Source organism: Lichenostomus cassidix, chromosome 1Aa (assembly GCF_008360975.1).
Source record: "Lichenostomus cassidix isolate B80296 chromosome 1Aa, HeHo_3.0, whole genome shotgun sequence".
NCBI classification, from domain to species: Eukaryota; Metazoa; Chordata; class Aves; order Passeriformes; family Meliphagidae; genus Lichenostomus; species Lichenostomus cassidix.
Window position 1 is genome coordinate 19058720 of NC_139480.1, and position 120159 is coordinate 19178878.

A 120159-nucleotide genomic window follows, 5' to 3' on the forward strand; every position below is an offset into this window, starting at 1 on the left:
TCAGCCTGGAGAATTTGAATCTGTAGTTCTCAATGAAATGCCTAATCATGCTATGAAAGAGGCTACAGCAATGGTATTCTCCGTCTGCTTTGTTGAGGCAGAGCCAGTGTGCAGCAAGCACCATGCAAGATTAATGGGACCAGGGAGAGGGGACAAGCTGTAGGGGACCTGTGAGTAGTATAGCATGCTGAGGACTCCCAGCAGTTTATGAGTTCTGGAGAGTTTTGTTCCTTTGCTCCAAATTATATTTATGTATTTTACCTTGTGATGCTCAAACAAGCAGGACTAGCAGCAGACATCAGGGCTCTTATCCCTTCACTTAGCGCTTAACAAGAAAAAAAAATCATCATCTCATCTGTGCTTCCTTGTTCACTTGCATTACGAGTTTACTTTAAATGCTCCTTGCTGCAGTGAACTGGAATTATGACTGCCTTCCATGTGATACTTAATACCACCGCCTGGCAGAATGAAGCCTTTCCTTTGCAAGCTTCAGAGTGGAATTTGAAAGAATGTTGCTGATTGCAGTCTGTACTGAGAGCAAAGTGTTCAGTATATGCTTTGCTTTCTTTTATCAGAATTTAAAATTTTGAAACAAGAGACTAAAACAAGAAGCTGTCCTCTGTCAACAGAAAGATACAAGTATAAAGACACTCTTAAGTCAATATTGTCATGGTTTAACCCCAGCTGGCTGCTAATCCCCTGAAGGCACTTGGTCATTCCCCCACTGGGATGAGTGAGACAGTTGGAAGAGTCACAGTGAGAAAACTCATGGGTTGAGGTAAAGACAGTTCAAAAGGTAAGGCAAAAGCTGTGCATAGAAGCAGAGCAAAACAAGGAATTCATTTGCCACTTCCCATGGACAGGCAGGTGTTCAGGCATCCCTAGGAGGGCAGGGCACCATCATGGGTAACAGTGTGTTGGGAAAACAAACACCATCACTCCAAATGACCTCCTCTTCCTCCTTCTTCCCCAAGTTTTATATACTGAGCATGATGCCATATGGTCTGGAATATCCCTTGGGTCAGTTGGGGTCAGATGTCCCAGCTGTGTCCCCTCCCAACTCCTTGTGCACCCCCAGTCTCCTTGCTGGTGGACCAGTATGAGACAGGGAAAAGGCCTTGACTCTGTGTAAGCACTGCTCAGTGATAGCTAAAACATCCCAGTGTTATCAACATTGTTTTCAGCATAAATCCAAACCAGAGCCCCATCCTAGTTACTGTGAAGATAATTCACTCTATCCCAGCCAAAACCAGCACAAATACAAAATACATTTATGTCTTTAGTCTTCTCTGAAGTAATACAAACTGCCAAAATGCAAATAAATTTTTAAGATGCTGTTTTCTTTGGGGGGGGGGGTGGTGTGGGGGAAGGCCCTTGGTATTACTTTCTGTACTTGTGGTGGTCTCTGTCTGAATGTCTCTTCAATCTCCCATTGGTGATTCCATCTCCAGGTCTCATGCACTACCATGCCAACCTTTCTAACACTACATGTTTCCTACCATGAGCAATCCATATGCAGCTGCAATCTGCTGCTGAAGTGTTTCAGCCCTGGGTCTGACTGTCTTCAGCTGCAGTACTGAGACCCCAAAAAATTTTGGGCTTGTACCACTGCAAGCTATCTTGGTTCCACAATGATCAATGTCATTATGACAGTAGGAAAAAAAGCACTAGGCCAATGCCAGAAAAGCCCCACATCACAGGACACAAAAGTACACCCCGTTTCATTTTCTTCATTGTCGTGGATAATCAGAAAATCTTGGGAAAATCAAATGGTTATAGCTTTTTGCATATAAAATAGCTTTTAAAATAATGATCATGGTATCTTACGTGTTTAACTCGGCTCCTTTAGACTGGAGACCTGATATGTAACTAACACAATGTCTGTTGATTATTCTGCACACCTGTAAGAGACTGGTACCACCTTAACTGGCTAATGAACAAATGTCTGATACGAGTAGGACTCACTCACAACTGTATCTCTATAAGCACAACAATTTTGAGTTAAAATTATCTTGCCTGTTACTAGTACTACTCATTCGTAATTGCTACGAAGAAGTCCTATCATTCCCATGCAAGCTCTGTCATGCTACAATTCCCTTCCCTTTTCCACTTACTACTAGGGCACAAGCATATCCCTTCTCATCCCACCTTTGCACGCCAAGTCTTCTGGATATAGACCTGATGAGAGCGCAGCAGGTTGTCTCAGAGGTGTAGTCCACCATCCTGGGGGGCCTGGGCTTACAGATTACCTCTACCATGGAAGGTGTTCACACTTCTACAACCAGAATATTTTATCCCTCTTCAGTCTCCACAAGATTATACCTAATGCCTGTTTTCTAAATTACTTCCTGGGCACTTTTTCCTACCTAATTATTTTAATTCCTAGTGGTTATTTTCCTGAGCCTGCCTTTTCACCAACCCTGCACCTCTCTTTCTCTGCCTAGGGTGCTCCCAGATAAGCAGGACCTGTTTAATGGCATGTTTCTAATTATTTTTTTCTCACTGGTCCCAGTTCTGCTATATCCACACCCAAATTTGGTATTTCTAACACTGTATCCAGGCATTTTTGATACAATATGGTATTGCTCATACTGTTATCTAGATAGTCCCAAGACTCCCTTCAGACCCTTTCATTCAAGCTGGTTACATTTCCTCTATACCATATACTTTTTGAACAGAAATATGTTATCTTACTTCAGCCTTGACTTTCCTACTAGCTATTTAAGCCAAGCAGTTTCTTGATTTATGCAGAGACAGCTTGCATACCAAAGCAACAGAATAACCCATTTTGTGCTTATACAATCTCTTTGCCCTTGAATAGCTTCAGTCATCCTCCAGGTTCCCATGGTGGCAGTAGCTGGTTTTGAAGCCCAATGCTTGGAGCCTCTGACTCACAATAAGGCTGGCAGGAATGTCATTTGAGGAGCAAAGGCCTATCTAGTTTGGAGAAGAGAATGCTGAGATGTGACCTCATTACTACTGAGGAGGGTGGGTGGAGAAGGAGACACTGATCCCTTCTCCATGGTATGTAGTGAGAGGTCCCATGGGAATGGTTCAGAGCTGCACCAGAGGAGGTTTTGACTGGATATTGGAAAGTATTTCTTTACTGAGAGGGTGATAAAACACTAGGACAGGCTTCCTAGAGAGGTGGTAGATGCCCCGAGCCTGTCAGTGTTTTAGAGGGTTTTTGACCATGCCTTTAACAATGTGTTTTAACTTTTGATCAGCCCTAAAGCGGTTAGGAAGTTGGACTAGATGTTCATTGAATCTGAAATGGTCTTTTCTACTCCAAACAACCCCAGAAGAGATCCACTAGCAAGGAGATGTGCACTCCAGAAAAAAAAAAACTTTATCAATGTCAGCAACCATATCATATCTTGCTGTTAAAATTCACTTTTCCTTACCAGGGAGCACAGAGCCTCCTGTTACTGACAAAATGCCAGGCTGCATTGCCAGTTGCCACTTTTCACTATCATCTGGCATCTCACTTCACTTTACCACCAAAACCATCACCTCTGTGCTAAGACCCACTATTACAGCTCCCTGCCATCTGCCAGTTGCCATTTCCAACCCTGCACAGTCTTGTCTCACTGTGAGCATCTGCAGAGGCATGGCTGTACTCGTCAAAGGTGTGACTGTTGCTCGCACAGATAGCACCTGCAGCAGCACCTGCACAGCCATGGCAGCACTGACTGCAAACCTGCACTAGAGAGAGCATCCCTGCCACCACGGGAGTAGCTGGTCTGTGCAGGGCCACACCACCCCCAGGGTGAGTGATTTGCTTCCCAAGGTGGGCTGATGGGGTAAAGACCATGTGTATTTGAGTCACAGCCTTGGCTGAAGGCAAGAAATGCTCCACAAGTGCTTCCCAGTCCTTCTGCTCCTTGACAATATTAACAGGGAAGCTTCATCCTTTCCATAAATTCAGCTTGAAGAACTGCATGAAGGATTCATGGTAGCAGGACCAATGTTAAAGCCTTCAGATTAAAAGGCAGCAATACCCAAGTGACTGGGAACTGAGAAGGACAAGGACAGCACACATTCACCCTTGGGGAAATGGCTAAGCTAGGACAAGTTGTAATATAAGAGACAGTGAGTGGGATTAATGTGTAAACTCTGGACACCTACAATGTGCAAATGATGCATCTCATTTGGAAGAGAACATCTACGTTTGGTCACATGAGCTGCACCATTACATTTAGCTATTTCTCCTCCTACACGATTCGGGAATAGTGCTCTGCAATATCTCGCTCAGGCGCCTTCATGTTTGAATAGATAAATCTCACACTGCATCTAGAGGTAGTGTACTCTCTGTTTAGAAGGTAAATTCTAGGTGCTACAAGTGTCCCTACAAGTCAGAACTTGAAATCAATCTCTCACTTTTTCTCATTTGCTTTTGAATTTCTGAATCTTCAGAACTGGAGAAAACAAGACTTAAAAAAGACATATACTTTACCTTCAATAATCAGTATTTTCTATGTGGTAACAAGTGATTTGTTCAAACTAAATATAATACTCCTTTTTTGATTTTTTGTTAGGATTAATTAGAATTCCTTCACATGACTTTCCACTTTGATCTGTAAATCAATTTCTGACCCTACTAGCAACTTGTGAAATATTTATTAGCACAGGAATATTATCACAGCCTGATTATTGTCTAGATCACCCAGCAGCGTATATGCCAGCGTGTTATTGCTGAGAAACTTGGCTATGGCATTTATAAATTGTGACAGTAATTTTCCATGTCCCACTCTCTGCCTTACTACAGGTTTCTGTTTACCACTGTTTTGGTCTGACAGTATTGTTTCATCTTGCCTGTCTCTGGCTTGCTGTACATAATCTTGCAAAGTAGGATTACAAAATCAATACTATTAAATAGAATAGTGGTATTATAATGAAGCAAGCTTCATAAGGGAACTTTTAATCACTCATGGATGTCCTATTTATTTTAAAAGCAGAGTGTCTGATTTATGGTTATTCTTCTATGCCTTGCATATTAAATGTGGAACTAGATAGAATTTAGCAGGAAGATATAATAGATGTCTACAGAAGTGATTGTGTCATGGAAAAGATGGGTAGGGATTGATCCAGATACCTTTCCATAGGGACCCATCTGATTTGATGATTTGATTATGTTTGAAACAAACAGAACAGGAGGGGTTTGATACAACAGGTTGTAAGCCTGTGGAATTCCTTAAACAGGCTGTGGATCCCAGAAATTTGCACAGTCCCAACAGGAGATGAGAAAAAATAACCTAAGAAGAGACCTTTCGGGGTTATCAAACTAGCACAAGCTCAGGAAATTCCCATAACATTGTTGGAAGCTGGGACACTTAGGGAAAAGTCATTAACACAGGCTACCTCATTCTGACATCTTCTTAACTGACCAGTTGCAGCCACATTTGGAGATGTAAGGGACTAGATGGCTGCTGCTAAGTTCTTAGAATCTGTAGATGTTTACAACAAGCTTCCTCAAAAATGGTTACTAGAGCTGGCGTTATTTCTTCATGGGAAAACATGATCAGCATCTAGAGTCAGCATGTAGATAGCAGATGAATGCTAAGGGCTTTGGCAGGGGAAGATAGGAGGAGAAATACCACAGGCAGTCTCTGAAAACAAAAAGTAAGCCGCTTGTTTTGCATTAAGTAACTGGATGGGCAGAAGAGGATTCAAAAAGGAGATGACATAGAATTAGAAAAGTGGTCTTTCAGCTACAGGGCAACAAGATTTTGTCTGCTGTTGACAACAAGATTGTCAACAGCAGACAAAAGCATGGTGAAAGGATTCCGATGGCGAAAGTCTGAGCAAAAGTTTTGTACATCAGCAATACTGCCTCAGGCTGTCAGTCTACCATGCTCGATACCATCCCTCTGGCAGTAACAAGTGCTTAAGACACTTTGCTTCTTTGTTACTGGAATGGAAAGCTTGTATATTAGGAGCTGATAAAATACACAAATACGGTTAGAGCAAGAGAAATTGATCTATCTATCCCTCATCACAGATAGCTAAGATTATTGAGGCTTGAAGCCTGACCCAAAACTGTCCCCACTTCTCCTCGTGTGGAAACAACACAGCTGAGTTCACCACACCAGGATCCTCACTGCTCTGCCTGTCTGGGGTACAGCTGGTGACTAAGAACTCTCTGCTGCACTACATCACAGGTGTCCACTGCACCTGGACAAGGGGGTAAGAAGAGGGTACCTCTCCTCCCTGCTTCCTGCCTGTGAGGCACATACTGTGTGTCAGTCCTTGCAGAAGACCAACAGAGGCAGAGCCCATGGGAGATTAGAAGCAGGGAAAATGAAACAAATGATGGTGACAGGTTCAGGTTTAGGCTCTCCTGCCTTCTGATCTTCAGTACCCTTCAGGAGCATGTGGCATCTACAGCTTTGTGTCTGCTGCCTGGGAACCTTCCTCAGCCACCGTCAGGATATCCCTCTTGCCTTGCTCACTACATCCCTGCCTGCACGAAAGGACCCCTGCCAAGAGGCATTATTTAAAACATGCACTCAGTATTTAAACTTGAATAATAAACACAGCCATCATATTGTTCACAGTGACCAGGGAAACGACAATTTCAAGGCAAAGATAAAAATCTCTGCCTTACTTATGCAAGTTTCAGATGACAACTGCAAATCTTTGACAGAAATATCAGTAATATTTGTCTATCTCTGGTTTTCATCCAAGTACTGCTAAATATAAAATCCATAAATAAGAAGGACCTGTGACCTGGAGCTTTTTTTGAACACCATTGCTGCAGGCTGTGATGCAGCACATATAGCCTCCTTTGATGCTGTGTGGTCCAGCTTTTGCCCGGAGTGTTAATGCATGCACCATTCCCTGTTCCAGAGAAGGACAGCAGAGTCTGGCCAGCATTAGGCTGTGGCTGAAAGCTGGCCTCTGCATGTTTGGCAAGTACTCTGCTCTTAGGCAGCTTCACCAGGTGTGGCCAACCCCGCAGGTGCTTTAAAAAGACACTATCTGGAAGGACTTTCTAATGGCAGCGCTTAAATCCTGACGTGCCCGCAGATCCAAGACCTTCAGGGCCCGCCCGTGTGAGGGTTTCCCTTCACCGCCACCCGCTCTGCTCCTGAGCCGCGGGAGCTTCGGCGTGCCGGGTCTGAGCAGCCCTGTTGGCGCTGCGGGAAGCAGAGGGCAGGAAACCCGCGCCCGCGCTGCCTGCCCGCCTGTCCCCGCCGCCCCACGCTCCCTCAGGAACCTCTCCGGGGCCGGCGCTGCCCGCCGCGCTCCCTGCCGCCCGGCGCATGCGCGGGGCCGCCGCCGCGCGGTGGCTCGTGCGGGGCCGCGGGGCCGGGGCCGCCGACGTGTTGCGCTCGGAGCCCCGCATGGGCTGTGCCGCACCGGCTGCTGCGGCCGCGCCGCTCCCGGCCGCCCTGCTGCGGCCGCGCCCGGCTCCGCAGGCTCCAGCTGTTCGCTGGGATGCCTTAAAGGACCTCTGCGCTCCCGCAGTTCATTCCGGGCTGCTGTCGCCTCCGCCTCCTGCCCACGGCTGCTGCGAGCCCCTTCTTGAACTGCTCCGCACGTTACCGCTGCTCGGTGCAGGCGGGCACTTCCATGCGAGCGCCAGCCGCCCGCTGCTGTAACCAGCATCAGCACATCATCCACCTCCCGCTCCGAGCCCGGAGCGATTTCATTACTTGTGGCGGTGCGGGGACCTTTTTTCGGCAGGAAGGTCCAGTGTAAGTTTATTTTCAGCTTCCGCTCTTCTGTACCGGCCATCGGTTTTGTTCGCCATCCCCCGGGAGCCGAGGGAACCGAAGTTGCCAGGTAAATGTCCCCTTCCTTGTCTGCAGCGCTTCGGGAGGCGGCTCCGGTCTGCCTGGTTGCATGGCTGCTGCGCCGCTGTTGTACAGCACGGGTTGCGGAGCGGAGGCAGCGTTTAATGGCACAGCTGTCACTGGGCATCTCGTGTCGCCGCCCGCCTCTCGTGATATGGCTCCGCACGGCTGCGGGGAGCGGGAGGCTGCCGTGCGCCGCACAGCTGCTGCCGCTGCCGCCGGGGTCGCGGCCGCCCTGCCCGCTCGCACCGCGCTGCCCGGGGCGGCGGGAGGGCTGCGCGCCGGGCCGGCGGGGCCGGGGAGCGCACGGTGCCGCTGCGGCAGCACGGCCGCGGCCCCGCCGTCACCGCTGTCGGTGTTGTCCCCGCAGGCCGGACGGGCGCCGCCCGTCCCCGGGGAAGCCCGGCGGCGTGAGGCCGCCCGCCGCCGCTGCTTATGCAACACATCATCGATAACCACCCCGACATGGCCACGGCGCTGCTGGCGGGCGAGAAGCTGAAGGAGCTCATCCTGCCGGGGCAGCAGGATGACAAGGCGGGCGCGCTGGCGGCTCTGCTCCTCCAGCTGAAGCTGGAGCTGCCCTTCGACCGCGTGGTCACCATCGGGACCGTCCTCATCCCCATCCTCCTCGTCACCCTCGTCTTCACCAAGAACTTTGCCGGTAAGGGCGGCAGGATGGGCAGGGCCGTATCCCAGTGCTTGCTAAACCGCTGGTGCTGAGCTATGTCAGCCAGCCCTCGCCTTGGCAGGTGGGGACAGTGGCAGGGTGGCAGCAGCCGCTGCGTAAGAGCCACCTGTGCTCAGGAGGCGGCCACTGTCCCTTGCCATGGCAGGCAGGGCAGTGGTGTTGCCATCCTGGCTGCTTCCTAACGGTGGCAGCTGCTCGCCTTGGCTGGTGGGCGAGCGCTGGGGAGGGGTCCCCAGCCACCCGTCTTGGTGAGCGGCCCCGGGTCACTGACCTGCGGGCAGCAGTGGTGTGGGGAGGTGTCCATTGCCCAGCAGCAGTTGAGAGCTGGCGTGGGTGACACAGCGGGTTAATGCTTCTTCAGGTGGATCCTGGAGAGGTCCTGCGCTGGACCCTGGCTGATGTCAAGCCTGATGTCCTGATGTTATTTCAGGCATCTACAGCATGAGTGTTAACTGGCCTACCAAGGGAGAGGCAGATGCTTTCACGGAGACTGGTACTATTTATGGGGCCACATGCAGTGTGCTTTGCCATGTTGTGGCAGTGGCCAACCTCTTGCATAAGCCGGTAACAATTTAAAACACCTGGTTTGAGTGCCGATCGCCACCAGTCTCAGAAGGTCAAGTTTTGCTGAGCCTTGAAAATTACTGATCCACTAAACTGTTCCAATACCTTTTGGGCCACTGATGCATATGTAAACTTTGTTTTGCTTTGTGGATTATGGGTTTGATGAGTGTAGCTCCAGTGCATGGCTGCTTTTTATGTCCCTTGAAGCTCCATACTTAAGATCCTTGGGAAATTATTTGCGTTTTAATATACAGAACTGACCTAGCAGTCTGTAGCTTGTGAGGTTGGTGAGAATTGGCTGTATGCAACCAGTTTAAGCATATCAAAATCAGGCTCTTGCTTTGCATGCTGCTTTGGAATTGACTTCCAACACTTTATATCCTTAATACTTGTTTTCATTATGAGATATAATTAAATCAGCTAGAAGAATAACTGCTTGCAAATGGAGTATGGAGATTTTTCTTAATTGTAGTTAAAAGTTTTTCAATCTACCTAGGTTTTTTAAAAAATACAGTTATGTAGCTCAAGATCTCCAGCCACAGTTAATAAGAACCTCATCTTTTGGATGGTCTTCTGGAGGTATCTTGGAGAAACCATGTTTACAGGGCATGTGAAAACTGAGTCTTCATAGCTACTCAAAGACAGGTTTCAAGGTCACCTTTGAGAATCCTCTGTGAAATGCAAAAGTTTGGTGACCCCTTCCTCTGTAGAGAACTAAGCTAATAAAAAGGCCATCCTACAGCAGGTCACGAGAGTGCATATTTGCCTGCATACTTTCACAGTGTTTGAAATGTACAGATTTGAACCTCAATTGGCCTAAAGACAGCCTTGGATGCAGGCAAGGTTATGCCCCCTTCATGTGTGTTCCTTGACATAGTGCAAGATTCCTGGCAGAAGCCCTTTGATGACTCACTGCTTGGTCAAACAGCAGTAACTTGCTCCATAGGAACAAGTCACCTGAAACTACAGATTGTGGAGGAAGTATGAAGTCTGAGACTCAGATTTATGCAGTGGATGTCCCTCCGCAAAGCTAAACTGTGGTCCACACACATGGAAGAAAGAAGGCCTATTGAATTTGCTCGCGTCTGCCTATATTTCTGCTGTTGAGTTTATTTTGCGCTGTGGAAGACTATTCTCTAGGCTAACAGTTGTGTTCCAGATTTGTTTTTCAGAAGGACTAAAAGCAATATCACTTATGTCTACTTATTGGCTGTGTGCACTGGTTTGATCCAGTAAGATATAGAGCAGTAGCCTGTTGTGTCCTGCCAGGACAAAACTTACCAGATAACACAGAAAACACCATTATGTCGCTGGGAAAATGTGGGATAACATTCTTCTCTCATATGATGTCATGTTTGTTCAGATGGTCAGCAGTTAGAAAAATAATATGAGAAAAAGGAAAAAATTACGGACATGAGAATGTAATAGAAAATCTCTAATGATCTAACGAAACTAAATAGATACTTTTTTAGGGTTGAGCCGAAGCATTCAGGGTTAGTGAATTCAATTCTGCTTCCACAGAGTTCTAGAGCAAAACTTACACTAATTTTAATGTGATCTTAATCAGATGTTGCTCTTGTCACAAAATAGTATTTACTCGAACTTCTTTACTAAGTCATGCTTGTCCTGCTAATAATTGGTTAGCTGGATACATGCTTACTACAGATTCTACAGTTTGTGTTGTTTCACCCATACACTGTTACCAATCTGGAAAAAAATCTGACTTTATTTGTCTTGGATACTGCTCCTTCTGGGCAATTTAAATAACAGCTATGCACGTACAAACTTTGGTGATGAAATTGATTAAGGTGCCTACAGCCTCTTGGTTGTGAATGTCACAGTAGCTTCCCAAACTTTGCTTTGAGCCCTTGTGTGCTTATCTGTATTATCTTATAATGCTTACCATTATTCCTCATTCTGTTCATGATCTTCACAGGGCAAGCCATGTGAAGATACCATCATGCCAGTGACTGAAAACAACCCCCTTCTCTGGGGGCTATACCATCATGCCAGTGACTGAAAACACCCCCCTTCTCTGGGGTCTATACCATGTTATTTAATCAGTATTGGTAAAGCTTTTGGAGCAGTGGTGTGTGCGCTCGAGACATAAGAGTGTTGTTGTCTAAAAGCAGTGGTGTCTCACAAAATGTCTTTGCTGAGGATTGGAAGAACACACATGATCAGGGGGTAGAGAAGATAAGAGCCTCTTGTATCACTGGTTGATCTTTGAGTTTGTGTGTGTGCAAAGTGTAGCTCAAAGTGCAGTCAAGACCAACTGTACAGTCTGTCCAACAAGTGCAGTGAGAATTGCTTGGCTGAGCAGGGTGGGTGTCCTTCCCTGGGGGTGTGCAGAAGGCACCCCATCATCGTGGGAAGCCTGGGAGGCCCCAGGCAGCCCTAAGTCTTCTGGGGCCAGAGGCTGCAGGGAAGCACGTGTGAAAGCAGAGTTCAGCCCTACAACAGAGGACAAAGCAAGAGTGTGGTGTTTATTTAAAAATTAGTGATTGACAACCTTAAAAATCATTATGTCTGTAGTATAATATATTGTATCCTGTATTTTGCCTGTGGCTGAAGATAAAGTTGTTTAGTTAATTATGTTGTTTTAGTGCCATGGGCAAAGTCATTGTTTACATGTGCTCTTCATATAAGTGATTTTTTTACCCTTGAATTGGAGTATTCTGATCTTTACATCTCTTTTGAGAAATTAAATGACAAATGACTGTTTTAGTAGCATAAGAGGCAAGACCTAATTGTTTAGCAGTTACTGTGCCAATATTCTGAATAAATCACAATTCATGTGAACTTAATGTGTTACAAAAGACTTTACATTAGGTACTGTGCTTTTCTTCTATTACATCTATCAAAAAATCATAGAACAGTTTGGATTGGAAGGTACTTTAAAGGTTATCTAGTCCAACTCCTCGCCACGGACATAGATGCCTTCTGTTAGACCAGGCTGCTCAAAGCCCTGTCCAGCCTGGCCTTGAGCAGTCCCATCTGGGACATACACAACTTCTCTGGGCAATCTGTTTCAGTGTCCCACCACCCTCACAGTAAAGAATTTCTTCCTTGTGTCTAAAGCTACCCTTTTCCAGTTTAAAACCATTGTCCTGCAGTACAGGCCCTGCTAAAAAGTTTGTCCCCATCATTCTTAAAAGCCCCCTTTTAGTACTGACAGGCCTCAGTAAGGTCTTCCTGGAATCTTCTCTTTTCCATGCTGGACAGCCACAACTCTCTCAGCCTGTTATAGGAAGTTCTCCATCCCTCTTGTGATTTTCATGGTCCTCCTCTGGTCTCACTTGGGCAGATCTTTCCAGTGCAGAGGGTCCCAGAGCTGGATGCAGGTGGGGTCCCATGAAAATAGAGTAGAAGGCTCTTGACCTGCTGGCCATGCTCCACATATGCAGCCCTGAATATTTAGTGTCCTTGCAGTCTGACTCGGAGTGAAAAAAGGGGCTGTCATCCTTGCTGTGCTTTTGCCCTATAAATGAGTCTGTAATGTAGCTAAAATGTATTGGGAGACAAGATTTTGTTTCCATACTTCACTACTAGATAGCAATGCATTTGGGATGAAATTGAGCTCTCTGCAGAAGGAAGGCAAAGGGCAGGCACACTACTAGGATGTGCTCCTGAGAGTTAAATTCATGCTGCAAAGGAGGTGGTAAGAGTTTGACCATTGATTTCAATGGGGACAAGAGTTCACTCTGATGGCTGAATTAAGATGATTTTTGCACTGGCCCCCACTTCCTAAACCTTTTTCACAGAAGGAAAGTCAGTCATGTAGCTAACTTCCTACACTGTCATTTCTGAGTCTTCTGATTCTCCTTTGTTTTTCAAGCAAACCAGGGTGATTCCAGAAAGGACACCCCTAGAAAGTAAATTAAAATAAATCCATGAGCCTTATTTATACTGAGCGTAAGATCATCATGAAGTCATTTAGGAGCGATATTGAGCTACCCAACACAAAGAAAGCTCACATGAGCACTCACAAAAGAAGAATGAATATTGTTTCCCTTTCTAAAACTTACCCATGAACAGGCTTTGTATAAAAGCAACATATCCTCTATTATTCTATTAGAAGCCAGTATATGTTGACCTTGAGGATAATAAGGAAAGTTTTTGAGGCATTCTTCTCTCACCTAAATGGATGGAATCTGTATTTAACTATGAGTTTCCTGGTTTCCTGGAGTCACAGGGCTCTTGGCCCTGGTGACCCTGACTACAGAAGGCAGCATAGGCTAAAGGAAACCTCTCCTATAGCAGTGTCCTTGTTGAGATAATAATGCATGCAGTTGGTGGTCCCAAGGGAACTTTGGTTTGCTCCATTTTTGTTTGGAAATTACTCCTTTAAAGATAACAACTAAATTTTTTATTTAAATATGAGAGCAAATGTGTTTGAAATTCTGTCAGAACAGTGGCATAACCCCCATCACACCCTATAGGCATCTTCTGGAGCACTCATGCAGATGTATATGCAGTGCTTTGCAGAGGTCCATGCTTGTATTTGACTCTGTGTAGGTTAGTAACAGTTAGTTATTCCTGTGCAAACTAGAGGTAAAATACAACTAGTATGAATGGAGAGTTCAGATTTGATAGTACTGCGCTGTCCTAGTGCGTGAATAGGTGACTATATCAGGTACTGCCTGATGGTAAAGCAAATTCTAATCTGTAAGTATAGGTTGTCACTTTTGTCTTTTATTTTAGCTGCATTGAAGCCTACTGAATTGTTGCCTTTCCTACGATAAAGGTTTTGGGGTTATTTTTATTGAAAGTGTTTCCTTGTTATACTAAGTCAGCCTTAGGTTAATATTTAGTGAAAGAAATGGTAAAACACCAAACTGTTAATTAAATGTTTGAAGGTAAGGATTTAAGTTATGTAGTCTTAGTCCAGCTATAGTCTGTGTTGGTTTTCAGAAGTGGTTTTTAGTTAAAATGTTTCAGCATCTCCTGTCAAGGCATGGTCAGTCTGGAGTGGTATGAATCAAAATAAACAGGATTAGTCCATCAGTACACTGCCTTTCCATTTTCACTTCCTTTCCAAAATGCACAGAATGTGGAGTATTAGACTGCAACATTCACTGCCAGTTTGAAGTGGGTCTGTTTGATGTGCCATGTTTTTCATCCTTCACTCTCCCTGTTTTTGCATTGGTACTAGTACACACAAGCCACAGCCACAAGTAGGATGCTGCTGGATCAGCAAGTGCTGTATCCTGTCCTTCAGGACTGGAAATGGTGCTACTGGCAGTGGGTGGCAGCCTTTTGTAGTGGAGTGTCTCATGGCATTTGCTGAACTTCCAGGACACTGTTCTATAACCCAGTAGACCAGGAGACACTTGGCTTTCATGATGTGCTGCTTCATTTGTTTGTATCGCTTAGTGTTTTTAGTGAGTGGTTTAAATATCCCAGTTCAGTGTTGTGCTGGGTTCAGAAGGAACCCCATCAATAATGTCTGTGGGAAGTTCTCTCTGTAAGGGACCAGAGAGTGGTGGGGCCCAAAGCAGATTATGTTTTGTTATCTCCACTATATTGAAATATTTTGGTTTCCAAACTGATGTTGTCAAGGTATTGCTAAGTCACATCCCTCTTCTACAGTGCCTCATGCTTTCTATTCAGGGAATTATTCTTTCCATATTGCAGTCATGTTTGCTTTTCCCACCGAAGCTGTTAAATGCCAGTACTTTATTAAAATAAAGCAAAGCATACATCCAGTTGATTTTTATACTTTAGTCAAAAGCCAAGCTTTGGCACTGGTTTCCTTGCTAGGTATTTAAAACAGTGCCTACAAAATACTGTATTTCTGTGTCTCTTAGCAGTTACATAGCTCAGTGCTCTACCATCCTTCTGCTTGAAAATTTTCATGAGAAAGCAATGGAAGGAAACAGTAAGTTTAATGACTGAAGTGTCAGTTCAAGGTTTTATGTTTTATTTTCTGATTTATAATCATTTGCATAAGCAATGCTTACATTACTGTGTAATACAGTATATCCATGAGTTCAATGTCTTTTTTGCTTCTCACCCTACAGTATTTTTGCAATAGTATATGTCAGATTTCTGTATGAGATGGAGGGTTTTTTGTATTTCTGGTCAACTTTTCTAATTTGTATTTCCGTTTCAAATTGTGGTAGGATATTTACAAGTGCTTACTTAGATGACTTTCCTAATAGATGTCTTTTGATCTAACTTCCCATTTTTTCTCTCCAACTGCACTTAAAGAGAGTGAAGATGGCATTTTCCCAAGTGACTATTGTTAGTGCTAAGAGTACAGGGGACCAGATTGTTTAGTGTGTGACAAACTGATGGCACCAGTGCAGAAAGGGTTTCTGAGATGATATTAGCAGAGAAAAGAGAATTTAAGGACCGTCACAGTACCACTTAAGTGCTTTCTTAGCACTTGGTTTAAAAAGGACTAAAATGATACAAGCACCCAGGCTGGCTGCAGTTCGGCTGCTGGCTGTTCACATTGCTGATGGAGTTCTTCCTGAAGCATAAGGTCAGTTTACACATATACAAATACAAGGTGTGCCCAAGATACACTAGCTGGGCCTCTGTGAGTTTTGATCATTTAAAGATTTTCAGTTACACAAGTGGGTGGTAAATAGAAAGGTATTCTTGAGGAAATGCATGAGCCATACATGTATTATCACTTCACTGCAGTTCCTAGCGACTGCAGATATTTTTCTGTCATAAATTCCGTTTCTCAGATTTCATCAACACACATACATCATCTTTTTTTATATGTCTTTAATGACCCTGTTTGCATTAATAGCCCCTTTATTTTTTCCAAGTGTCATATGTGGAACAAGGTCCAAAATGTGGATGAATTTTAGCTTGCTACATGTTTTCAGATAACCAACAGATCTGAACAGATGGTCAAAAATATTTTTGTTTAAGAGCTACTTAATTTATTCACCTTTGTCAAGACAAAACCTTTTGAATAAATAAGAGTATGATCAAGACTGTTTTTCAAAGCTACCCTGAAGTATTTGAGGCTCTTTGTTGTCTCTAAACTAGGTAGAAGTCATGATATAGAGGAAATTTCAGCTTGTGTGGTTTCTTAGAGCTATAAAAGTCTTCAGGAATAATCTACATCATCACTGAGTTCCTTGAGTTCTCTCAGTATTAAAAATAGCTGCAGTGGACACACTCAGTACGTTTACATGTTTAATTACAAAAGCTGAATAATTCTACAGTAGACTGGCATGATTCTTGTAGATTCCTTTTTTTTTGTCACATGATACAGGATTTATTGTAAGAAAAACGTTGAAATTGGCACATATTTACATCATCAGGGATTTTGTCCCAGACATGTATTATACTCTTGCATTTGAATGGAGAAATGCAGCTGTTCATTATGATAGCAAGCTTTGGGGATTGTTTGCTTTCCTTTCGTGGCACTGAGCCTGTCATGCAGACTCGAAGTTCCTGGAGTAGTGCTTCAGCCAGGTGCTGAGATGTGTGGTGTGGTTTTTGCAGCATAGAGCTCAGTGATTATTTGTGGAGCATTTTAGTTTTATGATGAAGTAATCACAGTTTGAGGTTGAGATACCTTATCTTGTGTGAGATCCACGTTTTCTTCAGGAGGTCAGGTGGCCTCCACTCTGGAACTGGGAGAACCCCGGGGAACCTCGGGTGGCAGATTCTCCTGTCTCTGCTGTGATGAATCAAAACAGTTCTGATACTTCACAAAACCCAATTCCTCTACACATGGTGGAACCAATTTTCCAAAAGCAGTAGACCAGCCATCTCTGCCCTCTAAACACTATGTTATTAAAATAATATTATTACCTAATGAGCTAACTGCTGGTCTTTTTCAATATGAACTTTTCTGGGTGCTGTGTTTATGCCAAGGGGTACTTAATACAAGGCATCTTTTTAATTTCTAGTCATTAAATAACAATAATGCAATAGAACAAACCTGCTGTTTCCTGTTGCTTACTGTGGTTGTATTTTGTACTCGACCCTTGATTTAAGAAGCCACCATTGTTTATGGATCATTGGTTTCACAAGATTTTCATGATGCATTTCATTTCAGCATTTATTCTTGCAGTTTACTTCAGATATTACTGCAATCCACATTATTATACTGTCTGGGTGCACATAATTGCTCTGGGCTTCCATATCTAGAGGGCAATTTTTGACCTTTGCAAAACGTTGAAACATTATTTTCATACCTTACTACTCCTGTGCAGAAGATCTGTACATCACCAAAATACCAGTCACCTCCTCATGTAAGCACTAAATTTAGAAGTAAATGTTATTCAGATCTCTTTTGTAGGACTGTCTGCATGGCTGAATTTCATTAATTATATTTTGATTAATACATCCCTTTAAACTCAGATCTAACCTTCCCTCAAATCTTGGCATCAATAGTCCAGTCATTATAAATAAGCTCTCTTTTCAGTGACTTTACCACTGTGCTGCATGGCCACCACATGGTGGACAGCAGCTCATTATTGAGGAAACATTCCTCTATAGGAGCAGCCTAAGGGATTTCATGTGTTTCTGCTCCTTCTGCATAGCAGTGGCTATTTCCAACATATCCAACAAGTAGGAGTAGCTATCTTTTTCTCCTGACTAACCTGGGCAGGCATACAAAGCCTTAAGCCTCAGACTGCGGGTAAGGGTGAGCATACCAGCTACTTTTAAAAGATCCAGTGTCTATTATGTACAGGGAATATGGTTCTGTAAATTTATATGTACACTGAGAAAGTGCATTGTTAATTCATTGATTCTACAGATCTAAAATTTATGCAGTTCAAGCTGCAGTCCTGCGAGGCAAAAAGATTCAGATTGAAAATACAGGGAAACCTGCTGCTGCCTTTGCACTGCAGTTACCCTTGTGGGTGACCCATTACCTATCAGTCTTTGAAATTGCTTATCTACATCTCACTCATTATGACTAATTCTTATAGAGTATAGGCCAGTAAATCCTAATAGCAGCAGTGGTTTCCTATCTCATTTCTTTAGGGACTTTCTTTTCAAGATTTTTTTCTTAAACAGGACAAGTGGTTTCAGAGATTGGGCAAAAAAGGCTATACCTTACCTTGCTGATCATGGAGAAATTTGTACCTTAGGAAGACTTCATGGGCATGGAACCTGTATTCAGATTTGGAAAGAATATTCTCTAAGAAAGGTAAGGGTATTGTCTTTTTATTTCAATAAAAGTAGTAATTCTTAATAATTAGCTTGCTAAGTTAAGGCTTAGTTTGATGGATGTTTTCTCATACTTATGAGTAAACTCAGTGAGTTAAATAGGACTGTATGGCTACAGTTGATACACAAAAGTAATTTCAGAGATCCATCCTTATACTATACTAATTTCTAACCTTTAAATATCCTTTAAATAAAGTAGTTGAAATAAACTAGTAAAGTGAATTTTTCCTTTTGCTGTCAGTTAATTTGGGTATTAGCTAACATTTGTTAAAATCACATTCAAAGCAGAGTTACATATTCCTTGTGGACTGTGTGACTGGGATGGAAGAAATGTATACTGTTTAGATAACATTTTACTTTATTTGACTATGTTTTCAACCTTAGTTACATGCATGGTTTTTACTCTTTTTTTTCAGAGAGAAGAGGATCCAGGACATTTCTTCTTTTCCATTTAAAAATTGCTGAAAAAGTACTAAATAAATTATTTCTGTTTCTAAAAATAAATGGTTTGCTACCTGCTTTCTTGTGCAATCGTTTTAGTACCCAAGATGAATGAGGCGTATATGTCAGATTGCTTACATGTATGTGCCACAATGCAGTATGATAAGGAATATTCTTGTTAAATACTGGCGTTTACTGCTGAATTCAGGGAGTTTCTAATTTATTTTGCCTGTTAGAAATGTGTGTACTGGGCGGTGACAGGCAGAGATATTCAGAGATTCTACCTAAACATTAACTTTCTCCTTAGAGATAAGGGGAGGTGACTGCACAAGGAGTGCTTCAGAGATCTTGACTGGATTTCCAGCTTTTCATAGGCTGGGCACAGGTGTGAGGATGATTTAACCGCTCTCTTCAAGAGGGCAGAATGCCAGTTGCTAGGAGGCACTAGGCTGGGGTGAGTCTGTAGTATATTTAACTCAGCAAGTATACTCATCAATATACTTGAGTGATACTTAGCTTGGGTCTTCAGCATGAGGGTTTAGGCACTTGTGCAGGGGCTGGGAGATCCAGCCTGTTCAGCAGTACCTAATTGCCCATTCTGCTGCCTAAACCCAGTAGTCTGTAGACACTCTGGATGTTTACTAGATCCTTGAAGAAGTCTTTGCACAAGAGGCGTACTTATGTTTGCCGTGGTGTAGCAAGCACAAGAATTTTTTTTTCTTCATTTTTGAATTGTATTTTCTGAAAACTGTTTCATTTTTTCTGTCTGATGTTAGAAAATTTTACTGCTTCTTCTGCATTACTGCACTGGAATGCTAAAACCATGCATTTCAGTGGGAAGATTAATGAGGTGTGATTTCTTTTTCTAGAGTAAATTCTAAAAGGTTACAGGAGGCATATGCAACTTGTTATCAGGGCTTATACTTTGCTTTGGGCAAATATACTTTATACCACTGGGAATGCAGTAGGTATTAAAAGTCATTTGTCCTGTTATGTAGGAGCATATACTGTTTATTACTAGTATTTTCTTTTCTTTGTAATGCCTACCAGAGCACTCTAAATGTGTTGTCCACTTTTACTTAAATAACCTTTGTTCATAATAATATTTTAGAAGCTTTATAACTACAGCATCAGTTCTTTGAAGAGAGATGCATGTGCTAGATTTTATGCACTGTGAGGAACCACACTGATTTAAGGAAGTGCCCAATGCATGCAGTTGCTTAAGTCTTTTCAGGAGCAGGTCTGATGTTTTAAAGTGTTGAATGCTGAGAGATTGTCATTGTTGTCTTTATTTTTAAGGGATGAGTGAGTGTGTTAGATGCAATTCACTCGCTTTCCCATGTAGACTTGTAAAATCTTAACTTTGCACAGACAGTGGAGAATGATGCATCTCTGCAATTTCACCATATCTTCTTGACAGTGTCATTTCAGTGTACCATAAATCAGGTCACATTTTTTGCAAAGTGTTTCTTATTACAGATAGGCAAATACACACTCACTCATCATGTTTATGCACACACACTCACCCCACACAGGGTTTCTTTGGTGAACTGTGCTTCTGGTATCTCTTCCTTTGATTGAGATGCAATACTGAGGCCTGAGCTCTTACCACATGTATGTCAGCAATAGCCTTCTAGGGGCATTTTGCTTGATGTGTTCCTTAGTGCAACTGGCCAGTTGGGCATTCCTCAAAAATGAAAAAAATTCTTCCTGCATGGATCAGCCATTCTTGCTGGGCATGACCTAAAGAAGATGAGAATTCACCTTGAGGACAATCAAGCATTGGAATAGGATGCACAGACAGGTTGTGTAGCCTCTGTCTTTGGAGGTTTTCAGACTGCCAAAGCCCTAATCCAGCTGGTCTGAAACCCTGTCTTGACCCTGCTGTGAGTGGGATGCAGGACTCAATAGCTTCCAGTGCTCCTTTCAGCATTTCTATGATTCTGCATTGGGGTATAACTTCAGGAAATGGTGTGGGAATAGCAGTCATCCGATTTTTCCATTGGTAACTCCATTTCCAGATTTGAGATTCATTTTTGTAGTGGGAGGTTTTACAGGAGTTCCAACCCCAAACCTCAGCATTCCAGCCCCTTTCCCAATGAAACCAGAGCCTGGAGTATTATAGCTTCAGTTTGAAATTTAGCAGGAAATTTTTTTTCTAACATATTTTCATGCCTAGCACTTGCAGCCAGAAAAATAGTGTTTAATTCGGGGCCTCTCAAAGAGCACAGTTGAATGTATACTAAAATATATGGAGCTGGGGAATCACTGAAAGGAGGTGGCTGACCTTGGATTGGGAACAGTAGGAGTGGGAGCATGTACCTGCAGGAAGCCCACAAGTGTTTCTCCAAGCCTCTTCTAAAAGCAGCTGACTTGACAGCTCCTAGCTTCAGTACTTTGACTTCACTCCTTCTTTCCATACTGTCTGTTTAGATTCTTTCTAAAGAGTTTTTTGAGCACACCCCCTTCCTTCATCCATCTCCCTACCCTGAGTATCTTCTACAGTCATGCACTTTCATGCCCCTGAGGTGTGACTTCTGTATCACAGTACCACCCACAAGTCACTTCTCTCCATTTAAGTAATACTTAAAAGAAAGGGATGAGATGGTGCAGAATGGAGCATGTGAAAAAACCTAGCTGCCAAGGCATTTTAATTTTTCAAGTGGCATAACACAATCAGTTATATTACATAACTAAGTAATTCTGTGTTGATTATTTCATCTTGATTGCATGTCTGAAAAACGCAGGGAGATCTCTCTGATACATTATCCTAGAGGATAGTTCTGTGGATTTCTAGAAGCTACTTAGGTGCATAATGAGCACAATAAAATGTATTTATGTACAACTGTTGAAAACATCTGGCATATTGAAAAAAGGAAAATGAAGCTTTTTAGCATGCATGTTTATGCTTAAGTCAGTATAAGAAAAAGCATAATATATTACTGTCAAAGACTTTTTTTTTCCAATGTAGTAATTATTAGGAATATAGCTTTCAAGGAGCAGAGACACAGATTATTTTTATGAGCTTTAGACTAGACAACATTGAGAGGATGACTAATCCACTCGGCCATAATAATGCTCCCTAAGCTTTTAAAAAATTTTCTTTACAACACCTTACTTCATTGTATTTTCCTGCACAATTGAACAGTTACACCATACGCAATTAAACTGTGGCATCTCAAGAAAAAGCTACGTTTCGTGGTGGCTAGAATGGTTATATGAAAAAGGACCTTCATAAACTGTTCAAGAATTTTCAGGGTGAAAGAAGAGTATCAGTAGAAATTTTCTATATTTATGAATAAAACGTAAAAGCAAATACATTTTTTATATTGCATGATCCAACATCAGAGCTATGATTTTAACACCACTACAACCTTTTTTTAAACCTATCAGGAGAACGTTGTAAAACAAAAAAATGTATCTGCTGTGCCTTCTTGAAACTGCTTTAAGCAGGGCTCTCACAGCTAAGTGAATTATATATATGAGAACAACTTATTGCTCTGCTGTCCTCATCAGATCTGCATGTTGACATCCAGCTATATGTTACTCCCAGATTTCATAACAAACAGATTAGTTATTGACATGGAGCTTTTCTTTTTCATTAATTAATGATGGACACAGGCTGAAGTAGAGAAGAAACAGTTCCATACCCTACTATAAATGGATCAAACACCTTCAGGGTGTTTGTTAAATCAAGGTTAAATGCTGCCATCACCTGAGAAGTAACATTCACAAAAGCTAGCTGAAACCTGGTGTCGGTCCTGCTTGGCAGCCTCTTGTCAATGTGATGAGTTCTTCATCCAGGAAACAGCTAAATGAGTCTTTCGCTTTGAATCAGTCCAGGAGGGAATTCCTCTCTTCTCCATTGTCTGGACCATTTCCTAGAAGAATCAGCTTCCTAAAAGTCCTGTGCTGAGACTGTAAAGTCAAATATCCCTGTGGGATAACTTTAAAAAAATTTATAGCATTCTCTGACAGTGAATATGGCTCAAAGATAATGCCAAAAGAGGTTGTGGCAACCCCATCCCTGGAAGTGTTCAAGGCAAGGCTGGATGGGGTTTTGAGTGGCCTGGTCTAGTGGAAGGTTTCCCTACCCATGGTAGGGAGGCTGGGACTAGATGATCTTTAAGATACCCTTCCAGCCCAAACCAATCTGTGATTCTATGATTCTGTATTAGAAAATACTGTTAGAATAAAATTGTGTTGGAACCCCACTGCCATTTCAGTTATCAGAAGTCCCATGGACTCCACAGAGGATTGGTTTTCATCTGGAGGGTCTTGGGATTTACATGTCTTACAATGAAAATCATGCCAATTTTACAGATACGCAAAGAAAATTCTAGACTAATATCAACAAGGTACAAAACATTGAATAAGAATGGGACACCATGCTCAGCTGGCCAGATAAATTAGAGATCTTTTAAAGCTTCACAGGCAATAGGGTCAGATAAAAACATGTTTAACAGAGGAAAAGAGAACAAATTCCTGTAATTTGACGTTTGCTTTCCCTACTGGTTGGGACAGCCTCATTCTGTTGCCTGTAATGCAGCTGGTCAGTCCAAACTGGAGTTGCAAAGCTGTTCAGACATTTTTCACCAAAGCAGTGGCAATGGACAGAATGCCAAGTTAGTCTCCCACTGATCTGTCCAACGTAAACATAAATAAGACATTTTCTTTTGTTTCTTCTTTTTTAATTTATAAAAGAAAAATATATTGCATTGTTGTTGTGTATATATACAATTTTGGCAAAAGTCACCCTAGCTTTTGGGTCTCAGTGAAGAGAACTGACAGAACTGTTCAGTTTATTTGATAGAAGCAATTGATGCATGAATCCAAAAATAATCCTTATGGATGATTTGTAGGAATAATTGCTGCTGTTTTCCCAAGTATTTGTGATGTTGAGACCTTGGAGAAATGAACCCATGTATGCCACAGGAAACTTGGTTTCATACTGGAAAGTTCTACTGGACCTAGGAACACCCAATTCAAAACATTTCTGCTTATGAGAAGCATAGCATGCTGCTTTGCCTTTTTTTTTCCTCATGGGAACATTTTTACATAGGAATCTGTTTGATGTCCTGGGAAATTCTACAATAAGTGTTTGATAGTAGGAGATTAATTTTTTTAATGCATCCCTTCATGGGTAGGGTTGGGAGGGCATGTAATTACCAAGACCAAGGGAGTCAGTGAGCATTTTTCTTGTAACATATCTGTAAATACACAAAAATAGTCTAAATGGGAGTGCTTTAAGCTCTCCTCTGAGACTGAAGTTAGATCATTTTAAAATAGTCTTCAAAAGCTAAATTAAAGAATTTGCAGGGCTTACTCACTTTACATGCTGTCTTGAGTAGCAGCATTTATTCTGTCAACTCTGTTTAAGTTGGTGGTATTTTTAGAAAAGAGTCCTCACTGAATCACTTAAAAAAAAAAAAAACACACACTTTTTGTGCAGTTCTAAACATGTAGATCTCTCTAGGTCACAGAAGAGGTTTATACCTCCACACCAAAGAACTAAGTTTTTATTTGCTCACATGTAAAAAGTAACTGGTCAAGTAAGGAGTCATTTGTTAAGCCAGAAAGATAAGGGGGTGTGTTTGCCTATTCATTTTTAATATTCTATTTATTGTTATCAGTATGATACTATTTGTTTTCATTTCTATTATTAAGAGAAAAGTGTCATCATGCTCTTCAGTGAGCTGTTCTTGTTCTAAATTGTACTCTACATTCAGAGCTGGAGCAGGCTTGGTGCTTCTTGAGCGATTCTCAAGTCAAGAGAACATGCCTCCTCCTATGGATCTCATTTTGGGAAGCTTTTTAAGGGTATACCAGAACACTGTAAAATATATTTTCTTTGTTCTCCATGTCAAAACATGAAAACATGGTCTTCCTCTTTGAATAGGGTGTCTTCATAATGGTCATTGTTCTTTGGGAAATTAATGCTGCTTTTTCTGTCTTCATGTACTGCTTTCATATTATGTTCTGTATAAGAACATAATTTATCTACCGGGTCAGTAAAAGTCCTGTTATCTCAACATCCTGATGACGATGGTAAAATACAAATATTTAGCAAGGAGTGCCAAAATAGACAAGTATATGGTGTAATTTCCTTTGACAAACCTTTCCACCCTCCAGCAGAATATGATTTAACCATTTCCTGAGAGAAAAATGGCATCACTGTGTATTTAATAATCCTTGCTATACTTTTTCTTCTATTACTTTGACTGATTTCTTTTTTGATCCCCAGTATTTGTTTCTTCCATAATACTGTCTGATGGCAAATTGCATTTAATTACACATTGTGTTAAAAAAACAGTGTTACCATTTCAAATGTAGACTTTTTCTTAGCGATAAATAGTCAACAGATCAGAGTCTGTCCTGGTCAGTCACACTTTAAGTCAACAATGTTAGCTGAGAGGGATGCAGTTGACTAAACCCTTGTATGTCTTGAGTTTCATTTTTTTCTACCATATCAAATGAGTTTACTTTGTTAATAAGTACTAAAAATATTGCCTTAGGATACATCTAACTTTTTTCTATTTAGAAGAATGTTTAGCTGGGATGAACCTTAAACTTCATGGAATATCCTCAGCTGCTGACTTTGTAGGGAATATCAGGTCTTTTAGCTTTACAGAGTTCAGGTCACAGTTACTTAGGATATTGTTTTCAGAGAGGTAATTAAACCAACATATGTATTTCTTGCTGACATTTCTAACTCAGGTTCATTCTAAAACTTTCAGGTACATAGTTCTCTCTTAGGGCTTGTGAGGATGGGTGCAACCTGAGCAGGCTAATAGATGTGGAGGGCTTAATGGTCATGTAAAGATACAGTAAAATAAAATTGATATAATTTGAAATGTTTATTTTCCAGAGCTTCTTTTGTAGGTTAAATGCACAGCAGTGACTTTTCTCTCTGTTATACAGAGGAGCCTATATACTGTTACACACCACACAACTTCACCCGCGATCAAGCCTTGTATGCCAGAGGATATTGTTGGACAGAATTAAAAGATGCCTTGCCAGGAGTTGATGCCAACCACTGGCCCTCCTTGTTTGAGCATAAGTTCCTACCTTATGCACTGCTGGCTTTTGCTGGGATAATGTACATTCCAGCTCTGGGCTGGGAATTTCTGGCCTCCACTCGACTGACTTCAGAGCTTAATTTTTTGCTTCAAGAGATTGATAACTGCTACCACCGTGCAGCTGAAGGGCGGGCACCAAAAATAGAGAAACAGATTCAGTCCAAAGGCCCAGGGATCACCGAGAGAGAGAAAAGAGAAATCATTGAGAATGCAGAGAAGGAAAAAAGCCCAGAGCAGAACTTGTTTGAGAAATATCTGGAAAGAAGAGGACGAAGTAACTTTTTAGCTAAGCTTTATCTTGCAAGACATCTGTTCATCATCTTTTTAAGCATCATACCAATCACATACTTATCCACCTATTATGCTACACAGAAGCAAAATGAATTTACATGTGCACTAGGTGAGCCTCCAGACAAAACAAGCAGCTCCAAATTGCACATCAGGGTGAACTGTAAACTGCCATCTGTCCAGCTCCAGCGGATTATTGCTGGTGTAGATATCGTTCTCCTGTGCTTCATGAACTTGATAATCCTCATCAACTTGATTCATCTCTTCATATTTCGCAAGTCTAACTTCATATTTGATAAACTGAACAAAGTTGGAATAAAGACCAAGAAACAGTGGCAGAAGTCCCAGTTTTGTGATATCAATATTTTGGCCATGTTTTGTAATGAAAACAGGGACCATATAAAATCATTGAACCGTCTGGATTTTATTACAAATGAAAGTGATCTGATGTACGACAATGTGGTGCGCCAGCTGCTCGCAGCATTGGCCCAGTCCAACCATGATGCCACTCCAACCATGCGTGATTCAGGGATTCAAACCATAGACCCAAGCGTTGATCCGGCAGACATTGATGCCAATGAACAGCTCATCATTAAGAGACCAAGGAAGAAGATGAAATGGATCCCGACTACCAATCCCCTTCCCCAGCCATTCAAGGAGCAGTTAGCCATTATGAAGGTGGAGAACCATAAACCTGATAAACCGAAGCCTGTGCGGAGGAAAACGGCGACAGACAGCCTTATAGCTCCTTTGTTGGAGTCTGCTGCAAAAACCTCACAGCAATCAGCTGCTCATAAGAGCGAGCCAAACGCCATGCCAAGCACAAGCAGTGAAAAAAAGCACACACGGCACTTTTCCTTGGATGTTCATCCATATATACTTAGTAGCAAAAAACCCAAGCCAGAGGTTCAAGCCATCCCCTCGATGCCTACGTCAAAAAGCCAAGAGGGTGGATTTTTAAACCAGGAAGAGAATGTTGTAGTGCATGTTACCTCCTCTCTCAAAGGTACAGTATTCCATAATGCCCATACCACCTCCACAGACCTTAATGTATGTAGAAATCTTAAGGAACTCAGGGTTTATCGGAACTGTTTGACCTACCTTGTTAGATTTGAGGCTAGCTAGTAATCTCAGGGCTTGCAGGCCTCAGAAATAGAGGTTCTCTCTCTTTAACAACTCTGTGGAGGGTAAGGATTATTACAGGTAGAGCTGTACAAAACTGGCTGCAGGCTGTTGGTGTGGGTAACGTTTCAAATGTAAGCAGGATTTCACAACTACAAATGTGGTCATGCCTTGCCAAGGAACTGAGGAGCATTTGGCTTCCATGATACCCTTCCTGCTCCACCAGCACCTGGCACATTTCAAACCTGCCCTGTTTTCTAGTCATATGGAAACTGTCTTGGTAGATGACCAGTACTCTGAGGAGTAATAGCCCCTTAGGAGTGTGTGGGAGACTGCTCTTAGGGGTTGGCATATGTTTGTCACCTAGAAAATCAAAACCCAGCTCATTGACATTGTTCTTCACGCACACTTTAAATTGCCCTGTGTCTCACATGGACCAGAGGATGGATGGTCTGAAGTGTGGGTGCTGGTCAGGGATTCAGGATTTCTGCCCTTCCCTTCCTGTGTGGCCTCACAGGAGATGCTCTTTCTGTGCCTCAGTTTCCTCTGTGTGTCTTGTAAAGCCTGTCCCTTTCTTAACTCAAAGGAGTGTTTCAAATATATCAATAATTTCTAGGTGCTAGAGTGATGAGGAAAGCCATTTGAACATTAAGAAAAGTGATAGATCAGTAGATAAACTGATAGACAGATATCTTCTTGTTTATTTTGTAAGCTACTGACATAAGAAAGAAGCACTATGCAGTTGAAGTTACAGAAAAATCTGTACGTACTTAAAGCAATGGCTCTCATCTCATTACAAGCTAAGACCTCCCTCTGGGCTTCGACAGACTGACATCTACCGTCACCCCACTGCCCAGCAAAGAAGTGATTTGAGGTATAAAAGTTTCTGTCACTTCCAAATCCCTATGCTCCTTAGAGCCCTCCAACTCCCTAATGTGCATGTGAGCTATTCTACAGCATTCCTTATCCAGTCACCCGCTCTGATTTCAACTCCTCGAAACTGCTGGGGTTTTCTGGTCTCAATTATCTTCATCTAAATTCGTGCTTGAATATTTTATGGGCAAAAAATAATTACTGGAGTTTTGGGGCCCTGTGACTCCCCATTCGCATTAAAAATTTTCAACTTTGTTTTTGAGTTAGACCTACATTGCAGTCCATCAGGTAAGGTAGACTTACAATTTCTGGAAAGAGACATCAGTTAATGTCAAATTGCTGAGTTCTTTCTAAAGACAAGTGGCTTACAATGTTTTGTAACCACTAAAAACCACGAGTATTTCCCACTGAAAATATCAATGCCTTTTGTATTCCATCCTGTGGATTTCAGTAGTCATTATGTTTGTCAAAACATTAAATCATAACATTTAAAAAACACCGGCCAGACTGTAGAGGGGAATAAATATACTTTTCAGTTTGTTTTTTTTCTTCATTTTACAAAATTACCATTCACATAAGGAAGCATGAGCATGCCTAAAAAAGAGCAAGATTTACAAACCCCATTTCTTGTTTGTCCTGTTTCCCTGAGCTTACAACCCTGTTGTTTTGAAACAATCCTGTCTGGATTTCTCAAAGGGTCCCAAGAAAATTCAGCTTGGGGTCTACTTCTGATCCCACTGAAATCAGTGGCAAGATTGCCAATGACTTTTACTGGTTCAGGACACTCCTCACTGATGGACTGGAAAGCTGAAAGACTACCTGTCCTTTATCTGGCTGTTTTGTTCTCTTTTAGACACCCCTCATCCTGCAAAAGAGATCCTATACTCATCTGAGACATGCAGAACTGTGCCTGCTGCTGCAGCTTTTGTCACGTGTAACCACAACCATATAGCCACAACTGCTGCTGCCACCAGTATGGCTTTGAACCAGGTCAAGCCAGAGCCGACACCTGCACTGAGCTGCAACCCAGCCCACCCTCTGCTGCACATCAACACGCTGTATGAGGACCATGAGGAGGAGGTTTCAAACATAATGGACAATGGGATTCACTCACCAACTGACGCCGGGGAAATGCTCTCCATCCCTACCCCGAAGCAGATCCGGCTGGCGACGTTTGACGAGCCGATGGCCATCGTGAGCTCAGTGGAGTACTGAAGCCCTGGGTGGCCTCGGGGACAGGCCATGGTCCCCCAGCAACACAACTCACTGCATGAGCATGGAGAGTTTTCTCACAGACTATAGCTTCTGGTAATAACAACAAACGGTTTTTCAGGATCACACCATGAGCACTGTCAGTCATTTGCAAAATAGAATAAAGAAAATCTGGTGGAAATAGACCTTTAACACTAAGACAACCATTAGCTCTAACTCTAAGCTATAGCTTCCTGATTTAAATGGGAATTAGCACAATTTATAAACATTAAGAGTCTGATGGCATGCCACAGCAATTTTAGTGGGTGTTTAAATCCCTTGCATTCAGAATCACTGATTAAAGTTAATATAGAGGTGAGGTGTACTTTTTTAATGGCAGCAGTTAAATAAGAGTTCTTTTCTAAGCAGGGAGGATTTTTTTTTTTTTTATTCAGGATTATGAAGAAGTTATATGCAAGCAAAATTTGTGTTTGTTTGTTTCTTTAGCTCACTGATGTTGGGCTTGATGGAGACTTAGCTGAAAGGGCCTTACTACCACCAGCATTTAAGTGCAAAAAGATTGATACACTCAATCTCTTGCATTTATAAATGAAAATACCTGAAGTATGCCCCGCCCTTTAACATGCTTATATGTTTGATGGAAGATGATTAAATTAAGAGTTTATTTTTTTAAATATATTTTACCATGAAAAAAATTACTTTAATAACTTTTCAAACCAGTTGTTACTTTTAACAAAATGTGTAGAAGAGAGTCATTGTAGCTGCTTATTTTTTCATAGTGTATTTATGAACCAGGTTAGAAACTTTCATGGGTGCTTCACTGATAGGAAAAATCTTATGGAGGTCATTACAAAATACCTTACAAAATATTAAACCAGCAAACCTATTTTCAAATAACACACAGTTAAAGAAGTCTATGAATTCAGTTCTGCAGATTTGGCTAGTCCTTGATTCAGCAAAAATTAAGGCCATGGATGACACTGAAATGACTCATGTCTAAAGCTAAGCACACACTGAAATGGCTTTGCTGGATCTGGGCTCTAGTGCAGGCAGACAATAATCCTGCAGTATGTGCTATCACTGATTCAGTACTTGCCATCCTTGGCTCAAAGCACATCTTCATGCCCATCTTCCTATAATTACGGTATGTGTGATTTAATAGAAAACTCTAGTATAACTAAAACATCTATTAAAAGTGTATCATGCAATAACCATGCTCAGCAAAATTATAGTGAAACAAAAAGTTACTGTGTTAAAATAATATTCCTAGCTGCATTCAGAATTACAGACTGTGTGTATTTGCTTCAAAATTATGTATAATGGTAGAAAAAATATGCAGCACAAATACGGGACTGAAATCTTGAGTTTATTTTTAATTTATTACCTCAGACATGGATATATTATACCAATATTTAGTGAAAATAGCACTGAAAATAAATGCCTATTATTCTGAATATTTTAATGTGTACTACTTCCTAGCTTAGTGTTACGACCCACCTCTAAAGCAGGGTAAGTGAGGTTCTTGTTAATAGATCCCTTGGGGTGGATTAGACTGAAATGATGCTGAGTGACTGGTGTATCTATATGAGGCAAGTTCATTTTAAAACAATTGGGTTGCAATGGAAGGGAGGTATGTAGCCATTTTGGTTCTTTCTATACAATTACAAAAATATGACAAAATATATAAGGAGAAGAAAGAAAGGGAAGGAAAGGACAAGAGTAGATGGGAGGAAAGGTGTCATTGCCCATGGATCCAGCAAGAAGACTTGATTGTTGCAATTTTGATGTCCATGGTTGGAGTCATTATGGCAGGCTTGGTCTGTTGGGGTCAGGACCCACACAGCAAAGATTTTGCCAGCTTAATATACATTCAGATTTATGTGGGCATGCCCCAGTACTTCCCCCTGGGAAGGGTTTGATGGCTTGTGGACCCTTCTAATGACATGACTGCTGCCTTGGCTCTGCTTCTGACTGTGCCAGTTGTGCCTCCTTAGGGAGGAATACCTTCAGGCCTATTGTGAATGCCCATACTTCCCCTGGGAGGGAGTTTTACACTGTCAGCCTTAGTGGGGGAGAGGAAATTGGTGAAATTATGAAATGGTGAAATGATGAAAAGCATTAACCAACCTCCACAGGATATGCTTCTTAACAGCCATTCCCCTTACCCAGAGCAAAAATGCATTAAAAGGTCAATAACAGGTTTTCAGGGAAACAGTAGCAGGGCTCAAGCAAATTCAGTCCATCACACGTAGTTACATACAATTGGGATTTTATGATAAGCAGTATGCAGGACACGTAATTTACAAAATGTAAAGCCACTATTCCCCCTTATGTTACTCAGTTGTGCCCAGCTGCATGTCCTCTTTGGCCTGAGCAGCCCAATACCACAATGGCAGCAAGGCATGGCACAGGCACTGCAGACAGGGCAGAGGGTTGGGGACAGCTGGAGGACCTGACTGTAACACCCTGAGGTCTGGGAGCAGCACGGCATGGAGCTGATGGACATGGCGCTCAGTCCTGCGCTGCTGGGAGATAGGACTGCAAAGGCTCCTGCTGGCTTGTCTCCTTCCAGCCCTGGGGAAAGGCTGACTTTAAGTAGCAAATCTGCACCTGCATAGCCGTGGTTTCATTCCACCCAAGGTGAAGGAGTGGAACATCACCTGTGACGGGATTGCAAGCAAGGTCTGTGCCTGGCCTGAGGGGTTACTGCCAGTCACTCAGAGTCACCTGAAAGCAATGGCACCTGGATTCTGGAGATGAGTCAAATGCTCCACTGCAATTCTTTAGATGAATTAAAACCATTATAGCTCAGAACTTGTTAGACACCAATAAATAATTAGAAAAAAATACAGAAAATTTCCCTAAGACAATCATGCACTTGTAAATAAAAGCACGGTGAAAGAATAGGACCCTGAGGTCAGTTTTAAAGTGATATAACTCCCTTATGCCACTGTACTTTCAATTGTCAGTAGGCAGTGGGGTGAATTTCTTGCTGGCTGCAGCAGCTCAGCTGACAAGGTTACAGGTGCAGGGAAATCTTTGGAGTTGCCCATTCACCCTCCACTTGGTACAAATATGTAGGTCAGCTGTCAGGTCTGTAGCTGCAGTGATACACTAGTACATGTATGTACAGTGTCAGGCAAAGCAGGCTGTCTCAAAACTAAGGATCTGAATTTTGTGAAGTGTTTTGAAAACAGCAAAATTCAATAATTGGAGGGAATTTCCTTATGCAGAAAATGCAGAGCTGCATTCTCAGGTATGTACCCTTACTGATCTGATGAGGGTGGTGTTTCCTAGGAAGAGTTGCCCAGTAAGATTCACATTTTGCCTATTCATTCAAGAGCAGGACTCAAGTCTGTGTGGACAACCTGTCATTCTCTATGATACTGCTGGTTCCTACTGATTTAGGATCTGTTGCTGCCCTTGTAGAAATCAATATCAGACTTGACTAGACCAACGTAAAGAAAAAAGGAAACCATATAGCTTTCCTCATCTATGGGATAAGCTAAACTTGGAGTACACCCAATTTAATCATCTTCACCTGTTGTGTTCCAGCAGCATTGCACCATTTTCTTTCACAAGCCAGAGGCTGTGGGTGTCAGACATCCAGCTCTGAGTGTTAACACAGTAACTGCTTGCTAAGGGCAGGATGGTGGCCCAGACATGGTGTTTCACTGACCAAACAAGCAGAGAGCAAATGCAGCTTAGTCCTGGCTGATGTAGAGGTAGATAACTGATGTAGGCACATAGCAAACACTGCTTTGCTGATCTGAAAGGAAAATGAAAAGAAAATTCTAGTGTCCTACCCACCAAAGAGGCCTTATTTAAACTGAATGACCAAAGACAAGAGAGATGAGATGAAGCCTCAGTTTTAAATGTCTCTTCAGCCTGAATTGCATTTATATCTCCATCTGCCTTCTCTCTGCCTGACGGTTTCAGCTTGACAGATCTGATGACTCACATTCTTCAGGGCTGCTTTCCCATTTACTTCACAGGAAATAGGACTGCGTGTTGAGAGCACAGAAACCCCTTTCTCCAGGGTACTCAGAGTACATTTGACAGCCAAAAAGAAACACAAGTGTGTCAGAAACATCTTTTGAGCTATATTTAGGCTGTGCAAACCCAGCAGGAGATCAGCCATTTCTGTCTCACAGCAGCTAGAGAAGTGCCTCTGTGGGGACTTTTCTAATGCAATAATGATTTTAGTATTGATGTTACTAACATTTAGCTATACTGAGTAAAGGTACACATACACAAACATGGATTAATAAATATCAACTCTATACCTACAAATTTTGTATAGACATTTAAATATGTATCTTGCATAGAAATGTTCATCTTCTATAGTTTACTTTGTAAATAAGCTATAATTAGTAATTTATTTTCCCTTAATTTCCCATTATTGTGCATTAGGCCCAACCCATCAATGTTACATGCCTTTTTGACTCCACTGGCATTTTCCAATGGAGGATGCCAGGTGAGGATGCTGGTGAGGATGCTCTAGTCCTGCTGGGTTGATACTGTCAGTGAGTCAGGACCTGAGAGTGGGAGCTGTTTTCTGTATTGTACTTCCTATGACTCCTTGGCACCAAAACCCAGGGCAGAATATACCTCTGTGCTGGGGACAGAGTCAGTATAGCTGACAGTCATTTTGCACATCCTTTGTATCTCCAGAGCTGGCTCCCTAAGCCAGCCTTGCACCAGAGAAAAGCAAAGCAGAGATGAAGCTCCTGTTGCTTGTCCCAGCCACCAGGTTATCTGCCAGTTAAAAGTACAGCAGGGTCAGAGCTTGCAGGCTGTAAGAGACACTGCTCTGAGGGAATTGCATCTCCAGCTGGAAGCAAGCTTGTCACTGCCCTCTCAGGCTTGCATCAAAAGGAGCACTAATGAAAAGCTAAGTCTGAGAGCATGAGCCCAGGCTCCTAAAGCCACTGACTGAACAAGAACTGAAGACAGCCTCAAACACGCTTGACCTAGCACTGCATAGGGGAAAATTCTCGCCTTTATGTCACAATCACAGAAGAGTATTAATAGGAAAAGCAAAAACCCATCTTTAACCTTTAATTTAGCAGGTTCAAGAAGCTCCAGAAGAGCGCATTATCACTGTCCCCAGCTAACAGTTATAGACACTGAAGCACAAGAAAGTAAAACAGTTTGTTCCAAAGCTGTTCCAGCTGTGTCTAAATTACCAAATCTAAAGCTGAGAACATGTCATAGGTAGGGCAGCACCTGCCAGCAAAACCAAGTCAGGATGGTTTTGGGTTCGGCAGGAATGCTCTCTGCATTCTCCTCCTATTAGAAAAATACTCTTTTTTTTTTCTTTTTTTTCCCTTTAATTCTGACATTGTTGAATTGTTGTGGAATGTTGATCAAGGAATGTTTCATTTTAAAGAAGCAACATCTTTTCTCATTAAAATAATTCTGCTAAAATACATGCCACAGAGCACATCTCTCATTCTCTCTGTCTGTAAACACACTGTTCCTACTGGCAAAACATTCTATGTACTTTATTTACAAGAAACAAATCTTCAGCTTTTGCTATTCCCTGAACTGTTAGCATTTTTAAACTGTTTTACAAGCATTGTACAAGCAAAAATAATAGTGAATGACTGCTACACCATTGAGGATCTCAGGGCTCTGCAGGTCAGATTCAAGGAAATGCTGGCTTCCCAATCCTGCTGTCCTCAGTGGTTTTGGATGCTTCTTTCTTTTAATGGTTTGCTGATTTGCTCTTTGTTCACAGAATGGATTTGCCTGGTGTCAGTGCCAGCTTCATCTGAAAGAAGTTGTTGGGCCTCCTGCTGCTCTTGAGAGCAAAGAAGTTTACTGACTCTTGCTTAACTAATTTTGCTTTATAATCACAAGGCTCATAGGAGTCACCAGTCTAGCTTTCCACAAACACATCCTGGGACAGCAAAGACTACAATAAATCCCTGAAAGAGGAATGCATCATTCACAAGCAAAATTTCACGTCTTGTATGAAACGAGACAGAAAACCACCCCATAACCCACTCCACTGCTGATGGCTGCCTGTAATGAAAAATTACACCCTTAGAAGATTATACCAGTTTTTGCAGTTAGAGCTTTTATACCATGGCAATAACCCCGTGGCACTTTACCAGTTCCTGCTCTGGAATAACAAGCTTGTGCCCAGACCCTGAGGCGCACAGCGGAGGAGACAGATGGGTACATTTTGTTGCTGAGGAAAAGAGTTTCTGAGAGCTGTTCAGGAACTTCTTTTGCAAAGTGATGGATGTGTTCATCCATGCAAACTTGGAAAAAGGATGTGCCACAATGGGGGCTAAGAAAACTCTGTACTATTTGTCCTCTATGTACAGTCCTGCGGACTTCACATTGACAGATTTATCCTGTTATTGGAAAGGCTTGAACAATAAAAAGGAGTGACTAGATGTCTAGAATACATTAATAGCCAGGAGAAGGGAAGTCTCCAGGGAGATCTTATTGTGGCCTTTCAATACTTAAAGGGGGTTATAAGAAAGATGGAGACAGACTTTTTATTAAGGTCTGTAGCAATATGACAAGGAGTAATAGTTTTAAATTAGAAGAGGGTCTAAAAGAGAGTTTAAACTAGAAGAGGATATATCTAGATTCAGGCTAGCTATAAAGTATAAATAGTCCAAAACAACAAATGTGAGAGCCTGAGAAACCAGGTATCCTAGGTTTCTTCATGGGATGCTTCACGTGGCAACAAAAGTGGCAGAAGAGTCAAAGGAGCTTCTGGGAGAAGCTTTAAATATCATGATAATGACTCCAAGGCAATGACAGAGAATATTTTAGCACTTGGAAAGAAGACATGAAGGGCAACAAAGGTGGTGGAGGCCCTGCAGCATCTCTCCTATGAGGAAAAGCTGAGAGAGCTGGGAAAATGAATTCAACCTTTCAGCCAGACAGGTGGTGGCTGTAAAAGCAATGGCATTGAACATACTTAATGCCTCTGTCCCCAAGCAGACTCCTGGCAGCAGGCTCCCCAGAAAACTCTCTATGTGACCATGTGAAATCAAGGAATTCCCCATTATGTAAAGAGAATATCAGCCAGCAACACAGTATATGTACAGATAGGTACTTTTCCCTCTATAGTCAAGATCTTTTCTAAAGTCTATTTAACCCTTTTTACCAGCCTTTTAGGTTTGTCAGGATGTCCCACAGCAGCAGTCAAAACGTTTCTCTGCAAGCCTGTCTTTACTTATAAGAGTTGCTGGTTTGGCCTAATTTACTCTAAATCATCAGTTTCTACTCAAGTGCTGGGGAGGCCTGGTCTTCTGCCATAAAACTTTGTTTAATAGAGTTTCATTTTAAAGCAACCACAAGATGGGAACAAAAGGCAGATCCAAGGGCAGAGTCTTGGAAAGAGACACTCGGACCTAAATCCAGAGCTATTTCTTTTATTTTCCCTTTTGCCTTCTAGATGCAGGTTTATGTTACACTGAATTTCTGGGTAATACTAGAAGAAATGTGGGCTGGCAAATGAAATTTCCTCTGCAGGCACACTGCTCTTTTTCCTAGCAGACCAAGTGTCTCCTTTGGAGGTTCTGGCCCTGGACTTTAAACAGTTTTAATTAAAACTTTATGGTTTTCTTCCTTGGCAAATACCTGTTAAAATGGGGATGTCATTTTCACTACAAATGGGAATTGGATTTTTTATTTTTACCCTAAGCATTGAAACAAAAATCCATAAAATTTTATCTAATTTCTTCAAATGTAAGTAGTATAATTAAGTTTTGGAAGTTGTGCAGTGAATTAAGATGTGTAAATCACTAGGGGATTTATAAATGCTTCATGTTTGGGCTTAATTGCAAAATACTTGATGACGGGTTTCATGCCCAAAATCAAGGCAGAAGATTTCTGATGAGATCCCTTGCTAATCTGGCACGTTAATTCCTAGTGCTTGGACAGCAGCCATGCTTGGGAGCACAATGGCTGCTCCAACCAACAAAATCAGTGAGCCCACAGCCCTTGCATTGCTCCTGCCCTGCTGGCTTTGCCTGCCTGCCTGGGCTCACAGCTGCCCCTCCTCAGAGGGCTCCTGGTGAGCACTGAGGAGCCTCATCTTTTTGGTCATTAAAACACGTTCTCTGTTCAGGAAGGTTGTTCATTTCGTTGTTTCTGCAGACCAAAACATTACCCAGTGAGAAATGAGAGCCTGGGGATCTGCAGCCTTGGCTACACAAAACACTGGGACACTGGAGAAACCACTTGAGCTGCTGACTTTCTTAAGAGAGCTGGAGATGAGCAGAGCACTGGTGAGTCAGGGCCCAGAGCTGCCAAAGGCAGCAGGCATCCTCTGGCAAGTCAAACACAGCCAAAGACCACGTAGACAGTGCTTGCCCTTTGTTGAGCCAGTCACTGACTTGTCTCTGCCCCCTTCCCCTTCACCCAAAGTCCACAGTTTGTGACATCTCTGTCTGCTGAGCCCTCCTCTGACATTCCACTCTGTTTCTCTACCAACTATCTTTTTGCACTTAAAAACTGTTCTTCTCAAGGCAATTCTTACAGATACTTGCCTAAGTTTCACAGCCTGCTTCTTCATTAGCCAGTAATACAGTGCCATAGGAGCAGATCAGTAAATTGAAGCAATCAGTGCTCTGATTTCCTCACTGCTCCAGCATATGTAGTCTGGGAGTTTAAATTCAGATGACGTTTCGTGTGCTGTCCTGGACCAAATATTTCTGCCAGGCATGTATATGAGACTTGTCATGTGTTTGGACCCTTATTTTTCTACCAGGGGCTGGTTTGTACCTCTGGTATAATTTCCAGGGCTGCTCTGTCCTGGAAAAGCTGCAATCATAACAGACAATCTGCAAAATGAACCAGTGTGCAGCTGGCAGGTTCATCAGGCAATTTGCTCTAGAATCACACCACTCCTCGAAGCCAAAATGCTAGAGATGATGTTGCTGTTGCACTCTCTCCTCTCCCTCAGCCATCCTCACAACACCTCCCTCCTAGATCTCCAGCTGCCGTGCTGGTGGGAAGCACCTTGCTCTGCCTCACCACAGCACCTGCTGGCTGCAGCTCATCAGCACGGCTGCTGCACAAGAGGCTGCAGAGCCCTGCCAGCAGTGAGGAAAACAGGGAGAGGCAACAGGTGCCAGTACTGTTCACCAGCTCTGGAGAGCCAAACTCAGTGGAATTTACCAGATCACATGCAAGGTGAATTTTCCCTGGAGGGTAAAAATTATGTACATGCACCATTGCCATCTTCAGCTTTGCCCATTGAATATGGTAACATTCAGCTACTGTAAAGTAAAATTAGACTGTGGGTTTATAGTGTATTTACAACCTCTGTGTGGCAGTTACATGTGTGTGTTTACTCTTGCTCCATGCTAAATATTAAATAAATCCCTCATTTTCCCTGAAGAGCAAGATTTGCATTACCATAGGATGGACACATATACAAGACTACCTGCCCCAGAGTACCTAACACCTTCCAAATCTACTTTCTACCAACCCTCCCCCAGCAGCTGCTTGTATTCTCTGGAGCTGACTCCATTAGGAAACTCCTTAGAGACAGGAATACTAATGTCTTCATTGTAATGTTGAAATTTTAAGTGCTCATTTGTTGTTTTTGCTTTGGAAGCCAAAGACCATGTGATAAGTGATACCAAATGTGTCCAAATAAGCTATAATTGTGCTGAGCAATTTATCAGGTTAGAGCAATAAATGACTACACAAATAGCTAGTTTTAATGGTGTTTCCTCTACAGATTTATAGCAGAAATAAAACCCCAAAGTATTTGGCTCCCAAACAGCAGAGACAAGACCTGTTTAGCATGGATGTCTGATACACACAGACTTTATGGCATAGAAGTTGGTACACCTGAATGCAAACTGAGGATTTTATGGTATCATTTCCATTTTCTTCCCGCTGAATGTTAATAAAGCGGCAAATGTATGAACAAGATAACACCGTTTCTGTTAGCAGGCTGGCAATCAGCTAATTTACCTTCTCTGTGCACTAGGTAATATGTATGTGTTGGTGCAATTATCTTCTACTCCTGGAGAATAATGCCTAGTATTTAGAGAACTGTTATTCCAATGATACATTACCTTCAAATGTTTCTGTTAAAATATCTTCCTCTTGATAGCTCCCTTCATCACCTTCTGAAATGATAATATATATCTGCCCTTGTATTGATATATTAAATACTCTTCTTTTAATTAGAGAGTTCAAAAACTAAAGCTTTACAAATGAAATTAAGTCAACTCTCCCCTTCATTAACCTGGACCATTTATTTTGCCATCACTAGGGCTGGACCAGGAGCTGTTCCTGCTGTCTTGTCTGGCAGGAGTCCTGCTGGGCTGTCAGAATGGGCTCACTTGTCTTCAGCAAGGCAGAGGCAGCAAATTGGCCCTTGTCCTCAGAAAGGCTGTGACTGAAAAGCCACCCTCCTGCTGAGTGTCCTCCATCACAGCAAACTTGGTCAGCTGCAGCCTGTACTTCAGTGGCATAACCAAACCACCAATTGCAAACTGCAGAAATTTAGGTGGAACAGACACTGCTTTATTCAGGCACAGGACCTTTTTTTATAATCTTTAAATTATTTTCACAATTTATTTATTAAGGTTAGCCAGAGAGATCAGAGAGCTCAATACTTTAGTACATGACAGGAGAAAAAAATACATAAAAACACAGTTGTAGAATATTTTCTGAAGTACTGCTTTTTCTGTCTCCTGCAGAAATGTTGAGATGAAAATACCTGACACATATACAGGAAAATGGATGTACAATGTGGAAAGAGAGAGAGCAGCAGGTATATATACATGAAATCAGTAAATGAAACCTCAGAGATAACATAACTAAAACAGCTTTGCAATTTTGTACAGGCAAGCAGCCAGTACAAAGCCATATGCTTACCTGAGATCATACAGGTAAAATAAATAAATTCTATGTGCTATACCTAAACTAGGAATTCATCTTAGTTCTTACATTTCCTAGAAAAATATACAATTAAAATGTACTTAGCAATTTTGGATCAGTGCATAAGAACTTTGAAGTAGACAGATTTTCTCCCCTTTTCCTATGGTTCCATGTTCTGAAGTGTGCTGCAGTTCTTTCTCTCAGCACCAGCACTCCTTTACTGTTGCAACTGTCCTATTCATTAAGAATCTTGCAAAAAGAAAGATTTTCTAGCCAGTAAGTCTGACACATTGCTACACCAGAGACCAAGCAGAGGATCTGCTTGTGTCTCAATTGTATTGAGCTGAAAGGTGCTGTTCAGTATTCATTCCTTGCCTGCTGGGAGCCAACAGCTCTGCCTGGCCACACCGACTGACCAATGGTCAGAGCAGGTGATAAGTACAGGAAACAACATTTCTACACACAGTACACAACTAGCATTTCTAAACAGTCTATGCCAGCTGCTCCTGCTCCTGTCTCACTCTCTCCAGGAGACCTTAATAGTGTTGACAGTTCCTGCCTTTGGTACACATGGAAACATTTCCATTTACATAGACGTTGATCACAATCATGAGCTGACTTGGAAATGAAAGGTTCAGAAAGGAACCTGTTTCTATTTCCTCTGATAGATTAATCCAAAAGGTGACATTTTGTATGTGATTAAACCACATTAAATGACCCATAATTCATTATTACCAGCATTCAAAGAGATAAAATGTTATAATTTGTTAACTTGATTATGTGTCATTCTATCATTTGGTATGATTTACTACAAGTATTTGTAACAATTTCAGCCATTATCCTGGTAACTAGTATCAATAGCTGGCTTCCTAAATGAACTACAAGAAAAATAAATCAGAAATACCTTACCTGCATATTGTATTAATTATGCATTCACCCAGTGGCAACAATTAAAGTTCAAGCCTTGCCTGAAGTTAGACTTAAGAATAAACAAATACATTTTTAACAGCTTAAAGCTAAAATCACCTTTTACATAATTTCTTATTAAGAAATAACCATAGCATTGGTCTTGCAAGTAACTTGCACACACAGGTATTTATCGGATTTTTTTCATACTTTTTATTATTACCCATTTATTATCAACAAAGGTAACTACACAGTTTTGCATGTTGTATAGTTTCTTCTATCAAGAGTTTTATAATCAGTTTCTGGAAGAAACTAAAATTTTTATATTGCAACATAAAATCCAAAACTATTGCAAGTGTAGATGACAGAAATAGAGAAAATATGTTTGCAAAAAGCTTGGATCCAAAAAGGATCTGAATTAATCTCAATGATAGACAGGGAGTAGAAATTCTTCTTTTACTAAGTTGTCTGGAAAGAACACCCTCCTAACAGTAAGCAGCAATGTTTGTTCTTTAACTATCAAAAATCATATGTAGCTACATATGAAAAACACTCATTCCTCACTTAGGAGCCTTCACTCACAGCCTTGATAAATAACATATTCATATTGCACAGAAAGAACTTGGAACATTTTCCCATATACCTGTCATGTGTGCTTTGTGTTTATGCTAATTTGTTTCATGGATTTAGAGTGCTCCCAGTGGTACTGCAATGAAATCAGTGCAGTTATTGTAATTGGATTTACCTTGCCAGAGGAAAGGTCAGCTTTCAAAGGAGGAATTATTTCACCTTTCCCTTCAAAAGCCAGACTCCTCTCTGATGTGTACATATAAAGCCTAAATTTCCATCTCCTGTTTTGACTGACAAATTTACTGCATTCTTTCTGGAAAAAAATAAAAAACCTAGAGTAACCCTTAGCTGAAAGCATTTTCAGGCTGCATTTAGAAACCACTTAATTCATTTCTGAAGTGGTCACCCCTAGTGAAGTAAAATGGCTTTCCTAATAGGAAGCAGTGTCAGACAATTTCAAAGCAAAATTTCAGGGGGAATGGAGAGAAGTCAGGCTGTAATTACACCTGGTGAAAATTACCCAGGACTGAAGGCTAATAGAACATCTCTTTTTAAGTCTCGTGGGATTTCTTCAGGGACAGAAGGCAGCAGAGAATTCCCATCACGGGATAGGAGCAGATGAAGTGGAACAGAGAGATAAGAGTAGATCTGCTGAAGAGCCAGACATGATGTAAAGGTTTGGGCAGTCACCACACAGACAGTGGGGCTGGCTCTGGGTGAGCTGCCTCCAAAATGCTGAGCAGGGTAACTGCTGATTGAGGCACAATACTGCAGTTTTGGGTTGGGCTGTTTGGGGGACCAAGCCCACCTCTGTGTGGTTCCATGGGTCCTCATCAGCCCAAACCAGCCCTTACTCAGAAGTTTCCACATCTCTGTACACAATCTGTCACATTCTCATGCTCTAAATTATCTGAACAAGTACATTCATAGATATCCAGGGACCTCAAAAGTCCCCAGGGAAATTAACAGCTCTCTCTAGGCAGTCTTTGTGGAATCTAAAGTTAAACCCTTCTTTGAAAGATATTGGTTTTGCGTAAAGAGAATTTATAGCAGTGTGCTGGGAGGGCAGTTTCACAAGTGGCATTCCGTGGCTCCAGGTAGGATAACTGAGTGCAGCTGGCAGCTCAGCCCTTGTGCAGAACGCAGCTGCAGAGTGCAGCAGCCACACGGCTGCTGGAGCCAGTCTTTCCCTCAGGGCTCTCTGTCTCTGTCTGCAACACAGATTAAACACATTTTATTTGAACATTTTCTGATGGGCAAGGTCAGTCTCTGAAACTATGGGTATTGGATCATGTCACGCCTGAATACGTGCGTAAGTGACCCATGAAATTAAAGGACATTGAAATTAAAGGACATCTGGTATTTGCTCAGGACAGCCCATGTTTCCCAAAGGTAGATCAGCTTGGAAAATCCTAGCTAGAATGGAGAAATTGTTGGTAGGTGGAAGAAACATCTGATGTAAAAATACCCAAAAAGTAAGAGTGCATCTGGAGTCCAGTGAAAAAGTGGTGGTGGTGGTTTCAGCCTGTTTGTTTGTGGTTTTTTCACATCAGAGAAAAAGACACAAAACGAGGAAGCAAAAATAATTGTATAGATGTGCTGTATCTTAAAATCTTTAAGGAACTAAAACTATAACAACAGTGATTAGGGCAGCTTATAGAGCACATTGAACAACAGCACTGTGGTATCTGCAAGGATTTGTTACCAGTTTTGGCAAGAATTGGAGTCATCAGAGACACTGTGAGGGGGGAGCAGCCTGTGAGGAACTGTCTCTTTCCACAGCTGTGGTCACAGAGGTTATTCTCAGACCCTTGCCCTCAGTATATGATCTGAGAGTGTTTAGTGTGAGGTCTTGGAAACATACAAGTCGGCTGCTGTCCAAATCTGAAACCATCTAGGTTTGGTGATGCAGTGAGAGGGTCCACATGAGAGAGCTGGGGTCTGCCTGTGTCCTACGGGACTCTGGAGGGGCTTCCCAGGAATCCCAAATGATGTGACATGGCATCCAGTTTTTGTCTTTTTAATAACACTAATACATTTTCAGAAAACCAGTATAGCACCATCAGAATTTACCAGCCCAAACTTGCCCATTTAATGAATAGGAGCAGTTGTGCGGCCACTAAGTGACTAAAAATTGCTCAGCCTGATAGTCTTTAAAAAGGGAGACAAGAATTATTTTTCAAACACAAAATCTGCAGGAGATGACTGATGTTTGCATCAAGAAAAAAGTTCACATCAGCTTTCCAATATCTAATACAATTATGTCAAGCACTGACTCTTTATCATGTTTTAAGGGCCCTCTATGAAAATCTCCCTGCACCATTTTAATCAGAATGACAAGGAGCATTGCAAGCAGTGATTTCTCCAGCCTACCACACCTGTTTGGTATTTGGGGCCATAGTCTTGGTATCAGCCCAGGGTACAAGGTAGAGATTTGCATGAGAAGGAAAAAGCAACTTAGCATGAAACTGTATAGTACAGTCCTCTTTGCCAGAAATGGTGTTAATAGTAGTGACATACCTGCCCTGTTGAAGTGCAAACATCTTCTTACAGTCAAAATTTATAAAACACATAAGATAATCTGCTCGGAAATGAGGTGCCTGGGAGCAAGGTGAACAACTGGCTTCTTGTCTGTTCTTTACATAAGGGGCTTTATGTGCTCTACTTATTAAAAAAGTAAAATTAAGGGATTTTGAAGCTAGCAATTGCATGCTTTAATTGCAGATGTTTGTTTAAAATACAAGCAACAAACCAGGAAATCCTTACATAATGGTATTATGAAAAGGTTTCTGGCACTGATAAGATAAACTTAAGTTACATTATATTGATATTGGTGTTTTCTTGGGTGTTCTATAATTATGTTTTCAGAGAGATGTTTCATTAACCTATTGAATTACTCAAAATTTAAATAGTGAACTAAAGTATTTATCTTCTGCGTCTTATTTCCTACCAAAAAAAGCGCCAGCTGGATGTCATGATTCAGATTTACTCATGCTCAGTGAATGCAACAGGGCACTATCAGACAGAAAAGAAATGAGGAACATGGTGCCTCGTACTTTGAGCTGGCTTCATTTTTTGAGCATCCCCAATTTTCAAGCCCTGCGTCAGATGATCTGTCATCAAACAGAACAAGTATCAGAACAACTCTGAATTCCAGCAGTCTCTTCATCTCTCCCAGGGAGATCTATGGCCCAGATCTCTTGCATTCTCAACATCTTCGCTGTAGTCCAGAACAGCTGAAGTCTACATGTTCAACAGTGTTACTCCCTGAATTTGCTTGCAGCCTACACCTGCACAAAGGATTTCACCGAAAGGAAAACTTCCCACTGTGCTTGTAAAATTCCTATTTCCCAAAAAGCATTGTCCCAGCAGGCAGTGTACAGCAGCAGAGTGCCTAAGGGTATCTCCTGAGATGGTATCTTTGGTCTTACGCTTTCTAAAATGTGTCCACATGAATAAAAGCACCCAACCACTCAAGGCATACTGTTCAGTAAGTATAGGACCATTAATCAGTAGAATGACCATCCAGTCATTCTACTGAAACTTACTGTGAACCAAATGCAGCTGAAATGTTCGAAAATGCATTGTAGCATATTTTCAAGATCAGGATTTTCTTAGTAGGTTAAAATTTATAACACATTCACAATCAGCATCTTTCCTGTCCTCTTCAGAGTGTGTAACACATTCTCATGATACAGAAAATAAAAATGCAGGATTGTGTTTAGCTATGTTCTAGTACAAAAGCTGCTGCATGACAAGGCAAGGCCTCAAGAACACTTGACTGGCCTGTCACATCTGCTAGTACTCAGTGGCTATTGTTTAACATTTGGTTATATTTTTCAAGAGTTTTCATTCAATCCTTCTATGAACCAGCAGTTTGACTGGTGTTCACAATGGGTACAAACTCATCCAAGCCAGTAACCGCAGTGAGTAAACCCCAGAAGTGACATGCAGAGATGCTTCACTCAGCTCTGTGGGAGCCATCACTGCAACCAGGAGCGGGGTTAGCTATGCCAGCATGTGCTCTGCCCCAGCTGGGCAGATTTATATGGGACTCACCAGCTGAGATGTCTATCCTCTGGCTGGCTTTCCGCTCCTGGCTATGCCATGATTCTGCAGCCCTTGTAAGTGGAAAACATCCTCAAGAATGGGTGAGGGAAGGACAACTGCACAATAGGAGCTCATACCACTACATCCCAAGTGCCTCCACTCATCACAGCATCAAATCACTCAGTCCAGCTTGAGAATAGGAATAGAAGATGAATGATGTACAAAATCTCTGTACGCAAATATGACTTGTCCTGAAATTGCTGCACAAGATAGTGAAAAAAAGTTACTGCTTCTTGTCTCTGACATAGTGAGACTGAAATTAAGCATTCGCCTTCCTTGCAAGTAAAGATGTATTACAATGCACTGGCTGCCCAGTGGCAATATCCTACACACTGTTTGCTCACGTAATGGTTGCTCTTTCCCCCTCAGTTTTGACTCAAACCTAAAGTGTGACTGTCATGTGCCTCAGTTCCTACAAGTGAACACTGCATGATTAAACACAAGAATGCATCATCTGCATCAAACAACTCTGATACGCAGAGAACTACCTATTGGGCAACCTAAATGACACCACGAGAAAGGTGAAGACAGCAGTTTCATGCCCCACCAAGCCTTTTTTTCTCCAGGCTGAACAAACCCAGCTCCCACAGCTTCTCCTCATATATCATGCTCTCCAGCTCCCCAACAGGCTTGGTGGCCCTGGGCTAGATGAATCACAATTTATCAACTCTTTCTTGTCCAAAACTGGACACATTGCTCCCAACACAACCTCATGAGTGCCAGAGACAAAGAATTAATCTTTTCTTTGGTTCTGATGGCTATAGCTCTGTTAATACCGCCCAGAATGTGGTAGGCTATCTTTGCCACAAGAGCACCCTGCTGACTCTTGTTCAACTCAGCCTCCACAGCTGCCAGGTCCTTTTCTGCAAAGCTGAGAATGGAATAAAATTCCAGAGCAGTGGTCTTCAAAAGTAATCAAAATTCTTCAAAAAGGAGAACACTTTAATTCTTTCTTGTTATCTCTAGAGTCTACACTTTGATGAATTGGTATCCTCAGTTAACATTCCCATTCCACATACCTAGTGATTTCAGATGAATTGGCACTATCTTTGCTGAAATTGTTTGATGTCTAGTAGCTGTCCTGGCCCTCTCTGTGGAAAAAGGGCAGACCTGGTTGAAACCCTGGAAGGTGCCCTCTCTATTTCTGCCACCTCAGTCATAACATCTAAAGGCAGAGCCTGGGGGTATGTGCACACACTACCTGTGCACAGTCATGCTGTGTTCATGTGTAGGGGTCTTCACCAACAGAGCTATAAAACAAAAGAACCTAAGAACCCTACTTTTGTGGAATGAAATTTTGTTTGAAGTTCATGATGGCTTACAGCTTTGTGCCAACCAGCTCTAGAAAAGAAGTCCCAGGGCTCAGTATTGTAATAATTTCAATCAAGTTAAATATGAAATATCTGATCTAACATTTAGAGTGTCAAATGCTTTTTTAATCTCATTTAATCTCATTTTAATCTCATGAAGCAGAATAGTATGCCTTGAAAACATGTAAATATAGGATAGAAATAACATTATAAAAGCAAAGAGGGAAGAACAAAAAAAAGTTCCCAAAAATGTACCAACTAAGGAGCTGACCATTGTACTACAATGTCATAATTAAAAGCTGGAGAGGAAGCAGCAGCAGGGGAATAACATAATGAAGCTTAGATGATACAATTGAGCAAGCTCTGAAAAACAAATGACTTAAAGGGAAGCAATGTGTTTTTATTATAGCAGTCTCTGTGGACAAGCTGATTAATCTGTGTTTCATATTATAAATTAGAAGCAAACAAGACATTGCACAGTGCAAACTCAGGGAAAAATAGTGATATCTTTTTTTTTTTTTAAGGGTGAAGTATATGGGAAGCACAGGAGGAATCTTACTGGATCTACTAGCAGGGACAGAATGGTCCTTCAACACTGCTGTTAAGCCCTCTACAAAAGGAAAAAAGCATGGTGAGTGTCTTAAGCCAAAAACTGAATAAGAAATAAAAGTGAATATAAGCACACATGGAACATCATATAGAATGGAAATAAAGAATGGCATCCCTGACACACTGGAAGTATGACATATACAACATATGGTAGGAAGCTGGCTTTGAAACAGCACTCACATCTTCATTTCTACGTGTTAGTGACAACTGTATTAACCAGGTGTATGTCTCAACTACCAGGAGACTTTAAATTAATCTTTATTCTGTTTTCAAACCACGAGGTTCATTTTCTGGGAGTTTCATTTTTTTTCTTCATGAAGTATCTGATGACACATTTGTTTTCTGGTAAGTTTGCTCAATGGTACCTTCTAAATGTATTAATTAAATTATTAATGTACTCACTAGAGCTGGTCAAAACCCACTTATTTCCTTGTAAAATAATTCATTTAGCTTCTGCCTAAATTTCCCAGAATATTACCATTCTAACAAAACAACAGCAACAAAAATACCATCAAGTCAACAAAGATGATACATGCAAGGGGAGTGGGGAGGGAGTTTTGGTTTGCTAAGAAACAAATATCTAACAGAAAAATAGCTATCTGAAAAATTTTAATTATGGCTTTCTGTCAAATTATTCCTATCATTAGAAAACTACTAGTGCTAGAAAATTGCTGTTACTAAAACAGATCAAGAGGCTTCTTTTCAAAAACCTCTCCAACAGGGAGCTCAGACTTGAAAGGACTGCCTGACCTTGGAGTGGGAAGCTAGAAAAGAAAGGAATTTGTTCAAGGGAGCCCATAAGGCAGCAGAAAACTAATAACTGAGATGAACATTACAGATAATTACATTTTGGTAATAAGAAGTGGAGTTACAGAGGTAGGTGGAAGGGCAAAATGGACAAGAAAGTGTGAACATGCCACACTGGTGGAAAATTTTGCAATGTTAACGAGTTTCCAATTCTGCTTATACCTTAGTCATCCTGGTGTTTTCTTTACCAGTTTCAGTGAACAATCTATTCCAAATTATGAGACAGGTATATTTAGCTGTTGGATTTGCACTTTACTTACATGATTATTTTGGCTGAACTCTGCACTTAAACTCAAGGTGCTACTGCATCTGATCAGTCTCCACCTCTATCTTTTCTGAGACTTTCTAGGCAAAAATCGGATTACTGGGACATAAGTACACTATGTCAAGGAACATAGCATAATACTCCAGCACAGCTATTGAGAAGAGCTTCTTGTCCAAAAGGTGGCTTTTGGCACACTACACAGTGCTGTCTGACAAATCAGGAAACCAAACTGCAGAGAAACAGCCCTGAAAGATGCCCTCTGAACAGCAATAATGCAGTAGAACTACTGAAACTGATACTGATATTTTAACCAAGATATTATCAATCCCAACCCTCCAGTCAGTCCTAGATGTGAGATTCTATCAGCACCCCAACTTTGTGACCTGGAAGAAGTGAAGCTATCAGAAATTATTAACACTAAGCACGAAATACTCCTTTTCTTAGGTTTTATTTTGAGACACATCACTGCTCTAAAGTGCTGATACATTAAGATGATGCATCTCATGTAGACAGAGAATAGCTGTGAACTATTATTTTGGAAAAATTAGAAACATGAATTACCAAGCAGTATTTGCTCTATTTGTTGTAGTGTTAGCACATTGCACCTCCCTTTTGCTGTGGTCTTGCCCAAGACTCAAGACGCTGTTCAAAACCAACAAATACAAATGTTATATTCATAATGCATCAGTCTGAGTACCCTAATATGACAAACTGGGGTTAACATCTATAAAATAGTCTAAGACTGAAGCTTCAAACACTACTTAACTCAAAACATTGCTTCTGCGCAGCCAAAATAAGAGTGACTCTAGACATAAGGAGACTGAGTGTACAGGAGAAGCAAAGCTTCAGAGAAATTGATTCGAGCACATTACAGAGATCTTTACAGAATTAGAGCATTTGAAATAATGTTTAATTTGATAATTTTAATTCTGTAGACCAGATTAAATGCTCTAATAAATTTTATTTTGTAGATCTCTAATTATTATCAAAATATTTCCTCCTGATAACAGAGTACTTTGTGTTAATTGCAAATCAAAGCTAATGTGAAGAATAGAATGATATGCTCCATAGCTTGCTTCTTTTTTTCTGTCTCATCCACAAGCAAATCCACATATATGACCAATACACTTCTGAAAATGCATGTGTGATGGTGTTCTCTTTGATAACATGGGACATTATATCTTTTGATATTTGCATTTTACTGGCCCAGAAAATAGATGGGGACAGAAGAGAGCACAACAAAACAGGATTAAATTGTCAAATTTTAATCATTTTCTCAGCAAACTAAAATGGCATATTGAACAGATTGAAATTTGTGGGTTTGAATCACATTGAGTTGATTAGAAATATGTATTTTTACCATTTTGAAGCACAATGGGTGCAGGACCAATTAAATAATCACTACTGCTGACAAAACTCTTGCCCTAAAGAGATGGTCAACCACTGAAATAGAAGGAAACAGAGAAGAACCACAGGAGATCCTACCAGGAAAGCTGTAGGTTGGTTTGCACTCTAGCCTGAATGTCCTTCCATAGTATCATCCTGAAAAGCTTAAAATTCAAGGTTACAATATGACTGCCATTAACTTTTCAAGTTGCACAAAGTAAACAGTGGCATTTAAAAGTAAAGACTACACACATTGGAAGGCAAATTGTTTGTTTTCTAACCTCAGGAAAGCCATCTCTTATTTTAAAATTCACCATGTGTTATAAAGGCCATTTTTAGTTCCGGTTTTCTGCAACACAAAGTTTAGCTACAGCAGATAATTCATGTTGGACAAAATATCAAAACACTTTTGAAGTTTGAAAGATTTATATTCTTGGCATTCTAGATCAACATTATAAAATACTCCTTGTTTCATAACAAGGGTCTAATCTTACCCTGTTAATCCTAAATCTCACTTTGTCCAAACAACAGAGCTATTGTTTCTACAACCACAATTCAGCTTGCTCCTTGATTTGCATAACCAGTAATGTTAAAATTGATATTAGCTTTTTCCAAAAAATTGTATCATCTTTTATTAAAATATACCATTTTGATCAGTGACTTTAAAGTTGAAGCAGATGACAGAAAACAAACACCTCTTCCAGCAAGGGGTAGAGGGTGCTGTCCAGAGTAACATTTTCCAGTTACAGCCATTCTGACTATCCAGAACAAAATGAACCTTGAATCCAGATAAATTTTTAAAATTAAACTAAGACTTGGTCACTGAGCACAAAGAATTCAAGACAACCGAAACAGCTACTGAGAATCTCTTAATCTGGAAATCAGTTAGAGAAGAATGACATTTCTTTCATGCAACTATAAAAGTTAATGTTGTTATTTCTAGGAACTGGCAATAAGCATTCAACTAACACTCACAGCCAGTTCATTAAATTTTTGGTGATATAAGTAGACTTCGTCATCGCCAAGTTTATCCTGTTTTAGTGACACCAAGAGTGCAGAGTGAAGGTTTACATTTTTTATTATTCATTACCTTCAGGTGATGTCCTTGGATTCAGACCTGACCACCATACAAACATACACTGGTACGTTTCAAGCTTGTTCTTATTCCTATTTTTATATTCTTAACTACTTAAACCAGAACAAATTCACTGAAGTGCATATCTACACTATGTTTAAATGTATTTTAAGAGAGTACTTCATTCTGACCAACTGCTATGTATGATATAAAGCAACAAAGGTCAAAATCAGAAATAATTTTAGTCATCAGTGGAACAAGAATAGAGCAATGTCATATTCTTCTAAATGTTCAGTCTATTAACTCCAATAAAGAAGATCTTTTATAAATACAGTTTAATTCTATGTTCCTTTCTCACACTCTCCACAATGTCTGTTTTATTGCATCTATAATGGACCTTCTGAATAATAATACAAAAACCCCACAACATCGTTCAGTCTTTAAATTTCAATGTACACTTCATTTCACTTGCATTTAGTTGCACCTTGTGGAGACATACAGCAGTGCAAATACTCTGAGTTGAAACAGTGACCTCTTTTGCTCTTAGCACTTGCTAAATTTTATTTCTCAAGTACCATTTACCATACAAACTGTACTTTTTGTCCACTGTTAAAATAGTACAACATGATGTTGACTTCCAGAAAAAAACAGGAGTTCCACTATTGCATCATTAAAAAAAAAATACAAGGACATTTACAAGCAAAAAATAAAAAAACATATAATGCAAAATAATAAACATCAGCCTAAAATATACAGCACTGTTTTCCTCTATAAAGAGAGATTTCCAACACATTTCCAGGGTTCACCTATGCAGATGAACACCCAAATGACTGAGAAGACTGTTCACACTGCACTCTTCACCTGGAAGAAGATTATCATAGCTGAATAGCCACCTAATACCTGAATAAAAGAGACACTGCTAATCCCATTTTCCCCAAGATTACTCTATTCCTCCCGTGAAACTACCAGTCATTTTCTTCACACATTTGATCATTCTCCACAGCTTTGTGGAGACTAGGTCACATTCCTAAGAGATGCCACTTTCTGAAGTTCCTTTGTGGTTCTTGATTCTTTTCTGAAATCGTTCCTCCCCAGTTTGCTGGGTAAGGTGAGCACATCGTTGTGCTGCAAGGTAGAGAAGCATGTAAAAGTAGAGTTCACAGGTTTTAAGGAAGTGGAAAGAAGCTGGAGTGAAGCTCTGAAAGTTCAGGACCCTCTGAAGTGCACAGCTTGTTTTCCCTCAGACTCCAAATGCAAACCCAGATCTGTTGTGAAAAAGACAAAATCCTGTAGATTTATATTGCTGTCTAACCTGAACGCATCCAGGGCTACACAGCAAGTCTTGGGGGCTCTCCATTTACGCTCAGGTTTTGTAGAGATCTCATTTCAAAAATGTAGGTGAGGGCACACTTCAGAAACAGATCCTTTGAGAGAGGAAAAATGTCAATCTGAGGGCTGTTTTTTAGAAACCATTCTATGAAACAGTCAGTCTGTTTCATTCATCCTGATATTAATAGTAGAAGTCCAAAGGAAACTTCTGAAGGGCAATGAGCCCTTCCCTTCTCTTGCCACCCCTCATCAGATCTGATACTTCAGCTTTTGCCTTCTTCTTGCACAACAAGGACCCAGGTTTTAGGTCTTTTCAGCCCTGCAAAGTCATAACCAGCGACGCTCTGGCTAAGACGGTAGGCATATCCTGAAGGAGGGAGCAACACTTAGAGCTGCAGCACCACCTTCAGATAGAAATCGGCATTGGAAACACCACAGCGGGGAAAGCGCCCGTAGCAGCAAGACAGCTTGAATTCACTCACGGCGAAGGTCGGATATCTTTGCGGCAATGGGGTGCACGCCGCTGGACAATCCCTCCAGCAGCTCCCAGTGCCAGCTGCTGGCATGGCTACCTGCGTGCCCCTGGACCGGGCCGGCCCCTCATGCACTCCAGCAGCTCTCCAGTAACACCATTCTCCAGTCTCAGAAGACATTTAGTGTAATGTTGAGAGACACCTCTCTTGCTCTCCTAGACCCTCTCCTCTTTCCTGGTCCACATTTTAGTGCCTTGGGTGTTTACATCACCCAGAAAACCGGTTAGCCTTGCCTGATATGTCCCTGCTGCCTCGCAGAGTGATGTCTGTCCATGCTGCCACCACTCCCTGCCGAAGTGGTCCAGAGGCTCCAGTGGGGATCTGCTGCCCTGCAGGACACACGGCCAGGCCAGGAGGCACTTCCTAGCACCTTCCCTTCTGAGGGACTCTGCAGATGCTCATAGCATTTGTACACCTGACACAGGCTCCAGAGGAATAGAGCCTGGAGGAGGACGCTCAAGTGGAAATGGTGAATATGAAGGAAGGATTTTCCCAGTGGGGTGTACTCAGTTCTGAGGGAAAGAAGGGAGCTGGAGGGGACAAGGGGCAGGAGCGGGGGGATCTCAGCGAGGGGCGGTGGTGCCCAGCAGGCGGGCAGGGACGCGGGCAGCCAGCAGGCAGGCCAGCACAATGCCGATGAGCTGCAGCAGCGCTAGCCCCAGGGCAGCGGTGGCAACGTAAGACAAGTTGCTGCCGACGAAGGCGGACACCCTGCCGAAGCAGCCGTCGCGGTGCAGCCCGCGGCCGTCGGGCGGGCTGCGCTGGCAGCCGCGGCGGGCCCGGCAGCAGCTGAGGGGCACCGAGCCGTTCTGCTCCAGCCCCCAGGGCGAGGCGAGCCAGTCGCGGTAGCTCTCCACCCCGCAGCAGGACAAGGCGCGCTGCAGCGCGTCCAGGGCGTCCGCCACCGCGTCGTCCTCCCCGTATGCCAGCAGCGCCTGGCGCAGCCCCTCCCGGAAGCCCTGCGCCAGGGTCTGGCGGTACAGGAGCGCCGAGAGCCCGGCCGCCAGCCCGGCCGCCAGCACGGCCGCCAGGAAGGCGCTGTAGGCCTGCAGGAGTCCCCGGTGCTCCGTGGCGGCGCCGAAGCATCCCAGGAAGCCCCAGATGATGACAGCGACGCCGGTGGCCAAGAGGATGGCGGGGGCGCTGGGGTAGTCGCTGGCCGACAACGCCAAGTAACTACCCAGAGACACCTTGGCCCAGAGGCCGATGATGAGCATGGTCAGCCCCGCTGCCCAGAAGATGAAGCTGAAGGCCATGAGGGACAGCTTGAGGAGAGTCATGGTGCCGTCGGGCCCTGGTGTCGGTGGGAGGGCGGTGGCGGTCACGGTGAGGGACTCCCGCACCGTCGGTGCCGCCGGCAGGTGCTGATGCCGGGCGCTGCGGAGCACGGGCGCCTCGGCGGTGCTCGAGGGGCGGGCAGGCCTCGCCGGCTCCCCGGGTGCGGCCCGGTGCAGTGCGGCCCGGTGCAGCGCGGCCCGGTGCAGTGCGGCCCGGTGCAGCCCGGCCCGGTGCAGCCCGGCCCGGTGCAGTGCGGCCCGGTGCAGCCCGGCCCGGTGCAGCCTCCCCCGCGGCAGCCGCTGCCAGTCGCGCCGCTCCTCCGCCCCGTCCCTTTTTGAGGCGCGGCTCAGGCCCGGGGCGGGCCGGCGGGGCTTGGCTGTGCTGCGGGACTCGGCGGGGGGGACGAGCCGGCCTCAGCGAGCAGCTACTAGCGGGGACTAAACTTTTATGAGCACTGGGAGTAGCACTTAAACAACACACGGATAGCCCACAGGAAGCATAATGAGAGGTTTTGTTTTATTTCTTATGCTACATCAAGCTGTGCTACTATGACACTTTGTAGAAACAAGCATAAATCTGTACCTGAATATTAACTAACTACACATTCAGTCAGTCAGTCAGATTAGATTTTCCCAGCTGGAAACTATTTTAAGTGTGTCCTGAGCCTGTTAAATATTCATTTGATTTAGCCCATGATAACATGAGCCGCTGAGAAGGCATTAAACCATGGCAAGGTACTGTTACATAACAAGCGGCCCAGGAAGGTCCGAGAAGAGATTCCATCATCAATGTAATATCATTGCAAAAAAGCAAAAGATAAGTTACTCCTACAAGTCAGATTAAAAAAAAAAATTAATAGGAAACTGTAAATGAAACAATGTCTCAGTTGGAGGTAGAATTAGCATCTCCAGGGGTTGAGTTTGTGTGTGCAACAGTCACACCAAAAACACAGGTCTGAGTACCCTGTGGTTTACATCTTTATCAAACTTTTTGGGACTGAATTCTGAGGTTTGTGTTTCAATTGTAACATTTTCTGGATTTCTTTTTGTTACAGATTTAGGGAGGGAAAGGAGGTGCTTTATGTGTCACATTTTAATACACTGGTTTAATATACAAGAAACTCATAGTTGTCAAACTATTAATATAGCATAATCATAATTGAAACATCATTTGTTCTTTATTAGAGAATTTAAATTTTCAACTAAATTATTGACAATTTCATTAGCAGGAGTATGATATAATTCCTGCATTTTGCAAGTTCTCTTCTTTTGCCATTTTACAAGTTTAAGCTCTTCATCATTTTCTTGTCAGATTAAGTCTGAGCAAGTTTGATCTGATTCTCAGATCTCCTTTGAAGAGTCTCAGATCTTCATGTCAAGATGTTTTAGGAATGATTATTTCCGTGCTCTAGAAGTACTCCTCAGTACATTGCATTATATTACTCATTTTACCACTAAATCATATGACTAACATCCACAGTGAAGAGCAAAATCTCACAGCAAAGACAAACTAGAGGTCTTCAGGTGTGGAATTTCATAACCAAAGGCTAAAAGATGATTATTTTCACAGTTTCACACCTTAAATGGCCATTCAGTGTTGGGACCTCTTATAGTCACATTCCTGAAGCTATGTTTCTTCCAAATCAGTGAGTCTCTGCTGGCCAGGTATCTGTCAGCCATGCAGGGAAAAGTCCTTGCTGTCCTTAGAAAAGGTTGATCATTGCTGTGTTGCCATCTTCCAACCACCTGGTTTCTCTCTTAGGATTTTGCACCGTTTTATAGCAGTGTTTTTCCCCTTTTGAATCCTTGAACTGCTAACTAGCCACATCTCAGAACTTGCATCTGTTGTTTTGCCTTTGTTATCTTGCATGTCTTCTGTGTACTTGCTCACAATGGAGCAATTTTTTCCGAAGTTTCTCAGAGCTATCAGAACCAGGTCTTGGTTCACTAACAGCTGAAACCCGCCAAAGGGCTAGACAGCGACATTAGGCAGTGCTAATGAGGGGCTACACACCCTTTTCACAGGTCAAACCTGTGAATGCTCGTTCGGGACGCTGTCTCAGTTTCAAAAGGCTTCAAGACCAATAAAGAACCCCGGTCAGCAGGATTTTCTGTTACCCTTGCCCTTCCTTGCAGTGAAAGCAGACAGGAAAAATAGCTTTAGAAGAGGCTTATACAGGTATTTCAGAAGCATTATGCCAGGCAGTCGCAGTCAAAATATAGGGCACATGGGCAGATCTGTTGTCATCCAGGTTGCTCTAACATGTGCCAAAAATAAAGAATGGTGTTAAAGGTACAGAAATCCAGATCTCCAAAAATACCTTTGATGACCTGTCAGTACTGATGTGAAGTATTTGACACAAAATAACTACAGGTGTCACAGAATAACTATTGGTTTCATTGGCAGTTTCAACCACTTCAGTGTCTGAAAAATAAACTTACTGGAATAGCTTGATTTTCCAGACATTGGCCAAATCATAAATTATGTTTACATTTTAGTAAGAAAACTGTTAGAGAATCTCATTAAATCATACAAGTGAATAAATGTTAATGAATGCATGTGATATGTGGACTGACAGTTTGGTGAAAGAGAAGTGATATACCATTCCACGTTGTTTTGGAAAGCAAAGTGTTGGGGAACTACCATAAGAAGGGAGGATTCAGAGGTGCCTAACCCATTAATGGAGAGCAGCAATACTGATTATCAAAGAGTGGTTACAAAGGTGGGCAGGAAATACAGTGGGATTGACCCTGGGAAATGCAAACTAGTATATCTTCGAGAAAACTGGTGCTTGGTGACAGCAAGAAGCTGCCTGCCAAACTGTGCATCTGAAGGACATGTGGGGGATAAGAGATACCTAATTAGGCAAGACTTTGCAATACTGTTTGGCTAGGAAAAGCAGTCTGCTTGAAGCATGAATTTTCCTCTTTCCTTGCTGTTTTGGTTTGGTCGTACCTTAAGTATTTCATCTCCTTCCTGGCAGATGCATAATGGTTTAGTTTAAAGTGATCATCTCGACTTTTTGTGATTTTTTTTTTTTGCCAGAATTTACACTTGAAATTCTGAAGTGATTATTTCCCATCACTCTGTAACAGAGAGAAGAACAATGCAGGGAAATTTTCATGGCTTTTCAAGGAAACTGAGCCTTTTTGTGGTTCTTAGTTCATGACTACTCAATGTATATCCCTGGCTAGAAGAACACATGGCAGCACTGGCATGGAGAGCAAGATCAGGTAGTAAGTAGGTCTACCACAAAAATATCGGTAGCAAGAGTAGATTAAAAAAGTATTGGTTTAGTGTTCCCAGGTGTGTTTTCCTTAGACACCTGAATGAGATTTTCATGTCATGATTTACAGAGAGGTACTATAGCTGCTAAAGTTCCTGCTTTTATTTACCTTGGGGAAAAGCAGAAGTCCTCTGATGCCACCATAGTGTTCTGCTGTTGTTATACTAGTGTACCTTTGATGTTGTAACTGTTGATTATAGGTAGTTTATTGTCTGGTGACATGCTTAAGAGCTCCTCCCAAGGACAGGATGTCTACTGGGTGTGATCTTTGTAAATACAAAACAAAAATGTTTCCTATGGTAAAGTCTGATATCGCAATGCTTTGTCATGTTGAGTGATTTCTTACACCCTAAATTCAAGTCTATTGAATTCAATAGAACTGTTAATAGGAAAAGCAGGTTTTCAGTGTAAGAAAAGTTATCAAGTTCCAATTGAAATTATTTTTATGTAAAACTGAAAGTTATGTTTATTTTAAATTTAATCAAATGAAACAGAAGTAATAGTTTTACACTCTCCCAGGGCTATGCAGTATGGATGTGGTACAAGTCCAGATTGAATGGGAAGATAAACTTGGAGAAAGAGAGAATTTTCTCTTAATCTTTCCATTCATTCTGGGAATGTGTCAACCTTTCATAAGAGAACTCACTTCCAGTTGTAGGTCCCTTCAGGAAAAATTAGTAATTATGAAACACCACATATTGTTGGCCCTGTCACAAACCCTTGGTCCAAGGGGAAATATTGGATAAACTGCTTCTGCTCTATCAACAAGACTGAGGGATGCAGTCTGGGCAGAGCAGAGAGGCATCCAGGTGGGATTCCCATTAGGTTTCATAGCTGAGCAGATCTCTTCACCTCAGCAACTATGATCCCAAGGAAAAAGTCAACCTACTGATCCTTGGAACATACTTCACCAACAGGACTAGCACAAGTGCTATTTTTTTTCACACCAAATTTATTTTAGGAACTCAGGTATATAATCTCTGCTATACATCAGTTACTTTGCTATTAATAGCAAGGATCAGAGGTCCTTTGGATTAATGATTTACTTCTAATGCATTTTCTAACCTTAAAATAAAGCACAAAATTTAATTTTGGCTGTACCTTCACCATAACTAGAGGAAAATATGATCCATGCCTTGAGCAAGCCTCTCAAGGAAAATTCAATGCACTTTCCAGTTACCCTACTGAAAATTATTATATGCTGGACATCAGATATGTTTCAACATTAGTATATCAAATAGCATGCAGGCTAGGTTGGTGGTAAAATGTCAAAATACCATGTCAAAGGAATTTTTAAAAAAGTAGATCTTTAAACTTTTCATTTCCGGGAGCAATGGGAAAAGAAGGTAAGATTAAACATTGCCAAATTTTACACTTGATCTTAAAAGATCTGAACATATCTCTACTAATTCTCTGTTTCCGCTTGTATTGGGAGCTGAGGGTATTAAGTATTTCACATCTGGGATCCATGTAATGTGCATGTTGACAGCAGTTCAGTGTACTTAGCTACTCATCATTCATATATAACACTCACCTGTACTTATCTATATAGATTTCCATAGATGAGATTTCCAAGATCTGCAGTAACAAAAATCTCTTCCACTTTTCACATCGCTGGTATAATTTTGTATCACCTTTGCTGGGTTTGAAAGTTAAAGACCTTGCTTCTTTAAAGCCCCTTTTCTTTTACTATCTTATCTTAAATGCCATGATACTAATTGAGGAGTAGCCTATCCAAAACAGAATAAGTTAGGGTAAATTTGGGAGTCATGCTGCATAGCACAACCATTTCTCTGTTTAATTTTATCACAACAGTGGAAACTTCCAGTTCACAAATGCTGATGTAAGGGAGAAGACTGTTCCTGTCCAGATGCATACAACAGACCCCAATATACCATGTAATTCTGTTTTGTTATGTAATCAATGGACTGTAGATTTTTCAGTAATATTGTAAGTGTAGCTTACAAAATCAACCATCTTTGGCAAAGTATGAAATACAACATCGATTTCAACATAAAAGCACTTATGATAGCATTACTTAGTGTTAATTTAGCATTTCCTTAGCATAAACTTAGCCCAACTGAGAAAAACCTTTAAACTTATGAAGGGCTATGTTACCCAAAAGTTCCAGGAGAAGAGAATTAGGAAAAGAAAAAGAGGCAGAGAGAAAGATAGAAGGAGAGAAGAGATCTAGAAAAACACACCTGGAACTACCCCCTCCTAGGATTGCATCAGGGGCAGGACAGGAATTCCATGTAGGGTTATGTAGATAATCAACCATCTTTGGCAAATGATGAAGCACCGTCTCTGCTTTTTTGCAGCTCTTCCCATCACAGGAGAGGACAAGGTGACCAGGCACAGTGTGTGGGGGCTGCACCATGGGGCACTGTTATCCTGGGGTCACTGAAACATGTGTCCTCCTGAGGTAAATGGTTAGGGCATTTCTGTAATGCAGCAATAGTAGAGCATCAGAGGTTTTTCCAAGCCTTGGGGTCTGTATCCATGGACTTTTACAGCTTCCTTGAATTGCTCACATGAAGTGTGCTGTCCTCAAGCAAGCATTGCTCTTGCCTGCTGTAAAGGTCAGGAAAAGCTTATGCAAAGGGAACAATCTGTGCAAACAACACACCACGCTGGCATCATTGCTTTAATCAGAACAATCATTTGTCAACCTGCCTGTCCTCTCTGATATTCATATATGAAGAATCTTGTTTAGCTCTCTTATGATGATAAAATCCTAAGCATTCTTACTATAATTTTCTATGAAAAATGCCCACTATACTATTCATTCTACAGCTTCCCTGTATGCAATAAAACATCAGTGTGGTAGAGAACACGAGAATTACAGGCAGTTTTCTTGGGGTTTCCCATAGGAAGGATAGAAAGGACAGCTGAAAATTTGTTTTGGGCGAGACATTTTTCATGTACTTTTAAAATTACTGTTCTTCATGGGATCATGAGGGAAAAGTCCTGCTTAACTAACTTTATTTCCCTTTATGACAAGATCACCCAGGTAGCTGACCAAGGGAAGCCAGTGGATTATTTTAGCAAAGCTTTTGATATAGTCTCTCGCAGTATCCTTCTGGACAAAATGCCCAGCACACATCTGGATGAGTCCATAATACATTGAGTGAGCACTTGGCTGATGGATTAGGCTCAAAGAGTTACAGTGAATGGGGTGAGATATCAGGCTGGCTGCCCATCACTAGTGGGGTGCCCCAAGGATCAATTTTAGTGCCAGTTCTCTTTAATGTTTTTGTGAATTATCTGGGTGGAGGAATAGAATCTAAATTAAGTAGGTAAGTATCTTCCAACTCAAGATACTCAGGTATTCCATGATTCATAACTACCTAAGCTAAAACTTTCCAGGGCAGCTATTTATCTGAGTTGGAAATAGATTTTTTTTTAACTTCCAGCAACGACAGTTCCTCAAAAAGTGTTTTGAAAAAATGTTAAGGTAAAACCCACTATTTTTCTCCTTTAAAAATAGCATTTTAACCACTTCCTTATAGCACTTCCAGACATTGGGCTACAAACTTGAAAGACAGCAAATAACTAGGAAGTTTAGGGGGTGGGGGGGAGTGGTGTCCTGTAATTTGTTAGGAATTAGAAAATTGTAATATCCAACACTGGAGAAAAAGAGAGCTCTTATTTTGCATAAGTAATTAATTAAAAATCTGCAGTGATTCTTAACTATACACAGCTCTTCCTTTACTTTTGAGGAGGAACAAGGACTATTGTAGTCAACTCAAGGGTGGCTAATTTCTCCCTAAAATAAAAAATACAGTAAACCATCATTACAGAATCCTACAGATTCAAAAAATGCTTCTCTCTTTGATCTAAAGGAGGATTTCTGCTACAAAATATTAATTTAATTCTTCCTAAGCAAGTACAAACAGCAGAATGTACCCCTAGGCAGGTAAGACTCGATTCTTCACTGTATGGAAAGGTCACTCTTTAAAAGCAAGCCCAAATTTGAATACAGCAGTATTGAGCTGAGGCAAAGACAGAATAAACATGGGAGACAAGACCTGAAAACTTTGATGGGAGCTTTATCTTACCTCTCATCCTCCTTCAAAATATCTAGATGCTATTGTTATCTGCAACATCTCTAATTCACCCCTTTGTAGACAACAAACTCATTAAAAGACAATCGGGGAACACATGTCCTTTATCTTCTTGCTCAATTATTTAAAATACTTAGAAAAAACACAGATTTAGCTAGCAGATCATTGCTTTCTAACACAATTCTGGTCATTATTACCACCCCCAAGATGTTTGCTTTTGAAAAACTTCATTATTTATATGGAATCTCCACACATGGGAAAATAAGTTCTCAATTTAATTTGGATTAAGTCATGTTTACAATTGTTTGCGAATGTTTTGTATCATAAATGGTTTTGCTTTGTATTGGAAGCTCTGAGATATGTCACCAGGACTTTAATCATTTCAAGAAAAGCTCTTAGCATTGATATTGACCATTTGTGGGTTTGCATAGTCCTCTGTCTTGGTGTGTCTCATCCATTTCTTTCACAGGTAAGTAGTATTACTTCACATTCTTCTGCTGATAGGAAGATTAACTACACAAGATTTATTAAAACACTTGGAAGACATGGCTGTTAACTCTGGTATGCCATCTGTGAACACCGCTTTTCTTTTTCTATTTTTTTTTTTAATTTGTGGTGCTCACTTCATAGGTGTAATGCACTGTTATACTGTAGTAGTTTTGGTTTCTTTTCCCAAGAAAAGCAGCCAATTTAGGCAGTAACCTAAATTCAGGGTGGCTATTCAGGTTTTCAGATGGGTTGAATTTTGTTGCAGGGCACAGGTAGCCTTAAGCAAGTGGTTTGGGAAGTTACTGCTGTTAGTTCCTATATTCTCACTGGAGATGGAGGGAGAGATTACAAGAGTGCTTCTATGCTACTGTCATGCTGGGTAGGATAGATTTGCATAAACTCACACAAGTTCATTAGGGGCACTAAACTCTGATTGAAGGGTGGCAACTCTTTAAACCACTCTACCAGGACCACAGGCCCCAGGGCAGGTGACTGGAAGCTGTTCATTGTGATCATGTGGTAATTTTAATCTTCTTTTTCACCCCCTAATAGAGTCCTTCTCAAACTTATCTGTGTTTAACCAGTAAGTTCTCCACCTTCTCAGAAATCTTGAGGATGTCTCCTTCCTTCACTCTTATCCTTAGGTGTGTGCCCCAGAAAATTTGAAGACATTTAATTTCTTGGAACCTGCACCTCTTCATTTCAAGGTCCTTTAGAGGACACAGGCATGGGAGCTGACATTTTGACTCAAATCCATGGGAGGTAATTGAATATTCTGATATACCGTAGGTATAACTTTGGATTTTAGGTTTTGATTCTGCATTATACAATTACTCCCTATTACTGAAACATGTACACAAACACACAGTAACATTAAGGTGCCCTAACGATTTCTATTAGCAACTTAATGCTTTTTTCAGAAGAAAGGCATCATAAAGGGACCTTTCATAGGTTAAGCACTTTTCAATCTAATCTATGGAGGCAAAAGCAGCTGGGATTTGTGAATCAGAGTATTTCTAGATATTAGTAAGAAAGGGATTGTAATCATGTGACAGGCTTGATTTTTTTTAAATTGAATTACATTATTGAAGGAATACGATACTAACAGTGTTGAGGATCTACAGCTTTCACCCACTCACAGCAAGCTCTTGGAGCTAGGTGCTGTAGCCACTGAAGTGAGAGAGAACTTTGCCAGGGACTTCAGTTGTGTAAGCTTTGTCCTTAAACGAACACTTGTACACATAAGGAGTCTTACAGCTTATGCAAATAGGGGAGCTGATGAGCAGGCAAGTTGATTACAGCACTTTCACTGATTCCACATATGGATGTAGTACGTGGGAAAGTGTTTGCACCACCTGCTCAAATTAACTTACTGTTCTTTGCTTTGAATCATCCCCTGGGGAATCAGTGGAGAGCAGGAAGCACCCGGTTCTTTCAATCCCCAGCTCAATTTGTTGTAGAACAAGCTGTTACTGTTTATGTATGCCCTAAGGCTTGTGAGAAGGGAGGAAATTAACAGAAAAAATCCCATTGCCAAACAGGGATTTTAAACAACTTTAAACCAAGTATCTCGACCCCTCATTTTATTCCTTGTGTCCACATCTCACATTGATATCAGCAGTGATTTTCAGTGCATCATTAGCTGGTCTTTATCTTTGACTCATTTGTTTACTTATTCGCAGGGATTATGACCAAAGCCTCCCATGATGCCATACAGCTTTCAAATCTGAGGCAGACCAGTGTGCATTATGGATTGCAAACTGGCATTAGCCCAGATTTTCTGCTCTGTAGCTCTAATCCAGTTTGTTATTAGTTGAAGACAGTGCCGTGTGATTTAATTGTTCATGTGTAGGAGCAAGACCACATATAATAGCTCTGCTGTCTCTCCTTGTCTCCCTAACCCCTTATGGGGGTTAGGCTCTGCTGTGGGGCTCGTGGTTTCCTCTGATGAACAAAGACTAATTTGTGTGATCCTAGACTTCTTCACAGAGGTACATCTCTGTTCTGCCTTCTTTTCCAGCCTTTTCTGTAGAGAAGCACAAGCTCTGATTTGCCTCTTGGACGAGAAAAGCCCAGAGCAGGTTTCTCACATCCACCTTGCTGTCACAGCAATGCCATGTTGCTCGCTCTGCATGCCTCCCACACAAAAGCTCCCACAAACAGCCCTGTGCCGATGCAGCTTCTGCTACCCAAGCTGTGTTACCCACAAGTACTGGGAATGCCTCTACACTGTACTGTGCTCTGCAGGTCTGCTACAAATTTATAATGGGAAGGGGACGAGCAGAGGACGGGGATGATGCAGAGAAGAAAGGGACCTTTCCAGGTCCCTCTGCCATTGGCAACATCTTCCACATGCACAGTAGGGGCTGCACACCTGCCTGTGCCCATGCCACAGTCTCCAGCACAGCAGCTAGGGCTGGACCTGGAATACTAAAGGCTTGCTCACAGTCATCACCTTCCCACCAAGTTTCCCTTCAAAGCAACTACTCATGATGGACTGTCCCGACCTCTCATGCAAATTTTAAAGGTAAATTGTAAACTCCAGAGGCGGTTGAACTAGTCCAGTGGGTGGTTTGGCCAAATCAGCTTTGTTGGAGCCAGATCCAGCTACATACAGCAGCTCAGTTGTAAAAGCAGTGTTAAAGGAACAGTACTGAGTCCTTCCCAGCCACAGGAGCAGATATACCAGTGTATGGAGGTGACTGGGACTGGATGGGGCTCTTGACATGGCAGGTTGCCATCCCTGTGCTGCCCGAGTGACAGAACAGTCGTATCCTTCCTGGGCGCAGCACAATCACTCTCTAACTTCCCTCTTAGCTTGTTTAGGTGATGGTGTTTCGGAGCAACATGAGTATACTCCGTACTCCCGATCCGAGGGAGTGAAGCACGCTGGAGGTGCTCGGATGCTTTTCTGAGTGATAATAAACATGCAGCAAAACCGAAATGACAAAAACCTGCATCTCCCCCATGGAGGACGGTTAAAGAAACTCAGCGGAGCTGTTAGTCATTCTGCTTGTCTTTCTTCTTCTGTCTCTCAATCAATGGATGATGTCTCCCAAAATCACGACAGAAAAGAAGGCTGAGGGAAGGGTGTAGGGTGACCCTGGTGCAGCGCGGGGGCCGCAGCATCCCCGAGGGGCGCTGACGGAGAGCGGCCGGCAGGGAGCGCCCCAGACCCGCGGCAGCGCCGCTCCCTCTCCCGGCCCCGCCGCTGCTCCTGGCGAGGCGTGTCCCCTGCCCCGCCCCGGCGTGTCCCCTGCCCCGCCCCGGAGTGTCCCCTGCCCCGCCCCGGCGTGTCCCCTGCCCCGTCCCGGCGTGTCCCCTGCCCCGCCCCGGCGTGTCCCCTGCCCAGCCCTGGAGTGTCCCCTGCCCAGCCCCGGCGTGTCCCCTGCCCCGCCCCGGAGTGTCCCCTGCCCAGCCCCGGTATGTTCCCTGCCCAGCCCTGGCGTGTCCCCTGCCCAGCCCCGGTGTATCCCCTGCGCAGCCCCAGCGTGTCCCCTGCCCAGCCCCGGTATGTTCCCTGCCCAGCCCTGGCGTGTCCCCTGCGCTCTGTTCCTCGCTGCTGCCCCGGTTCTCCCGTGAAATGCTCCCGTCTCTATCCCGACGGGCCATGGTCACACCACCTCCGCCTCGCTCCCGGGCTGGAAACGCCAGAGGTGGTGGTGAAGGATTCTGCTGAACTGGGGAGGGCTCAGCAGTGATGAGTCCAGGTGCATTTTCCAGGCAGTGTGCAGTACCGACCCCGGCCAAGTGTCCAGGATGCTGAGACTCACGAGGAAAATCTTAAAGCTCATTAATCCAGAGAAGGCAAGAGGAGATGTGACAATGTTTAAACAGGTGAAGGCTGCTACAAAAAGAAAGTTGGCCTCCAGTCCCACAGGGCCTGAGCTACTGGGCTTGGATACAAGCAAACACCCGTTTAGGTCAGATACTTGAATAACAATTCTAATGCTCAAGCGTTTTTGTTTGTTTGTTTGTTTGTTTGTTTTGGGTGGTAGTGGTGATTTGTTCTTTATTACAAGTTCTTAAGAGCCTGTTGTGACGTGGACAAACATACGGCCATCCAGGAAACAGCCTGGTGCCTTCCCTGGCAATCTGTTCAGGGGCTAATTCAAATGTCACACCGGTCTCTATTTTCTACAAAAATTACCACAACTCTCTGTAAGTACAGACCAGAACACAATTTACAGTCACGCAGGCTCCCACAGAGACATCACGGCTGTCAGAGGGATGCCTGGCACAAGGGCACCTTTAAGATCTCCTGCAGAGATCCTTGCTTTTGATAAACTTCCTCCCATTTCAACCCTCCCTCTCCACTTTCAGAAGCATTGTGCACCACAGACCAAGCTGAAACAGAGCAGGCAGAATCTCCAGCCAGTTTCATGTCAGCAGAGAAATGCATCTTACTTTGGTCCTTGTAAAGGCATGTTCAACCACCACAGCTCTTGCTGAGCCAGCAAAGGAAACACTGCCTGAAGTAAGTGTACATGAAAGTACCAACACTGTTGACATAATCAGGGTGCTGCATCATGAGCTAAAATAAAATCAGGCCAGCAAGGTTCACAGTATTCCCAAAAGCACAGGGCTTGTCAATCAGATCAGGTGAGATCTTTCCTGAAGGCTAAGGCAGCGCTCCCAAGCTCTGACTAAAAAATCATTGAACCTTTGCAGCTGAAGCCGTGGGAAGCTTGGGAACAGATTTGCAGTCTGTCAAGGGGCTCACAGAGTTTGTACAAAACACCAGTGGTGGTGTAGCAGGAGGAGCTGCAGCCAAAAAATACTGAACTGTCACTCAGCTTCAGTATCAGCTTGAACCAGCATATTACACTGCAAATAACTGGGGCTTGAGTACAAGCTTGGCCCACACTGATAGTTGAGCAAATCTGAGGGTACAACCTGTGATCAGCTGTGCAAAGAACACTACTGCAACTTGAAATTCAGGCTGCTAAGCATAAGGACCTCTCACATGCTGCTTAGCCAACGTTCACAGGATTGTACCTGCTACAGGACAGCCCTATGGTGGATCTGGTGCCACAGAAAGATTGTGGCTGGGCAAAGCTGATGCCTGGAAGAGGTGGGATTAGAAGCAGACTCAGAAGCAAGCAGCTGTGCTCAGGGGGAGCAGCTGCATCTAGAAATGGCACTACTCAAAAGGCAGATGTCCTTGGATGCCAATAAAGCCATCAGGCACACTCCCCAAAAGCAGTGACCAGCTTGTTCTGATCTACTTAGGCATTTTGAATCCGTGCACAGCACTAGATTAAAATGCCCGAAGTGGAATTTTCTTCATGTCAGATGGTTTTTCCTCAGAATTTCCTTTCCACAGAAGGTCTGCATAGCTTATACCTTACTTGATTAGGTGTGTTTTGATCATTCACATACAAAATGCCTGCTCTGTCCTTTCATAGCAAGTTGAAACAGGAAGTAAAACTCCCAACTGTCTCAACATGTCTGGACTTGATTTCCACATACCACATACTTCCAAAGCTCAGCCTAATCCTAAACTAACCCAGGATGTGAAGTAAGAAAAGATCAGAAAACCTACCTTCACTTCTATTCAAATGAAGCTGTATTTAGACAACAAATGTGTGCTCAGACTAAATGGGTGTTTTAGCCATACGGTCATTGGAGTGCCTTATCAGAAACAGAACAGAGAAGCAGGAAAAGGACAGAGACAATTCCAGGACACAATCAGTTGTTATAATCAACTCTTGACACATCTTTCTGAAAACTAATGTTTTCTTGACTAGTAAAATATTTGTATGTGTCAGCCTAGTAATTAGAGGTATCGTCAAAAGCCACTGGTGCTTAAACAGGTGGTGTAACAGATTTTTCAGGTTTTGTGGGTGAAACATTTAACTCTTTTCCAGCAAGAGAGGCCCATGCAAGAGGGAAGGCAAAGAGCCAGAACAGCAGTGGCAAGCAGGGCTGCGCATCGAGGAAGTCATGGATGACTCCAGAGATGACATCGTTTGGAGTGTGATTTCCCAAAGATTTACGTCTTCATTAGAACCATGGCGTGTTTTCACATGTCCCACCCCTAAAGGTTCTCTCTTACTTCTTACACCTGTACACATTTCCAAACGGCCTCCAAGGACGGCCACGCGTGTGCCAGCTCGCCGCCAGCAGCCACAGCAGGCACGGCCAGCTGGGGAGCACTGCTGGCTCCGAGTCCACAGCTTGAAGGTCGGCGCCAAGCCGGGCTCGGGTGAGAGCAGCCGCAGCGGCCGCAGAGTTGCTTCACCGGTACAGGGAGAAGCAGCCTCAAAGAGGTGGCTCAATTCCCTACCAGAATTCCCTGTTCCCCAGGGACGCTGAAAGCGCTAGGAAACCCGCAGACGGCACCCCCGCACGCTCCGCTCCCGAGCTCCCGCAGAAATCCCGAGAGTCGCCGGCGGCCCCTCGGCCAGCACAGACCCGAGCGGCCGCTGTGACCCGGCGCGGACACAGGGCCGCGCGGCCCCGGGCCGGAGCGGAGCAGCCGCCGGCGGACGAGCCGCGCGGGGAGGGCAAGAGGGCTGGCGGGGCTGGCGTGGCCGGCGGGCTGGGAGCTGTAGTCCTCTGCCTCCCGCTGCCCCGCAACCGGGAGCGGAGGGGGACTACAGCGCCCAGGGTGCCCTGCGGCAGCCCCGCCCCGCGCCGATCGTGCACCACGTTGTCCGGCTAACGCGCCCCGCGCCCACTCCGCCCGCAGCGCCCCGGCCAGCGGCGGCTCCGCCGCTCCTATCGCCCAGCACGGCAGGTCGGCGGGGACGGGGAACGGCCGCGCTGCCGCGTTTCACCGGGCCGGGGGGCGGCAGGGCCGTGCTGGGGCCGATCCCCGGCGCGGCGGGTGCGTGCAAGGGAGAGCGGGTGCAGGGCGTTGCGGTTCTCCCGGTGCTCCGCGGGAGGGAAGGGGTCTACGAGCGGCACGACGGTGTCGCCTCGCCGTTCGCCCTTGGCACACACCCCGCCGTGCCCCTGCAGGTACCGGCCCGGAGGTGCCGCCCGGCAGCGCCCGCTCGGGCAGGGAGGTGGCCGGGGCGCGGCGGCCCCGTTCGTTGCCGCTGCTGGAAGCGTTCGCCGGGCTTGGCGAGAGAGGTGCAGCCGGGGCTGGTCCGGCGCCGCCCCGCCGGTGACCCCGGGGCGGCGGGGCTGAGGGGCCTCTCCGGGCGGGGGCCTCCCGCCGGGCGGGCGAGCTCCGCCTCGCAGCGGGCGGGCTGAGGCGTTCGGCCCCGCTCGTGGGGAAGAGGAGGCCGGGAGGCCGCTGCCCGCCCGCGCCCCGCCAGGAGGCCCGCGTTGCCGTGCCCTGTCGGCCGGGGAGCTGCAGCTGGGCAGGAAACTGGTGGGGAAACGCGATTCCTGGGGCCGTTTGCACGGTCCCAGGCCCGCCTGTCCTCTGCTCCTTCGTTACGCCTGCTCCCTGGTTTGGGGCTTCACGGACGTGGCACAGCGCTCCGGGCTGTACCTGATTCAGTTCTGTGGTGATAAGAGCGTGCGATTTGTTCGGCTCTGGCGGGGAGCTGCGGAAAAGCTGAGACTCGCAGCTTTTCTTCTTTTTTTTTTTTTTTTTCTTTCGTCTCTAAACAGTTGCGGCTTCTTCTGAACTCACCTCTGACAATAGCTCAAATTAACCCAGGTGTTGAGCATAACTTGTGTCACAGGCATAGCCTGGGCTTTTCTCTTGAGGAAAATAGAGGTACTGATGCAGATGTCAGTACAACAGAGGTGTTCGTTTTTACTAGTTTTCAGAAGAAAGAGAGTATTTTTCTTTGGTATAACTTTGCAGAAAGTTGCAACTGATGGGTTGGAAAAGCGAGAGAACAGGATGATATTTTGCAGGTGAGATGGTATTTTGTAAATGGGTTGGTGACAATAGTAGTCTCAAGAAATATCCAGGGTATCTGGAATGACCTTTCTTATTAATTTTGTAGAGATATTTGTCTCTGCAACTACTGTTCAGCTCATTAATGGAAGTATTCCTTCTTGGAAAGCTAACAGAGTGAAGCAAAAAAAAAAAAAAAATTCCAAACCAAACAGATTGCAGGGGTTTCTCTACTGTATTTTAGTAGGGGATAGACCTTACACAGTTAGGGAAAAACAAGTGTCCCTTTGATTATCGTAAGCTAAATGACTTCATTAGTTTGAATATCTGGGTTGTGGCTGTGGCACTGGTTTGTGCCCTGCTCTTGGTGGCAGTAACTTGAGTTGCTTATTGTAAATTTTAATTGTCGCAATGTCTGGCACTCTGGCATCTTAACTGTAGGCTTGGATGTAGTGTAGTTTGGTGCTAGAAGGGTTAGATTGATTTTTCAGTGCATTTTTTCTTCATATGGTAAATATGATGAAACACTGCTGCTGCCGCCGCCGCAACTGTGAATGAACCACGTGGTATAGGTGTCTATTTGTGGGAGAGTCGTAAGAGTGATTTTTTTCAAAATAATAGTTTTGGGAAAGCATCTTCTGTTTCCTTATTTGCTGTTCAGGAAAAGTGAAGAAAGAGATTTGGGGCAGTCTTTGAAAAGGTGGAAATGAGAGCAGACCAGAGATAAGTGTGCTCCAGATTTAATGGGAGTGGTATGTAACTGTGTCTGTCTGAAGTCATATCACAGCATGTGCCTTGCCAGCCAGTGCCAGTGAGAAAGGAGGATTCTGCAGCTCTACTTGAACTGTCAGGGAAAGTTCACTCTGGTTAGCAGCACTGGTTGTCTCTCATAGATGATTTAGTACAAAATTTGACCAATATATTCTCCTGGTGGTAGCTGTTGCTAGATTAGAAACCTGTTTGCAAATACTGATGTGAATTGATTCTGCAGTCAGACCTTCAATTATTGAAGTTTTTTTAAAGGGCCATTCAAATTTCAGGTACTGTGAACATGCTAGTTAATACTGTGGTTCTGCACTTGAACTTAAAACTTTTGCAGTGAATATTTTTCTCTCTAAAAGAGGATTCAGAGGAACATACCTTTAATATTAACCACAGTTTATAGATTTGTAGGAAAATGTGCATGCACTCAGTGACAAGTTCTCTTCCTTTACACTTCTTTTTCTAATAAGAAAAGAAAATGGAGGAGCTGTTTTCTGTTCCTGCCTCCTTCATTCCCTCTGCCTTTTGTTGACCTGCTTTGCGGTTTTGATTGAAATCACTGAGAGATGCAGGGACTTAGCATGTCTGCATGCAAGAATTCAAGTGTCTTGATGACACTGCCTATCTAGCTACAGGAAAGACTACAGGAAAGAAAGGTGTGTGTCTTGCAGTGGGTAAGTCCTTCAGGCTATCTGCAAATGGCCGTGTCTGTAGGGACAGTGCAATGTCACACTTGTGTGTTTGAGAGGTCTGTCTGTCTCAGGAAGGGTGAGCACGCTTGTGAGAGAGAGCAGGAGCTTGCACCACAGCTGAACAACAGCGTGACTGCTGGTGAAATTGAAGAAAGTGTCCGATCACCTGCATGCTGCATCTGGAGATCCTGATCTTGCCTTGCTACGATGCCCATCTTGCATGTTGCACAACTGGGAGCTGTCCTTCAGCTAGTTATAGGGTCACCCATAAAGAAGGCCTGTGTGTGTGAGGAACCAGGATCAGGAGTTGCAGAGGGGTTTTCTCATTCCTTGAAAGGGCAGCAGATAGTCATGGAATTTTTTTTTTAAAATATACTGAATTTGAAGGTGCAGGGTCATTTACAGTTTAAATGAGTGGTGCAACAGCTGGATAGACTTGGGAGCAGGACAGCTTTCCTGGTGAGTGTGTTGGTAGTACTGAGCAGTTAGTGTTATCATGGGGCTTCTGTGTCTGCAGGCTGGAATTTGCTATCCTGGAGCTTTGTCTCTGAAGTCTGTCTTGAAACTTGACCCTTTTCCTTCAGTTCCCTGCCGCAGTGGAGCTGTGTGTCTTTACCTGTTGCCAGAAGATGGGCTTGTGTCATGCAACTGTTTTCAACTTTGTGACCACCTAATGATTTTAAAAAAGAATAGATCAGCTTTTTCCCAGATATTGTTTGGACGCTAAGATGAAAGGAACAGGCGGAAGAATACTATTGATAAGTAATATGCTTGGCAGTTGGGCAAAATTATTTTGTCCTACGAAATCTGAATTTTACTGTCATAAGGATTGCATTTAAAAGTGTTTATAGCAAAAGTTCATGTGTCTGCCAGTTTTGATACCCAGCTTCTGCATATTTCAGCAGACAGCCATTGACAAGGCAGGACTTCTTCACCCATCTCCTTTGCTTGCTGCTTGAAGGTAATGAACAGTGGAGAATCTGCTTCATGTAGAACTCCATAGAAATTAGACATGCAGCAGCTGTGCTCTTTTCCTTTTGTTCTGCATGGGAGTGTTTTGCAGAGGGTTTTCCAAAATCAGAAGTATCACTTGGTTCATAGCTTTACATGGCCTGGAGGGAGGAGATGTGCTGATATCCTAACCCAATCTGCTGGTTACAGGAAAGTAATAAAATTATTTTGGTTCTAGATCTTCACTGAATTTGCATAATTCCCATTGGAATACAATGGGAAAGTGATTTGGATGGATGTATAGGTTCTAAAATGTGTCAGTTTTTGAGTGCCTGTCCAGACTTGAGCCACATCACTGTGGTCCTTCTGTCCCATGTTTCTAAATTTAGCAATGTCTTTACAACCTCCTAAAAGAGTAAGGATTTGGGCTAATGTTTGTTCTCAATTCTGCAGTGCATTAGCATCCTGATTCACCACATACTTACTCATTTCATCAAGTAGCCCTAGTCAGTGTAGTAGCAATAACTTGTAAAACCACAAAGCATATGAGAATGCTTTCTTGTCTTTCACTGATAAACATGTTTTCAATGCATTCAGTATCCCAGGCCACATATTCTCATGTTCCAATATCTCCTTTCAAGCAAAATTATAGTAGTTGTCATTGACTTTAATATTTTGGCTTCCGAAGTATGCAAATGGATGTTGACATCAGTGCACCTGAGTTTAGGCAGCATATGTCTGCACAGTTTATTTTGCAGGAAGGTCTCATTGATGCTCAGAGGGTAGAAATACGTATTTTGAAATTTGTGAACTTCTGAGTCATGAGAAACCAGAGCCATGCTCTACAACCATCTGTGATTACAGAACCAGTTGCTCAGTTAAGTTTCAAAGGCGTGGGTTGTGTCAAAGAGATAACATGCAATATTGTGGAGTAGGTCACCTTGGTGATAATTTTGAAATACGTTCCAATTTCTGAATTTGTGGCTGTTACATTAATTGGCAGACAGGTTTCAGCTGGTGCATCCTTCTGAGTATGAGCAGTCTATCAACAGAGAAGACACCATTTGGAGCTGATGGTTGTTTGTAAACATTTGTAAGAGTTCTCTGTAAGTATGGAAAAAGCCTTATCAATCTTAAATGCTCTGGTTACCGTTGCAGAGTATGATGCTGAGACCTTAGTGGCTATCTGTTATTTTAGTTTTGCCTTCTTAGTAGGCTAAATGTTAAGCATGGAAGGTGCTTTGTTACGTATTCCAGACAGTGAGTAAAGAGTGCAACAGTTTGTCGTTGGAGAAAAGTTGGGTCTGTATCTTCTGAAGTACTGATACGCCTCTTCTGCTTGCATAAAATAAGGGATCCTGTTAAAGGGTAGCAGCATTCAGAGATGTGCTTGTGCAGCACATAACGTGAATGTAAAGTGTACAGGCTACACCAGCTAAATCGAGTATCCTTTGCTAGTGAAACTGCAGGTTGAGGATGAAAGGAACACAGCCCACTTAATGCACATAGATGCAAGTAAATTTTTATTGCTGCATCTCATCAGCCAAGCTGATGGAAGCTGTGTTCTGGCCAGGGATACTGGTGTTAGAGGGCTGACACCTGAGTCTGTTTGTGGCATGGTCTTTTGTGTGTATCTGTGGCTTATGGCCAGCGCTGGCCAGTTTTGGCTCTGTTGTAGCATGACCTGTGTGAGGTGTGCTGTATTCTCACTGGTGGACTCCCACTTTGTTTGGCAGCTTGCTCTCAAATTCAGTCTTTAGCTTACCTCTTGTCTTTCCCACAGCAGCTTTAGAGGAACAAGGATGGGTGGTGTTGCCTTGTTACTACGAGGAAGTGCTGTCCTGTGGGGTGTGTGGGGATCCTGGAAGAACCAATGATTAAAAACAAAGGAAAATTCAGATTGCAAAACTGAAATGCTTTGAAAGTTCCAGCAGCCTTCTAACTACTTGTTTAGCTACCAGAGGTCAGAGTTGTAGATGTATTTAAGCATTCAGTTTCTTATTGTAAAATAGGGAAGTACATGCAATCCTATTTTGGAGGCTACAGGACTAAGGCTTTGAGTACCAAGAGATATAGGTACCTTCTGCAATGTTTGTGATCATTGTAGCTATTAAAAGCATTAATAGATGCATTTAGATTTGTTTGTTGAGGGGGTCAGACATAGAAATTTGTGCCTGGTCCTCTCAATAAAAGGTGGAACAAGTTTGGTGGTAGTTTGGTAGCTCCTTTCCTCATTTCATTACCAGCTATTCTGATGTGTCTGCAGCGCATAGCAAACACAGAGCAATTATAAGACTACGGAGGACTTTTATTTCCCTCTTGCGTGTCAATATGTTGAGGAAAGCAAGTGCTGCTTCTGAATTTCTGCATAGCCCAGAGGATGAAAACATTCAATAAAAATCTTCTTTGAAAGTAGCTGACTAGGTTGTTTTATAGATAGGAGCATGAGAGGTTTTTTGAGAGCTTTTTTATCGATTCAGTTGAGTCACTCTCTGAAGAAAGCAAATTTAGACAAGACAGTAAAGGAAAAAGTTCAGCCCTGCTGTAGGAGGATACTATAATGAATTGTCTGTCCATGTGGTACTTGAATTTGCTTATTGAAATTAAACAGGAAAAGGTGTTTTGTTCTTTAACTTGCTTTGCTAGAAGCCCTGATTCGTGAGTGCATGTACCGCTTGTGCTCTTGAGACCGTAAGACTGTAAGGTAAGAGAGTTTCAGATGCCTAAACATGAAGCTAGAACCGAAACACTTTGGTCAGCTAAGACTATCAAGTATGAAAAATGAGCCAGTAGTTCATGAGAAGATTTCACGCAAAGAGGAAGCACTGCTGAAGCTGGTTTATATTAGGAAAGCTGGAGGGCTGATGTGAAATTGCATGGCAGGGAGGTCTTTCTCACTCTGCTTTGTCAGCCTCTCTGCAGGATAAGCATTGCTAGAAGATGTTGAACTTTCCTGTGTGTTCCTCTCTGAACTTGCTATTTTGGGGGAAAGAGAATAACGCACAGTGCTTTTGTCAGCAGTAATGGCTGCTGTTTGCTGTCAGGATGAGGAGACCTTGACAGGAAATAGGTGCCTATCAGTGGAGATGAGTAATGGCTAAATTCTAGGTTTGCAGTATATTCGGTATCAAAAATTCTTGTTTGGTGTCCTAGTTATCTTAAGACTTGGGAAAAGGGCTTCATTCGGTCACACATACATACACGAACAACTATTTTTAATGGTGCAATGAGTGGCAAGCCCCCTTGGACTGACAGAGATGCAGTGAGCACAAGAATTCCACTTGCTAGGAAAAAAGGTGTTTGAGTTGGAGATTCAGTCATCAAGAAGTCCTTTCAAGAAAATTTCAGATGCAAAGCCTAGTCTTGCTGGATTATAAGGAGCAAGATCAGACTCCTCTTTGTTTCTTCTAGCTCCAGCAATTTTCTTGGTGACATAGCAGGAGAATAAATCCCCAGTTAAGGCAGTCTCCTGGCAGATAAGAGAGCAGAAAAATACTCGTAATCTCTGATCTTTATGAGCGCCTAGAAGCTGCATCTCCCAGTTCATCTGAAAGAAGTGCACTGTCACGTCTGAAATTTTCAGTATGTGATGCATCTCACAAGGGCCTCTTACAGGCCTTTGAAGTACCTGGAGGAGGGGAATTTGATTGGTTTCACATGTTCATACCAAATCCCATGGTAAGTAGAACTTGAGGTTATGAGATACTGTGGTATACATATTATGGAACACTGTAAATAATTGTCTGAACGGGTTTTTTTGCCTGTAGCTTTTCAACTTGGGATTGAATTTCCTTCTGTTCCTTGGCAAATTCTGCTGACCACCTCTTTTTCACATACATCTCCTGTAATCTTCAGTAATCTTTTTTTCCTGGAGGAGCAGTGCTGTGCATTGCACCTCTAAAGTACTGTGAGACTCTTCCCTCTTTGCCAAGGTTGTTTAAAATTCACCTACGGGTGAACAAGCCCAGACTAACAAATAAGATGCCTTGTTACCTTGTGTCATTTCTTTAGGAAAGTAAACTTAAAAGAAAAAAAATGAAAACACAGGTTGAGAAGTTAAACTCCAAGAAATTTGGAAATGCATGGATCTGAATTGTTCAGATGTTTGCCAGGGTTTCATCTGAATTAGCCCCTTTTCTTGCTGTTGGACACAGTGGGAGGAAGTGCCTACAGACTTGCATGCTTCAGTTGGTTATCTGTGTAATAGCAAGGTACATTCAGTCTTGTCTTAGAGACTTCAAGATAATATTTCAAATCTCATAGCACACAGACTACTTCTGTGTATACGTGCACATACAAGGATAGTGTCTTTCATGTGGGTGAGCTAGGTCAGCCTGGAGTCCAAGGTATTTGACTAATTCCCAAAATATATGGATTTCTGTCAGTGCTGCTGAGGAGGGTGCTGCTAGCTGAGTAGCCAGCCTTGTCTGTATTTTGGTGAATCCAGAAACAGGTTTTCTGCATGGAAAATTTCACCTCCGTTGTAACTTGAGCAGATCTGAGTGCCTGAAAACAAGATCATAGAATTCCAGGGTAGGAATGGATCTTAAAGACCATCTAGTTCCAACCTCTCTGCAGTGGACCAGAACACCTGTCACCAGACCAGTTTTCTCAGAGCTCCATCCAGCCTGGCCTTGAACTCTCATAGGGATAGGGCATCCACAGCCTCTTGGGGCAACCTGTTCTAGTACCTCACCACCCTCACAGTAATTTTTCCTAGTATCTAATCTAAATCTACTGTCTTTCAGTTTGAATCCATTCCCCCTTGTTCTGTTACTACAGCTCTTGTAAAATGTCCCTCTGTGTGTTTTTGTAGGCTCCCTTCAGGTACTGGAAGGCTGCAGTTAGGTCATCCCAAAGCCTTCTCTTTTCCAGGCTGAACAACCCCAATTCTCTCAGCATTTCCTTGTAGGAGAGGTGCTCTAGCCATCTAACCATTGTGGTGGCCTCCTCTGGGCTAGGTCCAGCAGGTCAATGTCCCTCCTGTGCTGTGGAACCCAGAGCTGGATGCAGCACTGCAGGTGGGGTGTCACCAGAGCAGAGGGACAGAATCACATCCCTTGCCCTGCTGGCCACGCTGCTTTTGATGCAGCCCAGGGCACAGTTGGCTTTCTGGGCTGCAAGTACACATTGCTGTGTCACGTCCAGCCTCTCATCCACCTGCACGCCCAAGTTCTCAGTAGGGCTATTCTCAATCCCTTCATCCCCCAGCCTGTATTGATAATGGGCAGTTGCCCCGACCCAGGTGAAGCACCTTACACTTGTTAAACCTCATGAGGTTCCCACAGGCCCACTTCTCAAGCTTGTCCTGGAAGAAAATAGTGGCAGACTTGCCCATCACTGTGGCTGCTTGGTCTCTCATCTGGCCATTGAAATGTTGTTCTATGGATTCCCTGCAGAGGCTGAAACTGGAAACCACAGTGAAACTGAACTGGAAATAAACAGCTTGTTTTCTCCAAAGGTACAGGTCAGTTAAAAATCAGTGCTAGTTAGCATGAGTAAACTTTGAAGATCTCTCTCCCCCTACCAGTATCAGACATATAATTTAGTTAGTGGTGAGAATGGGATGAGGTTTTCTAAAATGTCACTTGGTGATAAAAAGTAACATGTAGTGCTTCTGTATAGAAGTCTTTAACCAAAACTTGCAGTGTATTATTTTGAAGAGCACTCAGTAGATAATAGACATGTTTTCAAATGCCAGCAGGCCTTAATCAAGCTTAGACCTTCAGGTTGTGTTTAGGGCCAGCTGATTAACTGGCAGAAAAATACTGTGGTATTTTGAACTCAAACCGATTGAGAACCAAGCCAGAGCTGAGTGTCAGGGTGTTGATACATTCTGAGTGATGTTGTTGTTGGACAACTATTTTCTCAGAGGGCAGTTGGTTTCAGCATCTCCTCTTCATGCTGTTCCTCCAGTTTTGCTGCTGCAGTTCTTCCTGCAGCTGTCTGGTCATCTGAGCTAAAAATGCTTGGGATGGGGGGGGGAGGTGATGTTTTTTCACTTGAGTCTACTTTCCAGTTGGGTTTACTGCTGTCTTGGATTGATGATATGATAATCCTTTATCCCCTATCGTTGGCTTATATGCCCAAGAAAGAAAAATGTGTGGTCCTGTCTCTTTAACTGCACCCAGCCGCAGAGAGAAACGCGGGTTGTTTTGAAAACATTTTCCCCAAGCCTCGCTCCGGGGGAGGATTCGTCGCCCGGCAGAGACTGCGTGCTGGACGGGGGTCGGAGTGAGCTCTGTTCCCGTTTTTTCCATTCTTCTTCTTTTTCCTCGTTTGGACCCCTTCTCTTCGATCTGCTTTGCCACCCGGAGACCCAGGAGGGCCAGAGGACAGCAGAGCTCTCCAGGGAGCTCCACCCGGCCCCGGGTGGGGGGCGAGGAGGAGAGGGACTGCGTCTGAGAAAAGGACTTTTTAATCAGGTTGAATAACTGCCTTTCACCTTGTTTTTCCCCTTCCCCTGTGCCTTGTAGGGCACTCTGCGTGGTTTTGTTAAATAAATAGTTTTTTTCTTCACTTCCATCTAAGAGGTTCTGTTGTGGGTGGGGGAGGGGGTGTCGGGGCCCTTCGCTCTCGGAGGAGAGAGAGTCTTATCATTAACCCTGGACAACTGCCTAAGTCAACAGATAGTTAAACCAGTCTATCAGAGACTATCAGAGACCAGAGATGCTGGGTTTACTTAAGCCCACGCAACTGACAGACTGTAGTGAGGTGCCTGTGGGCTGGTGTGTCCCATTCAGGTTGCAGATCTCAAGGCAGGGATTTCCTTCTGCTGTGCTCCTTTGGATCTGTCCACATTACACGTAAATTGTGGAAATACTGCAGAAAAAGAGCAGTTCAGCTTCACCTGCCATTTCAGCTTACTCTGACATTGAAGTTTCCTTGACTTGACTCCTTGGAAGGCAGGAAGGCATGGTCCTGCTTTTAAAATTATATTGTGTCTTGTAGCAAAACTGAAGTGCTTATGTTGCCTGTGCAGACTTCTTGCATGTTTTTGAATACTTTGGTCTACTGAACCCCTTGGACTTTGTGCGGTGTGTATTTTTTTTGTTTTAATGGAGTATTTGCCTCGCAGCACAGGAGCTATGTCTGTAGCTGTTGCCTGCTTAAGGCGTGGGGCTCTGTTGGGTTTCATGGGGATTTTGCTCCTGAGACCATGCAGAAGCCAGGATCTTGGCCACTCCCCTGTTTTCTTGCCCAGCCTGCCGCTGTGATCTCCAGTTTGCTGGCTGACTATGAGCAGTGGACAGCGTGAAGGCACAAATTGCTGAAATCCTTCTGCTGCTTGGAGGGAGATGTGCCAGCAAACAGAATTACACTCCCGTGCTTCATACTGCCCTGGCAAATGCTCTTTTAAAGAAATTTTTTAAAGCAAAGCTAGAAAGCAAAACGGCTTTCTAGAAACCAGGATGCAGAGTGCTAATGTGACTGCAGGAGACTGTTGTATTTGGGGAAGGGGGGGATTTGCCATCACATTTGTGTGCTGAAATATGCTGTCACCCAGACACCAGCCAACTTTTCTCCAGCCTCACCTGATCGTAGGGCAGGAGCCAAACTTGTCTGTCTCCTCCTCAGAGCAGGACTGCAAATGTGTTCTATGAATAAGTTGTTCAGGATTGCTCTGTCTTTATTTAATAAAATAAAACACTGGTCACACGTACTGTGAAATAGCTCAAAGGGAGGTAGCCCAAAATGCTGCAGTAAAGAAGCAGCACATTCTTTGAGTTCTTCAATTTTAGCAGGATAGCAGTGAGAATAAGCAGAATGAGGACTAGTCATGCATTCAGTGTCTTGTGTGATCACCTCAGAGTACCACCCAAGTCCAGTTGTAGCACTCTGACAGCTTGAGGGAGAACTTCGGACTTTTAGGATTCCTTCTTTCGTCCATACTGTAAACTGAGGCATGAAAACCATTCACTAAGGGTTTGGAAATCTAATTTCCTGGGGTTTTTACATAGATACTAGCTGACCGATATTCTAACCCTGGCATATTTGTGACTGTATGTGATCAGGTGACACAGCTAAAACATGTGTGACTATAGTTGAATATCAAGATTGTGATTGCTCTCCTATTCTGTGCAGCAGTGAAGAAATGTAGGTATTTCCTAAAATTTGCCTAAAAACTGTCTTGATGCAGTTTATTTGGACAAGACAGAACTACTGGTCAAGTTGAGCAAGATTTTTGTTATTGCAGAAACTGCTCTGGCTTTAGAGCCCATCTCAAGAGCCATATGGAAACAGGCTAGTTACTGTACTGCTGGGGGAGTTGCTGTAGATTTGTTGTGGTTATTTTAACAGCAGTAGAGTTGAAGAGGTGACATTGCTTCAACCTTTATTAGAGACTGTAGAGACATATCTGCTTTTTTTACCCCCTTACAGTTCTTGAGCAAATATTCAGGGTTATGACATTAATTTTTAATTCTCTCCCATTTCTTTTTACTTCTTGCAGTTCTTGTGTGGTTGGTGAAAATAAGCCTACACTGCGGGAATGCAAGAGGAGCAACAGCCTGAGGTAGGGCTTGGAGATGAAGTTTGTATCTCAGTACAATTGCAGGGAAGGTCAAGCCTGAATCAGCCAGGTTCTCCCACTCATTCCTGTGGAAGTTCTGCAAAATGTTAGGACTGAGAATGCCAGTGTGACACCCCCTTTTAAAATGCGGGGATGGAGAGCTGAGTGCTGTTTTTTCTGACACATTTTGGTTCTTTTCAGAGTCCCTTTCCCTCCAGTTGCAAAAACTAAAATGGGTCTTTTGTATTAATCTGCTTGCAAGTGTGGAATTGCATAAAATAGCCTAACCTATGAGATTAAATCTTTAGGAGGAAAAAAGTTTTGTAACTTTTAGAGACAATTACAGAAATTAATTATATACAAATAATTGCATTGTACATGGCTTCAGTTCCTTGCCAAATTAAACTGAGATGCTTTTTCTATCCTTTCTGTTGCTTTTCTTCTTAGTTCATATCCATATATCTCAAAACCTTTTTCTGGTATAAAAGATGAAACTCAGGAAATTTTTATCTTATGAAGTATAAGAATATCAGTTCTTTTGTCCTGTTAATTAATTAAAAAAAACCAAAAACACAACAACAGACTCCTTATGTGGTGGCTTAGTCCTGTTCTCATTGCAGTTTTGTGATGTTGTGATGACAAAGCCAGCATAAGTGACAGGATTAATTCCATATGTTACAGAAGGATAAATTTTTCCAAAATATTTTTGTGACTAGACTTAACGTATGCAAGCAGTAGAGTCAAGCCATATGTTGTGATCAAAAGCTGAGCTGGTGTTAAATTACATTTGTGAATGTAATTGCAATTTGCAGTGTAATTTCAGTTTGCAGTTGTCAATGAACAGACTTCTACTTTGTAGTGAAAGGATGATGTGTTGCTGTGAGTATTTTAAACTTTGCACTGTAAAGCTGCTGTACTTCTTGAGTTTACTCCATGAAATGCATCATACATTTTTCCTTGCCTTCTGTAGGGCCACGGTAAGATACTCAGGATTTATATTCTGAAAATTCCCGTTTGGCATAATGGAATGCCAGAAGAAAATAATTACTCTTGTTGAAAGCTCTTAACAATTGGATGTGCTTTGTACAGTCTTGCTTTACACCTTACCAGGTGAAGTACAAAGTAAATAAACCAGTCATTTTAGCTAAAAAGCTGACATCCTTCAGGAAAGCTTGGCTGCCTCCTTGCTAACTCATTGCCTTTCATTTGGAAAGTACTTAAATGATGATGGATTCTCATCCTGTCTCTAACATTTTGACTTAATGTTCAGAAATTCCAAATTCTTCTAATAACCATGCTTGTTAAATTTTGAATTAATGTAGATGCCTAAAGGTAGTTTATAATCTAGATTTCCCTTATTCCTGAGTCTTTTCTGCACTAATGCTGTCTCTCTGGCTTTAATGACATTGGCTGAATGACTGGAATTGTTTGAAGTCTATGCATGGGTTTTAAAACTTGCCTGTTAATTAAAAATAAGAAAGGTTTTTGTTAGCTGAAGAGCTGCATCATATACTTCTAGCGATAATATCCAAGAGTCAGTCTTCAGGAATCTTTTCAATTACCTTCTGTTCCTTTAGAGAGCAAAACTCTGCAGATGCCTTGTATCTTTTGGACTTTGATTTCTGATATGTATACAGTCATCATTTGTGTGAACTTTCTAAGATTTGATATGCATATTGTGTAATTGCCTTACATTTATTCTAACAGATACTTGGCTTGAGTCTTCTGGAATGGATGTGTTTAGTCTTGTGAGCACTGATTAATTTTGTCAGACTCCTGACAGACTAATGCTGACTGGTAGTTGAGTCAAATGGTATTAAAATAGTCAGTGCACATTTTAGTTTTCAACACAGAAAGTGCTGTAGTATGTTAGAGATAAATTTGTTCTTTTTGTCTGGAATCCCATTTATTTAAAAACTCCATGTCAGGTATAAATATTATATTTTAAAATAGGCACGGAGTAGTTAGTTTTTAATATGTTCTTTCTCATATTCAGGCATCTAGGAAAAAATAATTGTAAAACCACAGATGTTTTGAACTGTGACACGGCTTAAATTATTTACTTGCTTGAATATTATATGTAGGTTCAAATTGAGTAAACTCACAAAGGGAAAGATGTATTAAAACATTTCGTTATAATTCCCAGCCACCTTTTGAATTTGTTTCATACAGGCTGCTGCAGATCCAATGTCGTCCTCTGATGCACCAGAAGATGGCCCAAAGGAAACGTCAAGTGTATCGCAGAATATCTGTATGTTTCTGGTTTGACTGGGGAGGGTGTATCACATTGGAAGGGTATTTAACCAAATGTCCTTGCCTTTTCCTTACCTAAAAAGGACAGGGCTGTTAGCACAGAAGGGAGATGCTAATGAAGTCATAGCTGGCTTAATCTGTTCTTGATTTGTTTCAAGGCCTAGTTGTGTAAATCAAATTTTAGAAAGGGCAATGACATGTTGATTGTCAGTTTGCTGATCCTATACTTTCAAAAGTAAATATTTTTAGATCTGATAGATACACTCAGCTATTGTTTTAAGCTCAGTCATTGCTTTCTGAGCCAGTGATGCATAAGTATGTGTTGGCTTTGGCAGTCTGGCATCTAGTGATATGATGTTGATCATACGAGTTGTCCTAAGTGGAATGTTTTGCCCATGCTAGCATGATAATGTTTTGATACAAAGGCCAAGCCTGCAGGATGAGGCAATAGAAGTATTCCACCAAAACTGTCTTGTGAAGGCTAGGAAGAGTGTCTTTTCTTACCTGTTATTGGTAAGGATCAGATAACGACAGGCATTTCTTTCTCAGGAGGAGAAAACAAAGGCTTCTTAGGATTTGCTTTATATGTATTGATACACTGTTGTGATATTAATGTATACAGTGCTCATTTGTAACAATAGGAACATTCAGATTGTGCTTTCTGGCAAATAATGGGCTCTAAACCACCTTAGGGCAAATTAGTGTGTAACAGCAACATTGCTGAAGCTGCTGAATAATTCCTAGGGATCTCAACTTTCATGGGAGCAAAGAGAGACTTGACTAAAGCTATTGGAAGTGTATGCAGACCTAAAGAAGCAGATTAATTTTTTATGTTGCTTTTTTCTCCAGATTTAGAAATTGGTTCAATAAAAACCATAGCTGCACCTGAACTGCATCGGGTACTGTACCATTGTAGTATTTTTTATTCACATGAAACATTATTCAGTCCAGTACTGAGTATATGTGTGAAGTGAAAGTTTAAAAAATAAATAGAAATTACACCTTTAAGGGTTGCCAAATACATAGAAAACACTTTCAACTGGGGCAACCTGAACTATAAATGGCTTTAGGCTAGGACAGTATTTGGGACAGGTATTACACACACTTCCCCATGTATTATATTCTCCCTTTGACGTCCACTTTTCACCATAGTGGGAGGCAGGATATTTGCTTAGGTGAGTTTTTGTTGATCTACTATGGCTGTTCTTATAATTATGTGACTGCAAGTGCTACAAATGCCACAGCCTTACCTTTTCTTCCTTTTTCAGTCATGTTTTCTTTACCTTCTCCTTAGCATCACGATCTGTCTCGGCAGCAACATTATCTTAGCTTAGACAGTACTGATTGCAGCACACCATGTTCTTGGGTATTGACCATGAAGCAGTAGGTTGCTGAAATTCTAAGAAGGATGTTGAAGGGTTGCTTTTGTTTTTTTGGTTTGGGTTTTCTTGGTTGGTTGATTGGGGTTTTTTAATTTGGTGGGGGTTTTGTTTGGTTGGTTTTGGTTTGGGTTTGTTTGGGATTTTTTTGCATTAAGTCGCATGAGATAGGTATTTGTGGGACAGAACTGGGGCCAGAGCCACACAGTTAAACCAGATTTGTAAATGTGTGGTAGGAGGCTTTAATTTACCTGCATCTTTGACATCCTGCCTACAAACTGTTCACTAACCTTTTTTTTTCCCCCTGGGCTTATGATCCTATTCCAGGCTTCTGGAGACCACTTGAGACCTCTGCTAACTTGTCAGCAGCTTGCCACAGAAAGAGAGTTGGTTGGAAACAAAACTCTGCTTTCCTGATTGATACTTTTTTCCTAAGATACTTTATAGCTTAAAGATGACTCATTCAAAGCAACTTATATTTCCCATTGACTAAGGGTTAAAGCTTCTTTGTGTCAGGCAATGATGCTCTCTGGCATTTAACAAGTAACTGTGATGGAACTGATAAATCCTCCTATTTCCATATCACAAGCTTAACATAGAGGGGCTAAATTCACTTTGTACAATTTTGATCTTAAATAGTTGTTGAATCTAGGGAAGGATGATTGGATTCCTGACTTAAATACCTCTTGAGGTTTAATTTTCCGTTTGATCCTTGGTGTGTTAATCACAGAAAAGGCTAAGGTTGGTACTGTGGGTATCCTATATGTGCCAATATGTGCAGGTGACTTTACCATCATATTCACACCAGTGTACATGTGTTGCTGTCGTTTATATAGATAAGAATCCCAAAATGGAACACTTTGGGTTTTAGAATTTAAAAAATGCTCTTTTTTTTTTTCTTTTTTTCCCTCTAATTTAGTGTATACCTTTTCTAAGTATTCTTTGCTTCTCTGTCCACCTCACCTGCCACACAGCTTCTCTCTTTCCCTTACTGAACTGCGTGGACAACCTGTCCCAGTGTCCACAGGGTAGGAAACCTGGACTGAGACCCATGCTTGGAGGCAGCCTCTCCAGTGATGGCACTCTCAATGATGTAGCTTCAGAATTGAATGTAAGATTACAGTGGTAAATCAATGGCCTTTTAGCTCTGCTCTGCTGTTTAGTGGCGACATTTTGATTTTCTGTTCTACTTACCTGCACTTTATATCATGTTGTGCTTTTCTTTTCTGTTTTTCTTTCCATTTGTAGCTGATGCAGATGCATTTAAAATTCTTCTGGAGATGAAACTGAAGAAGAGGCAGAAAAGGCCTGCTTTACCAAGCACTGTGACTGAGCTTGACACCGAGGATGGTTCTAAAGTGTATGTGGTAGGAACAGCCCACTTCAGTGACAGCAGCAAAAAGGATGTAGTAAAGGTAAATACTCAGTGTGAGCCCTTCAGCTGCATCTTTATAATGTCAAATTAGCACTAAGTAGAATGAAGTCCAGCTCTCTGACTTGATTCCATTCTTTAACCTTCAGGCTGTCTTTTCTAGTTGGCTGTTGGAGGGCTAACAGCACTATGGGATGAGAGGCAGATATGTTACAGTAATTATTTTTGGTGCAATACATTGCTATCCCAGTGCAAATATTTTTATTTGCCCTTAAATAAAAAAGGCAGATATAGTGCCAATGTTGAAATGAGAAATCTCACTGGTGAAGCTTACGTTGCCTGTATAATATTTGGCTGTCAAACATGCCACCCAAAATTTGGATTCCATTCTCAAGCTGCAAACAGGTCTGAAGCCCTAGTGCAAGTAGGAACTATTTCATACTGTGCCTCCTGCAAACTCTGCAATTTAGAGTGACTTTATTTTCCAGGAGCTAGAGGGGGAAGAATCTTGTAAGAACCAGGTACAAAGAGCATTTTAACTCAGATTGCAAATTATTACAGAGTATGGTCAAATTAATTTTGTGAGTGTGAAAAGTTTAACATGAAGTGTTTATTCTCTGCTCCCCTCAACGGCACCAGTTGACCATTATCCTGTCCCAAAGCATCCAGTTACTAAGGCATTTTTCTGTCACCTTCCTTAATATTTTTCTCAATTCACAGTTATTTGGAGAAGTCTTATTTTCTATTCTACTGGTTTTTTAATTGAAAATGATTGTTGGAATATGCTTTTTAAGTTCCTTTTCTCTTTAAACTGTTGATATTGGCTGCATTTCTGTTTATTCCTTTCTAAAACAGTATAAATAATTTTTTCTTTTTCAGACAATACAAGAAGTGCAGCCTGATGTAGTTGTGGTGGAACTATGCCAGTACAGAGTTTCTATGTTAAAGATGGATGAAAAGACATTACTAAAAGAGGCCAAAGAAATAAATCTGGAAAAACTTCAACAAGCTATAAAGCAGGTATGATTCCTACAGTGAGAATTAAAGGTTTATGTTAAGAGCAATTTGTCAAATTGCAATCAAAATCAGTGTTCCCACCAGCTGAGAACCTAATATCATTGACCTGGGTGAGAATGCTATTACAGTGGCAAAGCTAGGTTTGGGGTTTTTTTGTTTTCAGATGGAGCACTGAGGACTTTATTTTCACAGTGGGGTTGTTTGGGCAAATTGTTGACCTTGGCAGGAATCCTCCTGCATTTAACAGCTGCTCCATTTGCAGGACAGAAGTCTAACTTTGCAATTGTAATGCTCTGCTCTGGTAATATATTTAAATGTGGTTATTATTCCTGCAATCTGCATCTGTGTCACAACTATTTAAGGAGCACTTAATTTTGGTATTTTCTGTTTAGCTGCATTCCTTCTGCATCCTAGTGTGTTGCTCTTTAATTCCTATCCACTTGGCTTTTGAGTAGTTCCTAATTGACAGGAGGCCCTGAGCGGGGGGGATTTGGAAAAATCTGGGCTGAAAAGTGTGGGATCCTATTCAAATTATAACTACTCTGGCAGTTTTATGTGGACATGTCTGGGATGTGTGTGCAAAAAAATGTCCTGTATTTTTTCAGTTTCACTGAGTTAGCTTGTATTTAAGTAATTTTAAGGTAGGCACAGTGAAACAACGCAAATTGACTTAAAAATGACAGGACGCTTGATTAGAATGGCAGTGTGTGGTCAATAATAAAAAAGAGCTTCATTGTCCAGTTGGATGAAGAAATTCATAGATTGTTATTTCAGTTGTGAGGTAATTGTATATTGGAATTTCTTTATTGATGTAACTGGGGAATTTCCAGGACTGCAGCCCTGATAGGAATATAATCTGCATCCATGCAGAAGCACTTGCAGTGGCTAGGAGCTATCCAGTGTGTGTGCTTGCACACACTGTCTCAGAGGAGGCTTTCTGACTCGCAGAGTTAGGCAATAATGTGTCTTTCCTGTTTTCTTTATTTATGCCCTATCAAAGGAAAAGACATTGCAAAACACTTGCATATTGCATGAATTGCTGCGTCTGTTTATTTTAGGTAAGGTGGATTATATAGTAGGAAACACAGACTGTTGGTTCCAAAGCCAGGGAACAACACAAGGGTCCTTCCTATTGTTACAGCTCTGTGTTAGTCTCCTTTGGCACCAGGAATAATGCAAATAATAAAATTTGAACACTGGGCTTTTTAAAGAACGTATTTCTTTATCTATGATCTCAACCAAAAAAACCACAACCTTTCCTCTTTGAATCATTAGCAGCATGGATTATATAGGGAAAACCAGGAAGTACAGTCCAACTGTCTCATGCCAAATTATAGTGTCTTTGTTTTTCTCTAAAAAAATCAGAGCAGTTGGTAATTTGCTCAGTTATGCCTTAGTTTCCTTCTCTCACTGAAATGTACTTCCAGGCCCAAAAGCTACACTAAAAGTCAAACCTGCTTTCAACTTTCATCCTTGAGTTTGGAAATTGGGAAAAAAAACCCCAAATTGTGTCTTTTTATAATCACTTACATAAATACTAAGCAGTAAAATTGGATTTCATTGCTCTTACTTGAATCTGGAAATGGAGCAGAATGTTAACATGAAACATACATATTTGCAATGGGTCATTGGCATCCACAGTTTATCAAGTAACTGCTGCAGGTGAAAACCAGACTTCCTTTAGCTCCTCCTTGAATTTCAAAACCCTTATGGTTGTTTGCAGAGAAGTACCTGTTTGCTTTCTATTAAGCAAAGCAACAGGGTGCAAACTGGTATCTGGCTCAAATGTGGATAACCTGGAGATATGCAGTAACAGTTGGCTTAAATCCAGCTGGGTAAGACAGATTTTCCCTTATCTTCTCCCTGGCTTCCTGGTTTCACTATCTCTTTTGTGTCCATACCACGGCCCTGTGTTAGTTTGAAACAGACTTGGTTTTTTGCTGCATCGTCTCCCTGTGGTTGTAAGAGTGCTAGTCTTGGCACAGAGGGGAAGTTGAAAAACCTGGTTCTGGGGCAGAAGAGAAAGTGAGCTAGTGACAGCAGAATCATAGCTTAATCTCCTCTTCTTGTCTGAAGTTACCTGTGGAGGAATGTATTGTAATGTTGGTTCTGGCTAGTGAAAAAAACTTACCTTTTGCACTGTGTAATACAGCCTTTCATGTTTAGGTAACCCACAGGGATAGTCCTGTTAAATAAAATAGATACAACCTGAATTGGTTGATAGGTACATCCATATGGACAGAAGCAGGCTGCTGTTCACTTGCTACCTTCGCTTGTGTTTTGAAGTATAACCTTCAGTGTTCTTGCAGCAGTAGTAAAACCGGTTCTGGGCTCCAGGTGTGAAGGCTGTGCTGGCTTCTTTTATGGGAATTAGGGTTTTTAAAAGAACTGTGAAGGAAAGTACACGTGGTTTGTTTCTGCACTTGGTGCTGGATCTGCGACTTGTTACGCAGTCGAAGAGTAGCTCCAAGGCCCCTTCCATAGGCTGTGTTCCCATACATAGTATAAGTGTTCTTTGCTTGGTTATTTCTCTCTCTTCCTGCCCTTTTCACTGTCTCTATGCTAATCACGTGTCCAATAGTGTATCTTCCTTAGTCGCCCTTTCCCAAGCCTCACAAGTATTTAATATGTTTAATCTCTTCTTGTATGTTTGGTATTTCCTGGCATGTTTTTGAGTTGAAGTATCTTGTTTTCAAGACAAGAGTCTGCTAAAGATGTACAGCAATGCTTTCATGTTTCCCTATTGTTCCTTTCTTGGTAATCGCTCTTACTCTTCTTGCTTTCTGATTGCTATTGAACATTGTACTGATAAAATTGGTGGTTTGCTTTCTCTTTCTCGTATGCTAATAGCTTTGCATCCCTCTGCCTGTGCAGTTGAATTTCTCTATACTTGTGCATTGCTATGTTTATTTATGGCTGTTGCATCTAACCTACAAAATTTTTGCCATCCACTTAGGATTTAATGTTCTTTTGTGGTCAGCTTTCCTTTATATAACACTGAATAATCTAGTATAGATAATAACCTCCTTTACTGTTTTGCTCTCATCGTTTTTTGTACATTTTTCTTTTTATCCCCTGACAGTGTCTGGCTGGCCAGTTGTTTCTGGTTGCTGCTACATACAGCTGCTTGTCACCTTTTATCTCCTTGATGCTAAACAAATAGGGCAGGCACTAAATTTCATGCAGGTTAAGAGCACAGACAGCTCGGAAACACTTCAAAGATGCATCCCTCTGTTAGCCAACAGGATGAGTCTTCCTGTCACAGGGTAAAAATACAACTTCAGGTGCATCAATGCTGAAGGAGACATCACCCAGCACGTAACTTCAGGCTGCATGATCTAGGGTTTTGGGGTTTTTTGTTTTGTTTTGTTGGTTTTCTTTTTTTGTTGTGGGTTTTTTTTTGGCAGGGGTGGGATGTTGGAGTTTTGTTTGGTTGGTTTTTGTTTTGCTGTCTTTGTGAGTATCTTTTCAGAACTTCTGGAAACTTTTGTTCCCCAGGCACTTTAACTGGATCTCAGGGATGCTGAAAACAATCTGTTTCTTCCTTGGCTCTCCCCAGGAGCCCAGCACTTGACTTTCTGCCATGCTTGCTAGTTTGTAGTATGATGAAGCAGAAAATCAATTGGCTTTGAAAATAACCCCTCTCTTTTGCCAGTTCTGGTCCTCAGTGACTCTTGATTAAATTTGTCCATTTAGTTGCACAAATCACCCACAGCCTTTGGAGAGGCCATGCAGGCATTGGGTCTGGCACAGGGTAGGTCATTTGCGTGAAGAATGGAGACCAGGACCTTTCTCTGGTAACTTCCAGCAGTTATATTAACTCAGGCAATCCTGTGTAACCTCATCTTCAGCTGTGAGAAGCTGATTATATGGCAGGAAATTAGCCTTTGTTGAGGGAAGGGGCAGAGCCGCTTTTGGCAGCATTATGGACTGATGCCAAACTGGAGGAGATGTGTAACCAAGGTGCATGTTATGCTTTGGAACAAGTAATGTTCATTCACTCAGTCCTAATCATGAAAGTAACCTTGTATTGGTTTGAAAACAAACCAGTGGGAGATCACAAGTCCAGATTGAAATTAAAAATAAGTGAAATAATACAAGGAAAAGCACTGACAAAGTCAGTAACAACTTAACACCCTGTTAGGGTGGTGGTAGCAGTCCGACTGAAGTAGTTCAGTTGAAGCAGTGATCCTGTGAAGGTCTGGTCTCCAGCTGAAGATCCAGTGGTAGCTCTTGTCCTCTGGAAACCCAGTAGACAGGGCTAGCTCAGGCAGTTCCAAAGCCAGGTTATATCCAGGTGGGAACACCTGGCTCCTCCCTCCTGGGCAGACCATCCCACAATGGGATGAGATAAGTCCATGAGTCACACGGTGGGTCCCTGATGGCCCATTGTCTGTCATCCGGGGTGGGTCATTAGCAGGTGATAGCAGCTAACGGCCCACAGATGGTGGTAATAGAATACTTAAATACATCTATAGTGCAACCTAGGACAAACCTGTTGAGGACAGCCAGAGCTGGACAGAAGAGACAGGTCTGAATGGATTTGAAATATTTTTTCATTCTTGTAAAGGGTCAGGAAAGGGAAATTTTGCATAGGTATACATGGGAGAATTTTTTTCTTTTTCAAGAGAAAAGTTTTGGTTTTAAGTCTCAGTTTAAACAAGCAATAGACAGCCTTTAGTCTTCTTGTGGGACTGAGTCATACGCAGCACTGTGAGGTCTCTTCTAAGATCTTTGTGTGCCAAAATCATAGACTGCAGTTTCTTGTACAGTGCTAGATTCTCTGTGTTTCTGCACCTAACCAGTCCTCAGCCTAGTGTTTTTCAGGACTGTAGACATGTCTGTGATTAGACCATTGGCAATTCAGTATTTCTGTGACATGGCATTCACTATACATTCAATGGAATATACCCCTGGGTCCCTTTATTTTTTTTTAACCAGATAGATCAAGAAAAATTAAATGCACAGTATGAACTGTTTTAGCATTAAGTTATTCAGACACTTTCTTCAAGCAGACAGATAAATATAGACTGAAATATGTCTGGCTACCCTTCTTTATTTTCTTAACCTGCTGTACATTTTTGTTGACAGGTAGAATACTTTGGTCACACAGTGAGGGAAACTGATAAAAACTGGAATATGAGCTGTATTGAGCAGTGAATTGGCTCCAAAATGTAGCTTCAGTGCATTTCTTCATTAAAATAATCAATGTCTTTTTCATTTCTGTGAACAGTGCATTCTTTAACCTGTTGATTTTTTTTATTTTTTTAAAAAACATATTTCTCTCCCTCTTCTGCCAGAATGGAGTCATGTCTGGATTGATGCAAATGCTGCTTCTGAAGGTTTCTGCTCACATCACAGAACAGCTGGGAATGGCCCCAGGAGGAGAATTCAGGGAGGCTTTCAAAGAGGTGCGAACTTGAAATGGCTTTTCTGAGGTCAGATTACTGGCCTTTTGCTTCCAGAGCTGAACGCAATAAAACCATTTTGTTATTGCCTAGAAAAGAGCACTGTGGCCATACCTCTCCTGAAGCCAATGAAGTAGTAAAAATAATTTTCAACTCCAAAATGTGCCTTAAGGTACAAAGATTTGTAGACATAAGTGGTACGAGAGCAATTCCAAAAAAGCTTCTAATGATAAAGGTTTTTCCTGATGATATTTCTGAAGACATTTTTTTTCATTAATAATTTAGTTTCTTTTCAATAATTGTTTTTGAATTCTGAATATTGGTCATGGTCCAATTGTTGGTGGTGTCAGGATTTCAGGCTGTGAAAACCAACTCTAAAGGATTAATGAGATCTGACACGTTCCATTCATCTAGGATTGGGGAAGTGAAATACCTGACTGGTCTGTTAGTCCTGTATGGTCTTTTAACATCACCTTTTATACTACTGCCAGCTGTGATGCCTGGACCGAAATAGTAGCTGTGTATCACACTACTCTTATTTTTTATTTTTTCCGTCTGGTAATACTAGGATGCTCTTTTCTATGTATGTATCCATCTTGCAGAATGTATCTTGCTATTTTTATGTAAATTATGTACTAGTAAGGAAATCTGAGAGAACATTGCTGATAAAGAATCTGGAATAATTTGGTGTATTTATCCTTAAGAACTTCTTCAAGGTGTATTTTCTTGAGCACTCCAGATCAGAACGAAACATTTTAAGCATTTCCCATTTTAAGTGGGAGAGGAAGAAAATTATCTCTGTCCTATTCTGAAGTGATTGCTGGAAATTTTTAAACAGCTATGCATAGGAAAGAATTTTCTAGAAATTTTGTACTGTACGAAAATTTGTCAGTGTGTGTTACAGCCAAGTCTCACCTCACATTATCACATGGTATCTGGCATCAATTATTGTTTCATAAGCTCTTTCTGTAATATCCTGACAAATCCTAGCTGAAAGCAAAATGATCACAGTGGTTTCACTTCAGACTATTCAGACCCAGATAGATATTGAGCCCCATTGTCACCTTATGTAGTAATAATCAGAAGCTTTCTGCTTCAATAAAAGTAACCTTAAGGGTGTGGCATTAGAATTTAATGGGTTTTACTGTAATACCTACTACATTGTGTAGCTGATTTATTCCTTTACAAAGTAATGTAGTAGTATTTTGTAAATTTTATTTAATACAAAGCCAAACTTTTTTTTTATGTTGAAGTATGACACTACTTTTGCTCTTTTTAAAGATGCCTTGTATAACACAGTAAATCATTAACATTCATTAATTAGAATGTGCTGTGTTGCAGTATGAAATGCTGACTAGTTACTTGTATCTTCTCTTTCAGGCCAGTAAAGTACCTTTCTGTAAATTCCACCTTGGTGACCGACCCATCCCTGTTACATTTAAGAGAGCAATTGCTGCACTTTCCTTCTGGCAAAAAGTCAAGCTTGCTTGGGGCCTTTGCTTCTTATCTGACCCCATCAGGTATGAATAAGCACCCCATGTGTTTTATGTTTGGGGTGGATGATTCAATTCTTCAATTTGACTTTAGTATGAGGGTACCCAGCCTGATGCAATGAAATGTGAAGTTGGTGAGAACGATGAATATGCAAACAACTCTGCAATAATATGTATTTTTGAAGTGAAAGCTGCCTTTCTGATCCTGCGTCAGCTCTTTCTTTAATTGTCTTTCGATGCATTATTTCCAGGTGAAGTCTAAGATTGGGTGCTGGAGAATTCCTGGTATAGTTATAAAAAACTTCTTTAAATGTTTTTTTATTTTTATGCTGAAAATAAAATATTTCCCACCACTGTGTGTGGATGTTGTAAATAAAAGAGAGTAAAGGCCTCAGTACAATAATCTTTATATCCTTAAGAGTTCCAAAAGTCTTGGGCTTTGTGTGCTAACTTACATCAGGATCAGGGCACCTTGAGAACTAAATCTGGGTGGATTTTTGGAACAAGAGAAAACTTCAAGAGTCCACATGTTATTCACAGAATTTAGATGGATAATACCTTTTTAAAGGTGCACTATTAGGAAGTCTTGCCTTATGTTACTATTTCTTGGACAGCCATTTTCCTGCTCAGTTTGGTTTCCCCTGCCCTTCAGAGTCATCCCTGAGCCAAGTTTGCGTGCTCTTTCCACAAGCAGATGTGTGATTACTTACTTGAACTGGCTGAGAACATGTGCACAGTTGCTCTTCTAAATTCAGTCTCCAATTACCAGATTTGTAGTGGTGGTAGATGTGCCAAAAATGGATTCTGTGTGAACTTGGCCCCTGAATTTCAGTGCTTCTCATAGCCTGTGACTGGAACTCTGCAGCTCATGCAGTGACATATGGCATTTTACAGCCTTTTAAAATAAAGCCAGGGCTAAAAAACTGTAGTTGTCTTGATCAAACTTTCTGTTTTGCAGTTTTGACATTTGCTTAATTGTAATTTCCTGTAAATACTTGATGTTACATTAATCTGTAAAATGAGCTTGACTGTCTTCTAAGAGCTATAGTTCATGCACCAAGTATGTTTTCTTATTACTTTTCACTTTCTTACTACTGTTTCTCTAATACTGGCATGGGACTAATTGCAGGGCTTTTGGGAGGCATCAAAGGATATATTTCTGTGCATTTTCCCCCATTATTTATCCATTCTAAGAATATTCTGGCTTTCAACCTCATTGTTAATGTTGTTACAGTATATGCACACTACCTTCCTGATGAAGCTTTGCAATAACATCTCAGTTATTGTTGTACAGTTGATTTTTAAACATAGCATGTGGATAGAGGTTGAAAACAAAAGATATTTATATGTGGAAGGTTATTGGGTAGAGAGGGAATATTATGCATCCAGCTGTCAACATGAGATTCCATGGAAAATGGAGTAATAATTCAACATGAAAATTGTCAGTCTCTTCATGTTTCTGGGTCTGTTGAAAGCTAGCATTTCTCCTTTCAGCTGCCCTGCTGACTTTTGTAGTGTCCTTTTAATCTTGGAAACTAAAGGAAGCCTATTTGACATTCTTCAGTAGATAGTGATGCCAAACCAGATAATTTCATTGCTACAAGCCATGACCCACAGCTATGTTTGCAAACAGAATTTTCATAGGTTTACAGCACCTATGAAAAGAATAAAAGCTAATTACATTTACTCCTGTATTTCTTATTTTTAATTTCCTGCTCATTTGCTATTCTTCTGTTCTGGGAATTGATGTATAACTTTGACTTCCCTGCTGAAGATCTGTGATTGACACTAACCTGCACTAACTCTTTCCTTCCCCTCAGACTGTGCCTTATGGTGCACCGTTTTTGTTCCTTAAGTAGAGTCTCTTTATGGTCAGTGATCAGATCTGTTTCCTAGCTATTCCTAGGAATTTCCTAGGAATAGCTCTGTGGTGGCTCTTCTAAGCTTATTAATAGACACTGAAAGGGGGCACCATGGTAACTGTTGCCTTTGAAGCCCTAGTGGCTTTCCTGAGTTGAGTTGTCAGCTTTTGAAGTGCGAAGGGAGAAAATCCAGTTGAACTGGCTAAAGGCGAGTGACCTGTTTTCTTTCCCTTTCCTTCACTGTAGAGGCATTGTTAGGTATCAAGTTTTACAGGTTTATGGAGATTATTTTCCTTTTGGAAAGGAAAACTGGGGGAGGAGAACTGCAGACCATGTTTAGGTGGATAAGGTGTATAACACCCAATTGTTTTTGTTCATTGGTTTGTCTGTGTTGACCTTTAAAAGTGCAATAGATACTGAGAAAACTTACCTTTCTTTCAGTAAAGATGATGTGGAGAAATGCAAACAGAAGGATTTACTGGAACAGATGATGGCAGAAATGATTGGAGAATTCCCTGATCTTCATCGAACTATTGTCTCCGAACGAGATATTTACTTGACCTACATGCTGAAGCAAGCAGCAAAGCAGATAGAACTACCTCGAGCTTCAGAAAGTAATTGTTTTAAAACAGAGATTATAAGCAGCAAGATGTTCTTTGTGTACTGATCCCAAGTTTGGTTCTCAGGAAATCTAGGATCTTCAGTTCACAAATGCCACATCTCACATAAGACACAATGCTTAAAGAGATAAAATGGGCTATTACTCTTCTGTTGAAACCACCTGGAGCAGTAGCCTCGAAATTATGTTTCCTTTCTCACTGTGCTATTTAAAACTGGAAAGTACTAATTAGCTGGACAGCTGTTTTCAAAAGGCAGAGATCTGGTATAACAGCACAGCGTGGGACAGTTGTCTATCTTGCTTGCCCCATTATCTCATCAAATTCATTATTGTTACTAGCCACTCAGGGAGTCATTTCTTGATAAGTTGATGCTCTAATTCAGTACTCTTCGTAGGTGTCGGTTTGGTTTTTTTTATTTATTAACTGGGCTGCTAGGAACTTTGATGATCAGACAGTAATAATCATATATGACTCTGCATGTTTCAGCAAGGTATAGGCATACAGAAATATTTCGCTAATCTTTGGAAGTATTCTGCTAGCATATGTGATCTGCATGCCCTTCCTGTAGATAAGCATACTGAGGTATGTTACCTCTTATTTAATATCTTGAGAAGATAGTGTTTGTCATCACTTCAGTGCAGAACTTCTGTTGCATTTGCAGTTCTGATTTAGAGCAACCCTAGAACAGACTGAGAAAAGAAAAATTAAAAAAACCAATTTGTTAAATGTGTATAATAGTTCTAGTGTTTTCAATGCAGTTTTGTTCCATTTTCAGGGGGGCTGCTCTTCACGTATTTACTTTTTTTATGGAAAGTTGAAGGGTAGATATTTAAAGCAAGACAGTGTAGCTTGTATTTTATATTTATGTATTATGTAGAATTTTCCCTATAAGAAAGCATCTTGATTATTATTACTTAGGACGTTTTTTTGTGAATTATTTTTATTGTGGCATGGTGCTATATTTTTGATTGGGGAAAATGTCCAGGAATCATGTTTTGGGTTTTGTGAAATTTGGATGGTAGATGGGAGGTGAGGATGAGAGCTGGCATGTGTTGCATTGGTCTGATTGTAGCTGGCTGACTGCTGCATGTCACTGGCGTGGGTTTGCTGTTGCTGAGGCCAGGTCTCTAAGAGTGAACTTCACAGGGACAGGTGGCATCTCAAGCGTTGTTCTCTGATTGTGAGCCCAAATCTTGTCACACTTTGTGTGCCAACTGCCACTATCCAAAGTGGTGGAGAAAGCTCTCTGTTTAAGAGACAGAAAAGAGCAGGGGTGTTCCTCAACAGCAGCACAGAAACATGACCGACACAGAGAAGGAAAGAAATTAATTTAGCTTGCATCTGCCAAGCCTTTCACCCTGAGGCTGGAGTATGAACACTGGCCAGGTCTGTTTATGAAAGAAATGATTCCTGAAAATCTAGAAACTGTGCTGATTTTTGCAGATTTTTAATGAAAGAGGCAGTAGGTGAGATGAGTATGTAACAACAGGGTTTCAATATCAGGTAGTAAAAGCTCCTATATCTTGGAAAAATCAATTTTGTAATATCACACATTGCCTATTTATTTATAGCTTGAAATTAGTTCTTTTACAGATACGTTCCTTTCTCTCCATCTCTCCTTCTCAGACGAACCTAGAAAATATATCCCAGCTGTTGTAGTTGGTGTTGTTGGCATGGGTCATGTACCTGGAATTGAGAAGAACTGGAATTCTGACTTAAAGATCCAGGAAATAATGAGGTAACAGTCGTCCTTTCCTACATGTTGATGTAACTGCTTCTCTTGCTAAAAACCAGCAGTAATTAGTTTCTTTGGAGGTTTTTTTTTGGTTGTTTGTCATAGTTTGAAGAAGCATCTCTACTGTCATCACTGCCCTGTCAGTTCACGAACTTGTGCAGTGCTTGCAGACTGTGCTTACAGCAAAAAAAAATATCAAAGGAAAAAAGTAAATAATTTAATATGGAGGGAAGTAGAGATGAGAATATGCCCTTGTCTAGAAAGAAAATTAATTGGCCCTAATTTAAGTCTTCTAAAATGAAAATTCAGATGCGGGCTGTAGAAGTTGGTGAGAACAGAACAAGGCTTTCAGTCTAACTTAGGTAAATAGAAATCATTTGATTTAAAGCTTTTGTTTTGTCAGGACACTGCTGGCTCTGGCAAGCTTAGTGTCACAGTTGCTTGTACAAGCCTGTTGTTAACTCTATATGTAAGTAATGGCTTATTTTAATGTGTATACCTAACTGATTATGCGCTGGTTTAAGCCATGTATCTGGTGAACTCTTGCTTCAAAGTACCTATTAAAATAGATGTATGTGCTTTGTAAAAGACACAAAGGTCAGGACTTTAGAAATACAGGAGAGATTATAATACAACCTGGTAGTATTGGTCTGTGGCACTTTAGGATGATAGTCTTTCAAATATTGACGCTTTCCTTATCACATCCATTTATTGTGTTTATGTAACCACCTCACCCATCTCTTCAGAGGCTATGAAAACCAGGAAAGACTGACACCCACATAAATGGTATATTTAGACATCTAAAATGTGATTTCGAGAGACTTTTGGTGTCTGGATTCAAGAATGCAAAGTACAGAAGCTCTGCCTAGCTATTTATAATTATCTTTCAAGGCTAAGCCTCACCTGGAGTCACAGTCTAGATGTCCATATTCTTCTGCACCTTTGCAAATAATCTGTACAATGAGGTTGTCCAAATCCATGTAACTCTGTGGTTGATGTTGGTTGCATCATTGACAACACAGAACTGAAAAGCCCAAAGACCAATTGCATGCCTTCAAGTTTGCGTAGAAGGCCTTTTTCATCAAAGTTTAGGCTTTGACTTGATTGCCTGTACCATGCCAGTGCTATAACTGAGCAGAAGAGTTACTAGTATCTTTCACAAGATATTAATATTGCATTAACTTGATTTTCTGAAATATGAAGCAAATGACATCCGTAAGAGTGCTATATTTGCGACCTACTCTTTAAACTTTTCTGCCCTTCATGCTGTTGCACTGCAGTTGCAGAGCAGAGTTAGGGCTTTCTTTTGTTGTGTTTAATGTTCATCACCTCTTTAAACTGGAAAGTTTTTAAGACTTTTATACAGGTATTTAGTTCGATTTTACCAGTTGCAACATGAGTTTGAAAATTGTCTGGATAAAAATATATATGTTTCTAATTTTTTTCAAATTTTTAAGTCCATGTGTTGAACCTGACTCCAGGCAGACCTTACTGTCTATCACAGAATCACAGAATATTTTGAGTTGGAAGGGATGTACAGGGATCGAGTCCAACTCATAAATGAATGGGCCATATGGGGATTGAACCCAGGACCTTGGCATTACTAGCACCATGCTCTGACCAGCTGTTATCAATTGATTTTTTAAGATTGCGGTGAGGGATTAAAATTGAGAAAGAGTAGGTAGAGAAGCATTTAAGCTGTAAAGAGATGCCTTTACACCATCCTTGATCCAATATATATGCTTTTTTAAAACTTCCCTGTATATTGCTGTAATGTGCAAAAGCTTACTGTTTTTTTCCCTAGTTTGAGCACATGAATCTAAACTCAGTCTAGTTGTATTCTAATCTCAGCACATCTAACCTGGTTTGAGAGCACCCAGTGTTTTTGCACTATTGTAACTGATTTACATTAGAACCTTTTTCTGGATATAAATAAATGATAACTTTAGACTTCTTTGAAACAATATATGGAAACGCCTGTGAGAGGATTATGAGTTGCAGGGAAGGGATGCTGTGGGTGCAGGGCCAGCTGAGCTGCTGCAGAGCCTGTTAGTGAGGGTGCAGGGCTGCACGTGCTTGTGGCTGTGCTCTCAGAGTCAGCTTTATTGGGAAGGTGATATTCACTGCTTCATACGCCAACGGTAACACTGCTTGAAGATGGGAGGTAGGCTTGGTCTGCTTGTTGTCTTCTGCCCTCCTGGTTCTAGGTGGCCTCTGCAGAGACTTCCAAGCGACTCTGTGAAAATCTCACTTTTAGTATTCTTCAGGAAGTTTGGATATTGACTTAGTTGTGTTGGTAGGGTGATGAACAAGTCAAGGTTCCTAGCCTTAAGAGTGGCATCATGCATAAGTAGAAAAGGCTTTGTTAGTATTTATTAATTTTTATTATTGTTATTTAATTTGTATGTAGCCCTTGAACATCAAAGAATACATTGTTCATTCATGATGCATCTGTTTCCTGAAAATTTCCCACACTACTGGGAAGAAGGGGAGAAAAGATGATTTTTTTTTTTAATTGGAAAATGCCTGCTCTTTCCAGCTATGCAAATATTAATCTTGCTTTTTATCTTTTGTTTCAGTGTGCCTCCTCCATCAGCTTCAAGTAAGATTTTCAAATTTGTCTTAAAAGCAACAGTTTTTGGACTGCTGGGATATGGCTGCTACCGAATAGGTCACAGGACAGTTCAGTTTGTTCTCTCAATGCCAGCAACACAGAGCTATATTCAGAGGCTGACAGAGGTGCCTCAGCATTGAACATCGAGTGGAGGCTCTGTGTGAAGAAGGTGGCTGAAAAATGGGTGATGGAGGCAACATGTGAACTGGACTGAAAGAAGATGATCATTCAAGTCAGAGTTGGTTGATGCTGAACAACACTCAATCATTACATAATAAAAGATTTGATACTGAAATTACACCAGCTATGATATAATTCTTAGTTTTGATTCTTGCTAGGTGTGTTGCATGAAACCAAATGGTTCCAGATTGAGGTAAAAGAAATGCATATGCACATATATATATATATTTTATATATGCATACTATATATATGCATTATATTATATATATATATATATATAACTGATAATCTAGTACAGGCAGCTTAGAGTGTGTGTTCATGGCTCCTTTTCCAGAGGAAAGAACAACACAAAGTAACCTAATCGGCTGCATCTCTGAAGTTCAGGGACACTTGTCTTGAGTGATTCCTTGCTTTTTTTCTTAGGTATAATAATACCAAGTGGTTGTTTCTGGTGCCAGACACTTTTACACATAATTTAAAAGGACATCTTCTCAATGTGTGTTTTATACCTAAAACATTTAGGCTTTTTTTAAACTTACGAGCTTTCCAGAAGTTTCAGGATTGTACAGGCTGTCATACGTACACGGCTCAAATTTTTTACAAGCCTTACTGAAGAACAGGAATGTTGCCTTCAGATTTCATCCCTTGTTACCATCACCAGTTGAACTGTCTTTCTCCCATTTAGAGAAGGTATAGCCACCCCATCAGAATGCAATGTGGTTTGTGTCAGATGTTTACAGGACACTCTGTTCCTTTAGATTAGCTTATTTAAACTGTATTATTTAGCCAAATCCTGCTGGTTTCAGTATTGTAAATTTAAGAGACTAGAACTACTGTACAATTTACTTTTGTTTCTCAGACCTTTCATATTTGGCATAAAAAGCCTGAAATTAACCTGCCCCTTGTTTTTGCTACATGAAAATATTTTATTTATCAATGTAATTTCTTGGTGGATGAATATTTTAATCTATTTAATAGGAAAGCAGTGTTCAATCTAGTTTTTCAAACTATCTGTAGCATTTTATTTTGATTAACTGCTCTTTATACATAGAATTATGGGTACTACAGACTGCTGTTATTTTCTTTCTTAATTATCCAGAACAGTCATCCATCATCAATTTATTTTTTTTTTTAAATCCTAGATTCATATTTCATTGGCATTTTTGGTACCTTCCCTTTATACAGGATTGTCACTGATTGTGAAGTGCCCTTGGCAATCATCTAATCCTAGTTCAACAACACAGATAACACTGTCATATCACAGTTAACCTGATGTATTTGAGTAGAAGAGTCTTATTTACTCCTCAGGCTCATATACAGTTGCTCATCATTTAAATTGAGGACTTCAGCTGTATTAATTTCTTTTGGGAATGAAAGATGGGAACCAGTGTTTGAGGCAGGAGGAGGAAACAATGATATTGTGTTTTGTATTTCTTTGTGTTTTTTTCAGTTGGCTCAATGAAATCCAAAAAACACTTTGAATAGGGTATATTTCCACACCTTGTTTTGGAAATGGTCCCATACAGTCTTTTGTTTGCTGAAAGTATGCACTTGTATCTTCTGTACAGTGTTGTCTTCTTCCAGCTTTTAAAATTAAATTAAGGGTCTGATACTCCTCCCTGTGATGGCATTGACTTTGCTGGGAGCTGGTCTGTCCATGCAACCTGATGCTTTTCTGCCTTGCACTTTGAAAATGAGTTCCAGTGCAGCAAATTATTAAAGTGCATGTTTATCTTCAAACTTACAGAATCTAACCTGATCCTGCAGAGCTCTTAAGATGATGCTAAGTGCTTTTCTGGGTCTGCGCCTTACATGTGTCCAGGGAATGAACTTTAGCAAATGAGTATGACAGTATTTCATGCTTCTAGGACACCAAGTGTAAGTGATAATACAGAGAACAGTGGGGTCCTTTTATTTTCTATTTATCAGTGCTTAAGAAACCTCCAGCCATCTCTAGCAAGAGGAAAAGCAGCATTTGTAGACAATTTATAGAAGAGTGACTGTCTGAATTTTGATTCCTGTTTTTTAAAAATGTTTAATGTATTGTTTACAATTAAGAAGTCCTATTTGAATAATTCTGTTACATTTTATGTACATTTTAAAAAATATGAAAGCAAAAGCTTAAGCTCACTCTTCTCCTGGCTTTTCTGACATACCAAAATGTTGTTCTGTTTGTTGTTTTCTTGAGAATACTTAGCTGGTAGAATTAAATATACAGATATTTTGCTTTAAGTTATCTTCAGATTTTTAAAGTATCTGCAGATATTTTAAAAGCTCTGTAGATCTTTGATATCTATGCTCAGGTAATTTTACAAAAAGTAAAACAAATCTAAGGTAAATTTTAGATAGGAGCCTTAATCTTGGGTGGGACTAATGCTAAATGATTGTCATGGAGCATTCTTGCAGACTTAATGTTTAATGCTTTTTAGCCAAAAGTGATTACTGTCTAAGGTGTTCATTATTCAGTTATTCTCTCCAATCAGTACCTTAAGTCTATTGTTTCAATTTTTTTTTTTAAAGCATATCAGCAGATTGTTCAGCAAACCTGTTTGTGGATGGAAAAATTGCAATTTATCTTCCCACTGTTGCAAATCGGCAGATCCTATGCATGCACTGTTTACTCAGTGGCACTGGAAAATGATGACTTTGCAGAACTAATAATTCTATGAATCCATACACAAATTCCTGATGTTGTATATTCAATGTGTTGTACTGTTTATATAACATAATCAGTGTTTTAGGTCCATTCTTTTCTGTTCTAGTCAGTGCTTTCAGTGTTAACAGCATCCTGTAAAATTTAAGTATATGTTGAATTGTCCCAGCCCCGCCTCAACCTTATGAAGCCATATTGTATTTCTTTGGTGACATGTACATTTGTTTTATGCATTTGTACATGTGATGTAAATTTGAAGTATTTTTAACAATGTGTGCCTTTACTCTAAAGTGATTTAAAGTAAACAGCAGTATGTTCTATTATATAAAAAATAAAATATTTTAACCACCATTTCTGTTGAAAGCATTTATTTTCCTAATTAACCTAATTAAGTATTTTTGAGAGCAAGCACTGGTTAGCTACATCTAGTACAGGATAATTCCACCATCTAACACATTTTCCTGCAGTACATTAGTTGAACGAAATACCTCCTGCTGAGGTGCATCTGAGTGTAATGCTGAAGCAGGGGAACTAGTTTCTCTACCTACCACGTGTAATTGGTTAAGAGGAAAAGGATGAGTCTTTCTGTCCTACAGAACACACAGGGAGACTGCGCAAAGTGAGTACTTAAATTCAGAGTCCAGAGTTAGGCGTGGTGAGTTGGTTTTGTTGTTGTTGCTTTTCTTTTAATGCTTCCAGTGCTCAGTCGTGCAAGGAGCTGACAGCCTTAGTCCCAGTCCAGCAAAGTGCTCCAACATGGCTTAACATCAGGCACTGTCGTTTGTGCTTAAAGTGCTGTCCTCCATGTGGGAATTAAAGACCCTTTAAGTGCAAAAGATGTTGAATGAGTGGCAAAGAGTTCAGTCTCTCAAATTGACACAGCTAAGTCAATATGACCATTACTTAAAAAAAAAGGTATTAATAAAAAGACCCTGTATTCATACTTAAAGTACCTATATGATAAGCTGTATTCCATACAGATAATGTACCATTTGTTTGTACCCTTTGTCAATCAGTGGTCCATCTTTTTTTGATTATGTGTAAAGTGAAGTGCAGCCCCTTTTTCCTTGGTCATGCAAAGTTCCTTCCAGTTGTAATTGGAGCTGGGTCTGCAAAGAAATGCTGGGTAAACCATTTAGGTGGAAGAAAAAGCTTCGAATACTGTAGTCTAGTACTGTCCCTGAGAGTGGCAGAGGATGCTGCACAGCAGTAGCAGCTTGGCTCTGGAGCAGTGCTTGGTCGGGCAGCCTCGGGTGGCACCTGGCAGCTGCCTCCTTTGGGAGTGTATCATTCACCAGCGTTACATAGTACACTGCTGGCCCACGTCACATTAGAGGTGTCTTTTCTATACCAAATACTGAACAAAATTTAAAATTGACTTTTTGAGGTGGATTAAAATGTCTGGGATTTCCACTGGAAGCTGTATTTTTGTGTGTTTTGTAAAATATCTGAAAAACTGAGAAATATATCATCACCTCAAAGTGCCAGGCAGTGGGAACTACACATGAAACAAGAAACAGCACATTATCACTTGTGTAACTCTTAAGATACTCATGTATGTATTTCCCTGTTTCTTTCTAAAACTGAAATAAACTTTAATTTTAGACTTGAGTGTTTTAAGACTGACATTTTTTGTAAGATGGGGGGAGGTCGTGAGATGGAGGCTTTTAAGTATGCAGGAGAAGGGTCACTCGTCTGTCTCTGAAGTCTGATGGACAGACTTCAGTGGGGTGCTGAGCCCATGCTGTGGAAATACACATGGAAGACATCAAGCACAGGGCTAAAGTAGCTGCTCAGACACACAGCTGAAATCTGTCCACTGACTGTTCAGTGAAAAAATGCACCTGCTGTGGGTATCTCCACACCAGCAGGTCTTGTGTGTCCATGTGTATGTGAGGAGAACAGGAATAGCTGAAGCAGCAGTCCTGTTCAGCAGGTCCCAGCTGAAGAAGCTGTCAGCATTGTCTAATTATCCCCTCCCTTGTTGCTTGCCTTGTGCCAGCAGTAGAATGGAGTTTTCTATATTCTGGGGAGGCAACAGCAGCAAAGATGGTGCTGCCCATACCCTCACTGCTAGCAGGGAAAAGGCTGGGAGGTGGGGGGGGTTGTGTGTTCTTTTCAATCACAAGACCTTGTCCTTTGTGTCCTGACACCTGGCCTGGCTCTGCTCCTCCCTGGGAGCTCCCTGCTGGGGGTGGCTGTGCCACAAAGTGAGAAAATGCTTGTTGCATGTTTTGTCTGTCGGTTTGTGTAGTGCTACGCAGAGAAGCTCTGGTGGTGTTTGGTGGAAAGATGCACACAGCCACTTTCACACTTGCCTTACCCAAGATACTTGGTACTTGTGTGTCATGACCGATGCGTGAGGGAAAGTGGGAAGGATCAGACTTCAAAGAGAAAAAAAAACCCAACAAACCACTTATCTACTTCTTCCAGTTTCAGTCGGTTGTGTCTTCTCCCAGCTAAGTGACATTCTTTCAGTATTAAGATGTCCCCGATTTTGGCTACAGAGATGATTTACAAACTGGACAAAGTAATGAAGAGTAGTATTTGATTAGAGCGGGGTGGTTATTAATGTGTCTTTACAGCTACTAAAATGCACATCTGCTCTCTCCGTGGACAGCAGGAGTGTTCTGTGCCTGGAGCTGTGTGTGGACAAGCCTGACAAGATTGCTCGGGGCTTCAAGTTTGTCCAAGTGCAACACAGCTCTGGATGTGCACCACCTGCCACTGGGCAGCTTCTTGCCCCCTCCCTGCTGCCATCCCCATGTTGTCTCTCACCTTATGGGTACACCTGAATTCTTTAGAGCTGAGACTCACTGTTGAGTTTAGCTGGAAAGTACAATAGTAATAATTTAGTGCCATCTACTGTCTGCAGACGGTTTGCCTACTATGTCCGGGTTTAAACGGAGGCCTCCACTGCATCCTGCAGAGAAAGTAGGTATACACATCTTGGACAGGTTTGGTCCTGACCCACCAATGTGGCACCTGCTATTAACTGAAATAACACAAAACAGGAGTATTCTGAATAAGTACTGACTTGTGGTAAACATTCGTTTATCTTTAGTCTTCCTGTGGGTGCAGCACCCCAAGGGCCGGTGCGGCCTCCCGCCGGCTGCCCGTGGCGATGTCTCGGGGGCGCTGAGCCTGCCCGCCCTGCAGCCGAGTGCTGTCCGCCCACAGCGCCCAGCCTGCCGCCCCGAGGGCCCAGCCGCGCCGGGCAGGGCGTCCCCACGGGCGGGACTCCGGGCGGCACCGCCCCTAGCCCGCCCGCCGCCGGGTGCATGGCCTCGGTGCTGCGCAGCGCCCGCCGCTTCTCGCCGCGGCTGCTGCGGGCGGTGTGCGGCCCGGCCCGGCGCGGCTCCGCGGCTGCGGCCATGCAGCGGCCCGAGGGCGGCGGGGGCTGGCTGGGCGCGCTGCGCTTCGACAACCTGGCGCTGCGCTCGCTGCCCGTGGACGCCTCGGAGGAGGGCGGCCCGCGGACCGTGCCCGGCGCCTGCTTCGCCCGGGTGCGGCCCACCCCGCTGCACAACCCGCGGCTCGTGGCCATGTCGCTGCCCGCGCTGGCGCTGCTGGGGCTGGAGGAGCCCGCGGCCGACCCGGCGGCGGCGGAGGCCGAGGCGGCGCTGTTCTTCAGCGGCAACCGGGTGCCGGCGGGCGCGGAGCCCGCGGCGCACTGCTACTGCGGCCACCAGTTCGGCAGCTTCGCGGGGCAGCTGGGCGACGGCGCCGCCATGTACCTGGGCGAGGTGCTGGGCCCGGGGGGCGAGCGCTGGGAGATCCAGCTCAAGGGCGCCGGCATCACCCCCTTCTCCCGGTAAGGCCCGGGCGGGACGGTGGCGGGGCGCGGTTTGGAGCAGCGGGGCTCGGGGCTGGGCGGGAGGACGGGACGGGACCGGACGGGCTTGCCGGCCGCAGATCGCATTAGCGAGGGGCTGGAGCCGGGCTGAGGATCTTCCCCCGGGGCAAAGGTCATCTCCTGGGCCCTCGTGGTTTGTTTGTGTTTGACTTTGGCAGCAGCGAGCGTAATGCTTAAATGCTAGATTAGGAGATGGCAGCATTTTCCGCAGGAAAACAGGAGTGTAAGCGCGTCTCCTTCGGGTGGCACATTGCTTCTGTCGCTGGGTATCCTGTGCGGGTTCCCCGCTTTGGGAGGATGCAGACCGTGATGGCAGTGGCACAGCCGTGTGTAATTGCTGCCCTGCGGCCCACGGAGATGGTATTTAAATGTGGTGTTCGCTTGTGCTGCTGGTCCTGCTCTTCCAGCTCTTCCCAGCGGTGGGAGGGAAGAGTGGAAAAGTCCCCAAAATGGCATACTGACTAAATCCCTGCAAGGGATGCGTATCTTCATTTGTCATGTTAACCTTTAAATACTTTAAATATTTCTGGTAGTTTTTCCCACTTGCATTTCCCATATTTTCTGTCCCAGCTGTACACAGGCTCGGTAACACCTTAGTTTTGTGTATGTGGTGGGCTGAAGGCTTTCTTGTCTGTGAGGGCTCAGGAATTCACAGCCTGTGGCTTTGGAAGTGCTGGGAGTGTGGTCTGAGAACCACCTGTGCTTGTTCCATTTGGTTAATATCTATTAAAAAACCTAGTTTGTTATCTTCTGTCTGCTCTGTTCAGTTGTTGGGGTTTTTTTTAATGCAACTGTTATGCGTGCCCATACTTAACATTCCATTTCTATTGCTTACCCAGAAAGATTCAAAATAATATTTTTCATTCTATTTCATTTAGTTAAGAGGAAACCATTGACTTGATATACAATAAAATAGCTATAGTTGTCCAAATATTAAATTTTTTTGAAAGACTATTGCATGAATAAAACTAACAGAATTGATGATTAGAACTGATATGTGTATGTGGAAGGTTCATTCTGTTATGTGTGGTCTTCACTGCAAGTTGTTGTGTCTATCTAGTTGAACTTTAACAGTAGTTTGAAGGTCCAGCTCTTTTCAAAACTGCCACTACTTTTCTGTGTGACCATGGACAGAGTATGCTCCTTCTAGGCTTTTATTTCTGTGCTGCTACAGAGGAGACAGGAGTTCCTGCCTTCATAGCCTAAAAACCATCTGTGTGTTCTTGCTGCAGACAAGCTGATGGTCGGAAGGTGCTGCGGTCGAGCATCCGGGAGTTCCTGTGCAGCGAGGCCATGTTCCACCTGGGGATACCAACGACACGGGCTGGGACGTGTGTGACGTCTGACTCCAAAGTTGTCCGTGACATATTTTATGATGGAAATCCAAAAAATGAAAGATGTACAGTTGTTCTGAGAATCGCCTCTACATTTATAAGGTGGAAGCCTATTTTGTTGATTGATTTTGTTTTGTTTTCTTTTCTTTTAAAACTAAGCAGTCTTTTAAAATGCCATTTAAGGCGTATTTCCCTAAGCACCATTAGTGTGTTTCTTGTTCTGGAGGTTTGGAACTTCTTTTGCTGGGCTGTAGGAAGCTGTTTTTCTTGCCCAGCGGATGGGGTGAGCTGCTGTCTTTTCACAAAGACAGATAAACACTAGGGATGCTAGCCTGGTAGAAAGAAGAAGTAAGTTCTGCAGACTTAGGAAGAGATTTTTCATGATTATTCCTGTATAAAATACATGATTTTTTTTTTTAATACTAGTGGGGGATTGTAGCTCTATCCTTAATTCCAGTTCTAATGTAGTACTGTCAAAGTTTGGGTGTACTTCCCCTGCCTAAGTGTGTGAGGTTCATGCTCCAGCAGAAGCTAGTAGGCATCTCAGGAAGTTGATTTTACGTTGATAGTATCAGATAATTCTAAAATGTTTTTATTTTGAAACAGATTTGGCTCTTTTGAAATTTTTAAACCTCCTGATGAATACACTGGTCGCAAAGGTCCCAGCGTTAACCGAAATGATATTCGAATACAGATGCTTGATTATGTGATCAGCACTTTCTACCCAGAAATCCAGGAAGCTTATTCAGATAACAGTATTCAGAGGAATGCTGCTTTCTTCAAGGAGGTAAGGAAGATTGGATTCTCTTCTTAAATCCATACCAGTCACCTTTAGGAGCTTCATCTGCAAGCAGAGATGACTGGAATCAGTTAATACTTTGTATCACTCAATTGACTGAACTCTTATTTTCTTTGAAGAAAGCACTCTTAGTAGACCTGCTTATTGATGAAAGCAGTGTTGATATTAATGTAACCAGCGAAAAGAGTTTAACCTTCCTAATAGTAAATCATGATTTCCCTGCTTTGGGGGAGCTTCCAAAGGCTTGTCTCCATTTGCTGGGAGTGTCTTGCACTGTAAGAGGGAGTTCTGGCTCTGATTGTCAGATAATGAGTTGATGGTGCTGAGGCATCACTTGCAAGGCATCGTTTTGTAAAATACTGAGAATGCTGAGTCTCATTTTCCAAATTACAAGAAGGAATATTGACTGCAAATCAGTTTAATTTCAGACTTTAGAACTGAAATGTTTAAAGGCAGTTGAGCACTCTTATAAATAGGTAGCAAACAGAATAATTTAAAAATACCATATAATACTTGACTAGTTTATCTGAAAACTGTTGTGGTGCTTTGAAATGTGAAATGATCTGGAATGGACTGTGGGATTGGCTGCAGCATGATGCACTTTCATAACAGACCAATAAGAAGTCAAAAGTAATACTTAAAATGGGACTGGTTTGTTTCTTGCCTTTTTTTTTTTCCTTATCACAACCTCTGCATACTTGCATTAGTTCTTCAAAGCAAGCTGTGGCTTGGTTCACCACTGTGCTCCAAAGAATTTTACTCTGCTGGACAAGCCTTTTGTGTGTGACCAGTTGGGGTTGATGACGAGAACAGTGGCTTGTCATCCACTCTGTGCATGTCCAGCTCTGTAGCTGATGGCATGTTTACTTCCTGGTGGCTGAAGAGTCATTGAGACTTGGGGAACTTTGTGGATGTGTGTGTGTGTGTGCCCAGTCCTGTCTCTTTCTGCTTTTGGCTGCTTTTCCTGGGCCAGTTACTACTGGTTTCCTTCTCCTTCCCCCCACGCCTGTTCCTTGCATCCTTTTCTCATTTCCCCATACCATTTTTGTTTGTTGTGCTCCTCCTGCCTGTCCACACTCCATGTCTGTGCTATCATTGCCTCCTCATGTTTATGCTTTCTGTCATGCTTAGTGAAGACTTTACAGACTTTTCTCCACCTGAAAAGCACCCTAGTCTCTTCTCTAATTGGAAAAACACATCCATTTTTTAGCAGTGGGGAACTGCTGTCAACTCTAACTTGTTTTATCTTTCTTTTTGCGCTGTGGAGGAAATGGAGAAAAAAAAGTACAAGTGTTTGCATTTCACAGCACTGTCTAGAAAGCAAACAACATTATCTATACTTCTCAAATAATTTGTAGCTGTTGTTTAAATTTAAATGAGCATGTCCTTCAGCTGGCTCTCTTATTTATATATGCACCATACTTGTCTTCAAGTTTGGCTAGCTGTAGAAAAATGTTGATCAAAAAGAATAAAGGTCAGAAAGAATGCAGAGCTGTCTCTTTTGTATCAATATACCCATCTTTGAGTGGCACCCAAGCTTTAACTGCTTTTGGGCACTCTCATTAGGGGGATTTCTTTTTACCAGCACACTGGTGGTATGTGATGCATCCATACAAAGACATCCAGCAGTGAGGACAGCCTTACCACTGGAGTGCTTTCACCCCATCTCTTGTGGCCAGGATTTTTTTAATTTTAACTTTCACACTTTCCTGGCACAGAGCCATTGTGCAGGGTGTGCCTCTCTTACTGGTTTCTGGCCTAAGTAATCAGTTTTGGACACATGGAGCTGGCTGCTGGCTTCCAGCTGCCCTATGAACCAGTGTTCAGGAAAAAGGGGTAAAGTACCTACCATAAAAATACTGGAAAAAGAAGTGTGAGATCTCAAGGTGAGCCAAAAGGTTCTGCTCCAAGCATCATTTGTAGTTTTCACAACCTGGCAGGGCAAGATTTGTTTGATTTTTCTTCCATACTTGACTGCATGTGTTTAAAAGGAAAAAAAAGGTAGAAAAAGGCAGAGAAATACCTAGTGAAACAATTCATAAATTGTTTTTTGAACCTCAATGAAATACACTTACACTGCAGCATGGAGCAAATAGTTGCTTTGAATTTCTGTGCATTGTTAGCTATTTTGGAAGAGGACTGATTTTATCTATGAAAATAATTTGAGTTAAAAGTTTTAGCTGACAGCTGTGTAAAATTTTTACTTAACAGCAATTTAGTAAAGTATTTGCAACTAGTTTTATTCAAAAACCATATTAGCTTCCTGAATTTTAGATTTTTAGTGTTGTAATTGACAGGTGGGTTAAAGTATTTAAGTAACTAGGACTACTTTAAAGTACTACGATATTTATTTGAAGGATGGGGCACATAAAGTGATTGCAGTGAATTCCATAAAAATAGCTCTCTGTTAAGAAGTGGAAAATTTCTGATGAAGCATGTATTCGGTGAAGAATTGCATATAAATAATTTAATTAAAATTTAAAATTTAATAATCTTGTAGCCTTATTTCCACACTCAGAACATCGAGAGAAGTGCTTATCAGTGCTAAAATTTGTAGTTGCAGGGAATAGTTGCTTTTGTCAACCCTTTAACTTTCCTGTAAATCACCCCTACATATGAGACAAACCAGAATACTAACTTCACTTATGTGATCTCCTACCTGTAGTTATTCTTTAAGATTAGTAATAGGCAAAAGAATATATTTGTATAATGACTGGACTAGTATGCAAGTCTGATGTCAAACAGTTTACCTTATTTCAGTGTGCTGTCTCCAGTGCATTTGAAAGCTCTTCAATTGACTGGCAAGTCAAGCGTGGAAGGAGAGAAGAGGAGGCAAATGGAAATGGGAGGCAGAGAAGGAGGGGAGAGAGGCAAACTGTCCTTAAGATGTGTGTTTGTCATGCTGCCAGAATCTGCTTCCATCAGAGCTGTGGAAACATTGGGGCAGACTAGAAAATGCCTGGAAACACATGAACATATTGGAAATACATTGTGATGAAAAATGAAAAAAACATCGTTTCTTTCAGATAACAAAACGGACAGCAAGATTGGTGGCTGAATGGCAGTGTGTGGGATTTTGCCATGGCGTGCTGAATACAGATAACATGAGCATAGTTGGACTAACCATTGACTATGGCCCTTTTGGGTTTATGGACAGGTCAGTGTGGCATCATTGTTTGGAATGTGCATATGTACTTGCTGTGTAGGACAAACCAGGTGCTCATGGTTGCTTTAATATTTTAACTCTAAAGTAGACTTTTGAATTACCTTTATGACAAAGTAGATTAAGGTAGTTCTAGTTGTCTTGTAATTCTTCTTTTCAATGTACTTTTAACTGTGTTCACAACATCTCTAGCTGTTAGACTCTTCTTACAGCCTGTGGATTTGGGAAAAGAATCAAGGAGTGTCAATCCTTTCAAATTTTTTAGTTCTTAGAGCAGACTGAAATAATAAAAGTACTACTTCTCACAGTATTGGTGTCGAGATAACTAGAAGAATGCTGACTGTTCCTTCTCCTGTAGGTATGACCCTGAGCACATTTGCAATGGTTCTGACAATACAGGGCGCTATGCTTACAACAAACAGCCCGAGATTTGCAAGTGGAACCTGGGGAAACTTGCTGAAGCTTTAGTTCCAGAGCTGCCCTTGGAAATAAGTGAACTCATCCTGCAAGAGGAATATGATGCAGAATTTGAGAAACACTATTTGCAGAAGATGAGGAAAAAACTAGGCCTTATCCAACTGGAATTAGAAGAAGATAGTAAGCTGGTGTCTGAACTGCTTGAAACCATGCATCTCACAGGTTGGTGGACAGCACAGAAGGTGCTTATTTAATAGCCCATCGGAATCTATCATCATATCAAAATCTAATTTATATCTTGACCTTTCCAGAAAGGCGCCTTGTGCAATTACATAGTTATCTGAGAGATGAACTGAAAATAATTACCTCATTATGAGCTGTGGAGTAGTTGTTGCCTTAAACAGGACCCCTGTCTCACATTTGCACCCTCACTGAGAGAACAGTTTATTTGCCTCCTTATAATGGTGACCTGTACTGCTGTGGGAGGAGGTATGGGAGCTGCTTTCCTGCTGATTTATTAGTTGCATTACTCATAGAATTCATTTTTTTCAGCTGGAGACTTCACAAATATTTTTTACTTGCTGAGTTCATTCTCAGTAGACATTGATCCTTCAAAATTTGAAGATTTCTTAGAAGAGCTTACAAGTCAGTGTGCTTCTGTGGAAGAACTGAAAGTTGCTTTTAAACCACAGATGGATCCAAGGTATTACTCTGCTTAAATGCTTTTGGTTTTTGCTTTTAGTTTCATTATAACCATTATGAACTCTGCATGGTATGTAATACTTCACTGATTTAAGGATTGGAAATGTCACTGTTAAGTAGATGCATCATGATTTATAGCAGTGACTTTCAGTAGTTGGCTCTTGGCTTAAAGTTGCCTGAGCTTTTGTTTGGTCTTTTTTTAAAGTTTTTTCTCTGTCTCTGCTGACTTGAGGCAATGAGAGTGTCAAGTAATGAAGTGATAGAAAAGTATTTTACAGAAGAAACGGGTTTGAACTACAATGCTACCATTTTATGCCAATATACTGTCAGCAAAAAGTCACTTTCAGCCACCAAAGTTCTGGCCTAAGGATCACCTAAACACCTAAACAACCTAAACACCACTTCAGGTGATATAGTTCTATGTCCCATTTATTTTGCAGTCCAGCTACTCTGACCATGGAAAAATAGGAAGTCATGTTCAACTGCTCCTTATTATAACAGTGCTTGCATCAATTTTTCATTTTTTGGAGATTGGGGGAAAAAATAAAAGGTATTTTGGTTCTTCTCCACCCCCCCCCTTTGTTTAATAAGTGCTCCATGAAGGTAATGAACCTACCAAATTCTTCAGCTTTTGCTGTGTGTTGATAGCATGATATGGAGGTAGCTTGTGTGACAGAGATGAGACAGTATTTTTTTAAACACTGCATTCAGGACTAGAGAAACATGAAAAGTAGCCATAAATCATCATGCTATGGATCTGACATTTTGGAGGGGAAAAGTACTGTATTAAAGTGAGTGAATGACTGATTTCTTTTTAAATCCCAGCACTTGGATATTATAGACATGTCAGATGTGTACATCAGATTTGGATAGTAGTTTATATAAACTGAGAAATCAAAGCACCTGGCTTATCTCTGCTTACTAAAAGTAGGGAAATACAACCTGATAAAATGAGTTGTCTGTTTTGAGGCCAGCAATAATGTTTCTTTTCTCCTTTGTTTACAAATGGATTCTTAGAGGAAATAAAACAACTTTGTATTTTGATATGCTGCAACTCTTTGGGTTTTGAATTTTACTTTATGCTATGGTGTCATTATTAAATCAGGAAAAATAAAAGCTAGCATGGTATTGAAAAATAAGGTGGAACTATTGTACAGCACCAGCTAACACAGTGAAATATCAAAAGATATAATTCTAGTAAAATCCTATTTTAACAAAATAGTCTAAATATTGTTAGGAATTTATTGCCAGAAAGCAGTTCCATTCTGTGATTTAGACTGTCTAACTAAAAAAACTAAACACAATGTTATCTCATGTGACTTAAATGAAGTATTTTTCCCCATACCATATCATTTAGATTTTTATTAGTACTGACAAAATAGTAGGTGTTAAGAAATAAAAAACCCCCAAACAACAAAGCCTGTGAATTCTGTATTATCTTGATAGCTAACTAAGATAAATTTTTTTTAAAACCAAATTACTTTCTAAGTTCCAAGAGTGTTTTGATGAGAATTGTACAACTAAACTGGTAATTCTGAAAATCTACTGTCTACACTTTATACCCCAGGAATATGGATTAAACACACTGAAGAAGGCGGAAGAAACAGTAAAATTAGGATAATTTGTAATAGCAATTGTTTTGTTAGTTACAAATTTCTGTTTTGAACTTTTCTAGTGCAATAATAGTTTATTGTGAATGTTTTTGTATCTACTCTGATTGCAAAGAGATGGTTCTTGACAGGCAGCTCAACTTTAGTATCTAATATGTTAGTTTTTTTTTGTTCCCAGACAACTGTCAATGATGCTTATGTTGGCTCAGTCCAATCCACAGCTGTTTGCATTAATTGGAACAAAAGCGAATATAAATAAAGAACTGGAACGCATTGAACAATCCTCTAAATTGCAGCAGTTAACAGCAGATGATCTACTTAGCAGAAATAAAAGACACTGGAAAGAATGGCTGGAGAAATACAGGTAAGGTTTCTCAATATTGATGACACTGGTATCTTCCTGCATTTTGAGAACAATGTGCATGTCTCACAAAAATCATCCTGTCTCAAATAGAGATTAGGAGGAATGGGTAGGGCATGCAATTCAAGAATATTATCTACTGCCATGATCAGTGTCTTTGTTGCTGTGAAAGTTCAGTGGCATATTTGTATTTTGTTTGTTAGATTTTGAGGCAGGGTGAGGGTGTACAAATCACCTAGCATCAAATCTAGTATGAAAAGTGCTTCAACAATGTTGATGTTGATTCTGACAGAGACTAATTTCAGTTGTGAACTTTTAAGTGCTCAGTAACTACAACTGACTGACCTCTAAGCATTCTATCCTTTGAATTTTTATCTGAAAGGAAAATCTATGTGCTAATACAGAAAATAAGTATTCTTCTTCAAAGAGTAAAAAAAGAAACCATGGCCAGGAAAAAGAAATGCCCAGACTGTTCTAAAGCCTAAAAACCTAAGTGTTACCTGGAGTTCTTTTGGGTTTTTGTTGGCTTTTTTTTTTTTTTTTGTAGAGGAAACCCCTGAATAGAGCATTAGTTTTTTGTACTGTGTGAATTAGGTCACATCTTTCCTCACCTGGCTGCCTGTCCTCTTGTTCTCCCACAAGGCTGAGAGCTTTAGCAAGTATTACTGATAGAAAGTACCTCAAACTGCCTCAGTTGTATTGCATTGCTGTGCTTTTACCAGAAAAGCAAAAGTGTTAACCAGTAAGCAAGCACAGAAATATTAAAAGACAAGAGCTAAATGTGCAGTCATTGCAGAGCAGAGAATACGAAAGCTGTGCTGTGCCACTTCCTCAAGCCACATCAGGACCTGCTGACTGTCAATAGAGCTGCTTTTAGATGACGTGTATTATGTTCTGTTGTCATGCTACATTTTATAAACTGAGAGAATTATAGGTGTTGTAGTATTTTTTAAGAATTGCAAACTAAGGATCTCAAAACAAGAAAATGTGTGAATTTCTACATGTGGTTCTTGATACAAACCAGTTGTCACCTGCTTTATTTCAGAGTCCGTTTGCAAAAAGAAATAGAAAGTGTTGGTAATGCTGATGCCTGGAACACTGATCGTGTGAAGGTCATGAATTCAAACAATCCAAAATATATCTTGAGAAATTATATTGCCCAGAATGCCATAGAAGCAGCTGAAAATGGGGATTTCTCAGAGGTACGCTGTTACTGCTCACTCTCCAGGCTTGTGTGGATGTGTAGTGGTGCTGTCAATGACTGACATTATACATGCAAAATTTAGTTTGGAATCTTGGGCAGTATGGTGGGTGGGAATTCACTGTTCAGGAGATCTTCATTGTTTTTGCTGAAGCTGTAATTTTAATGACTGCAGTACAAATAATGGAATCAAAAATCTGAATCTGACCTTCACCAGTTATTGTAGAGTGACGTCAGGACAAGACACTTACCCTGCTCTTACTGTCTCGACAGTGGTGTTTACCGTGGGAGGCAGCTGGGGATTAATTTATACTTGTTCCTTGCTGGAAAATGTTGTATTTTAAAATTTACAGCTTTCACCTGTGCACTTCAGCATGTGGAATTTTATATGCAGAATATGGGGAAATTAATTTATTTTGAGAAATGACATAAGAATTTTAATTTAATATTTGCATTTCAAGTTATTTGAGTTTGAGTACCATACAGATACAAACTCAACCAAGTACAATTTGCATCTTATGTATATTGTTCATGTATCAAATACAATATGCTTGCTCATTATTTGGCATGAAGTTCTTCTCTTTATCATTTTGCCTTCACTTTCTAAATTCTTACAACCATGCTATGTTTTTTCTCTAGGTAAGGAATGTACTGAAACTTTTAGAGCATCCATACCAAGAATCAGAAGGTTTCCAGGAGGTAAAGGAAGATGCAGAAGAGGAGGGAGCAACTGCTGGAGCAGCTGTTTGTGCTCAGGAGAGCAGAAGCCGCCAGGCATATTGCAGCAAACCTCCTCTGTGGGCTTCAGAGCTCTGTGTTACATGATCTTCATAACTGCCTTGTTCTGTTTTTTGCTGTAAACTGAAGACTGATTCTCCTTCAGCAGTGAAGAATTCAGCAAGGCAAACATCAAAGTGCTATTAAGTTATTGAAACAACACTACATTTGGATGCATCTGCAGCAGTCTTCAGCTGTGCTTAGTTTGAAGAAATTGTGGATCATTGGAACAAACCAGTGATAATCAAGAGCCCATATACGTCAGTAATCTAAATGTTTAAAGACTGAAAGTCTTTCCTTTATCCTCACTACACTGCAAGTGAAAAGCAGTATTTTATGTTTGAGGCAGGCTGAACTTCAGGCATCCAAATAGTGTTGTTATGTGAAGACAAAAATAGCAAGTCAGGAATCTGATCTGTTTTTGTCTGATGTCTTAACTAATAGTACTTCTATTTATTTACTGCTTTCTCTATGCAGGAACTTTCAGTCCTCTTTAATGGAGGAACAGATTCAGTGTTGCTTGTTTGAAGCAATGTTTCATTTAATTACATAGTTCATTTCTTGTGAACCTTTAGATTGGTATCTAATCATTATCTATTTTCAGAGAATTTGTGCAGGCTAGAATTTGGGGGGGGAAATTGAATTTTTTAAAGAGCAGAATAAAGGGAGATTATATACATTTGCACTTGAAGACTTGGTGGTGAAGTTTATTCAGGTTCAGTATGTTTGCACACAACACACATAAATATCTACTAAATTCAGGAGTGCAGTTTGTAAGGCAATTGCCTTGGGCAGGATCCATAAACCAGATTAGTGTGAGCCTTAAACTACCCCAGCACTCAAATCCAGGTTCATTGTGTATTTATTTCTGTGCTCCTAATAGAGTCTGCCTGTTTGAGAAGTGTGCAGGTGAGGTACCTGCTCATCACACTGATTATGGGGTTCTTCCATTCCTTCTCTAGTCTTGCACCATTTAGTTTGCATCCATGGTCTTTGAAAATCTTTACACTGGAAGTTGGCCATTTAGCAACGTGCTTGTGTAAAAGCTGATGGAAGATGTGGGAGGAGAACAGGATCTGGCTTGCTTGCAAGTTACTTATTGATAACTTTTCAGTTGAGGTTTCAGGGGAGGTTTGGTTGTCATTATTGTTATATAATCAAAAGAAAGTTGTTCTGTGGTTAGTTGTTACTTAGCATTTCTTTTTGAAGGACTGCGTTACTACTTCAGACACCTGAAAGGTTTGGTGTAATGCAAAGGCTTCTCTTTCCCAAAGAGACCACTGTCACACACTGTGAATTACGTGTCCTCAAGGAAGTTCTGCTACTCCTGTGCAAGCTTGGTATCAGCTCAGGTTGAATTGTGCTCTTTTAAGTCTTCCTCAATATGAGCTGTCAGAAAACAGGGAGAACAGTTGGACTGTTGCTTATCCCTCTGTACCAATGCTCAGTTTGTACTCCTTGCTGTCACAGGACATAGGGGATGCTTTGAATGTCATGGAGCTGGAGAAACTGATTTATGACAAACTAGAGTTTTTGACAAGCCCAGCACTTTCTGTGAGATTTTGGAGTCCTTACACAAAAGGACAAACTAGGTGCATTACCCAGCCCATGGAAGAATGATGTAGTTGAAAGAGGTCTTTTAGGAATAATCAATTTTGGTGGGAATTTGAGACTTTCATTGTGGATTATCCTTCCTTTAAACTTGGGTTACTGGAACCAAACCATTTAATGGAAACTTTAGCAGAAAGTTAGTGCTGGGTAAAAAGGACTGCATCCTTTGTGTCAGCAATTTGAAAGACACTTCAGATATCCCCCTGCACCCTGCAGAACCTGTGGTCTCTTACAGTGTGCCTGGTCCATAAAGGAGTAATGGAGGGAGGAGAGGTTGCTCCAAACTGATCAACATAATCAGCACAGAGTTATGTTTCTCAGTTTATATCTTTTCTTTTGGGATGCAGAGGGGAACGGAGTTTTAGAGGAGCTCCAAGCTTTTTGCTTAACAAAATTGTGTAAAAAGGTAATGATTCTTAACCATACCTAAGGAATCAAGTCTTCTTAATGGCATTCTGATAATAATTTGGGGGATGTTAAGTAGGTCTCTATTAATAGTGGTATGGAGAAGAAGAATTATATTAATAACTGTGTGTTTGGACATACAAGAATTTGAATTAAATACCAAATTATTGTGCACCTATATTGCCAAAATCACTGAAGGAGATACTTTGGAATAATTTACTAGCAATTTTATCCTTAAAAGGGAAAATGAATGTTACAGTGAGAAATGAACATGCAGTGGTATTTGCTGCTAAATATTCTTTGCTTACATGTTGATGAAGTGCAAGAAGTGTAGCAGGGTTGGAATGATGAATGCAAGCCACTTGGTGTGGCTGCTTTGGCGTGCCACTCAGTAAAGCTGTGTTTGCAATAAATGTTCATCAATGAAATGCAGGTTTTCACATGTTCCAACTGCACTGACATCCAACTGCCCTGTTCCCCAGGGCAATAATATCAGGGCTT

General features: G+C 41.7%; 3 protein-coding genes, 1 long non-coding RNA gene and 1 pseudogene across 14 annotated transcripts; 4 read left to right on the forward strand and 1 right to left on the reverse strand.

Annotated features, from left to right (window-relative positions):
• Positions 1-7659: 7659 nt before the first annotated feature.
• Positions 7660-29345, forward strand: PANX2 (pannexin 2). 6 transcript variants are annotated; one of them, XR_014846558.1, is made up of 5 exons: positions 7660-7788; positions 8170-8460; positions 25567-27018; positions 27847-28008; positions 28861-28998. XR_014846558.1 is itself a non-coding variant. In XM_085041708.1 (4 exons), exons 2-4 carry the CDS (start codon positions 8235-8237, stop codon positions 29220-29222), a joined length of 2040 nt encoding a protein of 679 aa, XP_084897834.1. In that variant the 5' UTR covers positions 7660-7788; positions 8170-8234; the 3' UTR covers positions 29223-29345. The 6 variants fall into 6 exon arrangements, 5 of the variants coding, with proteins under 5 accessions (XP_084897834.1, XP_084897839.1, XP_084897835.1 ...); XM_085041708.1 differs by lacking the exon at positions 27847-28008 and having other exon boundaries at positions 28861-29345; XM_085041713.1 differs by lacking the exons at positions 8170-8460; positions 27847-28008 and having other exon boundaries at positions 7669-7788; positions 28861-29345.
• Positions 29346-47012: 17667 nt separating this feature from the next.
• Positions 47013-54458, reverse strand: LOC146443264 (tetraspanin-7 pseudogene; annotated as a pseudogene).
• An 89-nt stretch (positions 54459-54547) lies between these two features.
• On the forward strand, positions 54548-65480 carry LOC146443265 (uncharacterized). Of its 2 annotated transcripts, none has more exons than XR_014846605.1 (5): positions 54548-54780; positions 59374-59456; positions 59880-59983; positions 62759-62876; positions 64932-65480. It is a non-coding gene; the product is annotated as an uncharacterized LOC146443265 (long non-coding RNA). The 2 variants fall into 2 exon arrangements; XR_014846611.1 differs by lacking the exon at positions 64932-65480 and adding an exon at positions 64147-64412.
• A 3227-nt stretch (positions 65481-68707) lies between these two features.
• On the forward strand, positions 68708-103773 carry TRABD (TraB domain containing). Of its 5 annotated transcripts, none has more exons than XM_085041746.1 (10): positions 68721-68856; positions 80776-80838; positions 83008-83086; positions 85716-85882; positions 86719-86859; positions 92157-92267; positions 93645-93784; positions 96061-96233; positions 97866-97977; positions 100554-103773. In XM_085041746.1, the coding sequence occupies exons 2-10, from the start codon at positions 80815-80817 to the stop codon at positions 100726-100728; spliced, it is 1122 nt and encodes a 373-aa protein (XP_084897872.1). In that variant the 5' UTR covers positions 68721-68856; positions 80776-80814; the 3' UTR covers positions 100729-103773. The 5 variants fall into 5 exon arrangements, with proteins under 5 accessions (XP_084897909.1, XP_084897872.1, XP_084897890.1 ...); XM_085041764.1 differs by lacking the exon at positions 68721-68856 and adding an exon at positions 68924-68946; XM_085041756.1 differs by lacking the exon at positions 68721-68856 and adding an exon at positions 69003-69080.
• A 2905-nt stretch (positions 103774-106678) lies between these two features.
• Positions 106679-118327, forward strand: SELENOO (selenoprotein O). The gene is made up of 9 exons (XM_085041737.1): positions 106679-107236; positions 108511-108714; positions 109219-109399; positions 112438-112568; positions 112933-113213; positions 113544-113694; positions 115482-115667; positions 116710-116866; positions 117505-118327. Exons 1-9 carry the CDS (start codon positions 106704-106706, stop codon positions 117697-117699), a joined length of 2019 nt encoding a protein of 672 aa, XP_084897863.1. The 5' UTR covers positions 106679-106703; the 3' UTR covers positions 117700-118327.
• Positions 118328-120159: the final 1832 nt, after the last annotated feature.

Excerpts from the sequence above, each read along its gene's own strand:
- PANX2 (XM_085041708.1), top strand. The coding sequence starts at position 8,235 with ATGCAACACATCATCGATAACCACCCCGACATGGCCACGGCGCTGCTG. Across the intron at positions 8,461-25,566 it reads CTTCACCAAGAACTTTGCCG|AGGAGCCTATATACTGTTAC; the intron begins GTAAGGGCGGCA and ends TCTGTTATACAG. Across the intron at positions 27,019-28,860 it reads TGTTACCTCCTCTCTCAAAG|ACACCCCTCATCCTGCAAAA; the intron begins GTACAGTATTCC and ends GTTCTCTTTTAG.
- TRABD (XM_085041746.1), top strand. The coding sequence starts at position 80,815 with ATGCAAGAGGAGCAACAGCCTGAG. Across the intron at positions 85,883-86,718 it reads GCAAAAAGGATGTAGTAAAG|ACAATACAAGAAGTGCAGCC; the intron begins GTAAATACTCAG and ends TTTCTTTTTCAG. Across the intron at positions 86,860-92,156 it reads TTCAACAAGCTATAAAGCAG|AATGGAGTCATGTCTGGATT; the intron begins GTATGATTCCTA and ends CTCTTCTGCCAG.